The sequence below is a fragment of the Bos grunniens genome, chromosome 11 (assembly GCF_055505025.1).
Source record: "Bos grunniens cultivar Pamir isolate PY7600 chromosome 11, Bosgru_T2T1.0, whole genome shotgun sequence".
Classification (NCBI taxonomy): Eukaryota; Metazoa; Chordata; class Mammalia; order Artiodactyla; family Bovidae; genus Bos; species Bos grunniens.
This window is the reverse complement of record NC_141175.1, coordinates 94,005,920-94,127,815: the sequence shown is the minus strand read 5'-3', so window position 1 is coordinate 94,127,815 and position 121,896 is coordinate 94,005,920. Positions and strand designations below refer to the sequence as shown.

Genomic DNA, 121,896 nt, shown 5'->3' with positions numbered 1-121,896 from the left:
GGGTTGGAAAGAGTCGGGCACGACTGAGTGACTGAACATGAAAGTGAAGTCGCTCAGTCGTGTCTCTTTGCAACCCCATGGACTGTAGCCTACCAGGCTCCTCAGTCCATGGAATTTTCCAGCCAAGAGTACTGGAGTGGGTTGCCTTTTCCTTCTCCAGGGGATCTTCCCAACCCAGGGGTCGAACCCAGTTCTCCCGCATTACAGGCAGACGCTTTACCATCTGAGCCACCAGGTTGGCACTAAAGTCAATCAAGCTGTGCTCCTCACTGTGCTCTAAGACCTCCACTGTTCAACTGGAATAGCAGAGCCCTGACAATGGTATGAAGTGATGGCTGTTTCCTGAAGAACGTAAGTATGTCTTATTTAAATTCTTCACCAATAGTTTCAGATTCTAAATCCAAAATCCAGTGAGGTAACAATTCTCCCAGATTAGAACTGTCTGTTGTCCCCTAAATCCTACTGGAACTATCAAGAGAGGCTATGATATGTCTAAGGTTATTCCTGGTGATATTCCCCATGGAGAACATTTTGTTCCACTAAACATGGTCAGGCAAGGGTTTTTACCCAGTTTGACAGGAGAAAATTGAGGTCACAGGTTAATTAGCAGCCACATGTCATGAGTATCTAGCATGAGGGGTGGGGGCAGCACACAAATGGATTATCTAACCGTGTGGTGAGCAGACTGCAGACCACAGGTCAAGCACCTGAGCATGGGGCTTTAAACCCCAAGCTAAACCATTTCAGAGCCCTCTGGGATACCTGCTGGCAAGTAAGCTGAGGATGTACACAGCAAATGTGCTTGGTAACAATCCAGCTGGGGAGTGGTTAAAGTGCATTTATTTTCTTCTATATGTGTTTCTTTTTTTACAAAAAAAAAAAAAAAAGGAAAAGGAGAAAAAGCCTCCTGCCTTCCAGCACCCAATGTCCACTGGGCTTGCTTAGAGAGGGTACAGCCAGGGAGGGTGCCCTAGGAGAAGGTATAGGAGTAGAAGGCAATGGCATTGGCGCTGTAGTCCATGGGGAGGAGGTGCCCGATGTGCTTGGCCCCAAGGCTGGCCGCACCCAGGGCGGAGGAGTGTCGAAGCTTCAACAGGGTGAAGCCTGAGAAGGAGTTCTGAGCCTGGATCTCTCTGCCTTGGGTCAGCGCCAAAAGGAAACCTGGAGGAAAAAATGCAGAGGAGATAAGAGACCAGGAACAAGGTGGGGACAGAGGGAGGCAAAGAAGAGGGCCAGGCTCAGAGGCGGCCTGAGGGGACCCACGCGCCAAACCCCTCACAGATGGTACAGCAGGCAGCAGAGGCCCAGGGATGGCTGTGGGAGACTGGAGCCCATGGCCCCCCCACCACCTGGGGGTTCCATCAGGTCCTAGAGCTACTGCAGTGTTATGAAAACCACACAGCCACTTAACAAGCTGCGAGGTCGAAGGCATACTTCTGCCCTTCGAGGTAGGATTATAATGACTGGGCTGTCATGACGTGCTGGTCAGAAGCTCCGACTTCAAGTTAGATCTGTCTTTAATTTTTAAAAGGCGGGGCTTATTTAGTAAATCCTTTGGAAAAGAACTTTTTTTAAGAGTTCAAGGAAGCTGGATGGGACAGTGAAAAAAGGCTCCCTGGAAGAGTGAAGGTTGAGGGTCTTGGCCTGAGACATCAGTAGCCTGCCCAGGCCTTGGGGCCCAGGTCCCAAATCCTTCCCGAGGCAGGCAGTTTGCCCAGGCCACCCGCTTTCCAGCCCCATCCCTTGCCCTTGCCCATCCCCACAGGGCCCCCCAGCCTATGCTCACCTTCCTTCAGCAGCTCCCAGCTCTTCCACACAGAGCCCACGCACAGGATGGGAAGGCCCATCTCTCCCTGGAATAAGACCTGGCGGAAAGCAGAAATGGAAATTGGGGGTGACCAAGCCTCGCCAGTGCCAGAGGGGGCAGTTTTTTAGGACCAACCCAACCTACCCTAGACACTCTCCCTCTAGCCAAGAGCCAGAAGGTGGACTCAAGGAAAAGGAAAATAGACTCATAAAGGCAAGGGAAAGAAGGGAAAGGAATAATGGGTTAAGGACCGAGAGAGAGCAAGGAAAGAGAAGGGAGGGGAAGGGACAGAAGCAGGACTGAACGAGATGCAACAGCACAGACCCCACAACCAGCCAATCTGTTATACATACAAACACCACGGGACGAGCCTTGAAGGGCAGGCACCGAACCAAACCATTTTTTTGGTTACAGACTTCCCACAGAATTTTCCTCATACCCTATGTTACTTTAGAGTTGTATCCAGTTTACACAGAGTTTGATGAGACAACCTCATCCTAACAGGAAACAGCCAGATCTGGGTCAGCAGCTTCCCAACCTCCGATTCCCCCTCAACTCACCGGGTCAATCTCAGGCAACACTGCCACCACATGTCTGCCTAGCATCTCCCCGGCCTTCCTGAAGATGCAACGGGAAAGGGGGTCTCCCTGCTGAGCGCCTGGGTGGGGAGGAGGAAACACAGCGAGTGAGCACCGAGGGGGTTGCCGCCTTGTTAGCTTTCTCTGCAACAGGGCAGCCACTGGGGGAGAGCCGACAGCTAGCAGAGGGCTCAGTCAGGAGTCGGGGCTCGCCTGCTGACTGGTGGTAAGTCACTCCCCCCGCCCCCACCAGGGACTTCCACCCCAGAATAGTGTCCTGCACAGACGTGGCTCACTCCAGGCACTCAAGAAAGGGCGCCCCCCTGGGCAAAACACTGGTGCCTGGTCTGTACTCTAACTTCACTGAGTCATTCAGTCTGTCCCTGCGGGTCTGTCAGCTCTGGGAAGCCAGAACCTGAACAGCTGTCGGGGTACTACTGTCGGGGCCCCCCACCCACCTCCAACAGTCTGCTGTTGGTCAGCCCAGCCCCTTCCTGGCTCTGCTCTGAAAGGGCCTCAGGCCAGCAGGATCTAAGGGGGCCCTACAATGCCCTGAGGCTGCAGGAATCAGCCTCAGGGAAATGAAGGGAGTGTGGACTGTACAGTGGAGAAAAAGCAATGTGCAGACACACGAGACCTCGCTCAACCTCTCCTGATACCCAACCAAATATGCCTAACCTCTCTGTGATCCCCTAGTCCTCTGGGTATCACGGATAAAAAAGAAAGTTATAGATTTGCCCAAAGGATAACTGCTTCACCAATGTCTCAGATACAGACACACAGCTGCACAAGCCCTGACAGCTGTCAGGAAGAGAAACAGGCAACATAAAACAACTGGCCACACAACCTGAGCGTCCTTCTGCTTCCACCCTGTGCCCACCAGTACCAAGGCCCATGGTGGCAGAAAACTAAGGCCGCTTGGTCAAAGGGAAACTGACTTCCAATCCCCAGCTGAATCCTACTCCATCCTCCAAATAGGGAGGTCTCTGCAGAACAAAATCAGATAAAACCCTGCCCCATCTCCAGTACCTTCTGCAACTTTCCGGCAAAACCCAGCAAACCTGGATTTATCAAAGTCCCTATACAGGTGGGTGAGGATTCCTAGCCGATCTGGCACCTGGGAGACAGGGAGGGCACAAGACGGTCAGCAGAGGCAGAGGAAAATTCCCAGCCTGCCCACGCAGCTGGCCTTCCTGCTGTCTCTACTGTTATAAGAGCTGGAGTAACATTCGTTTAAGCTTGAGAGAGTACAAGGATCGGAGATGTGTCGTTTGAGAGAAGTTCTCTGTTTTCCCCAGCATGGCATCTACTGCTCTTTAGGGGTCGCTTGAACACGACGCAGAGCGGCCTGGTCTCACCAGAGAGTGCTCTGTAGTTTCTTCAGGTGCTGACGACTACTGCTCACCACACCTCTCCCTTAAATGGCACAGGGTAGATCAAAAAGAAACGGATTTGTTTTCCCCACACGTATTTCACCACAGGTTCGTCTTCTATCACAACAAACTTACACACCCGTGACGCCTTTGAAGGTCCCAAAGAATGAGGGACTCCCTAGACAACATTACTAAAACGGAAGGTGGGGGCGCTAAAATTTGATCATGTTAAGCATGTTACACACCCTCGGTCAATTAATCTTTGTTAACGACTTAATGACTAAAGGATAAGAGAGGGAGGAGCAGGCATATTAGTGGAGTTCAGAACCAATCTGCTGAGTCAGGTCAGACCCCTGCCTGCTCATAGGGCCCTCAGCCAGAGAGATGCCTATCAAATAAACGGATTTCCCTTCTCCTCTCCCCACCTCCACCTCTAGTGCAGCTGTTTCCTAACCCACTGCAAACGAGCACAGCCCAGCCAAGGGCAGTCAATCCCTGCCACCCTGGGTGGGAGGCTGTACCTTCCCAAGAACTCCCCCTGCCCACCTCTTTAATAGGCTCTCCTCCCTGACCACACAGGCCAGAGGTGGCTCACGGTCCGGCAGACCTGATCAGACTGAATCTGCTGCCCCTGGGTCTGTGGACACTGGCTCCCAATCTCACCCTGCACCTCTCTTCCAGCCTAAAATGGCATCTGCCTTCACCTCCCCACAGAGTCTAGCTTCCCAAGGATGAAGTCTAGCTTGGCCCCACTCCTCATGCCTGACACCCTCGGGGAAAGCAGCACCCACCTCATTCTGAATCCTGTCCCCACTGACGACTTCTCCATCCTCCAGCTCTGACCCACAGTTCACCCCAACTTCCCCGGCCCACCCAGTCCCTCTCCAGAATCCACTCCTGCTCCATCTCCCGCTGTCCTATCCACACAGCATGTTTACTGGGTACAAGTACCTGGAAATAGTTGAACATGGCCTGTTTGACATAGCCAATGTCATGAGGAGCCGCCTCGAGGTTGTCGATGGAGTCAAACACTATTTTCACTGCTTGATGTGCAATCCAGTAGGCTGCAGAGAGCAGAGAGGACTAAGAAGACAGGACAATCTCCCCAAGTTCACAGGGAAGGACGCTCAGACCTAGACAGGGTTGGGTATTACAGAGAATTCGGTGCCCCGATTCCCAGTCTGGAGTCCTCTAATTAAACTGTATCTGATCCATATAAGGGAGAGCTGGAGCGGGGGACAGAACAGGTGAAGCTGTGTCACTTCTGCTCCCATCCCCAAATAAAGACCGGGTCAGCCAGCTGCCTCTCAAACCACTGTTGTCAATGCCAGGAACTAGACCATAACGGCCTTCATGAACACGTACACCTGCTACCTATAATGAGGTGACGGTGGAAGGAGTTTCTATACCCCTTTCCCGCTAGCAGACTAGCATGCATCTCGTGACATCCATGGCCTTAACCTTCAGAGTGTCAGTTCCCTCCAAAGGACTCCAAAGGTCAACACAGGTAAGCAACAGCTGTTATGCTGAGGCATGACTCTGAGTCCAGGGTGCAAGTTACTGCTGAAGAGCAGGGCCTGCCACTAACCCAGCATTTGCATCTCGATGATCTTAGTCATTACCCTGTGCTCAGATTCAGGCGCTGTCCCCCCAAGAGCCCCCAGAGGTCTTCAGGCTGAGGGGAGAGGAAGATGGGGAGCCGCAGGGAGGGAAGGTCCAGGACCCTGGGACAGGCCCAGTCGGCGGGAGCTCACCTGAGCCCTCATCTCCCATCATGTGGCCCCAGCCGCCACAGCCGCTCTCAGAGCCGTCGGGGTTGATGAGCCTGCAGTTGGAACCTGTCCCAGAGATGAGCACGACCCCACCTGGAAAGGGCACAGGAGGCTCAGCGTGGCTGACTCTGCACAGAGCTCACAGCTTCCAACTGAGGAAAGGACGGACAGAAACCAGCCCCAAGCAAAGGGATCACCACCCAGCTCTGGGGAGAAAACCCAGCCCAGCTAGTTTCCCACCTGAAGGCGGAGGGCCTGGGTCTCAAAAGAACTCCAGTCACATAGAGACCTTCTCCAAAGAGGAATCGGAGTCTGTCTCTGTGCCCAGCCAGACTTCAAGTGACTACCTGCTTTACTGAGTCCCTGCCATGTGCCAGGTGTTGTGTGAGACCCTGTTCACACAGTGCTACTCATTCAAGACTCTAAACTACCTTAAGAATACAATTATCCCCATTTTCTAGAGAGGAAATTGAAATTCAGAGTGTTCTGTAACTTCTCCAAGATGGTACAGCTGGCAAAACAGGCCATCTCATGATCCCATAGCTTTTACATTCCCAACAGAGTTCCTCCCAGTCTTTTCAGCACTGGCTTCTGTCCCCAGCCAGCTTCATCACTGCACGGCCCATTCCTCCTCTGCAGTGGGCTCCTGCGTTTGACTCCTGTCTCACTTCCTATGAAGATACCCTTCCTGCCCTCCCTCCTCTGCCCAGTCCTTGCTCTAGGCAAGCTTCTGCTAATGAAAGGAGTCGGGGCCGTGGTGGAGGCTGCTCCCCAGACATTTGCAAGTCAAGTTCTGCCAGCTAAACCTAAGGGGCTTCCCCAAGAAAACCGGTTCTCAACCTCACCCCTCCCTCCACCTCCTCACCATCCGGCGTAGCTGTGGCGATGGAGCCGGCGGCATCGGTGGTGATTAAGTAGCTTTCACTCAGGTAGGGAAATCGGTCCCTCAGCTCCTCCATCAGCATCCTCACCGCGTCCTCCTGATCCCCACCGCTCAGGGATAGGCCCTAGGCCACGCAGGAGGTGAGCGAGCAAGCAGAGGCCCAGACCCAGCTCCTTTCTCAGCCCCCTCCCGTCCTGATGACTGCCCCTGCTTGCTACAGCTGGGCCTTCCCTTTTCATGCAGCCCAGTCCTCCTTCCACCCCACACAGCGCCTCAGCAGAAGGGACTGAACATGGACAAGAGATTCAACACCGCCAGGTTTGGAGCTGGGAAGGACAACAGCGCCCTTAGAAAAAACGGGCAGAGGAGCAAGCGGAGGAGAGAGGAGCTTGGTTTGGAATGCATGGCGTTTGGCCATGTCTGCAGGACATCTCACAAACACGTCCAGGGAGAAGCCAGAGCTACAGTGACCTGAAAGCAAGCTCTGAGCCAGGAATATTAACTAACATGTAATCAGCGCTCATGCATCAGGCTCTGTGCGAACCACTTTGGGATGTATCATGTCATTTTACTTTCCCAGCAACTGAGGTAGCTACTGTTATCTGCATTTCCCAAATGAGGAAACTGAGGCTTAGAGAAGATAAGTAATGTGCTGAGGGTCACCCAGATGTTGAGTGACAAAGCTGGGATTCAAACCAAGGCCTTAAGGCTCTCCAAAGCCCTTTGCTCTTCCAATCCTGTGGCTTGTAGGTGACAATGCAGCCACAAGAATGTACGTCTTTCCCTCTGCAGTCACCAGACTCCTCAAGTTCAAACTCACTGTCTAGGCCTTGCTGTGACCTAATTCCCAAGCGCTACCCAGACTCACCAAGCCTCGGAGAGGAACCAAAGGATCCACCCCTGCTTTCCGTTTGGCCCTGTTCACCATCTCGTTGATCCTCTCCACGCACTTGTCTGTCCCGATCAGCTGGCCCCAGTCAAGGGAAGGAGGCGTTACAAAGGCGTGCACGACCTGTGTTGCCCCAAAGGCTGCTAAGTGAGCCCCCAGCCACCACCTTAACAGGAATTACAGAGAATAAAACCACAATCAAGCCTACTGGTCCCCTCAGTGTGGCCTTTACCCAGTGGTTTGTGCTGAGTCCATCCGCTTCTGCCAGGATCTGCCCATCCTCTGAGAGTAAAAGGACCTTGGATCGTGTGCCTCCCCTACAGAACACAAGGGGGCACTCAGTCTTAATTCGGAAAAACCTGCAGATACAGCAAACCCTGTGCAGTCCTTGTCACAGGCAGAGCCCAGTGTGAGGGAGATAGCTTCAGCAAACCCAGTTACCACTCCCAAACTTTCTTCTGTGGCTGGGTGATTGCTATGCTCTTGGACTTCCGAAATGCAGTTTCCATTCAACTTCCCTTGGGAGCATCCTACTTATCCTTCAAGACCCTTTGCCCTTGAAACCTCTGATGTGTGGCCAGCCAGCCACCAGAGCTCCATTAGTTCAGCCGTGTCAGTGTTCCCCACCCCACCCACCCCGGACTCCTCTGTATTAAAAGTGTGTTAAGCTGTTTTCCTGTCTGCCTCTCACTAGACTACAAGGTCCATGGGGTCAAGCTCTGGATCATTTCTTTACCCTCACACTTGGCACAGGTAGATAAAAGGAACAGCATGTCTCTCTACTTCTCTCACAATAGCTAAAGGTTGCCTTTAGCAGGCAATGGCACCCCACTCCAGTACTCTTGCCTGGAAAATCCCACGGACGGAGGAGCCTGGTAGGCAGCAATCCATGGGGTCGCACAGAGTCGGGCAGGACTGAGCGACTTCACTTTCACTTTTCACTTTCATGCATTGGAGAAGAAAATGGCAACCCACTCCAGTGTTCTTGCCTGGAGAATCCCAGGGATGGGGAAGCCTGGTGGGCTGCTGTCTATGGGGTCGCACAGAGTCGGACACGACTGAAGTGACTTAGCAGCAGCAGCCTTTAGCAGATTCAGCTGCCAAGGTCTTTAAGTCACCCTTGTAAGAGACACTGACCAGATGGGAGGGAGAGTTAATACCTGCTTAAGCAACTAAATGGTCAAATGCTGGGACATGGTAGTTTGGAGGGAGGTCTGTGGTGGTGTGATGTATGTTTCTTCATTGATCAGTACTTTTAAGACTATCAGAAGAGGACACTGAAGACCTGCTGATCAAATTCAAAGATGACAAGAAGTTTCAAGGGGTAGTTAATGCATGAGGTGGCACACTGTCCCCAAAGAACTTCTTAACAAACTGGTAAAAAGGTTTATACGTTACACATGAATACGACCAGGGTGAATACAAACTTCTGTACTTAGTTTAAAAAACTGCGATAGATATAGGGCAGGAGAGATTGATCATAACCATGCATGTGAAAGAAAAGACTCTGGGGTCCATGTGTCTGCAGTGAGATGTGACTGCTATAGAAGTAGTCCAAGCTCAGATTAAAAAATGCTCTAGCTCAGACAACAGCCACTCTCTACTCTGATCTGACACACCCAGATTCATAGAATGTTGTCACTGGCAGGGAATTTTAGCGATCATTCTGTTCATTGCTCTTCTCACTTCACACATGTGGTAACTGAAGCCCAGATAGGGCAAAAGTCTTGCCCATGGTGATACCGAGGAGAAAAGTAACTACAAAAAGTCTGGCAGACAAGCTTCCCAGCAGGAACTATGCAAGAACAAGAGGGCTGGATCTAGTGTGAGGCTTAAGTGCCAATAAGAATGGGGAGGATTAAAAAAAAAGAAAAGAATGGAGGGGTTTCAGACATCAGGACAGGCTAGCAGCTGTCCTGCTAGCCCCAGCTTCAGGTCCTGTGTGTGTGTGTGTGTGTGTGTGTCCCCGCGTCTGACTCTTTGTGTGTGTGTGTCTCTGTGTGTCTGTGTGTGTGTCTGTGTGTCCCCGCGTCTGACTCTTTGTGTCTGTGTGTCTCTGTGTCTGTGTGTATCTGTGTTTCCCCGCGCGTGTGTGTGTGTGCGTCCCCGCGTCTGACTCTTTGTGTCTGTGTGTGTGTCCCCGCGTGTGTGTGTGTGTCCCCGCGTCTGACTCTTTGTGTGTGTCTGTGTGTGTGTCTGTGTGTCCCCGCGTCTGACTCTTTGCAACCCTACGGACTGTAGCCCACCAGGCTCCTCTGTCCATGGGGTTCTCCAAGCAAGATTACTGGAGTGGACTGCCATTTCCTCCTCCAGGGGATCTTCCCAACTTAGGAATGCAACGCGTCTCCCGCAGCGGCAAGCGGATTCTTCACCACTGCGCCACCTGTGATGTCCCTTAGATGCCAGATACCTTCTGGCAAAGCTCACTGTTCCGGATTCCACCACACTCCCGCTCCCCACCCCGAGTCCAGCAACTTCACACCTGGCACCTGTTCTGCAAAACTCTCGGGAGCAGTAATGGAAAAAAAGAGAGCTGCTCCAGCTGAACTCCGGTGGAGTGGGTCTTTCGTGCGAGAAAGGGGAGTGTTTCCGCCACAAAACACAAAGGACCGGGGTGTGGCCGTGGCAAACAGTACCTGCAAAGTACTCGACCCAAGGGCACCGCTGCGCCTGCACACACTCCTTCTCCGCAAGGCCCCGCAGCCCCAAAGCCCAGGTGACCAAACCCTCACTGAGGCGGGAGATCACCAGCCTGCCGGCCGGGCTACAACCTTCCTTTCGCCCCCTCTCCTCGTGCCAGAGTGGCCCAGGACGCCCTCCCGGCCTCGCCGCTCCAGACCGCACTCACCCCTCTACGCCCCCGTACAGCGTAACCATGCTGCTGCTACCGCCACCTCGGATCCCGCCGTTCGCTTCCCTCCCGGCTGAGATTCCCTCCCCCCAGTCCGCAGGGCACCGCTCCGCGTCACGTGAACACCGGTGCGGTCCAGCTGACTCCCGGCGCGCGTGCGTGGGGCGTGGCTCCGCGGCCCGCCCCCAGCCCCGGAGCGGAAGGTCGGGCTGGTGCACCCGGCGGGATAGTGGAGTCAGCGGCGGCTCCTGCAGGTTCCCTTCCCACCTCCTGGGCCCTGCTTCTGGAGACGGATACGGGATCCCAAGTGCAGGAGCCCGAAAGGAGTGTTCAGGCTAGATCTCCCCGCCCCAGACCCGTCACCGCCTTGCTTGCCCCTCACTGCCCGGAAGTTGGTGGCAGCTCCGCCTCGCGCATGCACAAAGCCTGGGAGCCACGTAGACTATAGTTGAAACGGATCTTGACGCAGGTCGGTGGCAGAGCCCCTTCGCGGTGTGGGATCGGGGCTCCTTGGAAGTCTTAAAGAATTATCGCACGGGTCAACCCAACACATGCCCGACGATGGCAGAGTCACACCATGCGCCCATGAGTACCCACGCAGACTTTACACTTCGCTTCTGTGAATATTCGTAACCAAGAGTAACTAGAAGCGGCCTGGAGAAGGGAGCGTTCAGCTTTTGCTGTCTTACAGAGAAAGTTGGGTTCTTTGTGGAGGCTATTTGGAGGCTGTAGTCTGCCAGGCAAACTAGCAGATTTGGTTTGTAAAATAAAACTCGTATTTTTTTGGCAAGAAAAATATAAACTTCCAAAGTTTTATCTGCCCTTTGGCCTCCTCTCCCCCACCTGTGGTGCGTTGTGTATCTGCGTTAGGCTTGGACCTAGCCTCCGTGAACCTCCCCTTCGGCAGAAAAACCTGCTTAACCAAGAAAAGAAAAATTCTGGCATCAGTAAGACGACTCCTTAAAGATAACACTTATTCTTGATGAGGGTCACATGGCACTTAGATCTGGATTCCGTAAACTGTCAATAATATGTCATTTAATGTACAGCTGTTTTTCAAAAAATTTGTATTACTGTGCTTCGACTTCTAACAGGTGAAACAATTCTTAGAGCTTTCCGAGATTCTCGAGTTATAATCGTCAAATTTGGCTCGAATAAAATTTTCCATTTCTTTCTTAGATCGACTGATTGTTTTTTGTTGTTGACAGGTTTTAGAAGCCTTATGTTACCTTCCAGCCACCACTGAGCTCTCATTCTTTATAGGGGTGGGGACAGGGAAAGGGAGATCGGAAGGGGACAATACTAGTCAGGTCTGGGAGTCAAGCCAGGGCACCTGCGCACCTCCGTGGGCATCTCCAGGCGGTTCTGGGCAGCAGCTTGGGCTAGGAGGGCAGTCAGCTGCCATTGGCATCTCTTCAGGAACATCAGTCTAGGGAGAGGGGCTTCGCATGGCAATTCTCAAGCTAGCCTGTCGCAATTCACCCTTATCTCCCGGACATGCCTGCCTATCTTATAAAAGAAGCCCAGCACTAGGCGCCTCTTCCCCTGACAGCCAACTGGATCTATTTGTGCTTTGAACATTTGGGGCATGTGTGCTTTTTAAACTAGAAAAGAGGATCCTGTCTTTTCATTTCTTACCTATTTGGGACTCTGAAATACTTCAGTTTCACCCCTAAGAGTACTTAAAAGTAGAGCCCTACATCATAGAGCGTATCTGAGAGACGGGTAGGATTTTTTTAAGCCCCCTGTATCATTTACATCCATAGTACTTCAGACCTGGAATGTGTTTATCCAAAGCACATTTTTAGATAATGGAAGTAAAATATTCTGGTGAGATTAAACTGGCAGGATTTTTGAAGAGGAAATTGTAGATAGATTTTCAAAGAACTGTTCCTTTTCATGCCAGGGCTGATCTCCTTTAGAATGGACTGGTTGGATCTGCTTGCAGTCCAAGGGACTCTCAAGAGTCTTCTCCAATGAGCCTTCGGATCTATGTATATGATAATATTAAAGTTTCCCTTTGTATTTCTTGTTAGAAAAGGAAGTACAAGAAATGTTTGAAGATAAGAATCGAGTTCACCGTTTGCTAGTGGATGACCTTGAGCAAAGTACACAGAATTGCTGATGCTTTTCTTCTGTGAAATGGAGATGTTAAACAGCCACCTACTCCGACTTACACGGGATTTATATATCAAAAGGGTTGTGGAAATCATAAAGTATTACATAGATCTTAACTAATTTTTATTGGCATTGCTAATTAGTGTCTGCTGCCCAACAAAGTAGCCACAGGTGACTATTAAGCACTTGAAATATGGCTAGTCCAAATGAGATGCACTGTGAGTGTAAAATACAGGACGGCCAAGATTTAGTACCAAGACAGAATATAAAAGTATCTCCTGTAATTTTTACACAAGTGACATGTTGATATTATTTGGAGATAGTGAATTAAAATGATGTTATTAAATTTTGCCAGTCTGTTTTATCTTTTTTTAATATAGTTACTAGAAATTTTAAAAATTACACATGTGACTCACATTTCTACTGCATGTGCATGAATGTTAAGTTGCTTCAATCAATTCAATCATGAATGTTAAGTTGCTTCTTTGCAACCTGATGAACTGTAGCCCACCAGACTCCTCTGTCCATGGGATTCTCCAGGCAAGAATACTGGAGTGGGTTACCATGCCTTCCTCTAGGGGATCTTCCTGACCCAGGGATCGAACCCACATCTCTTACATCTCCTGCTTTGGCAGAAAGATTCTTTACCACTCAGTTCAGTTCAGTCGCTCAGTCGTGTCTGACTCTCTGCGATCCCATGAATTGCTCAGCATGCCAGGCCTCCCTATCCATCACCAACTCGGGAGTTTACTCAAACTCATGTCCACTGAATCGGTGGCCATCCAGCCATCTCATCCTCTGTCGTCCCCTTCTCCTCCTACCACCAATCCCTCGCAGCATCAGAGTCTTTACCAATGAGTCAACTTTTCACATGAGGTGGCCAAAGTATTGGAGTTTCAGCTTTAGCATCAGTCCTTCCAATGAGCACCCAGGGCTGATCTCCTTTAGAATGGACTAGTTGGATCTCCTTGCAGTCCAAGGGACTCTCAAGAGTCTTCTCCAACACCACAGTTCAAAAGCATCAATTCTTCAGTGCTCAGCTTTCTTCACAGGCCAACTCTCACATCCATACATGACCACTGGAAAAACCATAGCCTTGACTAGATGGACCTTTGTTGGCAAAGTAATGTCTCTGCCTTTCAATATGCTATCTAGGTTGGTCATAACTTTGCTTCCAAGGAGTAACCATCTTAATTTCATGGCTGCAATCACCATCTACAGTGATTTTGGAGCCCCAAAAAATAAAGTCAGCCACTGTTTCCAGTTTCCCCATCTATTTCCCATGAAGTGATGGGACTGGATGCCATGATCTTCGTTTTCTGAATGTTGAGCTTTAAGCCAACTTTTTCACTCTCCTCTTTCACTTTCATCAAGAGGCTTTTTAGTTCCTCTTCACTTTCTGCCATAATGGTGGTGTCATCTGCATATCTGAGGTTATTGATATTTCTCTGGCAATCTTGATTCCAGCTTGTGCTTCTTCCAGCCCAGCGTTTCTCATGATGTACTCTGCATATAAGTTAAATAAGCAGGGTGACAATATACAGCCTTGACGTACTCCTTTTTCTATTTGGAACCGTCTGTTGTTCCATGTCCAGTTCTAACTGTTGCTTCCTGACCTGCATATAGGTTTCTCAAGAGACAGGTCAGGTGGTCTGGTATTCCCATCTCTTTCAGAATTTTCCACAGTTTATTGTGATCCACACAGTCAAAGGCTTTGGTATAGTCAAAGGCTTTAGCATAGTCTTTACCACTAGCATTGTGCTAGTCTATATCCTGTCTCCTAGCCATCTGGGCCAGAATATTTCAAAGTTTTTAAGTACCTATTTATGAAATAGGATTGATTTAAAGAAGAAAACTGTGTTGAATAAGTGACTATACATTTGTGTTGTACATTAAAGTTCTATAAAGTTATTTTATGTATCTTTATCTCATTTGATCATTCCAACAACCCCATGAAAATAGCAGATTTCTAACCACATATTACAAATGAGGAAACTGTGAAATCAAAGTAATTAGCTTAGGCTCACACAAATAAAAGATGTTGCTTAAAATGGGTGTGGGTTACTGTAATGGGAAGGAAATAAAGATGTTGCAATGCAGACAAGTGTTAACGGCTATATAGCTTTGCAAAGGTTTAGCGCCCCTTTGTACTGGCCTTGCAATGCCCCAGCAGCTGCTCCTGTGGTGCTCACAAGATTGGTAAAGTCCTCCAAGAATCTGCAAGCCAGTTTCATTCTCTGTCTTCTCTACTTAGTCCCCATGACTCCAGGGAGGCCATATTTCCTGAGGAGTGGGGGAGGGGTCGGGTAAAATAGATAGTGGAAAAATATCTTCCCTCCCAAATCCGCTTATGATTTTGGAGCAGGGGCTTCTGAGGATCCAAGATATTCAAAGGGTATGTTGGCTTGGTTCATGAAAGCACAACCACATCTGTTTTCACTCAGCACTGTATTTCCTGGGCTAACCTCAGTAAGCAGGCATATAATAGGAGGTCCATGAATGGTTTTAAGAGTACTTATAAACTATAAAGCACTGTACCACAAATATGAGAAGCAGTAAATATTACTGTGAACTAAAGACGGAAGCCAGCAGATTCTGCAGCAGAAATGTTTTGCAGAACAAACTGGGGAGAGGAAGATGTTTGGAGAAAATAGAAGTGAAATTGTGAACTGGGGAAGTTGGCACTGGACAAGTGGTCAGGGGGCCTCAGAGGGATCGAGCCCTAATGTGTCCTGCATTGGGAAGTTACCAGGGCACGTGTGACCTCAGCACTGTGCTCTAGGATAGTTAATCTGGCAGGTTCCTTATAGCAGGACAAATGGGAGGGAAGAGCCTGGAGCAGGAAGATACTCAGAAAGCTGGGGCAATGACTCAGGCAAGAGATGAACAAGGAAGTGATGAGGAGCAGGGCAGAAGTCATGGGGAGGGACTGAAGTTGGGTGGGGATCATGCTGACCTTGTCCTTCGTTGTTCTAGGATAAGAGCAGAGACAGGCTGGAGTTGGCTTCTTACAGGGAAAGAGAGAGGGGTGAGGGGCTGCCTTATTAAGTGCGGAGGTGGGACTCTGAGGCTGGTAGCTGGAAGGAAAGAGCTCTTCCACACCTATAGGTCCACCAGGAACAATCCAGAAGGGGTGAGGTGTCCAAAGAAGCAAGTGTGGATGATTGTACACAGTCTGCCCTTCAAGCCTCTCTGCCTTGATCTGAAGCGGTTCTGAAAGGGGGGCCTTAGGTCAAGCCAGCTATTCCAGAAAATCAGGTTGGTTTTCTCCCTCTTCCTAGGCACGAGGGTGTTTATATATGTGTTTATATGCATGTTTTGGCTTGTATTGATCTATATGTAGATATATATTTGTATTACTTATTTGTATATGTTCTAAGTGACTAAATTCATCTACAAGGGCATGTATTTGAGATTGTATCTTTATGCATGTTTCTGTATTAGTGTATGTACAGAATTAGCATTTCAGTTCTCTAAGGAACCTAAACAGTCCTGCATATCTAGGTAGCTCTGAGTGGCTGCATAGGTGTACAAGTGTAACTTTGCCTGTTGTGCTGGATCTGGCCCACACTAGATCACAAAGAGCTAATTGTGCATGTTTTCCTAACTGTTCAGTGATACGGCATTGATAGCTCTAAATTACCACAGTGGGAGTATTTACAGCACAGAAATCAGCAACTGGTACCAATCACATTGCTGTTATTTTTATTTCCCAGAAAGCTGGCTGTTAGACCGTTAGCAGCACACACTGGATAGATGTTTGCCATGTGTGAGAGCAACAGTGGTCTCTGGTCTGTGTACCCCAGTTTAGAAGTACATACATGAAAGCATGTCCTGCGTAATGGGTCCATTATTTTAGACTACAGACTCGCGGGTTTAAAATGCACCTGTTCTCCTACAACTAAGCATAATTTCTGTCTCAACCCTCCACTCTTAAGCAAGCCGCTTACAGGAGAACTCAGTGATTTCAGGTTTCGGTTTAGACTGACTGACCTCTCGTTCTTCCTCCTCTTGGTTTCCCATGCTTGTGTCTAAGGGCCAGGGGGCTGTGGGTAAGGGCAGCTCCAGGCATCTGCTGAGATCTGAGGTTTTCCCTTCAGGGTCTTTCCTCATTTGCATCCACTCTCCTAACAGCTCCTGAGATTCCCTCGGCCCATGAAGCATCCAGTTTCCCAGAGCACACTGCCATTTTTGAAACCTATCCTCTTGGCAGGTGTCAGGGCAGGCTCTTTCCTTTCTCCTGGGCACCTGGACTCTCCCTGCAGTCTGCTGCATACAGGAATCACAGGAAAAAAGAAGCAGCATCGCATCCCCTAACCACAAAGTCCCCGATAAGATAAATCTTACCAAGGCTGAAACTCCAGAGGTCAGGGGCCACGATTTGAACCAGTTTGAACCAGTTCTCTCTGACTCCAAAGCCTTTTCCATTCTACCAGACGGGCCAAATTCTCCGTGGATTAGAAGTACTTGGTACATGCTTTCGGTCATGAAATGAAGTGAAGTGTTAGTCGCTCAGTCGTGTCTGACTCCGCAATGCCATGGATTGTAGCCTGCCAGGCTCCTCTGTCCATGGGATTTCCCAGGCAAGAATACTGGAGTGGGTTGCCATTCCATTCCCCAGGGAATCTTCCCAACCCAGGTATCGAACAACCTGGGTCATGATGCGTGCTCAAATAATTACAGAATTCCCAGTTTCATCATTCGACTTTGCAGCAGCTGGCACCTCTCCTGACACTATGGTACAAAAGGAACCCCAGAAATAAGTGTGTGTGGAGGGAGGGCTGTGAGCTGAACTTCTAGGAAATCTGTCACATGTAAAGCCAGTGGAAAACGTTTCACCAACTCCTATTTCCCAGTTTGTCCCACTCCTTTATTAGAGTTTAGTCTTTCTGAACATTCCTAGTTTTCACTTGTTCCTAATCTCTGCTGCTGCTGCTAAGTCGCTTCAGTCGTGTCCGACTCTGTGTGACCCCATAGACGGCAGCCCACCAGGCTCCCCAGTCCCTGGGATTCTCCAGGCAAGAACACTGGAGTGGGTTGCCATTTCCTTCTGCAATGCATGAAAGTGAAAAGTCAAAGTGAAGTCGCTCAGTCATGTCTGACTCTTCACAACCCCGTGGACTGCAGCCTACCAGGCTCTTTCGTCCCTGGGATTTACCAGACAAGAGTACTGGAGTGGGGTGCCATTGCCTTCTCCGCCCTAATCTCTAGTCTGTTAACTAAATTTTCTTTTCTCCCCCTAACTTTGAATGAACTACCTTTTGCACCTATTATCCTTTGACTCTATGCTAATCACATTCTGTATCTGGTGCTTACCTTTACAGCAGTCTCATCACAGACCACCACTTTTAGTTTTCCTCTTTTTGAATTATAAAGAGAAGGCTGCAGGGCCACCAGACTGCCAGACTCAATTACTGAGTTACTGACTCCAGCCTATGACTGTTTTGGAAACAATGCGATAGGAAGAATACAAGATCCTTACACCTTTGTTCCTCATCAGACCCCAGACTGCATGCCCTCATCTTATATAAAGCCCCGAAAGGGGGCCCACAGTCCTTGAGGTATGAGCCTACTGTGGTCCCCTCCTCCACCGGCTGAGGATTAAAGGCACCTTTCTATTTCCTTCAAACTTTCTTTGTCTTTTTATTCAGCTTCCGTGGGCAGAGAAAGCCAAGATTTTGGTGGGCAACAGAAGCAGTGACAGATTTCATTGTTTTGGGCTCCAAAATCACTGTAGACAGTGACTGCAGCCTTGAAATTAAAAGATGCTTGCTCCTTGGAAGAAAAGCTATGGCCAATCTAGACAGCATATTAAAATGCAGAGACATCACTTTGCTGACGAAGGTCCCTCTAGTTAAAGCTATGGTTTTTCCAGTAGTCATGTACAGATGTGAGAGTTGGACCATAAAGAAGGCTGAGCGCCAAAGAATTGTTGCTTTCAAACTGTGGTGCTGGAGAAGACTCTTGAGGCCCCCTTGGACACCAAGGAGATCAAATCAGTCAATCCTAAATGAAATTAACCCTGAATATTCATTGGAAGGACTGATGCTGAAGCTGAAGTTCCAATACTTTGGCCACATGATGCGAAGATCCAACTTATCGGAAAAGACCATGATGCTAGGAAAGATTCAAGGCAAAAGGAGAAGAGGGCAGCAGAGGATGAGATGGTTAGGTAGCACTACTGACTCAATTGACATGAATTTAAGCCAACTCCAGGAGATAGTGAAGGACAGGGGAGTCTGGTGTGCTGCAGTCCATGGGGTTTCAAAGAGTCAGACACCACTGAGTGACCAAACCACAGCAATAACAAATCATCCCACTCATTAGCCTATGAAATCACCCAACCTATAAAAACTAGCCACCTCGTGTTTCCAGGCCTCTTTCATCTTCTGAGATGGCCCACATTCTGTCTACAGAATGTGTATCTCCCCCAAATAAACCTTCTTTCTCTTTACTATGGCTTGTTCTTGAATTCTTTTCTGTGCAAAGCTAAGAACCTAGTCCCAGGGACTCATCTGAGACCTGGGAAGTGACCATCCTCTCATGCCCCACACTCTTTCTTGCAAAGCTTAATCAGTTAAAACAGTCCCTTTCATGATGACCTGCCTGCCGATCTCAAAGGGCTTCAACTGGAGCCAATCCCTGCTATTTCAATACCTGTTAAGAAATTGGGAGACCAATGGTCTGGTTTGCTCAGAACTGAGGGACTTCATCTTATTTAAAAATAGGATGAGTTGGTCACTCTGAAAAAAAAATCACTCCTGGAGAGGAGTCCTAGGGCAACTCTGTCTGTTGCCCCAATGACCCAAGACAGATTATATGGCTCAGGTGTCTTTAGGAGGAGAAATGTTGAGTTTTCAGTTCAATAAAATTGTCTTCCAATAATTTAAGAGAGCAGGATTTACATGTCACTGCAAATAAGAGAATGAGGTATTGTTCCACAGATCAATTCAGCATTGTTTCCCAAATGATGTTTCCGTGAGAGATGTTCATTGGTACTTCCAGAACAGAGTTCCTGTGGTCCCTCAGAATACTGAGTCCTCTTTAGTCTTCCTGCCCCACCCTTATCCTGGGGAGTCCTGTTGCCCATCAATACATTAAGGCTCAGAAAAGCCCCAAAGGAAAACAACCAGTTTCATCCTGTTTAATGGCTCAATAAGCAAGGATACTTGTGCTGACTTAAAAAAAAAAAAAAAGCACAACATGAGAGTTACAAGTCTTTATTTCAGGCAAAATAAGGTCTTCAGTCCAGGAGATAGCAGCTTAGATAGAGCTGGGAAACTGCTCCAAAGAGGCAGGGGGTGGGGGGGAAAGTCAGTGTATACATGTGATTTTGGGCAAAGGTGGAATACATAACAATCAAGCATGTAATTTTCCAGAAGATTTCTGCTAGTCTCATGAAAGCCTTCACTAGCCATGAGGAACAGTGTCACCATGATGGATTTTAGAGCTTATCTAGATATGAGGAGACACAAAAGTTGGGCTCATAAAATCAGTCCTAAGAATATGTATCCAAAGATCTGCTCTGCCAGTTTTCCTGGAGAACAGAGTGCCTCATTTCAGCTCTCCACCATGAACTCCTTTCAGGGGGGTCTTAAAGGTCAGCAACAACACACGATTTAACCCTTATAGAGGTAGATGCCCAGCACCCATGGCAAGTGCCAATTTGTAGTTGACACTTGTACCAAGGAAGTCTTATCTCACAAGAGGTGAGGTGCCTAATATCTCTGCCCCTCCAACACACACATGAACACACACATACACACACACATTTTCTTTTAATTCCAGTTTGAAAACTCTGGAAGAGAATATTGATCTACAGGGTCATCTATTTTATGGTTCTGGAGGCCTTTTCCAGCTCAGTGATCTCATAGGGTAATCCAGCTGGAAGTGTATTTTCTATTATTCACTTTCTTTCTTTTTCTCTCTGATCATCCACTGGCATTTAAAAGTTGGGCTTTTCAGCTCCCCAAGCCGCCTCACCCTAGAGTCCCAGGTGTACACTGTTTCCCTCTGGGTTGGAACCCCCAGCAGCCCTGCACCATTTCCCAGAGCCCGGTCATCTCTGCTGGAGGCCCAAGGCCTGGAGAAGATGGACAGAGCCATGGCCCAGCCAGGTGGGCCTTGCCCTCCTCCACACCTTCCCTTCCTCTTACCTCCTTCTCTGGGGCAGCCCAGAATCTTTTCCCCAAATACTGGCTCAGGAAGACCTTGGCTGGCCCCAGCCTTTTCTGAGTCCTAAGGAGGAAGGGCAGTGTGGCCTTCAGCTCTCCAGACATAGAGCAAGGGCATGACCGGCGTAGGAAGTGTTGCCCAGAGCCTCTTTTGGTCCTGCCCCAATGTCTTGCCTCTCTCTGAGTGGTGGAATATATCAAAGGAGGCCATTGGAGTGGATGACCAGATGGGATTTTGTTGTTGTTGTTTTTTGCAGTCATGAACCCCTGAGCTGGGGCATTGAGGGGTGAAAGGCAGGAGGGGCATGCTAGCACCCAAATATGCCCAGAGTTCTACAATCCCCTGAGTAGGATAGATGGGGTAAGGATGTAGACAAAGGTTATAAGATCTGGCCAGAGTATCAGGAGGGTCCTTCCTGAAGGAGGCAGGATTTGGGGACGGATTACAGAGTGGGAGGTATTCTAATCCCAAACTGATGGGAGACTTTGGGTCCTGGTGAAAGTGTGAAGGGGTCCAAGATGGGCTCTGGAGGCATGAAAGGTGGGCATGAAGTAGGTATCCCTTTCAGGAGGCCAAGTCTTAAGCTTTCTCATGGCCTGGGCACTGCCCCATTCTCCACCATCAAGCCTCATTGAGAGGAACATTGTAAACCAGCTCCCACTGAGGATTCCAGCCTTGGCTGAGGAAAAGCCACTTCATCTTCCCTAGAACCCTAATGCTGGGGATGGCAAGAAGCTGGGCAACTGCTTCTACTCAATCCCTGGAAAATCCCTAGAAAATCCCTGGAAATGGGGTGCCAGGGGCATCTGTATGAACCCTGACAGATGCATGTCAGCAGAGATCGACTGTAGTATTCCAGTTTGTGGGGTTTCCTCTCCCCGCCCACTCCCATTAGAGGATGTGCACTTTAAGAGAAACCATAAGGAGAGCCTCACTGAGCACTGAAGAATTGATGCCTTTGAACTGTGGTGTTGGAGAAGACTCTTGAGAGTCCTTTGGACTGCAAGGAGATCCAACCAGTCCATTCTGAAGGAGATCAGGCCTGGGTGTTCATTGAAAGAACTGATGTTGAAGCTGAAACTCCAATACTTTGGCCACCTGATGCGAAGAATTGATTCATTTGGAAAGACCCTGATTCTGGGAAAGATTAAAGGTGGGAGGAGAGGGGATGACAGAGGATGAGATGGTTGGATGGTATCACCAACTCGATGGACATGAGTTTCAGCAAGCTCTGGGACTTGGTGATGGACAGGGAATCCTGTCATGATGCAGTCCATGGGGTCGCAAAGATTCGGACATGACTGAGCGACTGAACTGAACAGATGAGGGAGAGCAAAGATGGACCTAGAGATCTGTCCCTCTAACAATGGCTTTTCAGACACTGAACAGGTCATCCTTCATAGATATTTGGGCTTGGAGCCTTCCTTACACCCTTGTCATCACACCACATCCCCCCAGGCCAGTCCTGTGCACTGAGCCATCTCTGCACTCTCCCAGGAGTTCGAGGAGCAGGAGCCACCATCAGCAGGGCTCGCTGGCCCGGCCAGTCCCCCGTGGCCGGGCATGTGCGGTTCAGCGGCTGTCTGAGGCCTAAGCAGAGGGGACAGCAGCGCCTTTCCTGAGACAAGTGGGAAGAAGGTATCAGCCATGGCTGACCGAGCGGTGACCCAGGGCTCAACAGAGAGCCAATTAGCAGCCACCACAGTGGCAGTGGGCTTGCCGCGGCTTCCACGAGAAGCCCCATGTGCCACCGGTGTGTCAGCCTGAGTTAGCACCAGGAGGGCTGAGTGGAGTCTGGCTGGAGGCTGCCTGCACTGCGGAGTGTGGGTGATAACACTTCCCCTGGGCTCAGGGCAGCTGGGCCAAGTGAGACGCAGGCGTACGCGTGCCTCTGCCCGAGAGTTAGTGTGTCTGTGCACACACATGTGGTACCTGTGCACACATGTGTGGTGTGTGCACACACGTGTGGTACATGTATACACATGTGTGGTGTACGCACACAGTGTGGTGCATGTGTACATGTGTGTGGTGTGTGTGCACACGTGTGGTACATGTGTGCGCACACGTGTGGTGCGTGTGTACACGTGTGTGGCGTGTGCGCACGTGTGCTGTGTGCATGCATGTACAGTGTGTATACACGTGTGTGGTGCATGTTACCCATTCATCATCCAGGACTTACGTGTCAGTGTGCATGCACACACCAGCTCACGTCCCTTCAGCATGGTTAGTGCGTGCTTTGTGTGTTTGCTTCGTGAGAGTTGAGAATTCTAAGACTGAGCAGGCCAAAGTCCCTGCCCTCAAGGGACTTATGTTCTAGTGGGAGAGACCAAAATGAAACAAGTGAATAACTACTCTGTGGCCGCAGTAGAGGAAAGTACTAAGAGGAAAGGCAAACAGGAAATGGGACAGGGGTTCCCGTTTGAGGCTGTGATCAGGGAGGGCCCCTCGGAGGAGGTGATCTTGATCTACACGAGCAGGAGGCAGCTCATGACTATCCGGAGCAGAGGGCTGTAGACAGACTGCAGAAACAGGGCCAGAGTGAAGGAGATAGGGTTCCACTGTGCGTGATGTGGATGGGAGGAAAGGGGAGACCCCACAGCTGGGGGGATATCTGACAGGCCAGACCTGGGAACAGCCCTCATTGAGAACCTACTTGTCCAACTCAGCTTGCTAAATCCACCCTCACTGTCCAGCACAGCCAGGCCTCCCCAGGTAGGCCCCTCAGCTCTGCCGATGTGTCCACGGGGTGGCCAGAAGCCAGAGAAGCCACTGCCCATGGAGAGAGAAGAGGGCTCCGAACTGGCCTGGAAGCTGCATCCAAGAGGCCAGAGGCAAGGCTGCTTGTGGGTGCTCTGACACAAGGAACCACTGGCAGATGGTTTGATGGGACTGCAAAGAGGCTGGAGGGGACAATGGATGCCCTGGACATGCTCTCTCAGCCCAGATTTGGGAGGCCTGGCAGGGCTGGGGCTGGGCAAAGCTGGAGGCCTCCCCGCTCTGCGCACCGCCTCCCTGTGGGAAGGGCAGGCTCTAGACCCCAGCAAAGGTGCCAGAGCTGGCTTCAGACCTTGTCTTTCATTTCCCAAACCCAGAAGCCCTGGACAGGGAGCCTTGCAGGCCCAGGAGGGGAAGCTTAGCGGGCTCCGCCACAGGTGGCCTCTGGGAGAGGTTGGGTGGACGAAAGGCAAAGGAAGAGTTCTGGGAGCAAAACTGTCACCACACCAACCCAGCCAAAGGCTTGCTTCCGCTGGGACAGCCTGACTGGGGTGCCTCAGGGTGACGGCAGGCATGGGGCCTGTGTCTGTCTCCCCGTGAAGCTTTGTCTGCGGGTCTGTGTGAGTGCGTATACTTGTGTGTATTCGGTGACTGTGTCAGCTCGGGTCCTTCCTGGTTGATTGTGTGTCTGTGATCGAGGCCCCCGTGCCTGTATGTCTGCAGGTGGGTGCCTCTGTGGACCCCGCAGGTGCCAGCTGTGTGGGGGCCTCTCTGGGTACGTGCCTTTCTGGGTGTGAGTGCGTGAGGTTTCTTGTGGTTTATCGCCTGTTAGCCTCTGAAACGGTAACACCCTGTTCCCTAGCGTGACCCCGCGGCTCTCGGGGAGAAGCTGCCGCCTCCACTCTCGTCAAGGCGGTGGAGACAGCAGCTCTGGGGGCTGCGGGGCTGCGGGGCTGGCTGGCAGAGACCTGCACTTCAGCTCTGCCTTTGATGTTGCTGTCAGTGTCACCCGCTGCAGCGTGGCTGGCCAGACCGGCAGCCCCCAAACCAGGCCTACACTCATACTGGCCTCTCACTGACCTCTGGCTGTGGTCTCAGACTCCCGTCCTGGCTGCTGCCTACCCTGAAGGGGTGTGGAGTGTGGTGGTGGGCAAGGAGGCGGGTTGGCTGGATGGCAGCTCAGCTGTGTGGGGGGTTCAGAGACTTAAATTTGGAGGAAATTAAGAAGTAATCTAGCCCTCTGCGCAGTGTATCCATCCCAGTGGCCGCAGCTGCATCTTTGTGTGTTCCCATTGAACCTGACTCTCTCTGGACCCTCCTAAGACTGGACCCTCACTGAAACTTGGGAGTGGGGAGGGGAAAAGGTGGAGCTGGGAGGGGCAACGAGGGCCCTGGATTCAGAACCTCTCTAAGTGCCTCGCCCAGGTTTTGACCACACTGGGTGAGGGCAAGGGGTCAGGGCGGGGGAAAGGCAGGCATGGGTTTCCAGACTGGCGGGGAGGGAAGGCGTCGCCAGGAGGCAGTAAATGAGCCTGGTGAGGACCATAGACTCCAGGTGTGAACAGGAGGCCAGAGAAGATGGGAGCTAGAATGGGCTGGAGCACTCAGGAAGGCTTCCTGGAGGAGGAATATGAAATGGGTCTTGAAAGACTGGTAGAAACTGGATGGGCAGAGAGGAGGGGCAGGAAGAACACTGTGAGTTGAGAGAGGAGAGTCTGTGCAGGGCAGGGAGGGGGGAGGGGGGAGAAGTAGGGTCCAGGGCCATGACTCAGTGTCCTCTGTGGGAGTGGGAGTAGGGCCAAGAAAACTTCAGGGAGAAGCCCTTTGCTGAGTAGGAGCTGGAAGGAAGGGGAGGAAGAAGGAGGACTGGGTGGGCTCGCCTTACATGTAGGCCCCTCCTCAGCCAACACAGCCGCTGGACTACCTGAGCTGGGCGGGGCCTCAAGACTGCAGCGCCCTGTGCTCTCCTGGGCACCTCTCCCCACCGGGGCAGCGGTTCTCATCCTGGCTGCCCTGCAGAAGCCTTGTGCAAACAGTGGGGTCTCCTGCGCCATGGGAGCATTTCAGAAACTGCCGCAGCCTGGGTCCTGGCCCGGAGTCTAATTCCAGCGGTCTGAGAAGTTGTTAGGCTGTGCAAGTGAAATGGAGAAGCCCCCAACTCTTCGTTCAGAGAGAGTAACCCACCAGGGGGACGTGGACGCAGCTGCTGTTGGGAAGCTGGGGCCCTGGTAGCCTTTCCCCACCATACCCCAGGGGCAGTTAGGACTCTTGAAACTCTGTGTGCCTCCTACAACTAAACGGTGGGGGGGAAGCAGGGGTGGGAAGGGTTCTGGGGTCTGGAAACACCAAGTCACGCCCTGCTGCCCATACCTCCCGTTTTATTTGAGAAGCAGGGCACATTGCTGCTCTAAGCAAAACAGAAGGTCTGTTAGGAAGGAAAAGGGGCGATTGGCAGCAGGCCCTCAGCCTCCAGATCTCCATTTCCTTGTACTGGAAGCACCTGACTCTGCCCATGGCAGGAGGTGACGACATGCAGACCACAAAAAGTGTGCAGAAGCGGAGGAGGCTGGCATGGGAGGTGAAAGTGTTCCACGTGGGAACGACAGAAAGGAGAGGGCTTGGTGGCGGTAGCGGGGCGTGTGTGTGTGTGTGTGTGTGAGAGAGAGAGAGAGAAATATCTGGAGAGTAGGTATCCAGAAGCAGTGTATCTGGTGGCAAAGGCAGTCTCTTGTACAGTCTTTCTACCCTCACTGGGCTGGAGAACAGGCCTTGGGCCCAGAACATTTCCTCCCCAAGAGATTAAAAAGCCCATGCAGCCTATGCCGAGCTTATCGCCTCATGTGGGAACATCTTTTCTCATTTGCAGCTCAGTTTGTGCTCCTTTTTTCTGCTTTTATTTACATCCTTGGCCCTCCTGCAAACCCCAAGCTTTCATTATTTCAAACTCCAGGAAGGAGGGGCTGGGGTCCTTCTGCTTCCACACAAGAGGGGTACACAGAGGCCAACTGGCCTGCATCGGCTGCACCATCCTGAGGGCCACCTGCGGCCCGTGAGGGGCCAAGGCCCACTGCTGAAGCTGCCCTTGCTCTTTCTCCACCTGAGTAAAGGCCACTCAGGGCTCGACTGTGTCGTGATTTCCTTGGCGACTCCAGCACCAAGATTCAGGGGACAGAAGTGTTTGGACTTCTGTTCTGGTGGCTGATGCTGTGATGATCTTTGCTATCCTCCTCTTAATTGGAGTTCCCCCTGGCACTAGCTGGGCTTCCCTAGTGGCTCACACAGTAAAAGAATCTGTCTGCAATGCAAGGAGACCCAGGTTCGATCCCTGGGTGGGGAAGATGCCCCGGAGAAGAGAATGGCAACCCACTCCAGTATTCTTGCCTAGAGAATCCCATGGACAGAGGAGCCATGGTGTCGCAAAGAGTCAGACTCGACTAAGTGACTAACACTTTCACTTTTCCTGCACTGGTTACCACTGCAGGATGATCTGCGGTGAATCGTGTGGTGCCAGGAAGACTAGGGAGACCAACTCAGCCCAGTTTGCCTGTGACTGGGAGGGGAGGAGAGCTGGCTCATCAGAGAGCTGGCCCTTTTCTTCTAGTCAGGACTCTCTGTCATGGGAGACCACTTGGAGCTGCTTGAGTCACAAGAGGAAGACACTCTGCCTGCAACTCCAGGGCTTTGTGATGAGTAAGGGCCAAGCGAGCGTGAATGGCTGTCTGCTGTCTGGGCTCATGGGGCTGCCTCCTCTCCTTGGAGAGAGCTCCTAGCCCTGACTGGACCTCCATCAGCCAGCTGCTTCCCCACAACCCTGCTCAGGAGCTCGTGTGTGTGTGTGTGTGTGTGACAGAGAGAGACAGAGACATCCACAAGGGTATCAGGTGATGTTTGCCAAGTTAGAGTGCTTCCCTCTCCCTGACTTGTTCTTTCCTGTCATTCCCCAGCCTCACACCCTTACACATCTCCCTCCCTCAGCCCGGACCAGGCCCTCTCAGTTCTGGTAGCTTAGCTGAAGACAAGGCTGAGGCAATTAATAGAGCCTATTGAAGACTTGTCACTAGAAAGCTCCTTAACTCAGCCACCTGAGTTGGGGCCCCAGGCATGTGACAGGGATGGGGGAGGAGTTCCAGGAACACCAGGGCAGCTGCTTGGGTGGGGAAAGGGTTGGGGGTGGGGAAAGGGTTGGGGTGCAGCGGTGGGGTGGGGGATGGGGCAGATGCACAGCAGGGAAACAGGGTCAGGAGGCCTAGATTATATGAGCCTGTAGATTATGCGGACATGGGAGTGGCCATTGTTTTCCACTGTTTGTGGTTTCTCTCTTCCTAGAATTTTGCTCTGGCTGATCTGCTGCAGAACCAAGGCCTGAGAGATGAGGTGCCAAAGAATAAACCTCCTGACTACATGGACCATCCCAGGAAAAGTTTTCCTCTTGGGTGTGGGCACCTTAAAGAGGGGCCATCATGTGGAGACCCCGTAATGTAACACATCAAGTGGGATGGGGTAGCACACGCTCTTAAGTCGTTCCATCCCTGACTCTGTGCTTCTCTGGGGCGGGGGAACTGGCCAGGAGAGAGACAAGAGCCCACAGCAGGACAAGAGGACGAGGAGGGAAGAGGGGCCTGGGTCTCCAGCCTGTCCCTGCCTGTCCCTGCCTATCTCTGACTTCATAGTGTCCCTCACACAACAACCATTGTAGCCAAGCCAGGCAGGGGCAGCAGAGGCCCGGATGCTGATGTAGACCCTGTCTCCAATTGTGTGTAGTGTGAGGGTGTGTAGTGTGTTTGTGAACTGCCTCTCAGATTGAAATAGCCCCGGCTTTGCCCCGCTTCAGCTCCTCTGGCTGCCACTAGAGGGCGGCAGTGAACACAGCCAGGCCAGGGGAACACGAGCTGCACTCCCCAGCCTTTTCACCCCGCGTTTCCTTGCCCTTCCCAGCGCGGAGGGATGACCAGGTCCCAGCCACACAACCACTCGGACCACAGAACCCACTAAAGGCAGTCCCTTGCCCTGGGTGCGGTGAAGGGGTAATGGTATGAGAGTGTGAGGTTAGTTAGTGAAGACGCTGGAGGGGACCAGAGGTGAGCAGAGGTGGTCAAAGTCAGAACCCCGTTTTGTATTCATTACCTCCTATAAGGATAAAGGTAGAGCGACGAGAGGCAGAGCCAGGGGACCAGGCAGCCTGCGGGGAGACAGGCAGGGCCCAGCCCACGACCAGGCAGGCAGAATCACCCCGACAGCAAAGGCAGGTTACTGTAAGAGACCAGAGCAAACCACGTGGCTCCGGAGCCAGACTCCAGATTCAAACACCAGCTCCTCAAGTACTAGCCGTTGAGGCGTTAGGTGAGGCACTGAACCTCCCTCGGTTTCTCATCTGTAAAAAGCAGATGGCAACAGCATTACGTCCTATGCCAGACGTCAGTGTTAAATGGGTTAAAACATACAAATCACCTAGAACAGTGTCTGGCACAGAGTAAGAACACTATATATGCACTAGAGTGCATTTAGAAAAACTACAAAAAGAAACAAAAAGCAGCGATGGTTTTCTGAGAATAGATTCACCTGACGTCTAGTTTCCCTAGGACATCCTCATGAGATATATGGGAATGGAGTCCCATACTCCCAGGCATCGAATAGGTAACATATGAGTTAGTGAATCAGTAGAAGTTAAAGGAGTATGTGTAACATTGGTAAAAATGTATGGAGTTACCAAGGTCTGTCAATATGTAAATTGATAAACATTTCACTCTACAAATCTTTTCACTCTTGGGTTCCTTGAATTAAGCATGAGAGCCCTTCTGCTTTTTCCCATTCCTACTTCAAGAGGCTGTGTTTTTTTGAGGAACTGTGAGTCCTCAACCTTGGTTCCTAGGGCAAGTTTTGGCTTTAAGACTGTGGGGAAGTAAAAATGCCCAGCTGTGGAATAACAGTCCTGGATCAGTCATCTGAATGCCCTTAACCTTGTCCAGCCTCATGTTTCCCTTATCTACAATTCTGGGGAGGAATGGGGGGATATTTTTATTATATTTTCCTCCTTCCTTGGGAGGATAATGCTCAGGAAAATAAAAACTACGATCAATTGAGATTTTATTGTACTTCTACTCACTGATACTTCTTTGTCTCAAATACGAAGTATCCAACAGAAAAAACTTGACCAGGAAGTTCCCCTACTGGGCCCATCAGGAGGCCAGATCACGTGATCCAAGGCTAGCTGACTGACTTGTAAGGCACCATATGCTTTTCTCACAAAGAGACTGAGTAAGGACAGACAATTTGAGGCATCCTAGGAGAAGGAAATGGCAACCCACTCCAGTGTTCTTGCCTGGAGAATCCCAGGGACGGGGGAGCTTGGTGGGCTGCCATCTATGGGGTCGCACAGAGTCGGACACGACTGAAGTGACTTAGCAGCAGCAGCAGGCCCAGCATACTACAAACATTTACATTTTAAATTTAATTTATAAATAGGTGATACATTTACATATATTTACATAGTTCAGTACTTTAAGGATATACAAAACATGCGGTAAATGCCCTCTCTTACTCTTGACTCCAGCTCCTCTCTTTCTGTCTAGGAAGCAAGCAAAGTGACCATTTTCAAGTGGACTCTTCCAGAGATAGCCCATATAAAGAAATATCTATGCAGATTCTTTCTCCTTATTCTTTGGCTTTTTTCAAAAGGGGATCCTCCCATATGGGTACATAGAGAACAGTCTCAACTGTCTCTATGGCTGTGCTTTAGAATGTACCAAAACGTACTTGTCCAGTTTCCTATTAATGAACATTTAGGTTGTTCTCGGTCTTTCCCAGTGCTGTTGTGAAGAGCCTTGTAAATAAGCACGCAGTCATTTAAGGTCACATTTCTTATACACAGCCCTCAGAAATTCTTAACCAGGGGTGTGGGGACGCCTTAGAAGTCAGCATATATAAAATTCAGGGAGACAAAACTGAAGGACTCTAGAAACCTGGAAGGGAAAAAACTTCCTTTATTTACACTAAGGTCTAACAGAAATTTAACATGCCCTTCCATTATGAATGCAGCCAACACACTCAAAATAATTGGCAGTATCTGTGACTTTCTCATCTCACATGGTTGAAGGTATTTTGAAAATATTTACACTCATCCCTTCTTTGTCATTGTGGTAGTAGAGGAAAACGGTTTCTTTACGCACCACACTCTGACACTAAATGTGTGGGTTTTTTCCACACATCAACTTTGTGACTCTCTGGACACAGACTGGGTGCCCTACAATTGTGTTCATTTCTGAGACTATCTGCCTGGAGTTATTGTCAGACTCCACAGCTTTAAGACCTTGGTCCCACAGCACTTCCTTCAGTTCAGATTCAGCCACAGCCATGGGTCCCTGTGGTACCACACTTCTGTTCCACTTGGCTGCAAAACTAAGGGTCCTACATACCACCTCAGATTGGATAATTTCCTACAATGGCTCACCAAACCCAGAAACATTTACTTATGCTTACCAGTTTATCATAAAGGACATTATACAGGACAGAGATGAACAGCCATACGAAGAGGTGAGGTCTGAAGGGACTGAGTCCAGGAACTTCTGTCCTCAGGGAGTTGGGGTGCACCCCCCTCCCCTCAGGTGGACGTGTTCACCGTTCTGAACCCTATACTTTAGAGATTTTTATGGAGGCTTCCTCATGATTTTTAACTCAATCTCCAGCCCCTCTCCCCTTCCTGCCAGACAGAGGATAGGATTCAAAGTTCCAAGCTTCTAGGGAATTCCCTGGAGGTCCGAGCTCTCACTGCAGAGGACCCTGGCTTGATCCTTTTAGTTGGGGAACTAAAATCCCACCAAGTCAAGCAGCGTGGTCAAAAAAAGAAAGAAAGTTCCAAACTTCCAGTCTGGTGACCAGCCCCCATCCTGAAGCTAACCAGGAGCTCACCAAGAGTCCCTCATTAGAACAAAAGATGTTTCTATCACTCAGGAAATTCCAAGGAACCTAGGAGTTCTGTGTCAGGAACTGTGGGCAGAGACTAAAAAAAAAAAAAAAAAAAAAATATATATATATATATATGTATATGTATATGTATATATTTCTTATTATGTCACAGGCAGGTAGTTACTAGACTTTCTGTTAGAACGGGTTATGTTATTCATTCATAAAGAAGCACATGTGTGTGTATGTGCTGTGTGCTAAGTCACTTCAGTTGTGTCTGACTCTTTGTGACCCTATAAACTGTAACCCACCAGGCTCCTCTGTCCATGGGATTCTCTAGGCAAGAATACTGGAGTGGCTACCATTCCCTTCTCCAGGGATCTTCCTAACCCAGGGATCAAACCTGCATCTCCTGTGGCTCCTGCATTACAGACAGATTCTTTACCACTGAGCCATCAGGGAAGTCATATATATATGACTATATCATGCAGTTATCAAAAAATTTTTTGATATCTGTATTTCAGTGAATTTTTTTTTGCTTTGTAAGCTTATGTATTTTTTTATTCATGGCAAACTATACATAACACAAAATTTACCACGTGAACCATGTTAAGTGTACAGATCAGTGGCATTAGGTGTATTCACAATGTTATGCAAGCATCGCTACGAGTCATTTCCAGATCTTCTTCATCTTCCCAAACAGAAGTTCTGTACCATCAAACAGTAACTCCCTATCACCCACTGTCCCTTCCCTCTCCAACCAACCACCATTCTATTTTCTGTCTCTATGAATTTGATTACTTTAGACACCTCAGATAAGTGGAATCGTACAATATTTGTCCTTTTGTGGCTGGCTTATTTCACTTAGCATAAGGTCCTCAAGATTCACTCATACTGTAGTATGTGTCAGAATTCCCTGTTTCTTAAGGCTGAGTGATACTCCATTGTATACATGTACCATTTTGGTTATCCATTCATCTGTTGAATTGTTTTCTTTCCATCTTTCGACTATAGTGAATAACGTTGTTATGAACATGAGTGTGCAAATATTCCTTTGGATCTCTACCTTGAATCAGTTCAGTTCAGTTCAGTCGCTCAGTCGTGTCTGATTCTTTGTGACCTCATGGACTGCAGCATGCCAGGATTTCCTGTTAATCACCAACTCCCAGAGTTTGCTCAAACTCATGTCCATTGAGTTGGTGATGCCATCCAACCATCTCATCCTCTGTCGTCCCCTTCTCCTCCTGCCTTCAATCTTTCCTAGCATCAGGGGCTTTTCTAAGAAGTCAGTTCTTTGCATCAGGCGGTCAAAGTATTGGAGCTTCAGCTTCAGTGTCAGTCCTCCCAATGAATATTCAGGACTGGTTTCCTTTAGGATGGACTGGTTTGATCTCCTCCTAGTCCCAGGGACTCTCAAGAGTACTTTCAATACTTCTGGGTATATACCCTGGAGTGAAATTTCTTGATAACATGGTAATTGTGTTCAATTTTTTGAGGAATATGTATTTATTTTTATGCATGAAAAATGTTCTGAGATAAGAAACATACCAGAGGCCCCTTATACATTCCTTATCTTTGCATGCCTGTCTCCGCCACCAGACGGGGGACTTCTTGATGGGCTGTCCTGCTTTTTGCGGCCGCTCAGTTGGCCCTTCCAGAGGTGGAGTAAATTCAGCACCTAATGAATTAGGTGCATTCAGCACCTAATGGACGAAGTCAATAGAGAGGGAGAGTTAGGCTTCAGGATGGCTAATCAAAGATGCCCCAGTTTCTACCTGTGCCACTTGTAGAGGTACAACCTGAGGCAAGTAACTTTCCTGGGATCGGATTAATTTCCATCCTGAACCTACAGCCTAGCCTTTAGCACATTGCCTGGCACTCGAGAATTTTGTTTCTTTTACCTCCAGGAGCAAAAGAAAGCCCTGGGCAACCTGCCTGGAGCCTTCTGGTCCGAGGCTGCTGGGGAGGGGTTGGGAGGCGAGGGATCACGCTCCAGACTGACGCAAGAGTGCACAGGGAGGGGCCGGAGGTGACCTTTCGAGCTCCGGTACTAGCGCCGCGTTCCGGCCCCTCAGGACCGGCTGTCCCGCCTCCCCGGGTTGCATTGCGTATCGTCTTCTGGGTGCAGCCGGGGGAGCCCGGCGATCCGCCGGCACACGCCGCTGGGGCAGCAGCTGTTGGCCCTCCGCGCCGGTAGGCGGCGCTAGTCTTGACCCGGCCGAGGGCGGCTCTCGGGCCGGGCTGCTCTCGGCGGCGGCGCACGACCGTCCGCGGGGCGGGGACGCGGCGAAGGTGGCGGCGGCTCCTTGTCGCCCGAACCGGAGCGCGCAGGCCCGTCCCGGTGGTCGGGGTCGGGCGGGCGGGGGCGCCATGTGGTTCATGTACGTGCTGAGCTGGCTGTCGCTCTTCATCCAGGTGGCCTTCATCACGCTGGCCGTCGGTGAGAGTGCGCGACCCGGCCCCGCGCGGGCTCCCGCTCCGGCATCTGTGCCCGCCGGGGGTCGCATCACGAGGGCGCCGGGGCGACCGGCGAGACCCCCGCCCGGCCCTCCCGCCTTCGCAGCCCCCCTCCTGTCCCGCCTGGTCCTGTTTCTCCTCCTGGCCCCAGCAGCCCAGCTGACCGCGGGTCCTTCCAGGAGTCACAAAGTCCACCCCAGCGGTGCCCGGGAGAGGCTGCCTGAGATGCCCCTTGCCCGCGCACCGCCAACCAATGTCGCGCCCGTCCTCGCAGAGCCGGCCGCGCAGAACTTTTCCCGACCCCTACCGCCGGCCTTTCGCCTCTGGCCCTTCGTGCTTCCTACTCTCTGACACGCTTTCCCCTCCTTCCTACTGTTGATCCCAGCTGAGGTCTCAGCACCTCCGAGAAGCCCTCCTTATGAGGTTTGATGGTCCAGCCGCGCCCTGTTCTTCCCCTAAAGTAGCACCTGTCACACTGGGATCGTCTGACTCCATTACTGCTCAACCTCTCCCCCCGGCCCCCCCTCACAGTTGGGTCAGGGAGGGGACTTTGTCTGTCTTGTAGTGTGCCCAGCTCTCAGCCCAGCCTCTGGCATATTTATTGGATGAGTGAAAGAAATTCCCTTTTATGGGCCAGAGGTTAGGTTTGTGCTGAGGCATCAAATACAGGTTTCCATTCACTTTTATGAAATCTCTCCTTAGTTGCCTTGACAAAGTTTTACTTGTGACTTGGGAGGGTAACACCCGGGTTGTTTGGTTTGTTCCGTACCTCATGGATTCATGAAAGGTTGGGTGGGACCCAGCTGCAGATAGAGGGCTGATCAGGATGGTGGGAGTGACCCTGGCTAATGTTCTCCCTGTTTGCCTTGCTCTCCTCCCCCCTCCAGCCGCCGGACTTTATTACCTGGCCGAATTGATAGAAGAATACACAGTTGCAACCAGCAGGATCATAAAATACATGATCTGGGTAAGTGACAGCTTTCCCCAGGATCCCCCTCACTCTTGACCTCCCTCAAAAGGAGGAAGTGGGGAAAGTTTGGCCTGGGTGATGAGACCCCTGACCTTGCTGTTTCCTGAGGGTACCATCCCCCACCTCCCTGCCCTGTACCTGGTCCCCTGGGTCTGCTCTCCTGGGCCTAGGTCTTCCGGAGCTTCCTTCCCCAGTGGCATTGCTTCACTGCAGGCCTTGTTCTCGGTTCCTTAAGGTGAGAGCCAAGTGCCTGTTCTGTGTTGACAGGACCATGGCTTTGCCTTTGATTGTCTTCAGTGGTCTTAGCCCCTTGCTCTGTTCACAGCATTTAGAACTGAGAGGAACCTTAAGGACAGTTTTGAGTACTTGTTGAACCAAGTGACTTGTTCTAAGAGGGAGACACCGTCCGTGGCACAGGCCCTGCCCTGCTCAGGGCTCATGGAAGGCTTCTCTTCCTGATGATACAATCCTTGCCATCCGTGTCAAAGCCACAGGAGAGACTGCTGGTGGTTTCTGCAGCTGCAGGAGAGGCTGGGGAGGGGCTGGAGGCACATTTGAACAGGAGGAGTCCACTGCCTCTCAAATCACCTGCTGTCAGAGCCACTTTCTCTCTGGCATGACCTGGGGTAGGGAGTCAGTTGTGGAAACAAGACCATAGCTCTCAGCCCTGGGTTCAGGGACCAGCTCATAGGTGTTGATACAGGAGTTAGTCCTTCATTCAGCTAACTGCCTGCCATTTGTTATGCGCTGACAACTGTAAGTCCTTCAGAATGGTGGTTTTCAAACTGCAGGTGTGATTCATTGTTGGGTTGTGCAATCAATTTAGTAGTCATTATCAGCATTAAAAAGGGGGGGATGGAAAAGACTAGATTGAAATCTGAACTTTGATCACATCTATGTATGTGTGCTGGGGTCACAGTGTAAGCTGTGGGGTGCTGTCAGACAACCTCTGGGGTTAAAAAGTGCTGCCCTTTGGGAACCGAGAGCCTAGTTGGGGAGGTCAGAACTGTGGCTGTGAAACAAGGAAAGACTGAAGCATGTTGCCCTGAGTAGGCTAGGGGTTAGTGAGTCCAGGAAGGCTGCCTGGAAGCAGCTCCCTGCACTGTGCGCCTCCGCTGTTCAGTTCTCCACAGCTGTGCTGATTGGCCTCTACGTTTTTGAGCGCTTCCCCACCTACATGATTGGCGTTGGCCTCTTCACCAACCTTGTCTACTTTGGCCTCCTCCAGACCTTCCCCTTCATCATGCTGACCTCGCCTAACTTCATCCTGTCGTGCGGTGAGAGGGGACGGAGTGGGAGGGACAGCTGAGGTGGGATGTGCCCAGCTCCGTCTATGGCACCGAAGAGGGAGGCAAACCACTGAGGTCCTCCAGGAGGTCAGGCTGGTTGGCGGTTGGGGCTCTCACATGTGAGGAACCGAGAGCCCACACTGGCTCTAGTGACTAGAATTTGGAGGGCTGGGATGCTCAGAGAGGGATGGCTTTCCTGGGGCAGGTGGGGTTTGAAAGATTCGAGAAGGAAAAAGAAGTGGGTCGGCTGAGTAGTTACAGCCCTTAAGAAACCACTTGGCCAGGAAAAGCCCAAAGCCTTCCCCCGGCCTGCAGGCAGCGCTCATCCAGTCGTCTGGCCGTAGGCCATGATTAAGGTGAGCTTCGTGGGGCTGCGGGTCTCCTGCAGACAGTTGCCTTGGGGTAGACAAACGTGTTTGGAGGGCCCTGGCCTTCCTGCCTTTGCTCTGCCACCAGTTTCTGACCTTAGCGTCTCCATCTGTTTAGTGATATTTGGGAAAGTCATTCGGCACATAGATGCTCTAGTTATTTCTGGAAAAGGTTCTAGACAGAATCTGGTTACCAGGATTGCCTTTTCTCCCTTCAGTTGTTACTGGTCATCATAGCCTTTTGTCAAGATGTCAGATGGAATTGGGGTTTCTTAGAGCTACTTTTCTATTTCTGTGAGAGAACCTGGAAAGAAACTGTCATTCACAGGAGGGCATGGTGTTCAAGCCAGGACTGAGTGCCTTGGTTTGATTCCACTGAAAGATTTGTGGGGGTTGGTGTGAGGTGTCCTTCCTTGGACACTATGCCCCTCTTGCTTCTTCCTAGGTGGGAGGGTGCTCTCCACCCCCCACCCCCCACCTACAATGGCATGCTCCCTTGGCTTCCCGTTGTCACTCCTCAACTTGCCCTCTGGATGCCTGGGAGAGTTGTTCTGAAGGTCTGTGGGTGTAAGGCACCATCCTGTCTTTCGGCAAGCCCTTGCCCTAGAGCATGGCTAGGCCTGGCAGAGCTGTTGTCTCTGCTGTAGAAGGGGAGTGGCAAGAGGAGAAAAGAGGAAGGGCCCGTGCTGCTGCCAGCGAGGCGTATTTGAGGGGTGTTGGGTTTGAGGGGTGTCTGCCTTTCACTTCACCACAACAGGAACGCCTGTGTCTGAGCAGCGGGTCCCCAGGATCTCCCTCTGTCTGAATTTGGCTGCACATGAAGGAGGTTTGTGGGGATGCAGAACATACCAGTTCAGATCAGCCAGCCTTACCCCGGGGCAGGATAAGGAGAGACCCGCGTCCCCGGAACTTTGAGGAGCCCTGAGACTGCACTGCAAAACGTCCAGCAGATGGTGCCCTTTATTCCTGAGGAGTGAGCGCCTCTGTCTGGAGGGGACGCAGGAGCGAGTGCTCGGCGTGACTTCCTCCTCCCCCACCGCCCATGCAGAGCTCTCTTCAGGACTTAGGGCCGCTCTAGACCAAGTCATTTGGCACGGTGCTTTGGGCTGTGTAGCACTGAAGTCTCATTTTTATAACATTCAAGGAGTTTTTTATCTACTTCTGATTTAACTCATACACTCGGCAGTGGGCAGATGGGGGCTCGTTCTTTTGTTTTAACAGACGGGAACCTGAGTGCTGGAGAGTAGCGTGCTTGGCCCACGTTGCACTCTGGGTTGTGTGTAAAGTCAGGACCAAGACTTGGCTTCTGACCTCCGGGGCCTTGTGAAGGCTAAAAGTCTGTTTTATGTCATCCCTGAGACTGACTGACTCTTCATTCCCTCAACAGGGCTAGTGGTGGTGAATCATTACCTAGCATTTCAGTTTTTTGCAGAGGAATATTATCCTTTCTCAGAGGTAAGAAGTCTTCAGTATGTCTTCAGACTACTAACAGAGACAGCAGGGGTAAAGGGGATTTGTGTGATTTCTTTGTGTATTTGGCTGTGATTTGAAACAGACTATTCAGGGATAACACATTAAGAAAAAATAATATAGATGATTTTAGAAAGCTGTGAGTATGAGGAGCAATGACCCTTTGGCTGAGGAAGAAGGCCACTGCTGTCACCCAGTGAGTCCTTTGGGTCTCTCAGGACCCAGCCTGACATCCTAAGGTCAGGAAGGGGCGTGGGGTGACCTGGTCTGATGCACACCTCACAGGGCAGGGCTGGGCCACAACCTTGAACCCTGCTGCTCTAGTTTGAACCCTGGAGAAGAACAAGGTCACTTCTCCAGGAGATACGGGTCGGTCATGGTTTTGCCTTCCATCTATATCCTTCGGTTCAGAGGAGTTGCTTGTCCTGGTGACCAGGATTCAGGGATTTTGGCCTGAATCGTGGTCATCTTCAGTCTCCACCTTTCCCCACTGAATCTTCTCCTGGGGCTGTCCTGTCTCTGGGGCTGTCCTGTCTCTGCTTCCTGGGCCCTGGTCCCCTTCAGAGATCCCATGTGGGGTCGTCAGTGTGCACGTGACCAGCTTTCTAAGATACACAGTGACTGCTCCTGGACCGGCCTTGGCACCTCCGGGAGCATCATCTTCTCAGTGTCTCTGTTGCCAGGTCCTGGCCTATTTCACTTTCTGTCTGTGGATAATCCCGTTTGCGTTCTTCGTGTCGCTCTCGGCTGGGGAGAACGTCCTGCCCTCCACCATGCAGCCAGGAGGTGAGAAGAGGGTGGGAAGGGGTCATGGTGGGAGGGCACCAGCAAGGCCTGAGCTGCTGGGGGAGCCAGAGCCCACCCTGTGATAGAGACACTTGAATTCTGGGTGGGCAGCACTGTGTTCACACACACACAAGCATACACGTACACACACTCATCTCCCTGCCTGTGTCTCCACAGATGACGTGGTCTCCAATTACTTCACCAAAGGCAAGCGGGGCAAACGCTTAGGGATCCTGGTTGTCTTCTCATTCATCAAAGAGGCCATCCTACCCAGTCGGCAGAAGATATACTGACCCCCTGGGGAGGGGATGCTGGCGCAGGAGCCAGAGAGTCAGGCCCCTGGGCCTCCGCACTGGGTGGGGGCCGGGAGTTGGTCGGCACCTTCCCCCAGCCCTGGCCCTCCTTCCCTCCACTCCCCTGGAAGCCCTCATCCCCACCCTCCTCAGGAGGCTCAGCTCAGGTCAGATCTGATACTGCTGGAGGCTGAGACCTTAGAGGCTGCCAGGGAGGAGTCAGGGCCTGCTTAGGCAGGAGGCTACCACCCACCTGGGTGCACAGAAGCCGAGCCCCTGTGGCCCTCCTGCTTCCTCCTGTGATCGGTCAGGAGTTCTGGCTCAGCCCGGGCAGGTAGGGCTAGGGCCATGAAGCTGAAGAGCAGACAGTGATAACTGCCAGTGGGCAGATGGCCACGGGAGGGGCTGTGACTTAGCACTTGCAAGTTTTTGCTGTTGAACTGTGAATTCTGTCCAAGTGCTGATTCCCATTTGAATAAAGATTCTAGGTGGCACTGTTTGCCTTAATACCCTGAAAGTTCATCTTCCTTTCTTCCTGCAGACCTCCCACCCGGACTGGCTTTGCTGCACCAGGGCTCTTTTTCCATGTTTGGGTCTTGCCCTTCCGACGGGACCGTTCTTGTGGCCCATAGTGGGAAGGGGACGGAGATGAGGAGCCGAACCTGGTGGGGGGATGGGGAGTGGAAGTGGAGGCAACCTTTCTTAATCCCCTTCTCCCTTCTTCCGTCTCTTCTTTCCCCTGGGGCTCTGTGACTGCCAGGCTGGAGGCAGAGAGGGGATAGTGTGAGACTGGGTTAGATTTTTCAGGAGAACATGTATAATATCCTATTTGTAAGTCTTGTCGTAGGGAAGAGGAGTGGTTTCTGGCTGATTTCTGGCTTGGGCTTGAGGAGAAACAATAAAAATTGGCTTCCAGGCAGCCTGGACTACAGCCTGTTGTGTAAGAAACTGGTGGTGGGAGAAGCTGTCTGTTACTCTAAGAGCACACAGGGCTGGCCCTCTCTTCTGAGTGGTCGTGGCTCCTAGGAGGTGAGTGTCTTCTCAGAAGACAGGCCAGGTCCTGGGCACAGGGCAGCATTTGTCGACCTTGCACTCCAACTCTAGTGCCTTCCAAGTCCTCAGCAGTGTGTGTGGGAATGAAGTCCCGTGGGAGCCATTACCGGCACGTCCTGTACCTCAGAGCAAAGCAGGCAGGTGCAGAGACGGACAGCACGCCTATGGTACCGTTCAGCCACTGGGAGACCTCTGTGCTTGAAAACCTTGTTTCTACCTCCTGCCTCCAGTCCCACCATAGCCCTTCATTTCCTTGGCTTTAGTATTGGCTTTCTCTTAAAAATAATCAGCCTTCCCCTTTCCTGGGGAGGAGCAGCCATTTTGGCCTCCTCTCAGTGGTGCTGAGATGGCCAGGCCCTTCTGTCCTATGCAGACAAGGCAGGACAAGGTCAAGGAGGCTGGAGGCCAGTGTCCTGACTGCTGGCCAGCAGCCGGCCTTGCTGTCTCTTGCTGTCTCTTTCTCACCAGTGGCAGCTTTGCCCCTCCATTCACTCCACTGCTTGTGTTCCAGGGGTTGCCAGCAGCCTTGTGCTAAGTCCAGTGGACCCTTTTCACATCTCTTTCTGCATCTCTGCAGCGTTGGGCAGGTTTCATCACTGCCAGCTTCCCAAGCCCTTTTGTGGCTGGTTCTCCCTCTCTGCTCCCTTCCAGGCCAGTGCAGGCTCCTCCCCTCGCCCTGTGCACAGAGTTCTATCTTGGGTTCCCTGGAGGAGCCTGTCCCTGCTCACGGCTTCAAGGAATTGAGAGCTGACCTCCAGCCCCAGCATCCCTTTTGGTCCTCTGAACCACAGTTCTGCTGCCTTTGGGCACGCAGACAAATCTTGTAGCCCAGACAGCACTTGTTGCTGTCTTCTGCATACCTGCCTTTTTTGGGTACCTGCTTTGGCCCGAAGATCACTCAGGAGCCCAACCAGACACCTGGTTTCTCTTTCTGCCCAGACATCTAACAACTGTCAAGTTTACCTTCTTAACCTCTCTTCATTTGAGCCACTCCCACGGTCATCAGCTTTCACCTGGATTGTTGTGACAGCCTCCTTTGGCTTCTCTATCCCACAGCTGGAGTTGTCTTTCTAATGCATAGTTGATCCAGTCACTCTCTGGCTTACAACCTTCCATGGCTCTCCGCTGCCCTCAGGATAAAATCCAGACCCCTTAGCATGGCTTGTGAGACTCGTGGAGTCTTGGTTCCTGCTTGCCTCTCTGGCCTCTTCACGGGCCACTTTGCACTCTGAATTTCAGCCTCCTGTATCCAGAAATGCCCCGTTGCTTCTCCTTCATTTTACTCACCTGGGTACCTTCTCTGTCAGTTCTCAACTTAGACTTCACTTCCTCCAAGGAACTCAATGTCCCGTCTCCCTCCAGCCCACCACACAGATGACTCTGGTCTTACTTGCCTGCTGACTGCTCTGTCTCCCCACTAGACTGTAAGCTCCTTGAGGGCAGGGACTGTCCAGTTTTTGTATCAACAACGCCTAGCTTGGCACCTGGCACATAGAAAGTACTCAATAAATGTTTGTTTAATGAGTGATTTGCAGTGACGTGTACAGGGGCTAGCAGGGGATCCAGGGGAGCTTCCTGGAGGAAATACAGGTGCTTTCAGTCTCCACTTGAAGCCACAGGACCTCCCTCCGTCCTCCATATAGAAACTGCCTCTGCTTCTCTGAACTGCAGAGACCCCAGTGGCAGCTGGGATGAAGGAAGACCAGCGTGGCAGGAAAGCCAATGGCAGGGTGACACTCTAGCCTTCCTCCTTCCTGTTCTGGATCTGGAAATGCAGAATGAGGCTTAGAACCTGCTGCAGGAAGGACTTAATATGAACAAGAGGCAGAATTTCAAAGTGGTCCCTCCTCCTGGAATCTTCACCCCTGGTGCGCTGTTTGGGGTGGGAGGGGGAGATGGGGACACCAAGGTGTCACTTTTCCAATGCCAGGGCCCAGAACAGAGGGATCCCCACTCTGAGCCTTGGGATATGGCCCTAACTTGGATCTCCTGGGGGAGATTCCTTTGTGGAGAGAAGGGGATCTGGGGTCTGTGGGGGAGGAGGCTGCCAGCCTTGAGCTTGAGGGTGGGCAGCCTGTGGGCACTCCCCCTTCCTCCCCATCCACACAGAATCACCACACCTCAGCCTTCACTGCGCAGTCTCCAGTGGAGAGGCTACCAAAGTAAGTTTAAGGGAGGGGTGGTTTAGGGGAAGGCAGAGCGGGGAGTCCTTGATGGGCTCGCACAGCCGCCAGGAAGGCCTCGTCGAATGTCTCTCGCAGGTTCATGCTCAGCGTGTCGGTCCAGAAGCTGCTGTCACCCAAGTGCCGCTTCCGGGGCACCTCTTCCATAGGGACAGAGCAGAAGTCCTGGGGCACCTTCATTCTGTAGGGCCGCACCGAAGGGTGCAGCTCGCGGATTACCACTTCGAAAGGCAGCCGGGGCACAGGCGCCACCTGGCGGCCGGCCACCGTGCGCAGGTGCGCGCCACCGTGCCCGTCGGACCTCACCTCCACGAAGCAGCGGAAGTCACGCTCTGGCCTGGGGTCGGGATGCACGCCCAGGCGGACGCCCTGTGGGTAGCCGATCTGGGCGGTGGGGGACCTGGTGGGATTGCTGCTAAGATTCCACACCTTGGGCCGCCTGATCGTGGGCGGCTTGTAGGTGGGCACAGACATCACCAAGGGCAGATTGGGCTGCTGTATCTGTTGCAGGCGTGCCTCCGGGGAGGGGTGGAAGCTCGTGGGAGGCCACAGTACCCCGTCCTTGCAGGTCTTGGAGAGGGCAGTGGCCCGGGGTGGAGCACGGGGCTCTCGCTGAACACTGGGTATTAGGGACTGGTCTTGGAGTAGCAACTTGTGATGGAGCCACTTCTTAAAGTCAGCTTCTCTCAGAATTTGGTGCTCCTTCTGCAACATCAGAAGGCACAAGATACTTCTGGACAGCTGCTCCCCCTGTGTTTCTGTGAAAGCAGGCCCTGTGGCTGTAGCCCTGGAAACCTCAGGTCTAATTGAGCAGATACCTTGCTGCCTTTTGCGAGCCCAGAGTCTGATGAGAGAAACCCCTGCCTTGTGGGAGCCCTTGTTCTGATGAGGAAAATACTGCCTGGAGGGGCCCCTGGCTCATGCGACAGAGAGCCTTTCCCACAGGGGAGACCTCCAATCAGATGGAGACTCGGCCTCTGCCCTAGGTGAGGTCTCTAGCTTGAGTGGGGAGGCCCAATCCCTGCCCTATGGAAATGCTTGAGACTCCTGCATCCCCCATAAAGGTGTTCCCAGCCTGCCTTAAAAGTTTCTGGTTTGATGGGGGGCAAAGGCAAATGAGTGGTACAAACTTATCCTTGACCCTGGAAGGAAAGAGCAGAAAAGTCTGGAAGGCCAGCAACTGGATGGAGCACATCTGAGCAGGCTTCTTGGAAGTGGAGGCCTTGAGCAGTCAGGGTAGGGAGAGAGACAGTTGGCTGGTGCTCCAGACTGGATGGCGATGCTCTCTGTCCCTCCTTCAACTAGAGCTGAACCTTCAGCTTGTCACAGAACCACCCCTTCCTCCCTCCCTGTCTCAATTCCCAGACTGTTGCTAAGCAGTCAGGTGGTTTGGAGACTGACCCAGCTCCAGAGGTAGGCCCCCCGATTAGGCTAAGCCAATCATCATAATTCCATCAGCCTTGCCCCAGACTTCAGTCAGTCAGCACATGGCTTTCCTTGACCTCTAGGGATTGGAACAAGAATGCACAGGTGATCCAGTTGAGGCCAACAAGAGATAAGGAGAAATCTTCAAGGGGCTTCGGGGAAATTTTAGAGACACAGGAACAGATGGGCTTTGCCTCCTCTGGATACACACGTGACTGTGAGAACTGGGTGAACCAACAGAGGGTATGACAGGGAAAATGAGAGGAATGCAGCTGGAACAGAGCTGAGATACCAGACTTTGGCAGCCCCAAAGCCCTCCCCACCCCTGGATCCACTTAGGAGTCCCAGCATCTTCTTTTGGAGTTTCCTGGTTCTTGCATTCTGTGTACCTATACCTAGCATTAAAATCCTTTACTCTCCTTTTCTGCCCCAGTCAAGGTCTGACATTGATCTGGGCCCCTGCCAAGTTTCTAGCTTATCAGCCTCCAGCTCACATCTGATTCCTCATCTATTCTGAATTTGCACTTCCTGACGTATACCATACTCTCATGGGCTCCCTTGCCCCTCCACAGGGCTGTCTGTTCCTTCTACCAGGTCAGCTCTTCCCTGATTGTTCATATAGCCAACCGCCACCAACCTATATAGACTCCTCAGCATTATCCCTCTGGCACGCACCCTCCTGGAGCTCCCTCCTCAGAGGAGGGGGGAGGCTCTTTCTGGATGGGACCACTTCTAGCCACTCTTCTAACTAACCACACATGGGAGTCATGCTCACACACCTGGGTCACAGCTGATGCCCAGTGCCCCTGCCCACCCTACCCCTTACTTGATACTCAGTCAGGTAGTCCTCCTCCATGAGGGCCAGCTGGTCCTTGAGCCTCTTCAGTTTCCTCATCTCATGGGCAAAGTCCTCCTTGTCCCGTTTCCACATGGCATCTTTCAAGAACCTGGTGCCAAGGCAGGGGTGTGTCATTCCTTCAGCTTCACCCTGGGCTGGGAAGACTGGCTGCTGCTGAGGGCCTGGGTGAGGGTAGGGGGAGCCACCAGAGATGAGGTGAGCAAGATGGACCATCCCCCATCTGGCTAACTACTTCCCTGGTGGTGAGAAAGGAAAGTGATCACCACCTTTCGGCTGAAGGGCTAGGACCTCGAGGTAATGCTAAACTCCAGGGGTGAGGCCCTGTGGAGAGCCCCAGGAATAACATCCTGGAGAGGGTTCTCCTCCGCAGACTCATCCTTGGGTGAGGGCCCTGGGGAAGGGTGGCAGATGGGGGTAGTTCTCACACCCTCACCGGGCACAGACTCGGTGGTTCCATATTTTGCAGTAGTCAATGGGCTTGCAGCCTGTGGCATCTTGTGCGTGGACGTTGGCACCTTTCTGCACCAGGACTTTGACACAGCTCAGCAGGCCTTCGCGGGCTGCCAGATGCAGAGGTGTGGAGCCATTGCACGTCTGACTGGAGGGCCCGCCAGGGAGAAGAGGGGAGAAAGGAAGGATGAAGGGCATCAGATGGGCAAACCAGCTCCTAGGTCTGCTGTGCCACTAGTCCACTGGGTAACCCTGGCACGTCCTTTCTCTCTGTACCTCAGTTTCAACTGTTGAAGGAGGGTTTGGATTGAGTGAACAGCTAAAGTCTGATTATGGAGTATGTAACCATGAGGACCTACCAAAAGGAGAGCTGGGTTGGCTGGAGTGCAGAGACCATGAACCTCATCTCTTTAACCACCCTGGCCTCCTCCCCCTTCCCCACGCCTGGCCTTGGCCCACAAGGCCTGTGTGACCAGGGCCCTCTTCCTCCCCAACTTCGTCTTCTGACCTTGCTCCATTCTCTCCCAACATGGCCTTTGCACCTCTGCCTGGAATAATTTTCCCTGGCTCTTCACCTGGCCAGCTCCTCTCAGTCCTCTCCTTAGAGGTAACTGCCCATTCCCAAATAGGTCTTCTTGTCCCCTTTACTCACAGCTCCATCACTCTTCATAACTGCTTACCACACTCTGTCATTTTGTTCATTTGTTTGCTAGTTGACTGGCCATGCCTACATTAGTATGTCAGCTTTAGGAGGGCAGGGACCATGGCTGTTACATTCACCGTATTCCTCAATTCTGGCCCAGTGCTCAGCACGTTAGATGCTGGATAAATATTTTGAATGAATGCAGTCTCCTCTAAGCCATGCATTCACTTTCTCAATTATTACAGTAGTCTCATGTGATAGGCATTGTCATCTACCCAAATTTCAGTTGAAGACACTGAGGCAGTAGTTCCTAAACTCTGCTGCCAAAACAGAAACAGCTGGGGCTCTTGTGCACTTTCAAAGCCCGAGCCACATCCCAGGCCAATTAAATGACAGACTCCTTTGGATTCAAACACAGGCATTGGTATTTTTGAAGCTCCCCAGGTGATTCCAGTGTACAGACAGGTTTGGGAACCAGAGCACTGAGACTTAGCCTTGAGTGATTTGCCTGAGGTTTTTCTGTCTGCTGGCAGGTAGCAAAACTGGGACATGAAGTAGGTCTGCCCTCTTTCAAAGCCTCTCAGCCACTACCACGTGACTGCTTCATGTGGGAACAAGTTCCTGGTATCCCACAGCTCCTCTCCCTCTCCTCCTTGAATCTTCCTGCCTGGAAGTGGGGTTCTTATCTGCCCAGCCTGCCAGCCCCTCTCCCCACACAGGCTGGACTCACGTGTTGAGGGCCGCCCCTTGCTTAATCAGATAGTGAATGCAGGCGAGGGCCACGGTCTTGTTGTCACCATGGATGACAAGGTGCAGAGGTGTCTGGCCATTGTTGGTGGGCAGGTTTACGGGAAACTTGTACTCCTCCACCAAGACCTGCAGGCATGCAAGCTTGCCACTCTGGGCTGCAAAGTGGATGGCAGTGAAACCCTGCAGGGGCCAGAGGAGACAGGAAGTGGTTGAGCAGGACTGGGCCGGGGGTCCCACAACCTAACCTAGAGAGGATTTCTTGGGATTACCCTCGCCTCTTCTCTGTGCTCCCGGGAATCCCACGGTCCCCTTCCCACTCCCTTATCTCGCTTCCCCAAAATTGCCCTCCAGACGGTAGGAAGGTGAATTAGAGTCACTCCTTGCCAGGTAACCACTGTGTGCGGAGCTCTTTGTAGGGTGGAGAAGACTTCGGTTGCTGCCCCTGCACTCCAAGGCCTTACCTTGTCATCGGCCAGGATTTCGCCACGATGCCGGTTTAAACAGAACCGCAACCATTCCAGGTTGCCCAGTGAGGCCGCGAACAGTTGGTAGTAGCTTCCTCCCATCGCCCTCTGGTCCCACTCCTCGGCTAGACTCATGGAACTGGAGCCGGAGTGGGGAGGATGGTGGGCGTGAGCCTAGAAGCCGGCCCAGGGCGCGCCAGGCGGCAGGGCGATGGGGAAGTGACAGTCGTCGGGGGCCCCGGGCACCTCTTGGGAGGTCAGTCCGGCCCGGGCTGAGCCCTCCCCTCCCCGCCCCGACGCCCGCACATCACGCCCGCGCCCACCTGCGCCGCCGGACCGCCGACTCTTTGCGGGTGGTTGAGCCCTTCTTTGCCAGTTGCAGGTGTACGTCCCCGGAGAGGTACCGCCGCCTGATGGGTGCCGCCGCCGCCGCCCACCTGACGAAGTGCCAGCTGGCGCTACGGGCGGAGGCCGGCAGGCACTCCCGGACTAGGGGCGTGGTGGAGGGGCGGGAACGGCGCGCCTCCCTGGCCGGGTCACCGACCAGTTGGTTACCCCACCCCACGGCCCACGCGTCCTGGAGACTCGGCATCTCAACACCCCACACGGAAAGACGAGTAGCTTTTGTTTCTGATTATAAAACTGATAAGTGCTGATTGTAACAAAACAAAACAGAAGGGCAATGAAGATATTAAAAATCACAACCCCATTACCCACAGAAATCATGATCTATTTCGCTATGTGTATGCATATTCCTGCCTCTTTTCATTCAGCCTTATACCATGAACTAGCTTCCGTTGTCAGTCCACATACTAAACGTGAATTATGACGCAACCATAGCCCGGCATCATAATGGATGCGCTGCCATTTCACTTGTGATATCCGGGGCTTTCGGGTGGCAGTGGTAAAGAATCTGCCAGCAATGCAGGAGACTTAAGAGACGCAAGTTCGATCCCTGGGTCAGGAAGATCCCCTGGAGGAGGGCATGGAAGCCCTCTCCAGTATTCTTGCCTGAAGAATTCCATGGACAGAGGAGCCTGGCAGGCTACAGCGCAAGGTCGCAAAGAGTCGGACATGACAGAAGCGACTTAGCACGCACCCTCGGAGAAGGCAATGGCAACCCACTCCAGTACTCTTGCCTGGGAAATCCCATGGACTGAGGAGCCTGGTAGGCTACAGTCCACCGGGTCGCTAAGAGTCGGACACGACTGAGCGACTTCACTTTCACTTTTCACTTTCATGCACTGGAGAAGGAAATGGCAACCCACTCCAGTATTCTTGCCTGGAGAATCCCAGGGATGGGAACCTGGTGGTCTGCCGTCTATGGGGTCACAGAGTCGGAAACGACTGATGTGACTTAGCAGCAGCAGCAGCACGCACCCTGGGTATCCAGTTGTAGCTGTGGGGGTAAACACTGCCATCAAGGGGAGAAAGGAAGCCTGAAAGACACACCCTCAGGAGGTAGGAGAGAGAATGCCTGCATCTTGAGACCAGATTTAGAGAAAAGCAGGAATCTGAGTGCCTATCACATTGTGGGGGTGGAGATGAGTCTGTGCCAGACAGGAACTCCAGAGAGCAGGTCATGTCTTTTCAGGAGATTTCCAAGTTGTGTGCCCATTGTCTTATCTGTTCTCCCAAGTACTCTCAGGGAATGGGCCAAATTTGAATGAATCCTTTGCTTCAGTTCAAAGCAGTTCCAAAGGATCAGCAGACTGTAGCTGATCTGGTGTTCTCACCTATCCACTGCATGTCTCAGAGACTGGAAGTTACATGAAGCTTTCAGTACCAGGGAGATGGTTTAATCAGGCTAGCACCTGAGTATCCTGCTTAATTTTAATGATCCCATAAGGGATCTAAAATGTAATTCCAATGTCTCTTGAACTGCCGAGAGCTGGAGTGAGTTTATCTTAAATCCCTATGCCTGGCTTTCACTTCTGGAATGGGGCACTCTGTTGACCCATTGTCCTACTAGAATCGGTGAACATTATTTTACAAACCAATTGTCAAAGTCTCTGACATTTTCCTAAGGGCATACAGCAAATAAAGAAATTTATTCAAGAAAATCTACTCAATCTCAGCCAGAAAGTGAGAGTCTGTAGCACTTAAACAGCAACCTGCTCCTTCCCTCTTCTCTACCCATCTCAAAGCAATGCTTGAAGCTCTGATCCAGGTGGGTATGGCCAAGAGAATGGGTCTCTTTTTCCTCTCAGCTCCCAGTCGAGATATAGGATATCTCACTGAAAGAAGCATGCTTCCAGCATCTCACCAGTGCCTCCTTTCTCTGCTCCAAGTGGTAGAGGCTAAATTCCTGGTGAGTGTAGCCGAGATTGAGGCTCCCTTCCTTCACCCAGCTCTTACTGATGGGACAAAGGCTTGACTTCAGGCGTGGCAGGCTAAGAATATCAATCTCTTTGTCCCAGCCTGCATGCTCATGGGGCAGATGTTCTGTGTTGGGAGAGAATTGCAGGTAACCTAAATGTCCATGGACATAATGAAAGGCTACCATCACTGCCCAGAACCCTGCACACGAAGCCAGATGTTATTCTAGGAGATGAACCACTTTCCTTGCCCTCAGTTCTACAACAGAGACTCAGAGATTATGCCCAATCCACAAAAACTGAGAACTCTGAAGCTCTTCCCTAACTCACTGACTTCAGGGAATTCCCTGGCTGTCCAGTGGTTAGGGCTCCATGCTTCCACAGCAGGGGGCATGAGTTCCATCCCTGGTTGGAACTAAGATCTGGCAAGCATCACACTGCAGCCAAAAAAAAAAAAAAAAATCACGAACTTTATTTGAAACAGAACATGGGGACATTCAAACTTAAGAGTGCTCTGAAAGCAATGGAGATTTGGGTGATAAGCAATTTAAAACAAGCTGTAGGCCAGCTAGTTTACCAGAGAGAATGAGGGAAAAGGAAAGCCTAGAAGAGCCCTCATGGGGTCAGAAGAAACCTCAAAGACTGGCTTTAAAAACTACCTTCACAAAGGCACCCAAGTTTAATTGAATCAGACCCTAGAGTAATGTATGCCCTAGAGCAACGAACAGAGCAATAAGCTGACAATTAGTGGAGCCTAAAAGTTGGGTATGATGCCAGTAGAGGCAGCCAGTTTAACAGAGAGCTCAGGGAAAGAGACAGGCTCAGAGAGTTCTGCTATAACTACTGCCATCCTAGAGTTACTGTGCATATATCCAGGGCTGCATCCTCTGAGCAGCATATCAGAGGCTTCAAAAGAGGGGGAAAATACCAAAATAATCCACCCAAGTCACTAAAGGAATAAGCAAGCAAATAGCAACAAACAAACCTTGGGGAGTAAGTGAGTGAGTGAGTGAAAGTCGCTCAGTCGGGTCTGATTCTTTGTGACCCCCATGGACTGTGGCTTGCCAGGCTCCTCTGTCTGTGGAATTCTCCAGGCAAGAATACTGGAGTGGGTAGCCATTCCCTTCTCCAGGGGATCTTCCTGACCCAGGGATCAAACCTGGGTCTCCTGCACTGCAGGCAGATTCTTTACCATCTGAGCCACCAGGGAAGGGGCGAGAAAATCAGTATCCAGAATTGCTACAATATATTACTTTAGAAGTCCAGTTCCAACAAAAAATTATGAGACATACAAATAAACAAAAAGTAGGGGGAAAAAGCATACAACAGAAATTGTCTGTGAAAGAACACAGATATCAGATATAACAAACCAAGATTTCAAAGCAGTTATCAGTATCTTCAAAGAACTAAAGGAAGCCATACTAAAAAGTAAAAGTAAGTATGCTAACGTCTCATCAAAAAAGGAATATCAGAAAAGAGAAATTATTTAAAAAAATGAAAATCCTGAAATTGAACAATACAATAACTGAAATGAAAAATTTACTAGAAATTCTCAAGAGTAGATCTGAACTCACAGAAGAAATAATCAGCAAACCTGAAGATAAGCAGTAGAGATTATGCAATTCCAAGAACAGAGATAAAAGAGAGTGAAGAAAAATCCTCAAAAATATACATATATATATGGGACATCATTATGCACACCAACATACACATAATGGGAGTACCAGGAAGAAAAGTGAGAGGAGCAGAAAAAATACTTGAAGAAGTAATGGTTGAAAAAGATTAATCTACACATTTAAGAAGCTCAATAAATTGAAAGTAGGAAAACATAAAGAGATTCGCCCAGGCAATCATACTAAAAATTCTGAAGACATGAAGAAAATTTTGAAAGCAACAAAGAGAAAAGTGACTCACCACATACAAGGGGATCCCACAAAGATAAGCAACTCACTTCCCATCCGAAATAATAAGGCCAAAACACAGTGAGATGACATATGCAAATACTGCAAGAGAAAAACTATCAACCAAGAATCTTATATCCAGCAAAACCACCTTTAAAAATGATGACAAAACAAAGACATTGCTTACCCTGCTTGTTGCAACTAGAGAAAGGCTAGTGCAGCAACAAAGACCCAGTCCAGCCAAAGATAAATAAATAAATATTTTTTAAAAAGGAACATGTATACCTGTGGTGGATTCATTTTGATATTTGGCAAAACTAATACAATACTGTAAAGTTTAAAAATAAAATAAAATTTAAAAAAAAAGGAATTGTATAAAACAATATATAATTGTATTGTTGGGCCTATAACATATAGAACAATAACAATAATAACAACACAAAGTAGGTAGATGGGAACAAAGCTGTATGGAGTAAGAAAATAAGTAAGATTTTTAACTTGAATCCACAGAGATTCTAGAGAATATTGAATGAAGAGAACCAGAAATGGTAAATTAGAAAACAAGTATAACAAAATCTGTAAACATATACTGTTCTCAGCTTCTTTAAAGGACATAAAATTACATAATGCAATAATACAATGCATATATAATATATATACAAATTGTAATATGTATAATAATATTACAAGGAAGTGGGAGAAAAATAGAGATATACAGAATATACAGGATATAGGGGATATCCAGTATCTCCTTGAAATTAAATTAATATAAGTCTTAGATTCTGCTAAGATGAGATGTATATGATAAGTCCTAGAGAAAACACTAAGAAAATAAAAAACAAAAGTTTAAAACATCAACAGAATTTAAAATGCTATGCTACAAAAAATTCACTTATTGTAAAAAGAAACATTAAAGGAGGACTAGGGAAACAGTAACAACAAAAAAGACTTCACATACAAAAGTAAAATGGCAAATGTACATCCTAACATGTCAGAAATAATATTCAATGTGAAAGGATTTAATACTCCAATCAAAAGACAGAAATGATCAAATGGAATAAACATCAAGATCCAACTGCCTACAGGAAGTATACTTTGGATTCAAAGATACAAATAGGTGGAATGTAAAAGGAGAAAAGGAAAGAAAAAGTTGTATTTTGCAAGCAGCAACCATAAGAAAGCTGGAGTGGTTCTACTAGTATCAGACAAAATAGACTTTAACACAAAAAACTAACGCTAAAGAGGGACAATTCATAATGATAACAGGGTCAGTCCGTCAGAAAGATATACCAGGTATGCAGATGTGCAATTAACAACACAGCCCCCAAAATACGAAGCAACACTGGCAGAACTGAAAGAAGAAATGTATAGTGTAATAGTAGTAGTTGGGTGGAGAAGGCAATGGCACCCCACTCCAATACTCTTGCCTGGAAAATCCCATGGACGGAGGAGCCTGGTGGGCTGCAGTCCATGGGGTCGCTGAGGGTCGGACACGACTGAGCGACTTCACTTTCACTTTTCACCTTCATGCATTGGAGAAGGAAATGGCAACCCACTCTGGTGTTCTTGCCGGGAGAATCCCAGGGACGGGGGAGCCTGGTGGGCTGCCGTCTATGGGGTCGCACAGAGTTGGACACGACTGAAGCGACTTAGCAGCAGCAGCAGTAGTTGGGAGCTTCAACACCCCGCTTTCAATAATGGAGAGAACAAGGAGACAAGAGTGCAACCGGGAAATAAGACTTGAACAACACTGTAAATCCAGGGCTCAACAGACATCTATAGCATCTCCATCCCCAAACAGCAGAATATACATTCCTCTCATGCACATGGAACATAAGCCTCAATAAACTGAAATAAATTTAAATTATACAACTGTGTGTTCTCTGACACACAGGAATGAAATTAGCCATCAATAACAGAAAGTTAAGAAATTCACAAATATATGAAAATTAAGAAACAAACTTCCAAATAACAAATGAGTCAAAGAATAAGCCAGAAGGGAAATTACTTTGAATGAATAAAAACAAAGGCACAGCATACCAAAACTTACTGGATGCAGCTAAAGCAGTGCTAACTGGACTTTTTATAGTTGTAAATGCCTAGGTTAAAAAAGGAGAAAGATCTCAGATAAATCTAAAATTCCACCTTAACAATGGAAAAAAAAAAAAAGAGCAAACCAAAGCCAGAGCAAGTAGAGAAAAGAAAGATTAGAGTAGAAATTAATAGAATAGAGAATGGAAAACAATAGATAAAATAAAAACAACTAAAAGATGATTCTTTGAAAAGATCAATAAGACTGGCAAATCTTTACTAGACTGACCAAGAGAAAAAGAGGGAAGAATTAAATTACTAAAACAGGAATTAAAGAGGGTCATTATTACAATCCTAACAGAAATGAAAAGGATTATAAGGGAATACTATGACCAGTCATTTTCCAACAATTTATATAGCTTAGATGAAATGGGCAAATTCTTCTTTGTAAAAGATTTTTTTAATTAAAAAAATAAATTTCTTCTTGGCTGCACCATGCAGCTTGTGGGATCTTAGTTCCCTGACCAGAGACTGAACCCTGGCCCTTTGCAGTGAGAGCATGTAGTCCTAACCACTGGACTGCCAGGAAATTCCATGAAGTGGACAGTTTCTTAGGACAAAAAGTACCAAAATGGACTCAGGAAGAAATGAAAAATATAAATAGAACTATAACAAGTAAAGCGATTCAGTTAGGAATAACAAACTTTAAAAAACTTTAAAAAAACCTTAAAAAAACCTTAAAAAGAAAATTCCTAGTACTTTGGGTGAATCCACCAAACATTTAAAGATGAATTATTACCAATTACTTATAAACTCTTCCAAAAGTAAAAAATAAAAGATCAAGGAATTCCAACTCATTCTATGAAGTTGTGTGTGTGTGTGTGTGCATTTGGTCACTTAATTGTGTCTAATTCTGTCGTCCTCATGGACTATAGACAATAGGCTCCTCTGACCATGGGACTTCCTAGACAAGAATACTGAAGTGGGTTGCCATTTCCTACTCCAGGGGATCTTCCTGACCCAGGGATCAAATCTGAGTCTCTTGCATCACCTGCGTTGGTAGGAGGATTCTTTACTCCTGCACCATGAGGTTAGTATTACCCTTATAACAAAATCAGACAAAACATCACAAGGAGAAAAAAATCCTACAGACCAATAACTCTTGTGAATAGGCAAAAATTCTCTACAAAACACTACCAAACAGAATCTCAGTTCAGTTCAGTTCAGTCACTCAGTTGTGTCTGACTCTTTGTGACCCCATGAATTGCAGCACGCCAGGCTTCCCTGTCCATCACCAACTCCTGGAGTCTACCCAAACCCATGTCCATTGAGTCAGTGATGCCATCCAGCCATCTCATCCTCTGTTGTCCCCTTCTCCTCCTGCCCCCAATCCCTCCCAGCATCAGGGTCTTTTCCAATGAGTCAACTATTAACATGAGGTGGCCAAAGTATTGGAGTTTCAGCTTCAGCATCAGTCCTTCCAATGAACATCCAGGACTGATCTCCTAGTAATATGTAAAAAAGACTATACACCATAACAAAGTGGAATTTATCCTAGGAAAGCAACTTTGGTTTAACATCTGAAAATCAATTAATGTAATTTATCATATCAATCGAATAAAAGACAAAATCCATGATCATCTCAACAGACCAGAAAGAACATTTAACACTGCTTCCCCCGTGGTCCAGTGATTAAGAATCTGCCTGTCAGTGGGTAAGGGACAAAGGTTCAATCCTTGGTTTGAGAAGATCCAACATGCTTTGGGGCGACTAGGCTAACTTCTGAGCCTGCACCCTGGAGCCTGTGAACCACAAGGAAGGAGGCCAGCGTGCCTAGAGTCCGTTCTCCACAGCAGCAGGAACTACCACAGTGAGAAACCTGTGCACTGCAACTAGAGAAAGCCCACACGCAGCGACCAAGACCCAGCCTAGCCATAATAAACAGATAAGCCTTTAAAGAGTGTAACAAACTGTTAACAAAATTCCACACCTCTTCTAGATAAAGTACCCAACAAACTTGAAGCAGAAAGAAATTCCCCAACCTGATAGAGTATCTGTGTAAAATCCACAGCTAACATTATACTTAATGGTGAAAGATTGATTTCTCTTTAAGATCTGGAACAAGACAGTGATGTCTGCTCTTGCCTCTTCTAGTCAACATTGTATTGAAGTATTATAGCCAGGGAAACGAGGCAAGGAAGTGAAATAAAAGACATCCATTCAAAAGAAAGAAGTAAAACTATCTCTATTAAAATGATATGATCTTGCATATTGAAAATCTTGAGGAACTTGGTCCTGGCAAAAGGATGGACATACAGATCTATGGGATAGATCTGGAATCCAGGGGAGAAAAAACCCTCACATTGTCGGATGATTTTTTAAGAAAGTGCCAAGATAATTCAATGGAGGCGAGAAAAGTCTTTTCAAGCAGTGGTGCTGGGGCAACTGAATAGCCACATGCAAAAGAGTGTAACTTGACCCCTGGTACCCTCTTTGTACCATGACAGGAACTAACTTAAAGTGAAGGAAGATACAAATGGAAGGGTTAAACCCACAAAGCTTAAGGGCATAAGCTCTGTGCCCTTAGATTGGACAGGAGGCTCTTAGACATGACATCAAAAGAAACAAGCAATCTGGATATCATAGATTCAAATCCTCTGTGCTTCAAAAGATGCCATCAAAAAAGTGAAAGACAATCTACAGAACGAGAGAAAATATTTACAAATTACTGATTAAAGACTTGTGTCCAGAAAATATAAAAAACTCTTAGAATTCGACAAAAAACAGGAACCCTCATTTTTAAATGGGCAAAACATCTGAACACACATTGCTCCTGAGAACATATACAAACGGGCAACAGCACACGAAAAAAGAATATGCTCAGTATCATTGGCCATCAGGGAAATGCAAATCAAAATAAAAAATGAGATGTCATTTCACGCCCACTAGGATGGCTGTTGTGTCAAAAAGACACAATAACTGCACAGCTACATACAAAAGAATCAAACTGGACTCACACCATATAAAAAAATAAACTTTAGGTGGGTTAAAGACTTAAATGTAAGACCTGAAACTATTAAACTCCTGGAAGAAAACATAGGCAGTATGCTCTAGGACATCAATTTTAGCAATATTCTCCTCGGGCAAGGGACACAAAATCAAAAATAAACAAACTGGGTCTGCATGAATCTAAAGAGCTTAACACAAAAGATTGCTTTGAATGAGAGAAAATATTTGAAAATGATAAATCTGATAAGGAGTTTATATGCAAAATATACAAAAACTCATACAACTCAACATTAAAAAAAAAGACATTTTTCCCTGATTAAAAAATGCTGTGTAGAGGACCTGAATAGACATTTTTCCAAAGATGACAGATGGCCAACGGACACATGAAAAGATGTTCACATCACTAGATACCAGAGAAACGTAAATCAAATCCACAGTGAGAACTCACCTACAGCTGTCAGAATAACTAATTTCAAAAAGACTAAAAATAACAAGTATTGGTGAGGATGTGGAGAGAAGGGAACCCTCATGTGTACTGGTGGGAATGTAAATTGGTGCAGTCAGTATGAGAAACGGTTCAGAGATTCTTCTGAACATTAAAAACAGAACTACCATACAATCCAACAATTCTACTTCTGGGTATTTTTCTGAAGAAGACAAAAAACACTAACTCAAAAAGATATGTGCAACCTTATGTTCATTATTTACAGTTGCCAAGATATGAAAGTAACCTAAGTGTCCATTGATAGATGGATACAGGGCTGGTATATACATATGTAGACACAATGGAATGTTACTCAGCTATAAAAAAATAAATCTTGCCACAACATGGATGGATCTAGAAGGTATTACACTAAGTGAACTGTCAGAGAAAGACAAACAGTGCGTGATTTCCCTTATATATGAAATCTGAAAAAACAAACAAGAAAACAGAAACAGACTAACAGATACAGAAAACAAACTGGTGGTTGCCAGCGGGGAGTAGGGGAAGATGAGCAAAATAAATGAGGAGATTGAGAGGTACAAGCTTCCAGATGAAATAAACAAGTCACAGAGATGCAATGCACAGCATAGGAAATATAGTCAATACTATTGTCATAACTGTATATGATGACAGATGGTAGCTACACCTTCATGGTGATTATTTGGTAATGTATAAAAAATCGAGTCATTAGATTGTACAACTGAACCTAATATAATATTCAAAGTTAATCATACTTCAATTTAAAAAAGAGAAAAAAAATAACTGTTGAGGACTTCCCTGGTGGTCCAGTGGATAAGAACCCACCTGCCAATGCACAAGGATGTGGGTTCAGTCCCCAGTCTGGGAAGATCCCACATGCTGTGGTGCAATTAAGCCTGTGCACTGCAACTGCTGAGCCCACGCTCCGGAGCCCGCAAGCTGCAACTACACAAGCCCTCAAACCTAGAGCCTGTGCTCCGCTACAAGAGAAGTGAAGTGCAAGTCACTTAGTCATGTCCAAGTCTTTGTGACCCCAAGGACTGTAGCCTGCAGGCTCCTCTGTCCGTGGGTTCACCAGGCCAGAATACTGGAGTGGGTAACCATTCCCTTCTCCAGGGGATCTTCCCAATCCAGGGATCAAACCCAGGTCTCCCACACTGCAGGCGGATTCTTTATCATCTGGCTGCCAGGGAAGCCCACACAAGAGAAGCCACCCCAATGAGAAGCATGAGCAGTGCAATGAAGAGTAGCCCCCATTTGCTCCAACTAGAGAAAGCCCACACAAAGCAATGAAGACGCAGCGTAGCCAGAAATAATAAATAAATAAATAAAAAATTTTTTTAAATTTCTAAAAAAAAAAAACTTGAGGATGTAAAGAAATTGGAACCCTTTTACATTGCTGGGGGATGTACCATGGTGCAGCCACTTTTGGAAGTAGCTTTGCAATCTGGTACTTCCACAAAAGGAGAAGGCAGTGGCGCCCACTCCAGTGCTCTTGCCTGGAAGATCACATGGACGGAGGAGCCTGGTGGGCTGCAGTCCATGGGGTCGCGAAGAGTCAGACACGACTGAGCGACTTCACTTTCACTTTTCACTTTCACGCATTGGAGAAGGAAATGGCAACCCACTCCAGTGTTCTTGCCTGGAGAATCCCAGGGACGGGGGAGCCTGGTGGGCTGCCGTCTATGGGGTCGCACAGAGTTGGACACGACTGAAGCGACTTAGCAGCAGCAGCAGCAGTTCCACAAATGGTTACACAGAGTCACTATCTGATACCCACTTATAAAAACATATGTCCACACAAAAACTTGTACACGATTGTTCAGAGCAACATCATTTATGATAGTGAAAAAGTGGAAGCAACCATATGTCCATATACGGATAAATAGATAAAAGGTATATCCATACTGTGGAATATTACTTAGCAATAAAAAGGAATGAAGTACTGACACATACTACTACATGAACCTTGAAAATCTTATGCTAAGAGAAATCAGCCAGACACAAAAGACCACATATCGTATGATTCCATTTATATGAGTTGACCGGCATAGGCAAAGCTACAGAAATAGAAAGATTAATGATTACCTTGGACTGGGGAAGGGGTAGAAGAGGGGTTTGAGGAGTGATAACTCAGGTTATAGGGTTTCTACTTGAGGTGATGAAGGTGTTCTAAAATTGGTTGTCGTGATGATTACTCAGCTCTCTGAATACACTAAAAGTTGCTGAATTGTACAATTATAAATAGGTAAATTGTATGGTATGTGAATCATATCTCAATAAAGCTATTAGTAAGTAAAAACAACCCTGTGCCCTGTGGACACCCAAAAGCTTTCCCTAAAATGGCTATAAATTGTCCTGGGGATGGCAATTTTATTCTCAGGGCCTCCTTTGGTGTCAGCTCTTTTTTTTTGATGTGGATCATTTTTAAAGTCTTTTTTGAATTTGTTATGATATTGCTTCTGTTTTTTTTTTTTTTTTTTTTTTTTTTGGTGGAAAGGCATGCAGGATCTCAGCTTCATCCCCTGCATTGGAAGCCGAAGTCCTAAGCACTGGACTGCCAGGGAAGTCCCTGGTGTCAGCTCTTGATCCATGAATTCCGGCCTGGTTCCATAACACACTGACCCAGAAATGGGACTCAGTCTTTTGCTGAAGATCTACCTTCCCAGCCTTCCCTGCCTTTTAGGAAGCATTCATGACTTCACCGTAGATGGGACAGAGGAGGCAGGAAGGGAGGGCATTACAGAAGAGTGGGCAGTTTTCAAAGGAACATCAGTATCCTGGTTTTTAGGATGCTCTTCACCCATTTCTTAACCGGGGGCACTTTTCTTCAGGCTATCTCCCCAGCAACTCCCCTAGAGTAAACCAAATTCCTTTCTGGCATATCTTAGGCGGGCATCTTTTGTGGCCTTGAGACTGTGCTTTCTATGGCCCTTGACCTCACATTCCTAAGACACCTATTAAGATACTTTTTAAGGAAGATAAATATTTCCCTAAGAAGAATTATGCTGTTATTGGTTAAGACACTAATGTGTTTTTTCTTTTTAAGGTAGAGAGAATAGTTGAATGAACCTCACGAATCCATCACCCTCAGCTCCAACAATCATCAATGTTTTACCAATCTTATTTTTACATGAGATGAATTCTTATGGGATGGGGGCTACTTTTAATATACAAATGCTCCTATCAGAACAAGACAGAGAATACAGGCTTAACCACCTTCTGGTTCTCAATTCGGGGAATCCAGGGAAAGGACTGGAATGTAGAAGTGGCCTCCTCTCTCCTCATAGCCCGTGGCGGGCTGAGGGTGGGCACGGAGTTGGTTAAAGTGTGTGGACCGTAAGGATGGGACGGACGAAGGCGGTCCCTGGACCCTGCTCCTGGGGCGGGCGGGGCTATAGCGCAGTGTCGGCTTCGGTGTCCTGTGGCGCCCCCTCGCGGGAAAAGAATTCATCGATGATGTTCTGCGGGATGCGCTTCAGCATTTCCTTGGGGAAGGTGCGCAGCAGCTTCCAGCCCAGGTCCAAAGACTCGAACACCGAGCGTTTCTCGTAGGGACCTACGGACAGAGCAGGAGTGTCAAGGGTGTGTGTGTGTGTGTGTGTGTGTGTGTCGGAGTAAGGCGGTTGCTGCCTGAATGCCCCCAACGCGCCTCACCCTGGTTGATGAACTTCTTCTCAAACTTCTGCAGGAATTCCAGGTAGAGCAGATCCTCGGAAGTGAGCGCCTCCTCTCCCACCACTGCCTTCATGGCCTGCACATCCTTCCCGATGGCGTAGCAGGCATACTGGGTGAAGGGGGCGGGGCGGGGGTGAGGGGATCAGCAGTCACGGCAGGCTTACCGCAGGAGTCCCGTGTTCCCCCATCTGACTGTGCGTCCGGGGACCCCAAAAGGGGAGGGATTGTTTGCCAGAGGAAAAGCTCGTGATCCAACTAAGGCTCCAGCCTCCAGCTTCTGAAACTAGCTTCCCACCAGCCCTTGGGCTCACTCCTTACCAGCTGGTTGGAGACATCTCCATGGTCCTTTCTGGTCATCCCCTCCCCAATGGCGGACTTCATCAGCCGCGACAGGGAAGGGAGGACGTTGATGGGCGGGTAGATCTGGGGGGAGCCGCAACAGGGAGTGGCAGAAGGCAGGGTCCGAACTTTCCCCTCCTTCTCCCCTCTATTTGTCTTCCCTCCCTCTGTGGTTCTCCTGAGACTGGTCCTTATTCATCCCACAGAAAGATGGGCTGGTCACACCCCTCCCCCTTTATCTCCCACAAATCCTGGGGCTTGGGTATACAGGCGTCTAGATGTGTGTGCCTAGATAGAATGGAAGGGGGAGTTCATGAAAGTCTAACTATTTCAAAACTTTTGATTATTATTGAGATGAAAACGAGTTGAAACTTAATAGCTCTTAGCTGCAAGGGAAGAAGCTGCTAAAGAGGAAACAGTCCTCTTTGGGACAGGCATATTGTTCACCACCTACTTGTCTCAGTTACCTATCGTTTTTGTTCAGTAAAGCAAACTACTGGAAAGAAAAGAGAACTGGCATTTATTTTGTATCTATGATCTGCTAGATGCTTTCTACATCTATGTATACTTTTATACTGCATACTTTTTTGTTTTGGATTTTCGCTTGGGGGGCTGTATTAGGTGACATGTAACCAGGTATTGAAGCTGTGCCCCCTAGCAATGGAAGCATGCAGTCCTAACCGCTGGACCACCAGGAAATTCCCACCAATTTATTTTGTTCTCCACAACGCAACTGTGTGATACGTATTATCATTCCCATTTTACAGATGTGGAAACTGAGGATTAGAGAGATGAAATGATTTTCTAAAGATCCCACAGCCAAGGAGGCTGGACTCCACCCAGACTTGTCTTCTTTCTGGGGACCAAACTGTCTTCGTGGGGATTAGCTCCTGTTTGGGGTTAGCCTTGCCTGGCCCCTCCTCATTCACTAGAGGTAAAGTGCAGTGGGAAGCGGTATACTGGTTACTAGTCATTGTCTTTGGAGATGGTAGAGAGACTTGGAAGTGGGTAGAGAGGGGATGCTACCTGTCTGTTATGAAGCTGTCTGTCCACGTAGATCTGTCCCTCTGTGATGAAGCCCGTCAGGTCTGGGATTGGGTGGGTGATATCTGCAAGGAGAAGCACTGGTGTCAGTAAAGATGGTGTTCAGGTCTCCACACACGCAGGGCCATGTAGGTTCTATTCCCTCACAGGAGTGGGTGACAGGTGGAGGCAAGGAAGGGACAGTGCCTACCCTGCTGGAGGAGTGGAGCTACTGTGCATCCATGGAAAGAAGCATGGGTCCTGTCAGTGTCTGGGTGGGACAGGAGGGCAGGGGACTGCAGGGGGCAGTGGGCAGGGAGGTGGCTCACCGTCATTGGGCATGGTGAGGATGGGGATCTGAGTGATGGATCCGCCCCGGCCCTCCACGCGGCCCGCCCGCTCGTAGATGGTGGCCAAGTCAGTGTACATGTACCCAGGGAAGCCTCGGCGCCCAGGCACCTCCTCTCTGGCAGCTGAGACCTGAAATACCCGTGGGCCTTGGGGTAAGGGGATGATACAAAGAAGGGGCATGGGGGGTTCAGTGACCACGAGGAATGGGATGGGGGTGGGCCTGCGTGGGCCAGCTCTGGGCTCATGACTAGGGGGCGCTGAGCCTGACCCTCCTCGCCAGCCAACTCACTTCCCGCAAGGCCTCCGCATAGGAACTCATGTCCGTCAGTATGACCAGCACGTGCTTCTCACACTGGTAGGCGAGGAACTCTGCCGTGGTCAGTGCCAGGCGCGGGGTGATGATCCGCTCGATCCTGCAGGTATGGCCAATGGTTAGAGCACCTGGAGGCCAGGCCTGTGCTCCCTTTAGCCCCCGTGCTGCATGGAGAGTGAACTTGGAAGCTGGTACAGTGCACAGCAGCAGAGGACTGGGGAAGATGAGCCCTAGCCCCTGGCCCCCAGGTCCAGGCCATGGTTCCTGGGAGACTGGGCCCTCAACCACATCCTGCTGTTCAAGGTGGGAACAGGGACAGAGGCTGGGACAGGCAGGCAGGGAGCTGGGTGAGAGGACCAGGCAGGGCCCGGAGGGCAGATGGCATGTCAGAGCTCAGCAGCTGGCGCTCTGCATATCCCTCCCCAAGGGCACCTGGGCTTGGGTCAGCCAGAAGGCTCCCACTCTCTGTGTCCTCAGGGTTCCCTCCTTCCTGTTCCCCTCTCCGTTCCTGAGCACACGTGCGGGCCATATACTTGCCTGCCTTGCAGCGCCTTCCACAGTGAGTGCTCCGGGGCCCTTCCTCCCGCTCCAGTCACTCAGACCCCAGGCCCTGTGCCCATGGCACTTTTCTTTAGGATACCATCTGGGCCTCCTGAGCTCTGCTCCCTAGTTTCTGGAGTACCTTCAGCTCCCAGGACAGTTTTTGGTTATTGGTTAGGTTATTAGTATTAGGTTATTATTAGTATTAGGTTTTTGGTTTTTGGTTTTCATCACCTGACCTACAGATTTAAATTCACATTTTCTCAACTTTTAAAATGGCAGTTTTTCTAAGCAAATGGTTTAGGGAAATACCTCTTTAGTGGTGACCTTGCGGAAGCAAGTCTAAGATGAGGAGCCCTGACTTAGGGCAGTGGCTGGATGCAGGTTGTAGGGAGGGTGGATGGGCTTCAGACGGCCAGCAGGCGGTGGTCTGGCTCTCGCTATCTCCTCCTGCACTGTCCCCACCTCTTCCCCAGCCTCAGTTTTCCCATCTGCACAATGAGGGGTTGCTCTCCCAGCTCTGGCGAAGCCTGAGACCTGGGCTCCAGGTCTTGGAAGGGGGCAGGGCCTGCTGCCTACAGGTAGCGTGGGTGCTCACGTGGGGTCGTTGGCCAAGTTCAGGAAGAGGCAGACGTTGCCCATGGTGCCATTCTGCTCGAAGTCAGACTTGAAGAACCTGGCTGTCTCCATGTTCACCTGGACACACGGCAGGGAGGGCTGGAGGTGGGGCCAGGCCCCTCCCATCTCTTCCAGCAAAGCCTATTACTATAGTATAGTATAGCTATTACCAGCTATCAGTCAGTGGGGTCTCATCAGAACCCCAGAGAGAGGTTCAGACGTCAGGCTGAGCTGCTCGGTGTCACCCTGCTCCTCACCTGACCCGCTAAACCTCTTGTTCCTCTGAGCGCCCCTGGGCTCTCTGTCCTGAAGCCATCTTTTCTCCCCTAATTTCCTCCTTTCCCAGCTGCCCCAGAATCCTCTTGGGGCTGCTGTGGGGGACACACTGCCCAGCCCTCATTCACACTCTTGCCTATCCCAACAGACAGGCCAGGTTCTTGGCTAGAAGGATTACGTCTCCCCCCTTAGATGGGGTATGCCTGGGGCCAAGGGGCCAAGGGCCCGCCCGCCACCTACAGAACTTGTCATCTGCCCAACCTCTCTTACCCCCATGGCTGCAAAGACGATGGCAAAGTTGTCATCATGATAGTCCAGCACGGCCTTGGACTTCTTCACCAGCCCAGCCTGGCGGCAGATCTGGGCGGCGATCTGGGGACAGATGGAAGGACATCAGAACTGGAGCCTGAGCCGGCGCCTCTGGGCACCACTGAGAAGTGTGGGCAGGGCGATGCTCTGTCCATCCTCCCGCTGAGGCCTTAGGTGGGAGGGACCCAAGGTCACACATGGAAGGGCTCCCCTGGGTCCTATAGCCGCTCCCAGGGGAAGGGCCGCCCCAGCCCAGGGTGCCTGTCATGAAGAGCAGGGTGGAAAAACAGTTCCAAAGAACAACTACCTACCTCGAGTTTGGGGCAACTAGGTCCTTCAGAACCCCCTGTCCCCCGCCCCATGCTGGGGTGTCTCTGGGGCCGGTGGTGTGTGGGATTACCAGATCCAGGATGAGATGTGTGTAGGCAGGAGTCAGGGACACTTAGACCATCCAATCACTCCGGGCATTTTGAAGGTGAGCTGGGGTGCATCCAGGAGTCGTGGGGGTGGGTGGTCAGTGGGGACCATCTAGAAACCTTGTCACCCCAGCTGCTCTGGGAAGAACTGGGCTGTTCGCTCTTGGTGGTGGGGGTAGGGTAGGAAACTTTCCCAGAGAAGTTCCACACAGTTGTGGGGCTGGCATGAGGTGGGGTTTGCTCAGTGCAGGCAAGTAAAGAGCACCATGAGGACCAGCGGGTAGAGCTGTCTTCTCAGCTGAGCAGGACTTTCAACACTGAGGTTATGTGTGGGCTCTCTCGTGAACCAGTGGGGGCCCCACTCACTCAGGAAGGAGGCTTGCAGATCTGTCTGGGGACACCACGGGGGGCCTGTGCAGCTCTGAGGCCCGGAGCTGCCACAAGACAGCTGCCGGTGGCCCTAGCTCCGCTGGCCCCTGCCCACTCGGCACAGGAGGCACCCTTGCTGGCCCACAGCTCTGGCCCCTGCTCCTTCCCTTCCCCTTGGTCGTGCCTGCAGGCCCCACACAGTCCTCACCTCATTGTGGGGGAGCCCAGCTGCTGAGAAGATGGGGATCTTCTGACCACGGGCAATGCTGTTCATGACGTCGATGGGCGAGATGCCTGTCTCGATCATCTCCTCGGGGTAGATGCGGTCGTGGGGGTTGATGGGCTGGCCTGGGAGATGGCAGTCACAGGCCCTGCAGGAGGGTTCAGGCCCTTCCCCGTGTACCGCCCCCAGCCCTGCCCCAGGAGCACTGTGGGACAGAATTTTCTTCGATGATGGAGACGTGCTCTAACTGCGCTGCTCAGGATGCAGGCCTGGCCACCTGTAGCTACTGAGCACGTGCAGTGGGGTTGTGACATGAAATTTTATTTCATTTGAATTAGTTTGTATTTAAATAAAAACCACAGCCCATTGCTCTGTTCGATGGTACCATCTAGGCACATTAGAAGTCTTGGGCATGTGGGGAATTTGCACAATGATGATGGCATTTTATAGGAATGGGACGTGAAGTGCTGCTGGCCCCAGACAGGGAGGCCTTTGCTGCTGTGGTATCTCACCTGATCCACCTGTTGGTCTGACCAGTCCTGGGGGTGAACCCTGGGCAATGTCTGAGGCAGAACTTCCGAGTGTGAGGTGACACAGGCTGTGACTGGGGTGGGGAAAGGTGGTTGGAAGCTGGGTCCTGGGAGCTGTCCAAAGCCTCACTTACCGTTGATATCCAGGAAGTCCTCTGCCATGACCACTGGCCCCTTGTCAATGGGTTTGCCTGAGCCGTTGAAAACCCGACCTGGGGGTGGGTGAGGGGGCTTGGAGAATGCTCAGGACCAGCCCCGGGTCTCTCACTGCTGCTCACCCTCCACACCACCACCAGCTCCCACCTGTCCCTCCTGTCCCAAATGCCCCATGTCCCCCTGCCCTCAGCCCTCAGTGATCCCCAGGGGGCTGGCTACAGTGACTTTCCCCTTGGGGGCCTTCCCTCCTCTCCTGGAAACCTTTATAGGCAAGACCTTGGCCGGGACAATGACTCAAATAAGGGCTTTTTAGAGCTGGAGAGAGGAGAGAGCCAGGGATGGCAGATCTTGGGAGATAACTAGGGGATGTGCAGTTCACTCCAGCTTGACCCCAAACGTCCTCGTCCTCTAGTTTACTGAAGTTGCCTTCTTCATGTACTGAACACCTGCTGTATGTCAGGCCCTGAGCGCAGGTTGGGGGTCAAAGAGAAGGCACAACCTCTGACCTCAGAGGGCTCCCAAGGGAGGCAGACAGCTGGGGAGGCAACAACAGCATGGTCTGTTAAGCACTTGGTCAGGGACGCTGGACTGGACGGAGAGAGGGGCGCTCCACCCCCCAACCCTACCCCTCACCCAGCATGTCCTCTGACACTGGGGTCCGTAGGATGTCCCCCGTGAATTCGCAGGTGGTCTTCTGGGCATCAATCCCAGAGGTCCCTTCAAACACCTACAGGATAAGAGGTTAGTTACTTTAACAGGGGGTTTGCTGGGGAGAATGGGGCCTCCCATTCTAGGCTCCCTTTGTGTCCAGCTCTGGGCAAGGTGCTTTCAGGGAAAACAGGCCATTTTCTGCCTTTGGAGTTTATGAGAGTGTGGACACTTTGTGGGTTCATTCATTTATTCAACCAGAAACATCTTAGTGACACCACTTACCTGCACAATTGCCTTGGTCCCAGACACCTCGAGCACTTGCCCACTCCGCTGAGTCCCGTTGGGGAGGGTAAAGTTGACAATCTCAGCATACTGGGCAAACTGGTAGGAGGGGAGAGCAGCCCAGAGTGACAGTGAGGACAGACAGTGAGACAGAGAGACAGAGAGACACTCCTCCCTGTCTCCTCCCCAGCCTTCCCCGGTCTCAAGCTCCTTTCTCCCATCCTGTGCCCAGACACTCTTGGAAATGAACTTGAGAGACCGGTTAAGTGGAAAGTTTGAATTCTGTTTGCAAGGCAGTATACTTGGGTGGGTAGGATCACTGACTTTAGAGTTGGAAGATCAGGGTTAGAACTGAAACTCTGACACTTAGAAGCTGTGTGACCTTGTGGAAGTTACATGATGTCTCTGAGCCTTACTTTCCTCATCTTTAAAGTGGGTATAATACTAACCCCTATTTCATAGGGCTGCTGTGAGAAGGAATATATACTATATGGTAAGTCATTATCTGGGGCTGGGACCTTGTAACAGCTCAATAAAATGTAGTTGTTATTATGGCTGTGTAGGTCTCCTGACCATTGTTTCTGCCCCTGTGGATTAATGATGAACACACTGGCAAAGTGCTGTCCTTGGCTCCCACGTGTCCCCATCTACCAGTGGCAATCTTTCCCTGGTCACGGGGCTGGGATCAATTCATGTGTAGTCCTCACAGTCTTCAGGAATAAAAAGAATCAGGCAATCACTTCTCTTTTGGTTAAGATCAAGGGAGGTATTCATTCTTAGTGTTAGAATCAGGCCGATATCTGGAATATATAAAGAAATCTTACAACTCAACAGTAAAAAGACAAATACTGGACTTCCCTGGTGGTCCAGTGGTTAAGAATCCGCCTGCCAATGCAGGGGACACAGCTTTGATCCTTGGCCCAGGAGGATCTGCAAGCCATGGGGCAACTAAGCCCGTGAGCCACAACTCCTGACGCCCGCGCACTACAGCCCGTGTTCTGCAACAAAGAAGCCAGCGCAACGGGAAGCCAGAGTACCGCAACCAGAAACGAGCCCCTGTTCACCACAACTGGAGACAGCCCGTGTGCAGCAAGACCCAGGGTGGCCAAAAGCTAATTTGTTAATTAAAAAAGATGAACGTGCTATTTTAAACTGGCAAAGGATCTAAATAAACATTTCTCCAAAGAAGATATACACATGCCCAACTAATTAGTTATTGAGCTCCCCTGGTATCTCAGCTGGTAAAGAATCTGCCTGCAATGCAGGAGACCTGGGTTCGATCCCTGGGGTGGGAAGATCCCCTGGAGAAGGGAATGGCAACCCACTCCAGTGTTCTTGCCTGGACACTTGCCATGGACAGACAAGCCTGGCTGGCTACAGTCCCTGGGGTCACAAAGAGTTGGACATGACTGAGCCACTAAGTAAATAGCACAAACTAATTAGTCATTAAAGAAATGGAAACACACAATGAGATAGCACTTCACACTCATAACTCTAATAAAGACAGATAATAACACGTGTTAAGGTTGTGGAGGAACTGGAACGCTCAGACACTGATGGCGGGAAGGTAAAATTGTGTGGTCACTTTAGAAAATAGTCTAGCAGTTTCTGAAAAGGTTAAACATAGAGTTACAATGTGACCCAACAATTCCATTCCCAGGTGTATACCCAAGAGAAATGGGAACACATAGCCACATAAAAACTTGCATGTGAAGGTTCACAGCAGCATTATTTATAATAGGCAAAAAGTGAAACTAACCCCAAAGTCCACAAACTGATAACTGGATAAACAAAGGTGGGATATCCATGCAGTAGAATACAAGTCAGCTTTAAAAAGGCATGAAGTGCTGATACAGGCTACAACACGGATGAACCTTGAAAACATCATGCTACGTGAAAGAATCCAGACACAGCAAGCCACAGAGGACGTGGTCCCATTGATACGGAATGTCCAGACGGTCCAATCCACAAAGCAAAAAGATCAGTGATTGCTGGGGACTGGCGGAGAAACTAACAGGTGCAGGGCTTCTCGCAGGTGATGAGAATGTTCTGGAATCAAGTACTGCTGACAGTTGCACAAGTCTGTGTATAGACTAAAACTCACTGAACTATACACTTGAAAAGAGCAATGTTTATAGTGTATAAATTATAACTCAATTTAAAAAAACGATCGGTCTTTCCCTCCAGGATCACAGATGAGCAGGTGGAGGGCCGCCCAGTGGGAATCCCCAAGCTCTGCTGTCTGTGTGTGCTTCAGGAGCCGAGTTCTAGAGCAGGCTACGAGCTGAGCCACAGAAGCTGGGCTGAGGGGGAGCCCCTCCCCTCTAACCCTGGTCCTCAGCTCTGGTCAGCACCAGGAGAGCTAAGTCCTCCGCCTGCGCCTTCTTCCAGGGGAGGTACTGAAGAGAGTACAGAGCATTGCCCGGCATCCCTCAGCTTGCTGCCCATCCATCTTGCTTCCTTGATTCACTTCAGGGAATAAGTCATAATCATAATCCAATAAAAATAAATGATGAAAAGATGGCGTCGCTTCATGCAGTGTTTCTAATATTCTGGGAAATTAAAGCACTCCTTTAAATTACTCCTTGGATATTAGAGGACATCAAAAGTAAAATGACAGGAGAAACAAAAAATAATAAAAAGGACAGCACTTCATGCCACAGCTGATAGCCAGCTGTACAATGTTTTCTGACCATAAGCAAAGTAAGGTAGAAGCCAGTAACAAAAAGACAGTGAGAAAAAACTTCTTATGTTTGGAAACTTTGAAACATTCTACATATCAGGTTAGAAAACATTTAGCACTAAACAAAAATGAAAAACTGTTTTTCAACGTATATGTGACACATTTAAAGTTTTAACTGCTTATATTAGAAAAGAGAAAAGGCGGAGGTAGTTTTGAACATATGCAACATTAAAAGTCAGAAAAAAGAACACCATTAACATTCCAAACAAAGTTGAAGAAATAATAAAAGGGCAGAGATCATTGAACAAGACACAGATACATAATAGAGAAGATCATCAAAGCCAAACTGGTTCTTTGAAAGCTTAATAAAACAGACAAATCTCTGGAAATGCTAAGAAAAAAGACATGAGTAAATAATTGTTGCAATAAAAAGTCAAAATTAGCTGTACTAATACTATTAAAAATAATTTTAAACTTAGGACTAACTTCATGCAGCATTTCAGATCTTAAATTAAATGAATAAATTTCTTGAAGAATACAAATCAAATCCAATTAAAAACAAAATAGAAAACCAGGATACACCTATAATCTTCAAGATATCAGATAAATAACTTAAAATATTTCCATGAAGAAAACACTAGTCCCAGATAATTAGTGAGTTCTAACAATCAAGAAACAAATAATTTGAAACTTACTTAAGCTCTTCAAAACACTGAAAGAAAAACTCAAGTCTTAATTCATTTTATGAGTCAAGGATAATCTTGATACAAAATAAGATATTAATGGGAAAATTATAGGCAATCTCAACCATGAACATAGATGCAAAACTACTAAGCAGATATTAGCAAATGAAATCCAGCAACGTACCAAAAAAGACCATGTTACAAACAAACCAAGGAAACAAAGAAAAAATTTTTAAAAACAAAAAATGAAGATAAATGCACACTCACACAAAGAAAAATAAAAAAGACTAAGCTAGGATTAATCCAGGAACTCAAAGTTAGTCTAATATTAGAAAATCTACTAATATGTTTACCTTATTAATGAATTACAAGATTAAAAAACACATTATTTCAACAAGTTTTAGAAAAAGTTAAAACTACCCACGATTTCAAACAAAAACAAAAAGAACAGAATAAAAGGGGAATTCCTTAACCTTAAAAAGTAGCCTCAGAAAACCTGTAGAAAATAGTATAACGTACAAAACATTCTCTTTAAAAATAGAAGCAGAACAACACTGCCTGCTATCATCGTTCCATTCAGCTTTATTGGAAGAACTAACCAAAGTAATAAGATGGAGAGAAGATAGAGATTAGAAGAAAGCAAAACTGTAAAATGAAAAACTCCCAAACCCCAAATCTAATGGATAGTATCCCCGAAGAAACTATAGACTAATTTCTCTTATAAACATAGAGGCAGAAATTATAAATGAACTATTGGTCAGTCAAATCAAATAGTATACTAAATAAATAAGCAAGTATGACCAAGTAGGGTTTATTCCAGCCACGCCAGCTTAGATCACCAACCTTTGGGAATCAGTCAACACCTCACAACATGGTTCATAATAATACGGAGTTTGTGAACCTAAAGGAAAAATCGCACGGGGTTATGTAAATAGAAGCCAAAAGGCTTTCGATATAATCCAGCAGTCATTTTCTAATATAGTTCTATGTAAAACAGGAATGGAAGGGAACTCCTTGCATACTAGACTATTTACCAAAGCCAGCATCAATATCCTTATAAATGGTAAAATGCTAAACCCATTTCATTTCCAGTAAAATCAGTAATGCACAGAGAGAGATGCTTATATCACCACTGTTACATAATATTGCTTTGGAAATTTTAGTTTAATAGTAAGACAAAAAAAAAAGTTGAAAAGTATACTAAACATAAATAATGTTCTGTTTTGTTTTTTTAAAAATTTCTTTTTTTAAAAAAATATTTATTTTTTAATTGAAGGATAATTGCTTTACAGATTTTTACTGTTTTCTGCCAAATAGCAACATGAATCAGCCAAAGACTGTTTTTTGAAAGGTTCAGAAATGTTGAAGGCGGGCTGTGGAAACATTCCAGATTATAGAAGGCTAAACAGACATGATGATTAAATGTGATAGTCAGCCCTAGACTGAATCCTATTCCAGAGGGAGAAAAATGCTATAAAAGACTTAGTAGGTCATCTTATAAACTGGAATATGGATTGTAGATTAGATAAAAGTATCAGTGTCAATTTCATGTTGAAAGCTACTGTGGTTATGTAAGAGTACATCCTTATTCTTCAGAAGTACACACTAGAGTTTTGGACATAAATTACCCTCAAAAGCTCTAAAGAAAATAAAAAGAAGAACACACACACACACACACACATTCACTCAGAGCAAATGCTAGAACAAATAGGTATATGGATGTTCCTTGTACTATTTTTATTTTTGCAACTTTTTATAAATTTGAAATTGTTTTAATGAAAACTAAAATTAAAGTATGCCAATGGAAAAAGAGACAGGATTCCCTTTGTTTGCAGGTGATACTGTATACCTAAAAAACCTTCAGAGGAGCTAGTTAAAAATGAAACCAAATAAAAACAACCCCACCCAGAATTAATAAGAAAACTTGGCTATATATAAGATAAATATATAACAGTCAATCTCAAATTATTTTCCATTATATGTTATTATAAGATTTGAATATAGTTCCCTGTTATACAGTAAATCTTTGTTGCTTAGCTATTTTAATTAGCTTGTACCTGTTAATCCCATTCTCATAATTTATCTCATAATCTGAAAAATAAAATAAAACGGAGTCACTCTTGGTTTGTGTTCTCTTCATTAAGTTTTATAGTCATGACTTTTCTTCTGTGTGTGTTTGCTATACCTCAATTAAACTTAAAACAAAACAAAACTGAATCACTTTGCTGTACATCCGAAACTAACACAATATTGTAAATCAACTATTCTTCAATTTAAAAAGAGTGTGTTTCTCCCCAAAAGAATCACAGAATGTTAAAAGGGATCATTCAACAAAATGTATGCAAAAAGCGAAAAAATCAATCTCTCTCTTTTCTATTCCAGCAATAAACAGAAGAGGAAATGGAGAGAAATATTTCATTCACAATAGGGTCAAAACCCATAAGATATCTGGAAATAAATTTAACAAGAAAAGTACAAGAAAATAATAAAATCTTACTAAAGGACAGAAAACAAGCCCTGAACAAATGGAGAGCAATAGTGTTTTCCAAAACAGTATGACTTACTATCATAAAAATTCAAATCCTTTTCAAATGGATAGAAATTCAATGCTTCCCCAATGAATTGTTTCTCCTGGAACTTAAAAATGATCTTAAAATCATTTAAATGTCTGAGAATATCCAAAAGCAGTTATGGAAAAGATTAGGAGTGGAGGACTTGCCTTGTCAGATATTAAAACATGCTCTAAAGCTACTGAGGTCAAGTGGTCAGTGTTGGTGTGAGGAAAACAGAGATGGGGAAGGCTACAGTTCAGAAACAGAGCCCAGATTTTAGGAGATTATTAGAGAGCAAACGTGGCAGATGAGTTCACAGGAGAATAGAATCTGTTGTACAAATGGTTCTAAGATAGCTGGGTATCTACTCCCATCATAAACACAAAACAGACTCCAGGCATATAAAAATTTAAATATAAAACTAAAACAAAACACCAGAAGAACTTTTCTTCTTTCCCTTCTTATGGAATAATCTAGCTAAAAGCTGGATAAGAGAGACATCTTTAAACAAGATAAGAAATCCAGAAGCCACCAACAAAAAATAGAAATCTTTGATAACACAAACATTTGAAATTTCTGGATGACAAAGATACCATCAACAAAGGTGAACAATAAACAAAGCAAAATGTACAACTCAATACATTGGAAGAGTTCACAGAGAAGGAAGTGAGACGTCAACAGAGAAAGATACTCAACTCCCCCTAGTCATCAGGGAAACACAACTAGAAGCAAGACAGAACTAGTCTTAGCTATTAGGCAAAATTACAGGTGACCACATATTCAGGGATGAAAAGATGCTAGGAAGTGGGTCCTCTCATGTATCACTGCCTTGCTGGACAAGCAATTTTGCTCCAAGTTGTCAATATCTATATAAAAAGAAATATACACTTTGAACCAGCAGTTCTATTTTGGGACAGTCTATCCTGCAGCAATAAAGGCATCCTACTATTTGTAACAGCAAAACCTGGAAACAGGCTGAATGTCTGTCAAAAAGGAAGTACATCGCAGTACATTCACATTTACACAGTAAATCCAAACCACAGTCACTATCAAAAGGATAACTAAAATCTACCACATGGAGGAAATACTCCACACATTTTAAGAGACTAACAAACACCAACATTAATATCTGGCATGCTCATATTTGCCCACATATAGCAGGATCTTTACTTGGTTATCAAGAGGTTGGGAATAAAGAGGTCAGGAGCAAATGGTTAACTTTGTGTTTTTAATTTCACTCGTTGCAAAAAGCATGTTTTGTGTGTGCACGTAATTAAAATGTAAAAAAAAAAAGTTGGGGGGACTTCCCTTCATTGCAGGAGGTGGGGGTTCCATCTCTAGCCGGGGAACTAAGATGTGGGAGGTGCCCCGTGAGGACAAAAAAAAAAGGAAACATATTCAAGTACAGTGATGTGGCTGTCACCATCATTACCATCGTTATATTCCCTGCTGTCCACAATCCAGTGACCGTAAGGGCCAGGGAAGAGGGGTGGACGGCTCAGTTCCCCAAAGGGGTGTGAGCAAGACAGGGTCCTCTTTCCCAGGGCACGCCTGCTGGGGTGGAACCTGAGACCGGAGGCTTCCCAGCTCTGACAGTAGCTCTGGCTCGGGCCCCTCTTTGTCCTGTAAAGAGTATGCCAGGAAGGCGATTTTGTTCTCCCCTCAAGCACCCTCAGATCCCGCGGAGTGGGGACCCTGAGAGAGGGAGCTCGCTGCAAGAGGAGTGCTCTGGGGTCCGCTGAAGGGACTGGCTTTGGCTTCGCAACCACAAGAGGGAGCCCGAGAGCAAGGACTAGCCGGGTTGGGGCCGGGAAACCGGTGAAGTGCGAGTCCTGGCTCCTTCCCCTCTTCCTGCTCTCTGAGGGCCTTCGTGTCTCTCTCGGAAACGGCCACTGGCCTCGTTGTCTGTGGCGCAGATGGGGGGCTGCTGACCTCAGGAGGAAGATACTGGACAGAGCCCCGGCCCGAGTGGGCCCAAGAGAAGACAGGCAGCTGAGTGACAAAACCGATCTTTGTGTGTGTGTTGGGGGCGGGGGCGGGGGCGGGGGTGAGGGAGAGGGGAGAGGAGCTGGCGCGCGGAGTGTCCCTGAAGGATATGGAACGTCAGAGACAATGCACTTTAAACAACAGGAAGGTTACAGCCAGACAGAAGGAAGAACTGTCAGAAGCATGGGGCAGGCATGGAAAGTACTGTCCAGAATCCTTTAGGAAGAGAATGCGTTATTTATTTGCGGGGAGGGGTGGGCTTAGCCACTTCGAGCAGGGTGTGCAGCGAGAGAATTCCAGTGTGCAGCGATGAGCTTGGATTTCTACCCTGTTCCCCAGCCACAGGCCTGATTCTCTCAGTTCGTTACTAAGAGGATTGCAGGGAGTGTGGACAGTTCAGTGCAACCCTCCTCCTTCGCTGCAGATTCAACCCCGATCCCAGCCAGCCAGGGGGCCGACACAGGGGCCTGGAAAGTTCTTAGCAAGTCCAGCAGGATGTGTACAGGGTGTGCTGCCTCCCAGACCTCTGCCTCTGACAACACCCAGGGCAGTCTGGGGACTCCTCCTTGGAGACTGTTGTCTGAGTTGATACACACAAGCTTTTCCCCTGAAGTTTGGGAGCTGCCACAGACATCTGGAAACAAGTCTGGTAGATAAGGTGAGTCTCAAATAAGGGCCAGTTGGAAACACAGAATATAGGCGCCAAAGATCCTCCAGAGCAGCGGTTCTGTGTGGTCTGGCCCTCCAGGCAGCAGTAGCCACTGGGAGCGTCTCAGGAATGCACATTCTTGGGTCTCAACCCAGGCTGCTGGCTCAGAAACCACTGCTCTAGTGAAATCTCTCTAAAGTATTTCAGGCAGGTGGACGTGAGATATCCAGACTCCTGTTTAATGCTTGCAGAACCTGTGCACTTGTGTGTGAGGGTACGTGTGTGAGTGTATGAGTGTGCTTTTGTGAGATCAGGTCTTGGAGTGTGGCTATTCAAGAATCTAGAAGAATCCATTTTATACTTGACAAAGCAGAGATGTAGCATTTTCTGGGTCACAGACCCTAGAAAATCAGATTAAACTGTGGAAATTATGGCCCTCCCCTTCAGTGCACAGGCATATGACTACTTCCTTAAAAGGTTTGCATACAATCTCCAAGCCCTTAGTATCTGGCTAAGAACTTCGCACTTATTTTTTGCCAAGTGGATTCTTAGTTCCCTGACCAAGGATCGAACCTGGATCCCTGCTGTGAAAGCACTGTATCCTAACCGCTGGACCACCAGGGAATTCCTAAGAACTTCTGACCTACACAATTCTTCCCACCAGCTATTTTTCCTTTTGAGGCAGATGGAAGCAGAAAGCGTTATTGCCTGTGTGATTCAATTTGGGCAGAAGGTGGCGCTATAGAGACAGAATTATGGCATTTTTGCCCAAGCAACTCTAGAACAAGGGATGTGAGACAGTGGAGAGAGATGCATAAAGGTGCCTTCTCCAACTCCTGCACTTATGAGGCTATCAACTGCTGGTTCCTTTCCTTCCCTCTGCAAGCCCGGGGTTCTCTGAGTCTCTCCATCACGCAGTTACTATGCAAGAGTTACAGATGCGCCCCGGAATCTCAGGAGCATAGCCTGGGATCTATCTCCAGTTTCACAGTCCAGCACCAATTTACAGTTGACAACTGGATGTCTGTATGGACACTGACTCTCCTTACCACGCAGCGTCATGTAGAGACTGACAGGGAGTGTGATGGAGGTGGGCAAGGGAGCAGGAGATTCACTGACTATTTAATCAGGCATATCAGCATATCCTAGCTCTTCTTGAGGAGGAATAATAACAATACATTCATCTGATTTGATCCCCACAACAGCCCTATTGTCAGTTAATAGATGAGGAAACAGGTTTACAATCCTAGACAGATGGTTCTCAAACTTCGGGGAACATCAGATCACCTGGATGGCAATGAAAAAAAGCTTCTGGGCCCCACCCTGAGTTTCTGTCAGTCTGGGGTAGGGCCCTAGAATCCGTATTTCTAACAAGGTCCCAGGTGGTGCTTATGCTGCTGATCTAGAATTGACAGGTAGTTAATAGAAAGGGTGGAATGATCTGGGATTAAAATTGAAGAAGTCTGAGTCACACTGTCTGACTCCATCACACTTCTTTCCAGGACATCCCCGACACTAATGGGCCCAACTGTGATGTCCATATGAGCTCGGAATCTGTTTTCCCGAAATGAGTGGGTCTGATCTTTTTAAGAGGGCCAGATTTTGACAGGCCCATAATCAGTCACACTCTTAAATTCATTCATTCATTCACTCACCCTTCCTTTGAACAAACTGAGCAAGCATGATGGGCTGGGTGTTCAGTAAAAGTGCAGTGTGCGGCTCTGGGAGCCTGGGATTCATAAACATCATCCAAGTCCAATTGTGGGGGTTAGGGAGAAGATTTGGTCACTACATGTGACCAGTTGGTGACCAAATGCCTTGATGGATGCTGCTGGCAAGACAGCACACAAAGTCAAGAGCAGGGACAAGCTCACTGTCCAGAAGGCTAAGAGAGGCTTCCAGGAGAAGGTGAGTCAGAAGAAGCGATGAGGAAAAGGTCATTGGGAAGGCAGAGTATGTGCAAAGGCCTGGAGACATCAATGGGAGCTCCACACAGAGACAGTGTGGGTTTCTAGGTGGGGAAGGGAGAGTGATGAGACGTGGAGAGGTGTGCAGGACCCCACCAGATGGAGGGTCTGTGTGGGGAAGGCATGGGGAGCCCTGGTGAATTAGGAGGAGGGGAGGGAAGGGGTTGGGACTGCATGGCAGAGGATGAGAGGGCGCCAGGCTGGGGACCCAGAAGCCATGGCTCTGAGAAGGGAGCAGTGGGTGGGAGAATGCTGACAGAGCATGAGCGCTGACAGACGGGGGCCCAGGAAGGGAGGAATCAAGGATGGCACCCAGGTCCAGTTAGGGTGTGGGTGGTGTGGGGCGGGAGACAGGACTGGAACCAACAGTGGCGGGACGCAGAGTGACCTGGGAGCTTTGCAGGGCTCTTTGTGTCTCGAGAATCCCCAGCCTCGAACTCAGAATACTCCCAGTGTCTGCCATGGTCCTGCAGTTCCCAGGGACACCAAGTCGCCCACACCCTCCGCTACGAGGCATTCTTCACTTCCCACTCCAGCTGCTGGCTCCCAGGCTGAGGTATTCCGAAGACCTTTGAAAACCTCCAGGTCTGGAGAAAAGTTAGCTGCTATCCCTCTGCCTGCCACCTCCTCCTCTTCCCTTTAAAAAACATCCCTGAGCGACTGGTGGGAGATTCCTGCCCTGGGAGAAGTTAGATATAGCCATTCTACTGATGAAGAAAGAGGCGTGATAGCCCAGTAGGCCCTGCTGATGGCTGGTAGGAGCAGGTCTCTTAAAGGCCAGGGTGGGGTCCACAGAAAAGGTGGGAGGAGGAAACCCTGGGTGACTGAGGGTGGGAGGGTTAGGAAGAATGAGGTGGGCGCCTGGGAGACCCCTAAGGGCAGGGCAATTTAGAAGAAATCAGCGCAGGGGCAGTGAGCACTGAGATTTAATTGTCCCTGGGAAGAGGTGGAAATCTTACCTTGACCTGATCCAGCACCACCAGGGGCCCATTGACGCTGCACACGGTCCTGTAGGCTGGGGGAAGGGTGGAGGCGGGTGAGGGTCTCATACTGACAGACAGACAGACAGACTCACACACACACAGAATCATCCTCTGCCCTCCCTCCCTCTAAGCACCACCCCCACCCCTCTTGGGACCCAGGCCATCAGGATCATTAGCTGTGACAGGGCCAGCCACCATTGCTGTAAGGGTCATGCCCCTGTCCGCAGGGCCCCCGCTGTCTCGGACACCTGCAGGAGGCTGGGGGAGGGCCAGGGCCAGGGCAGAGGCCTCCTCTCCCCTCCGCAGTCAGCCAGAGGTCTTTTTTATCCCTGAGGCCGCTCTGGCCTCAGCCCCCACTCACCCACTCCCTCCTCTCTGACCCACAGCATTTCCAAAAGCTGGAGATTCTATAAGAGCTGCCCTCTCTACCCCTCACCCCACCCCTGGCAGGACCACACTCCTCTCCATCACCCACACTGACTGGGCAGTCTGTGTGTGAGTGGGGTGGGGGTCCAGGCATCAGGGAGAAAGGCCAGCAGGGCCCTGCTCCTCCATGAAGCTGGGTTCATCGGGTGCCTGTGGGGGAGGGGAGAGAGTCGAGCGTGGACTGGCAGGCAGGAAGCTTGCTTGGTTCTGTGAGGGGCTAGCTGAGGGCCCCTGAGCCCCTCCCTTGCCTGTAACCTGGAGACATGGTATCCCTTCCCCAGGCTCCTTTCAAAGTGCCAATGAGACAACCGGGAGGAAGGAGGCTGGCAGGGCGGATGGTTGGGGGTGTCTTCGAGGTCGCTAGGTCACTTCCAGGCTGGAAGGGCCTCAGGTGGGAGAGGGGTCCAGCCCTTTTCTCAACAGGCCAGAAGGATGGGGCCCAGAGGAGTGGAAGCCTACCCAGGGTCACAGACTTTTGTGGCAGAGCAGGGGCTGGGGCCCCCCCACCTCGTGCTTCCCATCAGACCACATGGCTCCCAGCTACCTGCTCTCATGGTTCCAGCAAGCTGGCTGCCCAGCTGCCCTGCCAGGTGAAGCTAAATGCCCTAGCCCATGCCCTCCCTGGTCTAAGGCTCAGTGGTCAACCCCTTATTTTTGTGAGATCTAAGTTCCTTTCCCAGGGACTTGGGCTTGGAAGACCAAGCGTGCCAGGGGATCTTTGCACAGATGTTTGCCTGGTTATCCTGAGCAATTAGGAAAACTCAAGAAAGAGAAGTTCTTCTTGGACTTGGGCCCTGAGCCAGGGCCCTCCCTCACCTTCCTGCCCTCAAACCACCACCCACCTGAACCATCCTCTTCTCCTTTTCCCATCTTCCGTCTTAGCCAGGCCCACCCCGGTGGCACCGGGAACCAGGCTCTAGAGAGGGCTGCACCCTGGGGTCCCCAGCCAGCGCTCCCTCTCTCTATGGCCTTCCCACCAAGAAGCTCTGGTATCTTCCCTCTTAAAACCATGCCCTCCGCCCCAATCCTTGTCCAGCAGCAATGATCACAGCCCAGCCTCCCACAAGCCTGGCTCCATTGCCCTCTCTTCCTGCCATCAGGAGGACGAATGGGGTGTGGCTTCGTGGAGGCACGAAGGAGGCTCCAGGTGGAGCCACACCTCACGCTCCAGTGTGGCTCTGCCCTGGGAAGGGATGACAGCCTGGACGTGTTCCCCTCCGCAGCTCCCTGAAGGCCCTGCCCTAATCCCCCCCCTCAGACCTCCTCGGACCCCCTCCAGCTACTCCTTCATACCTTTGGATGCTGAGACCTCAAGATGGTTACCTGGCTCCGACCTCTCACATCTGCCCTCCAAGCTCCGCTTCCCTCCCTCTCTCCCTTCAAGCCTGACCATTAGAGGCCTTCTCAGTACCAGGCTATGCAAATAAAGGAGGCAAATAAAACATGGAGCCTACAATTTAAAAGGGGCTAAAGTGGCTCAGATGGTAAAGAATCCCCCTGCAATATAGAAAACCTGAGTTCAATCCCTGAGTTGGGGGTCTTCCCCAAGTGGGTATGGCAACCCACTCCAGTGTTCTTGCCTGGAGAATCACATGGACAGAGGAGCCTGACGGGCTAGAGTCCATCGAGTTGCAAAGAGTCCGACATGACTCAGAACTAAGCACAACACAAAGAGGAAATAATTGCCAATAACTGCTACAGATGGAAAGAGCAGGGTGGGTGGGAATGGGCTGAAGGAGGCAGCTTGCAGGAAGAGCCATTTGAGCTGAGGCTCCAAGGTCAAACGGGGTCATCCCGGCAGCCCCCAGAGAGCTGGACGAAGGGCACGGCTGGCCCAGGTGAGGAGGTCCTGAGGCCTGGAGAAGGGCATCGTGGCTGCCGGGCACAGGCTCACTTTTCCTGTGAAAGAGGACGAGTGAAGGCAGGGGTGCCTGCCAAGGCACAGGAAGGCCCGGCCTCTGGAGGGGGAGGACAGAGGCTGTGGCATCAGCCTCCCCACCAAGAAAATCACCCAACAGCCACACATGCCCTTCCTGGCCAGGTGGCATTTTGCCCACATCCTCTGAATTACCAGGACTGTGTGGAGTGGAGAGGGCTGAGGAGTCCAGCAGAGGGAAGGTGGGGGACTGCGAGGACAGGGGATGGAGCATGGGGCAGGGAGACCCCGCATTTCCAGGGAAGTGCTGGCATCTTACCCGCCTGTGGAGAAAATACCAAGACCAGCCTGAAGAAAGATCAAGTGGGGGTGCGGCGTGCAGGGAGGTGGGGGTGCAGGAGAGGAAGAGTGCCCCCCACCAGATCCAGAAATCCCCAGGGAAACATTTCTAACTCCACCGGGGGTGACGAGTCTTTCAACTTCCTCCCTTTGTTCACAGCTGGCTCCCCCCAGTTTCACATCTTGGTGATACCCAACAACTCTACCTGCGGAGGGGAGGAGTGGTGATGGTCACAAAGAAGGGAGTGATCTGGGTGTGGGTCTGGGGGAGCCAGGCAACGTGTTTGCCTGCAGTGGAGCTGGGAGCTCCATCCGAACTTCTCAATTTCACACAGTTATGTCTCGAAGTTCCAGCTCATCATAGCCCATTCCCAGGCTTCTGGCAGGCCTGGAGCTGGGCTCTCATTGCTGACTGAATACAGCACTGGGGGCATCCCTAGTAGCTCAGCTAGTAAAGAATTTGCTTGCAATGCAGGAGACCCTGGTTCAATTCCTGGGTCGGGAAGAGCCCCTGGAGAAGGGATAGGCTACGCACTCCAGTATTCTTGGGCTTCCCAGGTAGCTCAGTTGGTAAAGAATCTGCTTGCAATGTGGGTAGACCTGGGTTCGATTCCTGGGTTGGGAAGATCCCCTGGAGAAGGGAACAGCTACCTACTCCAGCATTCTGGCCTGGAGAATTCCATGGGGGTCACAAAGAGTCAGACAGGACTGAGTGACTTTCATATGGCATAGCCTGGACTATTCATTGCAGATAATCCAGTTATATGGCCATTTCCATCCAGCCTCTGGTGACTGGCTGCCTTCAAGGCCTCGCCCTTGACTGACCAGGTCCTTTCCCTTCCTTTCCCTCTGAAACCCCACAGCTGGCACCCAGGAGAGAGTCCTGCTTTCCAATTTGTCTGTTACTCGAGGCAGATCGTGTCTCTCCCCTCAAACTAGGGGTGTCTCCTCTGTTGGACTAGACAGTGTCTTTTCTTAGAGCCTTTCTGGTTTGGACACAGCCAAGGTAGTGGCTGTGCAACAAAGGTGTCCTTGATCGGAAGCCAGGCCTTTTGTCTGCACCCACACCCAACTCCGACTGTGCCCATTGCATGCAGTGGCAAACCGAGGCCCAGGAAGTCAGCTGACTTCTCCGAGGGCCCACCACAAATCAAGACAGTGTCTGGTGATGCTCAGGCCTTAGAGCCCCTACCCCAGCCCCGGGGCATGCCCCTGACCCCGGAGATGCTGCGGGAGGCAGGGCTTGAACCAGAAGACCCCTGAGGGGCACAGGCCTCCAGAGACTTTGCAGACACTCCCTTCAGCTGCTCTGCCTACCCCCTCTCCATTGTCCTAGCTGACACTTTGGGTTGTTCTCTGGGCTGCGGGCCCCTGCCTGCCCCCACCTCCCCACCGCCTTCCCTGTCAAAGGCTCAGCGGGGCTCCGCTAATTAGGGCCGGCCCGCCACACCTGCAGCGTCCTGGGAGCGGACTCAGGCGGGCGCCCATGCGTGAGGCCAAGGGGGGGGGCAAGCCCGGGGCAGCAGGTCCTGCACCTCCTCCCTGATCCCTGCTGGAGGGATTAGGGGAGGGCGGGCAGGGGTTAGGAGGGTTTTTAGAATCAACCCAAGACCCTGAATGGTGGAACTCTCTCCGTCACCTCCCCAGCCCTTGGTCGAGGAAACCAAGGCGGCCAGTGGTTTGGCACTCAAGTCCCTAGGCGATCTGACCTGGCTCCAGCCCTCCTGCCAGCCGGTTCCTCCTAACCTTTGCCCTGGTTGTGTGCCCTGACCTGTCGCCCTACTATCTTCTGCCCCACACAGTCAGCTAAAGCCCCAGGTCACCTCCTCTTGGTGCAGAACAGCTCTAGCTCCGAGGAAGGCAAAGTGGTCCTTTCCTTCCCAGGGTGCATACTGCCGCGTCACTCCCCATCCTGATTCCACCCCACTCTCCTTTCTGACCCAGTCCCCTCCCTCAGCCACAGCAGAGAAATCACTTTTGATGCCTCAGGCCTGTTTAGTCCACCTCCTCCTTCAGGAAGTCTTCCCCTGGACTCACCATCCCCACCCATGGCCAAGTGAGCTGGGGGGCAGGGAACCAGCTGCCCCACCCCCGTCCCCTGGCTCTCTGGTCCCTCAGCTCTCCTCCTGGGCTCTTTCTGCCTCTACATGAAGTTCTCTTGCCTGGAAGTGCTTAGAGTCCCTGGTAGGGAGAGGAGGGCAGAGAGAGACACAGGAGTCCAAACCCCCAGGGAGAAATAAACCCTCCAGGCTTCCGAGGAGGAGGGGGAGTTGGAGGAAACTCCAGAAGCAAGCTGAGGAATCCAGCCTCCCTCAGGTGGGCTGCTGGCCGGCCCGGGCCCCTGGGTGGGTGCTGGGAGGACACTGGTGTGCGGCAGAGGCACAGGAGTGGCCTTTGTCATCGCAATAACATCTTTAATGCAGGCGTGGAGCGAGGGGCTCACCCCGCACTGACCTGTGACTCTGGGTCGGCTGTTGGGTGTGAACACAGTCACCTGGGTAGGGGCCCCATGGGGTGGACCAGGGGGACACTGCTTCCCGGGCTTCCAGACCCGGGTCAAACCTCCTGGGTGTTGCACGTTGTGCCAGGGCTTGTCGACTATAAATAAGCCTGCTGGGAGGGGACTGGCGGGAGGGGATCCTGGGGTAAGGTTGCACCCTGGGAGGGCACATTCCAGGAAGGAGGAAAGGGAGCCAGACCTCAGACCCAGCCCTATTCAGCACCCAGGCAGCTCTCCCACTCTCACAGGGGGAGGGGGAGGCCATCACAGGGCCTGGACAAAGGTCAACCAACTCTGCTCAGGTCTCCAGGTCTGGGCTCGGACTCAAGGGGGGCCCAGTCACTGCACATTTCTGGGCCTTGGTGACCCCAGCTTTGCCCTAGGGGAGAGTCTGGACCTTCATCTTCCCCGGTCCCCATGGCACCTCCGTGATAAATCTGACCCCACTCAGCTTCTCCTTGGCTGGGGTTTTCCACGCCCCTCAGTGCCCCCACCCAGAGCTGCTCCCCGAGCCCTGGGCCTGGTCATTCTGCTCCGCTCTCCGCTCTCCATGGTGTGGGTGTGCTGCACCCCAAACCCTCAGCTGCCTCCGTGGGGCTGGCCGGCTGCAGACGGAGGGGTGGCTGTGTTAGGCCAGAGTCCCCCCATATGCACCCTCTTGGGAGCCTCTGGCTCTGCTTAGCTGGTGCCGGCCAGGCCAGTTTACTCCAGTGAGCTGGGTGTCTGAGAATCCAGTAATTTGCCATACCAGACCAGGGAATGTGACCTTGGACAAGGAAAGATGATGGGCGGGGGTGGTACAGGCTTTGGCCCTGGGGCCTTACCAGGTTTTTGGCCCCAGACATCTGGACTTGGCCCACGCCTGCAGGACAGGCACTCGAGCAACCCCCAACGCCCCTTAGAAGCTCACAAGGGTCTATCCAGCCCCTACAGCCCCCACACCTGACACCTGGGTGCCAGGCACTCGCCCTTCTCCCAGCTGCTCACACACTGACGTGTGACGCCATCTGACCACAGTCATCCATGTTCTCCCTGTGAGCCCACATGCTGGCACACACACCCCCTTACCCAAGTGTACAAGCATGCACACAGTCTCACATATTTCCTTTCTGATGGTACACACTCTCAAGTTGTCACAATCGTATTCACACACATATATCATCACCCAAGTGGAGATGGGAGCACACACACCCCCCAGGCACAGCCCTTCCCCAGAATGCACACACCACGAGAGGTCACACAAGGGGTCACACGTTCCCCTCCCTGAGAATGCACACAACTCCTCATGCTGAGTATCCTGGGGTGCATATGAACACACCCCAAACACATCCACACAGGGGCACACACACACACACACGCATGCTCTTGGGGGCAGTTGGGAGCTCTCTGTGGACTCGGGGTCTCAGTGCAGGGTCACTGATCACAGGAAGGTTCCTGCAGCTACTCCGCTGCCGCTCCTCTGGGGTACCCTGGGCTGGGGACCTCTGTCCCCCCGTCTTGGCCACTCCGCAGCACGAAAGGCCCCTAAGGTTTCCCCAGGTCTGGGTCCTCCTCTGACCCTGAGGCTGAGGAGCAGGGCCTGAGGATGCAGCAGTCCACCCGACCACACCGGCTGGGGGTCATACTCACTGATGCGGGGGTGGGTGATGTAGTTTCGAGTGACCGACTGCACGTGTTCTCGGGCGGCGCCCAAGCTCGCGCCTCCGCCTGGGAGACCCCTGGGCCTACTGTCTACTTCCGCGGCCATGGCGTGTCGGGCTGGGAGCTGGTTCCTGAGCCTCCCACAACTCAGCCGAGCTGGAGCTGGAGAGAGCCGGCCGGCCTCCTCGGGCAACCACCCCTCCTTCCACCCTCCTCTCCTCTCCCAGGGTTGACTGTAAACACGGAAACCTGGCCCTTTGGCTCGGAGCCCTTCCAGATCTGGGAGGTGCCCTGGGCCACCTGGGAGTGGGAGGCTGGGGAGGGGCAGGGGCGGGCTTCTCCCACCTCTGTCTGTCGGTTCCACGCTCCTGACCCAGGCCTGCAGCTGGTTTGAACTCAACCCCTTCCCCTGGAACTTCAGGCGCTGCTACAGCCTAAGCCCCTCACATCTCCTCCTGGCTCACCCCCACCCCGGCCCCCACCCTCCAGAGCCCATTTCCAGCAGCCTGCCATCTCCTCAGGTCTTCTGTCTTCCCAAAATGCCCTCTCCCCGCCCCATGCCCCCTTGCCCTGACTATTTCTGGGTACCTCTTCCTCCTGCAAAATTCCATGATCATCTTTGAACATCTATAGAGGATCATTCTTGGGCCAGCTTCAGGGCCACCTCCTACAGGAAGCCTTCCCTGGATCCCCCAGCACCGTGGATTCACCACACATCTGATCTCTTTCCTATGTCATGCCGTTTTGAGGAGTTGTCTCATTGCCACCTGGGGCTGTGAGCCCCTAGGAGCTCAGCCTGTGTTGCTCATCAGACTTGTGTCCTCATAAGCCTTTCTGTCTCATAATACTGAGGGGTTCCCTGAGGACCAGCTCACCTCTCCCTCTGATCGCACTGTCTCACCTTATATTTCACCTCCAGGGCCCCAGGCAGCAGGTCTGCCCTGACTTTTTCAGCCCAAGGCAGAAACTACAAATGAAAGGTCCCTCTTCATGCCTGCTGGCTAAAGAAATTCTCCCCTGGGATGGGGGGTGGTGGGGAACGAGCACAGGTCTGCTGGGCAAGGCAGCACTGGCACTAGGGGGAGGCTGCTCCGGTGACCCTCACGTCTCCTTCCAGACTCAGGATTTCCTGGCATCTCTAAGCACCTTCCCAAACTACACTGCCCCGCCGAGGAAATGGGGAAGCAGAGCTAGGGCTCCTGTCTCCCAGCATCCCTCTCTGGGTGACTCAGGGCAGTCAGCCTGAAACCAAATACACTTCCCAGAGAGACTGGAGCTGACCGCGCTTGCCTTTTCTTCCTCAGAGGCAAAATCTCACCCTGCATCCTAGGACTGGAGAACCCACTGCAGGTTCCTGGTCCCTCTCACAATTCCTAGATTTTCAAAGAACTCTCGGTTGGGGTGGGGAGTGGGTGTGACTTTGACGGGCAGCACTGGGGTGGATCTCTGAGGTGGTCAACAGCTCTGTATCATATTTGTGGTGGTAGTTTCATGAATCTTACACGGATGATAAAGTGACATGGAACTACACGCACACACACACAATCAATGTCAATTTCCCAGTTTTGACACTAAACTGCAGTGTAATGGAAGATGGAACCACTGGGAGAAGCTGGCTGTAGGGTACGCAGACTTCTCGGGACTATCTTTGCAACTCCCTGTAAGTCTACAATTACTGCAAAATTTAAAAGGTTAAACAAAAGTGTCTTATTTAACCAAGAAAAAAATTTTGAAGTACTTCAAGTTGGGGTGTTTGTGATGGGCAGGTCCTTTAAAGCATGTGGGATCCTGCCTGGGTTTACCTGTGAGGCCCTCTCTCTGGCTTTCTGGATCCTCGTCTCATCGTTCATTGGTCACCCTCTCCAAGGACTTGACATTCCGCCTCTAGAGTACACGTTTGAAAGAGAAGCTTGCAAAGGGCAACACTTACCAACAAAAGCATGGATGGTGCTACCATGGGAGTTGAAACACCTGGGTGGGAGCTTGAATTGGGAGCAGGAGTCAGGTGGGCATCAGATTCCCCAGCTGTGAACAGGGCCCCAGCTCCTGCCTCTCCCGTCAGGGAGACCAGTAGCCTGATTACCTCCCCTGGAGGAGCAAGAGGGGATTGAGGCAGTGGCGTGCTGTGGGGACTCCATTTCCCTTCTTGTCATCGTTTTCCTTTTATTTCAGTGAGAGGCACACACACACACACACACTGCACTCACACACACGCAACGCTGTCCACTGGAGAGTCTCTGAGCTGGGGGGGGATGGGGCAGGGCGTGTGGCTGCCCCTTCTGTCTCTGGGCCCAGGAGGCAGGGGCGGTGCTGTGCTTGGGGACTCAGTGTCACGCAGGGGACAGAGACTTAAGCGCTGGCCTTCTTGCTACCGCCGCCGGGGCTGCCCACTCTCCGATCCAGCCGGCTATAGGGCTCGAAGGCCGAGGAGCCCAGTTCGTAGCCAGCAGGCAGGTCAAGGAGCGGGGCGGTGGAAAAGCAGAGCGCCGGCAGAGGGGGCGGCAGTGGGGGCGATGCCGAGGTCAGCGGGTTGAGGTGTGGGGAGGAGTTCCTGGGGTCACCCAAGGAGGTGCCCCTGTGGCCGGCAGGCAGGCCCGGTGGGCCAGGGGTCAGCGCCAGGAGGCTGGGGGCCCTGGGCACGGACAGCAGCCGGCCGTGCTCCAGCAGCCGCAGGATGTTGGAGGTGGCGAAGGCCTTGGACGCCGAGGAGGATGCCCGCTTCTCCAGGTCTCTGCTCTGGTCTTTCTTCTGCTTGGTGCGGCGGTTCTGGAACCAGACCTTCACCTTGGGGCGGAGCGAGGCGAGGGGAGTCCGCGAGGGAGGGGGACAGGCGAGCAAAGTGGGGACAGGGAGTGGGGGGAGCAGGGGTGCAGTGAGAGAGGGAAGAAGAGCAGTCAGGTTGTCGCCAGCATCTTCCCGCCATCAGCCTGGCTAGGCAGCAAGAGACCCTGGCCCCCCAAATCACGGGCACCCCTCCACGGCTAGCCACCCTGACCCCTGGATGGAGGGAGGGTGCAGGTGAGGTTCGCCTCTTGGCCCACATGCTTTTCAGTCTTAGCCACCCCCACTTCCTCCTATCTCACCTGCCCCCCACCCCTAGCCCACCTCTGAAGGGAGCTCCCTAGCCCATCTGGCCATCCCGGCAGCCCCTCCCACCCCATCACCTATAAGCACCTCTCAACATAACACTGAGTATAAGAGGACATGTCAGGATGGTGAGGGACACTTCCAATGGCCACACTCCCCAAACCGGGGACAGAGCAGTGCCAAGTACCCCACATCCTAAATGGAGCCACCAAAGAGCAGAGACCTTTCTCAAGGCTGATGAGAGGAGAACTTGCCCTCTGCCAGCACCAGGCGCCTGGCACGTAGCACTCCAACCCCCTCCTCATCTGCAGAAGGAAAGGAAGGCTGGGGGGCAGGCGAGCTCAGTGGTCAGTTCTGCGGGCCCCTCACGGTGATGGGATTTTTCTCTCCTCTCTGGGGAAGGACAGGGTGCTCCCCTAAGGAGGCAGGTTGGGAGTCCTGAGGAGGAGGGACCGACAGTTACTCCCCAGTTGGCAAGCCTGGGGAGTACCCAGATCCATGTCCCCAGGAGCAGAGAGGCTCCCTTGCTCCTGGCTGGGAGGTTCCGGAAGGCTGGCAGTTAGCTGGGCAGTGTGCCAGCAGGGGACCATGGAATGGGGGGCTGGGAAGTAGAGGCATGGAGAGACCCGCTGGTGTCCTCCAGCCTGGGAGGACAGACGGGATGCTGTAACTTGAAGGAGAGGTGGCGGGAGAGGAGCAGGGCCGGGAGGCTGGCCCGGCACAGGATTAGGGCAGAGCTGAGGCTGCTTGGGACGATGCCTACCAGGCCCCTGTGGGAGCAACCGACCCTCCAGCCAAGGCCTCTGGCCATAAGGCTCCTCAGGCCCTAAGCGGCCACCCTCCCTGCCCTCCTGGCCCCGGTGGGGGAGGGGTAGCACACTCCCCCCTCCCTTCTACAGACTTTCTAGAGGGCTCTTCCCCTGCACGTCCCTCCAGCAGTGGGTCATGCCTGCTCTGAGTGGAGGAATGGGGAGAAGAAAAGATCTGAAATACATATGAGTTGGATGTTTTCAACAGGATTGGACTGCTTTTCGATAAACGAAAGTGACCAGGGAGCTAGGGGATCTACCTGAGGTTGATTCCTGCATTCACTCACTCACTCATGCATTCAGCAGATGTGGACTGAGCATCCAATCCCTGGGTTGGAAAGAGTCCCTGGAGGAGGGCATGGCAACCCACTCCAGTGTTCTTGCCTGGAGAATTCCATGGACACAGAAGCCTGGTGGACTACAGTCCATGGGGTTGCAAAGAGTCGGACACGACTGAAGCTACTTAGCATGCACAGCACATGTGCCAGGCACTGTTCTAGGCTGCAGGATCCTTGCTATGTAGGGTGGGCAGGGTCGAGGGGGAGACAGATGATAAAAAACAAATACAAGCAAACAGGTGTGGCTGTCGGTGGCAGTAAGTGCTTTGAGCAGCATCTCAAATGATTCGTGGTGCGGAGTCACTTTTTAATGTTTCCAATCTGTTGTGGACCAATACTTTCGTAAAATACAATTAAAGTGAGTCATCAGAAAAACTGCTCTGTATGTTTCTAAACACGTACGCTCCATTTCTGCATTAACTTGGTATGCACAGACAACAGCTGTGGATTGGCACTTTGGCCACTCCAATGGAGAGAAAAGGGGCACCATAAGGAGAGGAGAGGCGGGGAGGCAGTGTGTTATCAGTGGGGTGGCAAACACGGCCCCTCTAAAGAGGTGACATTTGAAGCTGATATCAATGAAGGGCAGTCAAGGAAATAGGACGACTCTGCCAAGTCTGGCTGAAGGATGTGACTGTTGGTCACACTGGAATTTGACTGCTCCAGGAAGAGGTCCTGCCAGATTCTTGGGGACGTGGCTCTGTGTGTCACTGTAATCCTTTCCCCTGCTGGGAAGTCTTCTGGGTTCTCAGCCAGGCACCACCTCCAGGGACCCTTGAGTTTCAGTTCTCATCTTTAAGATAAGGACAAAAATACCTGGGTTGTGGCAGAGATCAAACATGAAATCCCTGGGGCCCACACTCGTGTGAGGTGTACTGCTCATCTTCCCTGTTCCTACCTCTGACCTGGAGGGGGAGGACAGACTCAGAGGCCATGGTTCCTTCCCTGGGGACCCTGAAGATGCAGCAGGAGAGAGATTGACCACTCCCCGCAAACACAGGGCAAGTAGGCACGAAGGGAGCGGCAGCAACAGGGCGTCAGCCACCACGGGGAGCTTTCACAGGGGCTCCTGTCCTATCCTGTCCTGGGTGTAACAGGGAGGGGAGGGCCTGCCTAGAACAGCACCTGGTACGCAGCAGGCAGGCAGTGATATATTTGCCCAAAAGTATCCACCTGCCAATGCAAGAGACCTAGGAGACTCGGCTTTGAGGCCTGGTTGGGAAGATCCCCTGGAGGAGGAAGTGGCAACCTGCTCCAGTATTCTTGCCAGGAAAATCCCATGGGCAGAGGAACCTGGCGGGCTACAGTCCATGGGGGCACAAACAGCTGGAAACGGCTGAGTGACTGAGCACGCACGCACATGCATGGGAGAACATGCTGAGAATTCCAGCCATATAAACCTGGCAAGTTAATTAGTCTCTCTGAGTTCAACTTTCTGAAATGGGAGTAATATTACTCATAAAGTCATCTTTTTTTTTTTTTTTAGTGTTTTGACTGCGTCGTGTGGCCTATGGGAACTCAGTTCCCTAAGCAGGGATCAAACCCACGCCCCCTACAGTGGAAGCCTGGAGTCTTAACCATTGGACCACCAGGGAAGTCCTGAAATTCAGCTAACTTTTTATTAAAATTAGATGAATTAATGAATATGCCTGCTTTACATTTTGAGCATGTAATTTAATTTCTGTGTGCCTCCATTTCCTTCTCTTTAATATAAAAATAATAAAGAGCCATTCTGTTGTACTAAAAAAAAAGTACACTTAGTTTTTGTCCCTGGTTCTTGGTCCAGAGCCTTTTGAGGTTCATAACCAGCCCTCTCTGAGCGCACCTGAGTTTATGCTAATGAGGTGACTCAGGGTGGACCCCTCGTTTTAGAATGGGGGTTGGTCACAGAAAGACAAGACCTGTAATCAGAGGGTTGGAACTTTCATTCCCTTCCCTCCAGAAAGCACAGTGAGGCTGGAGACTGGGTCGTAAAGACTCTTGAACGATGACGTTTCCTCCATGTATTCTCCCCTCTATACCTGGTTCTACGCATCTCTTCTGTACGCCTATTTCTGAGTTGTATCCTTTATGATGGGGTTTCCCTGATGGCTCAGTGGGTAAAGAATCCACCTAGCCAATGCAGGAGATGCAAGAGACGTGGGTTCTTCCCATGGAGCAGGAAATGGCAATCCACTCTAGTACTCTTGCCTGAAAAATCCCAATGGACAGAAAAGCCTGTTGGGCTCTAGTCCAAAGTGGTCACAGGGAGTCGGAGATGACCTAGCACAGCATATATGCATGCATCCTTTGTAATAAATACCTGTGTAGAAGTAAATAGAGTGTAAAGAGTTTTCCTCAGTTCTGTGAGTCATTCTAGCAATTTATCAAATCTAAGGAGAGGGTGTGGGAACCCGCGCTGTATAGCTGGTCATAACCTATAGCGTGGGTGTTACCTCCAGGAGTTAAGGTCAGACCTGAATTGAGTTGTATTGTCGGACTCCCAGCTGGTATTGGAGAACTGGCTGCTGTTGGTGTGGGAACATACCACATAGTGTCAGAAGTGGTGTCAGAAGAAAAACCTTACACCTGTTCTACGAGCTTGTGGTGAGGACTAAACGAGTTAGAACACATCGAGCACTTAGAACAATGCCTGGCACACAGGAAACTCTCAGTGTTAGTAATACTGTACATTGTCTGCCGAACTCCAGGACCAGGGGAAGAGGCAGGAGGCTGGTGAGGACAATCAGCTGGTTGAGGGTTCTCTGCGGGTCCACGGTGTGCCGAGTTGTGTGCTGGGCTCCCCAAGGAGGCCTGAGGAGCAGACATGCCCTTCAAATACATTCTTGTTTTGGGGAAATGCATACAGGTAGGTGCCCACCACACCACACCACACTACACCACACACACACACACACACACACACACACACACACACCACACTTTACAGGTCAAGCCATGTAGAACAGGTCTTGCAGTGATGTCAAGAAGCCTGAGGAAGGCTTCCTGGAAGAGAAGGGACTTGGCTTTGACCTTAAAGAACAGATAAAGGTGGCCTGTACTGGCAGGGCAGGGAAGGATGAGGACTGAGGAGGAGTTGCTGGCCTGGGCATCTGAGGTGCCCTTGCGAAGAAAGTTTCAGAGGGGGAGTTGGGGGGTAAACTACGTGAGGCAAAGGGAAAGTAGGCTAAACAGGAGGAGGACCCCATGCCTACACCTCAGACCCTGGTCTGGGGGGTCTCCCTGACTCCCTCTACGAGCTCTGTCCCGCCTGGCCACTGCAGGCCTCCTGGACAAAGCCTGGCTGTCCAGCCCAGCTGAGCTCAGCTGGAGGGAGGGCCCAGCCGCCCCAGGCCACCTGCTGGGCCATTTGGGACTCTACAGGGGCGGCTTTCAAGACAGCAGCCCTCCCAGCCGCAATCCTGACCTCACTGCCGGGTGGGGTGGGGGTGCCAAGGCCAGGGCAGCAGCGGGCAGTGTGAGGAGAGCCTCCCCCATCCTCCCCAGACCCATCTGCTTCCTTCTCCTCTCCTTCCTCTCCTCTTCCCTTCGTGCGCCCTGGTTTGGCCCTTTTGATACATTTATTGGTACTTCAAGCTCTTTACCTGTAGCTAGACTTAGAGTCTCTGAGTCTTTTTTTGACAAGCTCCAGCATGGTTGCCCAGTATACAGGCAGCATAAAGGGGCCAGATTGCTTGTCCTAATCCTAGTTCTGGAACTTATTCGTTGTATGACCTTGGGCATAATAACCTCTCCTGGGTAAAATGGGATATTCCTGGTTGCTACAATCACAGGGTTGTAGGGGTTAGCAAACTAACATAACTAACTTGGAACAGTGCCTTGGCACAGTAAGTACTGGGGAAGTCTTATTATTATTACTACCACTTTTTTGTACCACCACCACTGCACGGCACACCCTTACAGGATTTTAATTCCCAGACCAGGGATTGAACCCAGGTCACGGCAATGAAAGTGTGGAGTCCTAACCACTGACCCCCAGGGAATTTCCCACTACTACTGTCATTATTATTTAGATCTATTAGTTTGAATAATACCACTCCAATACTTTGGCCACCTGATGCAAAGAGTCGACTCACTGGAAAAGACCCTGATGCTGGGGAAGATTGAGGGCAGGAGAAGGGGGTGACAGAAGATGAGATGGTTAAAGAGCATCGCCGACTCAATGGACGTGAGTCTGAGCAAACTCTGGGAGACAGCGGAGGACGGGGAAGCCTGGCATGCTGTAGTGCATGGGGTCACAAAGAGTCAGACACAACTGAGTGACTGAACAACCACCACCACCAGTCTGAAATGCCTCCATTCACACAGAGTAGGTGCTCAGTTTACAAAAGTCTTTCCTTTGGGTTGGGCAGACCACTGCTAAGTGCTAAGCCCTACCTGGGTGAAGGGGGAGTTCAGACCTTTTCTCTCCAACAGGAGGTTCTAAGGCTCACTGGGATGAAGGGAGGATGGGAAAAGGCCCAGAATGTGGAAACAAGAGGTCCCCAACCCCCATTTGTAATGCCTCATCTCTTTCCTGAACCTGTGCTCCCAGCAAGCCAGCCCTGCCCCATGCCTTTCTGCAGGCTCCCTCCTGCACCGGCAAACACCCTCTTAAGCCACTCCCTGCATCTTGAATGTCTCTCTCTCCTATCTCTCTGGCCTTTCCCTAAATTCCATCCAAAGGGCCTGATGGATCCAGAAGTGCCCCACTACCCCACCCCCACTGGCAAATGCCAACTTTCTCTTGTCAGCACTGTGTTTATTTGCTCTGGTTTACCAGTAACTTTAAACCTTTCCCTAATAGATGTCTGAACTCCAAAGCTGGGTTTCCGGGCAGCAGCCCATGGGCCTCATACCCCAGGGCGCTCCTGGACTGCCAGGGTAGCGGTGGAGCAAGCTGGCCCTGCCCTTTTACCTGGGTCTCGGAGAGGTTCAGCTGGCGGGCCAGCTCAGTGCGCTCACGGCCCACCACGTACTGGCAGCGCTGGAACTCCATCTCCAGGCGGTAGAGCTGCTCAGCCGTGAAGGATGTGCGGGTCCGTTTGGGCCGGTCCAGGTCCAGGCCCTTGGGCAGGACAATTTCTCGGATGGTTCCTTTGGCATCTGCAGGGGTCATGAAAGGAGGCAAATTAGTTCACTAGTTAAGGATGTAACCCACCAATGAACATCTTAATTAGAGGCTGTGTGGGACTTCCCTGGTGGTGCAGTGGTTAAGAATCTGCCTGCCAATGTGGGGGACACAGATTTGATCCCTGGTTCACAAAGATTCCATATGCCTCAGAGCAACTAAGCCTGTGGGCCACAGCTACTGAAGCCTGGGCACCCTAGAGCCTGTGCCCCACAACACGAGAAGCCATCACAATGAGAGCCTGAGCATTGCTACTAGAGAGCAGCCTCTTGCACATAGCAACAAAGACCCAGTGCAGCCAAAATACAATAAATAAATAAATTAAAAAAGAGGTAGCATGATCAGATGGGAAGCTCCTCAGTTCTGGGCCGGGCCGTGTGACCTCTGACAAGTTGCTTACCCTCTCTGGGGCTAGCCTCCTCAATCACCCAATGCAGTACGTTGTATCTAATGGGTATATGTATGTGAATGGGCCTCAGTACAAACGTCAGGTTTATTATCCAGCCTGGGCAGAAGGGACTCACTCTGTCTCAGCCAGGGTTCTCTTCCTTGGCAGAATAAGAAACAAATGTAAAGAGAAAATACCAAGTCCTCAAGAGCAGAGGAAAGGATGGTTTAGAATTGGACATGATCAATCAGATAAGGCTTACTGGAGGAGATGTCCAGAGCCAGGTCTTAAGCCCTGTGGGTGTGTGTGTGGTATGGATGGGTGCTCTCTCTATCCACAGACTCTCCTGGGGTCCCTGAAGAGGCTCGCTGTTGTAGGGTGGAGCTGGGATCCCCAGGAGGAGCCTGAGGACCACTGCCACCACATCAAGCTGCTGGGGTGCCTTCCAGAGGGGGAGTTTCTGCCACTCCCTGTGTGCTGAGTCCTGAACAGCAGGGCCACCATCCTGGTCCCTGGACCAATGTCATCCATGCATGGCATCTCCAATATTTTGAAGCCTATTTAAGAGAGGTTGAAAACATGCAGCTAACATTTGCCAGATAGTTCCACTTAAAAAAACTCAGCTAAAGCAAAATTTCCTGGAGGTGGGAGGGAGGATTTTAAATATATATATCAGCCTTAAGTACAGAGGCAAAGATGATCCATGTTTGAATCACACACACTGATGGCTTCAAGTCTAGTTATTAGAAAAGTTTATGTCAAAAATTAGAGTGTGGAAATATGCACCATCAAATTCCACATGTGTGCTCACGTCCGACTCTTTGCAACCACATGGACCAAAGCCCACCAGATTCCTCTCTCCATGGGATTCTCCAGGAAAGAACACCGGAGTTGGGTGTCATTTCCTACTCCAGGAGATCTTCCCAACCCAGGGATCCAACCCGCATCTCCTGTGTTTCCTGCCTTGGCAGGCGGATTTTTTTTTTACCACTGTGCCACCTGGGATTTACCAAACCCGCCCCGCCCCCCACGCATGCTGTTGATAATAATAAAGCTAAACTCACAGTAATTTGCCATTACAAAGGAAGATCAGGCACAGGTAACAGTGTTGTAGGAACTCCACCCCTCTCCAGAGGGCATACACAGTGAGAGTTTGCAATATGGTCAGAAGCTTTAGCAGCCTTGGCCGCTCATAGTAATAGCTGACGCCTCTGCAATGCATGCTCTGGGCCAGGCACCGTTTTAAGTGCTTAAAGCTTCCCCATGTCTCAGTGAAGTTGGAATTGTGATTATCCCCATTTTAGAGATGGGGAAATGGAGGTACACCTACCTAAGATCATACTGACAGTGTTTAAAAAACTCTAGAAACACCTTCATTTTACTTGATGAATACCCTCTTTTAGTAATTCTTAGTGATTCAATTAATAGGTTATAGTGAAGAGATAGGTTATAGACGTCATGGGTAGAAAATGGAATCCTCTGACTGGCTCATCATTGCCCTGGAAGATGTAGGAAAGGAATTGCATTTGGCAGGTGCTGTCATGAGGCTCCTTGTGAGCCATAAGACTGCAGAACCTAGTTTTAGAATCCCTGTTCTAAAGGGTGAAACTGAGATCTCTCCCTCCAAGTCCTGTAGTATATTTTATGAGACTGGTTCTGCCTACCTCCTATTAGGGCCAGTTAATGTTCCCTCCTCCAGGATGTACTTTATTTGGTTGCATTGGGTCTTAGCTGTGGTGTGTGGGATCTTAGTTCCCCGACCAGGGACTGAACCCGAGTCTCCTTCATTGCAGGGTGAGTTTTTATGCACTGGATCACACAGGGCAGTCCCACTCCAGGGCGCACTTTGGCTCTTCATAGGCTCCTGGCTCGGCTCACAGGTCATACCCCCAATCTCAGAGGTTCAAACACCTTCGTGTTCTCAGTCAACCATCAAGGAGAAGGTGAGCCTGGGGATGCAGTCATGGCCCAGAGGCTGTCCTCCCCCAGCACTGGGCTGGCCTTTCTAGGGCACTGGGCAGGACGCAGCACAGGGATGGGAGCCTTGCTCTCGGCGGGTTGGTAGAATCCAGCTTTTTGGGACAACTCAAGCTTCCCCCCTCCAATCCTTTCTACATTCAAAATGGGGGGTTAATGTTTGTGGCCCCATTGTGACTGGGTCCCCTTTGCTCAGGTTCTAGTGTTTCCAATTGTGAGATCAGGCTCAGAACTTTCCTCACAACACCCAATGAACCCATCTCCAAAGGCACTGATTTTTATTACAAGTATCTTGGGGGGTGTGAAGAGGAGAAAGGGTGATGGATGTCATATATGGTGCTGGAAGCTTCACATCCTCTTCCGGGTGAGCCTCTTGGAGCCCACCTGAAGCCCTGAGCTTGCTCCTGACCACTGATGTCAAACCATACAGCCCTTCTCCTCATTTCCTCCTTGTAGGGGAGCTAAAAGGGGCATTCCTGCCTCAGAAAGCAGCCGAGGGCAGCCCTCCTCCACAGGGCCAGAACAGGCAGCAGCATGGAATAAGCACCTTAGACTTGTCCCCAGATATCCCCAAAGTGAAAGTCGCTCAGTCATGTCCGACTCTTTGCGACCCCTTGGACTGTAGCCCGCCAGGCTCCTCTGTCCATGGAATTCTCCAGGCCACATACGGGAGTGGGTAGCAGTTTCCTTCTCCAGAGGATCTTCCTAACCCAGGGATCAAACCCAGGTCTCCCGCATTGTGGACAGATTCTTTACCTTCTGAGCCACCAGGGAAGCCCAAAGGGCCGTACAAATGAGCACGTGAAGAGAGGTTCAACACCACTCGCCGTCAGGAGAAAACAAATGAAAACCAGGAGAAAAATGATTAGAGGAGCGAAAATGAAAGAGTGAGAGTGCCAAAGGCTGGTGAGGATGCCAAGAAACTAGATGCCGCGTTCATCGCTGCTGGGAATGGAACATGGTGCAGCCACTCTGGAAACTGACTTTTAGGAAAGTTTCCTAAAAGGGTAAACCTATATTGACCATGGAACCCCGTAATCTCATTCCTGGGCATTTAACTCAGAGAGATGAAATCTTAGGTTCACATCACACCTACAGGGGGATATTCACAGCAGCTTTACTTGTAAGAGCTCCCAAATGGGAACAATCCAGGTGTTCCTCAATGGGTGAATGGATAAACAAACTGTGGTACAGCAATGCCTATAGACAGACACAACAATTTGGATACATCTTCAATTAAATTACACTGAGTGAAAAAACCCAAGGCAGTGCTTCAGATTATGTACGGTATGATTCCATTTATATTACATTATCAAAATGACAAAGTTGTAGAGGTGGCTAACAGATGTGCTGCCAGGGGTTAGGGAAGGGAGACTGTGACTACAAAGGATGATGTTTCTTGGTGGCGTCAAAACAGTTCTGAATCTTGATTGCCGTGGTGGTTATATGGATCTGTAAGTGTAATAAAATGTCACAGTACTATATATAAAGAAAAACGTGTATGCAAAAAATGGGTGAAATCTGAGGAAGGTCATGAACCTGGTTAATTATATTGAATTAATGTCAATTTCTGGATGTTGATCATGTATTATAGTTAAATAAGATGTCACCATTGTGAGAAGCTAGGTTGTGTTGCAGGTATATAGGGCTTTTCTACCATTTTTGCAACTTCTTGTGATTCTCTTACTATTTCAAAATAAGACATTAATAACAACAACAACAACAACAAAACATGCCCAGAGGTTAGAATGATGTTTCGTCACAGAAACTGACAAATCTGTTTGTGAAAAGAATACAATAGCAGCTCCTCAAGTGCCTCTGCATTTCACTCATAGTTTGTAAGATGATTTAGAATGATACATAAATAAATCTTTGTCATTTCAAAAGTTATGCAGTTATTTTAGTGTTTACTAGAACAAATTTAAATCTACGATTTTACATACTGAGCATGAAGCCAAAAGTAGACATTTCATTTGAAAATATAAAATATTCTTTCCACAAACAGATTTGTCAGTTTCTGTGACAAAACATCATTCTAACCTCTTGGCATGTTTTGTTGTTGTTGTTTGCTAAAATATTAAGTAAATAAATGAAACATGCATATAATAGAAATGGTAATGGTGGGATTCAAATTACTGAATATTGGGAAAAAAATGAAATAAGGAGTATACAACTAGAGCCGTGTATACAGAGTGACAGAGTTTATGATAAAGGGAACGTTCTATATGTCTAGTCTCTCAATGCATTTAAGTAGATTGAGGACCATAAATTATCCATTTGGAATAAAATTAGGTTAAATTCGTGTCTCACACCATAAAGAACAATGTTTCAAATGGAATAGAGAGCAAATTGTAGACTATAAAATGATGAAGGCATTACAAGAAAATATAATAAGCAGTTTTTTAATCCTAAGCTTGGGAAGAGTTTTCCAAGCAAGATGCAAACTGGGACTGTAAAGGAAAAACAAAGGATGTTATTCAACTATATTAAATCTAAAACCTTTATATGATAAAAGCATCAAAACCAAGATAAAATACAAAATACACAATTGAAAATCTTTTTTAAAAGGCAAACAAATAATATCCAGAATATATAAAATACAATTAAAAATAATTATTTTTAAAAGGGCAATAGTCTAATAGAAAAAATGGTCAAGTAATTTTTGTGAGCTATTCACAGAAAAGATATCCAAATGGCCAATAAATATGTGAAAAGATGAACATAGCTTCACAGTAATCAGGATAATGCAAGTCCAAGCAACAATGGATAATTTTTTATCTCCCATAAGATCGGAGAGACATTAATAGAAGATTAATAAAGCAAAGATGCACTGTTGGTGATTCTACACTCCTGTGAACTGCTGGTAGGACCATAAATTGTCACAATCTTTCAAGGCTGCAATTGTCAAGTTTATAGAAGCACATAACTATTGCCCCAGCAATTTTATTTTAAGCATAGATTCATGTGCTCCAAGGTATACATCAGGATATTTGCTGCGGCATTGTTCAAAATGTTGAAAATCTGAAAGCATCCTGAGTGTTCCCCGTAAGGGATACAGATGAACAAATGATGATACATTCATGCCATTCATATTTTATAAAATACCATGTAGCTAAAAGAATGAGACAGTATCCATATAAATTGACATTAAGTGAAAGAAAGTAAGTAGTACTATCCCATTTCTGTAAATAAAACAACTATGTATATTCAACCACTCAACATAAATGTAAAAAATGTTAGTTGCTCAGTCGGTCCGACTCTGCAAACCGCATGGACTGTAGCCTGCCAGGCTCCTCTGTCCGTGGGATCCTCCAGGCAAGAATACTGGAGTGGGTTGCCATTCCCTTCTCCGGGGGATCTTCCTGACCCAGGGATTAAACCTGGGTCTCTTGCACTGCAGATAGATTATTTACTGTCTGAATCACCAGGAAAGCTGTAATAAATGCCTACTATGTGCCAAATAGTATTCTTGTGTTTGAGGATATGGAAATGAGCAAATTTGACAAGGTCCCTGTTCCTGTAGACCTTGTACTGGGGAGAGAGACAGATAATAAATTAAAAAATGAATATGTAGAGACTTCCCTGGTGGTCCAGTGGCTAAGAATCCTGCCTTCCTGTGCAGGGGATGTGGGTTGGATCCCTGGTCGGGGAACTAAGATCTCATGTGCCGTATAGCAACTAAGCCTGAGTACTGCAACTACAGAAGCCCACACACCCCAAGGAAGACCCAGTGCAGATAAAACCAAACCAAAACAAAACCAAAAAATCTAATACGTAACGTAATGATAAATACTGTGAAGAAAATAAAACAACGGGATGTTTCTGACCTTCTCCAAATAGCTAACATCCAATAGTCAGTGTTTCTGTGCTTGCTGTTTTAGCTAGGACCAGCAGAGGAGACCGCTCATCAAAGTCAAGCTAATGGATAAACCAAGGATGCTGCTTGCCAGTGTTTCCAGTTCTTTCCAAGCACACGGTAGGATTGCATTTATTTTCTGCCCTTTGAAATCAGATATGGCCACACGATTTGTTTTAGTCAAGAGGAAGGGATGCAGTCACTTTCAGGGAACATGTCAAAAGCCAGGTCTTGATGTCCCACCTCCCCTTCTCTCTGCTGGGATGGTCACAGAGGCAGAAGCCAAGCTGGAGCTTCATCAGCCTGGGTTTCTGAGTACCAAGACAAGCCCCTACCCACTTGTGATGGACTTATCAAGTGACTTAGAAATATATTTCTTTGTTAAACCTCTGAGATTTGAGGTTGTCCGTTCAGCAAAATCTAGTCCCTCCTACTGACAGAGCCCTCTTCCCTGAATTGTTGCTTTTCTAGGTGGAGTTGTGTGTGTTGGGGGCACCAGGAAGGAGGGACAGCTTAATTCCAGGGCCTCTAGGTGGGTAGGGTCTTGTTAGGGTGAAATGCATGAGTCTAAGCGGAATGAAGGCTGAGTTTTGCTCTCCTTCAGGTCTCCTCAAAGAGGGATGAGCCTCAGGAGTACCAGGGAGAGTGAATTCCACCCAAAGATCCTTTGCCATGGGAGAGGTGGTGACTCCTGCCTGATTACAGATAGCTAATGCTCTTGACCTCCAGCACTAAAAATGACCCTCTCCCGCTACCTCTCCCAGTAAACCCCCTCAAAGTCCTACCCAGACTTCATCCAGGTAGCACCCAGGTAGTTCCTTTACATGATAAGCTGTTAACACATTGATTTTTAAATGTAAAAATGTCCTCTCTGCCTTAATCTACAAATGAAATCTAATCACTATGAAAATTCCTTATAAAAAAACCTCATTCTCCAGTTTACTGGAAACATTGAAATGGAAGAAGAGGTGAGGAAAAACGTGCAAGAATAAGGATAGAATTCTTGCATTACTGTCACTGCAACATATATTACAAATCTACAGCAACTAAACTGGTGACGCTGGCACACGAGTTATGAAGCAAATCCACGCCTATATGAGGAACTGCGATATTATCAAGATGAAATTTCAGATTAGCTGGAGGAAAGACAAGATTACTCAAGACCTGGCTTTTGGACAGTTAGTGCATCATCTGGAATAAAGACATTTATCTCACAGTGCATGCAAAAATATATATAAGATGGATTAGAACTTTAGATTTAATAAATAAATCTCTGAAAGTGGAATAAAAACACTGACGAGTTTTAAAAAATAAATAACAGATTTGAGTACCTAGAGAAAGAAACTGCGGCAGGATGAGAGACAGTTAAAACAAAAGTAACAGATTGGGAGAATATTAATAATACATGCAAAACAGCCTAATGTCTAGTTCACACACAGCCTTTATGGTCTAACGAATAAAGTCAAGCAGTCCAGTAGGAAACTGAACAAATTATATGAAAGGGTTATTAAGAGAAGAAGAAATCCTAGTGGCTAATAAATATGGAAAAATACGCTCAGAGGGACTTAGAGAAAATGAAAGTTAGAATAGAAAAGAGATAAATTTTTTTTCAGATACTTTATCAGACTGGGAAAATTGTACTGGCAAAGGTGAACGAAAATAGGTTTTCTCAAGCTCCATTGGTGAGAATACAGGTGAATAGAGGAAAAGTTTTTCTTGAAGGACAATTTCACAATGCCTAGCTAAATTTAAAAATGTATAGTTCTTTTGTTTCAGAAAATTTACAGAGGTTTCTACGCCAGAGAAATATTGTGTATTTCATAAAGAGCCACTGTTCGTAGCAGTTTGTAGGAAGGGGTGGGAGAGAGGAAAAGCTGAGTGTTTATCAATAGCAACGCTGCTGATGAAGCCACAGTAGAGGCATGCCTTTGGCTGTTATGTAGGCATGAACAAGAATGAGGTGCATCTTCATATACTGACCTGAATGGGTGTCCATCATATACTGCTACGTGAAAACACGTTCGTGTGTACAAGCCCAGTGCTATAAAGAACAAAAGGTAAAAGCAAACTGTGTGTGTGTGCGTGTGTGCTTATACCTATACAGAATTAAACCTGGCAGGATGGACACCTCTCTCTTCTGTTTACTCTGTGGAGTGGAAGCTGGTCAGGAAGCAAAGAGTTCCCCCATCTTACTTCATGTACTCCTTTATTATTTGGTTTTGCAAAGACTGTCACAGTCTCTGCAGACTATTTTAGCAGTGTGCAAAAAATCCCACTTTCATAATATATAACTTACATATTTATGTTTTCAATTACTAAAGTAAGTCTAGGAGGTTATATCTTGGGAGTGAAGTACCTTGGGTGGGGTAAATGAGTTTTCAACTTTCACTTCATTTCAGCCTGAATTGGTTTTATAATTAAAAGAATATTTTATACTTCAGAAATAAAAAGACATGAGAACAAAAAATAAAAGACAAATTATAAACTCAAAAATTGTAACATACACTGAATTTTTGTAACATAAAATTAAAGAGTATTCTAAATATATATAACATGTAATATGTGTAATATTGTTACCTTTGGTTGGAGAAGAACTTCCTAGTTGAGACCTAAAACATACAAGCCCAAAAAATTTGAGTCAAAAAAAAAAAAAAAAAAAACCCAATTCACAGCAAGGTTAAAAAAAGAAAAAGAAGAAAAAAGAATGAAAAAGATCTGGGGATGTTTGCAACACATGTCACAGAAAAAGGGATAATTTTCTTTCTATATACTAAAATATGTGTATATTTGTATGTTTACATATGTTACATATATGTTATATATTTATGTAGTCTATAAATAGTTTACAACTATAAAAAACAATGAGTAAGTCAATAGAGAAATGGCTAAGCATATGAATGAAAAATTCACAGAAGAGGAAATAAACATGAAAAATAAGTATATAAAAATACACTTAACCTGACTAGTAATCAAAAACACCAATAAAACAAGATTTTTTTTCACTTAAAAGATTTTGCTCTAAAAGACTAAGTACATCCTGGGTTGGGAGGATATGGAGGAGAAATGGTATGTTTATACACAATCTCCAGGAATATAAATTAGTACATTTTGGTGTTTAGAAATATCAATCATAATTTTAAGTGTATATACTTGGATTTTAAAATTTCACTTCTAGGAACTTACCCTGTAATTATATGCATACCAGATATATGTGGAATGATGTTTATTATTTTAAAATTTTTATCATAAGAAATTTCAAACATACAAAATAAGAGAGAAAAGAGAAAAAGAGAGAGAGAGAAAGTATAATGAATTGTGATATGCCTATCCTCCAGCTTCAACAATTATAAACTCAGTAACAATCCTAGCTCTTCTATCTCCCTATAATCTTAAGCAAATCCCAGTCACCATATCTAGAAACATTTTTATCCAGAAAGATTTTTATAAATGTTTTTAATAAATCCTTTTATAAGTATCTTTAGAAAACAATCACAATACTACTGTCACAATTAGAAACATTAACAACCATTCCTTAATATAATAAAATGTCTCACTTATTTTCATATTTTTCGTATTGTCTCATGAGACTTTTTAATAAATCTGTTCAAATTAGGATACAAAGCATTGAAGCATTGTTTGTAATTGTGAAAAAGTAGAACCATCCTTAATATCCATCACCAAGGGACTGGTTAAATAAATATTATTGTATCTGCATAATATAGTATTATGCAACTGTTAAAAATAATAAGGCAGTTCTAGATTGAAAGGTATCTATTAAATGAAGAAAAGAAGTTTGCAAAAAAACCCTCTTGCAATCTATAACTTATTTATGTTTTTCAGTGTCTAGGGAAAGTTTGGGAGATTGCATCTTGGGAGTAGAAGTGTATTATGTGGGGGAAATGAAGAACTTGCAACTTTTACATGATATAGCAAAATGGCACGGATTGATTTTGTAATTAGAAAGAGATTTTATAGTTCAGAAAACAAAAGACATCAGAAAAAAATTAAAGGACAATTTATAACCCCCCAAATTGCAACATATATTGAAAGCAATGAACCACTGTCCACAATACAGAATTTCTACAAATCAATAAGAAAAGGAATATTTGAAAATTAAAATGGTCACATGAAATGAATTAATAGATAGCAGAAGAAATGCAACTGGCCAATAAACATGAAAAGATGCTCAACTTCACTGATAATCAAAAAAATAAAAATTAAAATGCCACTGAGGAACTTCTTAGCAAAGATGTGTAAGATATATAATCTCTAATATGGGGAGAGGACAAAGGTGGGGGTCTAAATTGCTAAACTTTTCTTCCCCTGAAAGAACAATTTAACATCTATCAAGATAAAAAGTGTGAACTGTGAAAGCAAGACTTGGGGATACAAGCACTTTCAGGCATTGCTAAGGGGAGTAGGTACCATCTTATTGAGGACCCTTGGGCATTATCTTGCAAATTACAAACACAGGTACTCTTTGACCCAATAACCTATTTTCAGGAACTTCTCTGACAGGTAAGACCCACACATGTGGAAATGACCAAGGAACAAGCATATTTAATGTAGCATTGTATATAATAACAGAAGATAAGAGAAAAGCTAAATGTCTACCATTAAGGCACAGGTAGTATAACATACATTCTGGTCTACCCAGTCTCTAGAAATGGAATACTATGCATTTGTAAAAAAACTAACAGAAGTTCTTTATACCCTAAGATACATTGGTAAGTGAAATTAGCAAGGTGCAGGAAAATATATATAGATACCACCATATGCATAACAAGCAAAAGGAAAAAAAAATAATGTACTGGCTTACAGAAGCATAGACATGATTTGTAATAACATATTGGAAGGCAGTAAATAATGGCTGCCTTTGAGCCCAGTGGGAATTGGAGGATGGGGAAGAAGGATGGGAAAGAGATTTCTCATGTGTACTTAAAACAACTTTTTGATGTTTGAATCAAATGAATCACTATTTTAAAATTAAAGGAAACACATTGAAAATTTGTAGAGTGTACCTCTTTTTTTCCACATGAGTTTTCAATCAAGCTTTTAATGAAAAGATCATAAAATAACAATATCTCATCACTGTACATTAAGACTGCAGGCTCTGAATGGAGAGATCAGTGACCAACTTTACTATGACACTGGAGGGCTGTCCACGTGCAGCTCTGACCTGAAGCAGCAATTCCACTTCTAGGAATTTATCTTTAGGAAACACTCAAGGGCTCAAGACGTGGGCATTGGGAGTTCATTTCTCAAGCTCTCAAACTTTCCCCAGTAATTGAAAAAAATTAATATGTAAGTTATATATTACAAAAGTAAGATTTTCTGCAAATTGCTGTTTTTCATTTGATAAAATTTATTCAATAAATATCTTTCCATCTAGAAGTGCTTCATTATTTTTAACAACTGCATTATGCAGCTATAATAAAATTTTATTTAACCAGTCCCTTGTTGTTGGATATTTAGATTGGTTTTACTTTTTCACAATTACAAAGCTTCGATGTACCGGAGGAGAACAACAGGAACATCCTTCTAGAGGATACGAAAATCTGCTTTCCTCCTCCAGAGGAGTACTGAGCAGAAAGGGAACAGTGTGAAATGGCTGAGCGGAAAAGATGACCTGGGGGTGGGGGGGCGGAGGTGGGGGTTGAAATTTTTTTTTTTTTAATGGTAAGTTGCAAGACAGCTTATGTAATGTGTATATAAGAGGGGAGAAATCTACTGAAGCACACCTGAAACTAGGAATGGTGGCTATTTCTGGGAGGTTTCTACCGCCCCCACTTTTTTTAAACCTTGAGACCGTATTCCTTTTTTTTTTCTTAATTTTTTTTTTCCATGTGGACCATTTTAAAAGTCTGTTGAATTTGTTACAATAATATTTCTGTAAAAGTTTTGGTTTGTTTTTTTCGCAGGCCACCAGGCATGTGAGATCTTAGCTACTCCACCAGGGATGGAACCCGTATCCCCCCTGCATTAACCACTGGACCACCAGGGAAGTCCCCATACTGCTTTTTGAATTTAAATGCTCTACCTGTTTTGTTCCCATCTATTTTGTGAGCGTGGTCTTACGTTCTTCGCTGGGTGTCTTCCACCCGTCGAGCCCTGGCTGCCAGCGCTCTGCGGTGGGCGGTGGGGCAAACAGAACATAACAAACCTAACTTTAATTACCCCGTTGTTTCAAGCTCCAACCAAGGAATTGGGGCCTGTGAATTGGGCGGGGAGAAGGGGCGCAGATTTACCTAGTTATTAATATTTCCCTGGTTGGCTCTGCAGCGGAACCTCCCCCAAGCAGCTGAGGAGAACCGGGAGGCTCACTACCGCCCTCCGGGCCCTGCTCTTGCCCGGCCTCCTCGTCCAGACGCTGCCTGCCTCCAGACTGCCTCCGCAGCCCTGGGGACCCAAAGAACGAGTAAAAAGAAGAACGAGTAATAAGAACCACATTTGAGCTTTTTCGGGTTTTATATTTCCGTGGCCCCCGAAGTTGACGATTGCACAAAATTCCAAAAATAGGGCGCCGTCAACTTTCTATTTTAACAATTATTCTGTGCTCTGGCATCATCACCATTTCATGTAAGGAACGCCTTTGTAACGTCAAAGAATGAGGTCACTGCAGCCCAGACGTTCTTCCCCGGGAGGGGCGTTGCGGCCTCCTACCTAGTGAAACACGAGGTTGGTTTTGCTTCCTCTAATTCATTCGGCAGATATTTACTGAGTGCCTACTGTATGCACACGGAATCGTCTGGAGAGATCGCTAGGGTTTGGCGGGTGCGGTGTCTACCTCCTACGTGGTGCCTGCGCGGCGTCTAGGGGACCCGGCTCCAGTACCCTCCTTCCTTGAGTTATTCGCCTACGTCGCTCCCTCGTCACTCAGGCCCTGCCGCCACTCAGGCCCTGCCGCCACCCCGGCGGGCCAGGAACCTCGCATGTCCCCGCTTTCCAAATGGTCTCTCGGTTGGCCGTCAGCGCCAGCAGCCCTACCATGTTGGTCTGGCACGTAGTTGCTCAATCGCTCAGTCGTGTCCGACTCTCTGCGGCCCCGTGGACTGTGGCCCACCAGGCTCCTCTGTCCATGGGGTTTTCCAGATAAGAATGCTGGAGTGGGGTGCCATTTCCTACTCCATTGGCACATAGTAGGTACTCGTTAATGTTTGTGGAATCAATCAACTAGCAAGCGAAGGGCAAGATGATGGGAAAACGTGGGTGAGTTGGGTCAGAGGATTGTACTGGGGTTGGGGGTGGCAGTAGCGTCTCACAGTCGCGCCCCCTCCCCGCCCCATCCTTGACCCGCCGCGCTCGCAGCCCTGGCTTTTCCAGGTTCGCCCACTCTTCGGCTTTGTAGGCCAGATTGCGTCCTGGCGCCACCTCTTCACTGCCACCTTGGCACCCCTAGCTGAGACCCTCCAACCTCCCCCCTCCTGGAAGCGGACGGAGCGGGGCAAAACAGGCGCGCAGACCACCCGGGTCCCGGGGATCCTGGGTCGGCCCACTCGCCCCGGCGTCCTCTGTCAGAGGTTTTCACACTGGGGTACGCAACTCCGCGGGCTGAACTGCCGGGAACCGCTACCCACTTTCCGAGGAGGGTCAGGCCGATCTTTAGTTTATACTAAGCAAACAGGAAATAAAGACAAAATTCATATGCTTCCTATACCGTGCCCCACTTCGCCGTCCATTTAAAATACAAATCAAAGAGCGAACTGAGAGGGAGCTTGGGTTGGTTACTTTGGCCCCAGACTTGAGTCGGGGTAATTGAGGAAATGGCGTCGAGCCAACGCGAGCCTTAGAAGCCCTGTCTCGCTACGGGGGTGCGCAGTTTGTGTGGAGACTCAACGTATTTGGTGCGGCCGAACAAAAGTCCAGGGACGCATGCTGCAGCAGTCCGCTCCCTCCTCTCCAGATCCCAGTACCCACCCACTGTCCCAGCCTCCCTGCCCGGCTGGGTCACCCGGGGACCACCGAGAAGCTCTGACCTTTCAGGCGCGCGCACGCGCGCTCGTGTGTCTGCTGCGCGCGGGATGCTGGCCACGGGTCCACAGGCGCCCGAGTTCAAGAGACCACCCCGGGCGGCAGCACTGGCTGAGAACCCGAGGAGCCCCGGAAGGCCCTTCACAGATCCCAGAAAATGAAAGTGTGCCCGCAAGACCTGCTTCTGCGTGTGTGTGTGTGTGTGTGTGTGTGTGTATGTGTGGGCCGGGGGGGGGGGGGGGGTGGGGTGGGAGCATGAATAACAAGTAAAAAGTAAAGACTCAAAATGATAGGGTCCACAGACCGGCCTTGAGAATGTGCGTCCTTCGGCCAAAAACAAAGCAAAATGAAAAACATGACAAACATAAAACGAAAACAATCCTAGGAAAATAAAAAAGAAACCTAATACTCCCCACAAGCTCCCAAAATAAAACTAAAACCAAAACCCCCAAAGCACAATCTCCTGCGTGAATCATTTAAAGCTTTCAACCACTGCCTGGGAGGAATGGTCCCAGTTTTCTCTTAACAGACTTAGGTTGAGGCTCCAGTCCCAAGGTCTGGTGCCCGGAGGGCCCAGACACAGGAACTTGCCATCCAGCGGCTCCTTCCAATAAACACTCTGGGTCACCGACTCCATTGCCAAGACACCCCATCTGGGGGTGGGGGGGTGGGGTGGCAGGTGTGCCCTCGTGGAGCTGCCATGCCTTGGGTGGGGGGTGAGGACGCTTGGTCCAGGTCGAGTCATCCTGGGTCCAGGGACTGCTGTAAATCCAACTGGAAAGCAGGTGATTCTGGTCAACGCTGAGCCCAGACCTGGCTGCAGAAGGGGTTTGTCTGTTCCCTGGGTTGCTACTAGCTCAAGCCCCCAAAAGGCTTGGCCCCTTGCCCAGCATTTTCAAACATGTCTGCAGCGTCCACGGCTCTGCCTGGTGTATGCCATTGTGCTATTTCCACCAATACATTTCTGCAGCGCGGGTCCAGTACTGCCCTCAATTCTCAGGGGGCTAGACGCCGCTAAATTCAATCACCCCTTGCACCAAACTCACACCCACAGAGGGAATTGTTCAGCCACAGCCAGAGGCCCTGGGCACATCCATCAGGATCCCAGGTGAAAACATTTCTGCTAGTGGGTATTGGTGCTGCAGGGGTGAGGGGGGTAGTCATTCACTCAGTCCGAGGATTCCCACAGCTTTCCTGTCCGCCTGTTACCAGAGGAGGGGTGCTGAGTCAGGCCCAGGGTGTCACAGGTCTCAAGGTGCAGGACTGTACTGGGGGCACCTCTGAACTCTGCCTGACTCAGGCCTAGGTGGCAGTGCAGAGTTGAGGAGGCCCAACTGGGGTTTTGAGACTGGCAGGTCAGAGGGACGCTTTGGGTGAGCTGGGACCAGCTCTAGGCATTGTTCATAACATCTGCTGGGTGGGTGAGGCTGGTGGATGGCCATTCCGGGATCTGTCCAGAAGCGTTGCTGAATTGACTCCGGGTCCATGTGAGAATCATCTAAGTGCATCTGAGTGTGCAGATATGAGCATGGATTGTGAGGTTTGGGAGTTTGGGGTGAAACGTGTCCCCACTGTTTTGATTGCAGGGATCCCGGCTCAACCGAAAAGGCAGTACCACTCAGGCTGCAGCGAACTTGGAGCTGCGGCTCTCTTTCTACCTGCTTCCTCCCCGTGGCTTGTCTTTTCCAAATGTTAATATAAAACAAAAGGGTTTCCCACCCCTTTCCCTCACTAGTCAAAGGGCTGTGCATGCAGAGGTATGGGGCAGCCAAAGTGGCTTTAGGGCCCCTGTGGACGCCTAGCTGTGTCCTCAGTGGAGTGTCTGGTGTGCCTGTTGTGCACACCCGTTATCTCGGTGCCTTGCTTGTGCCCGTGTGTGGCATGAAGCGGCCTCCATTTTGAGGCAGGGGATGTAGCAGGTCGGCCTCCCTGGCTCCCTGACCCACATTTTGCAGAGGCAGGGAAACTTCGGTGATTGGTTGTGTGAGGGTTCCTCGAAGGGGATTGGGGAAGGCCGTACTGTGTGGTCTGCAAGGTGGCATTGGGCCTCCTTTCGTCAGCCAGTCCTCATCCCCTTGGCTGCTCACCTCTGAATGCTTTACACAGCCTTTGGGGCCAGGGGTTGCGGTGGGGGAGGCCTCTGAGGAACGAGGCCCACGGCCTGAAGCAGTTTTAGTCTCCTTGGAGCTCCCACCCCTCTCATTCCACAGAATATTTATGGAGATCCCGCTGCTTGTTTGGAGTTTTATAGACAACATCTCTGACCCTGAGCACGGCACTCAAGGGAAGAGCTATGCTTTCTTCGTACAGATGAGGAAACTGGGTCACAGAGAGGCAAAGAAACTAGTTCAAGTTCAAAGGGCTGTAAGACTTGTATTCCAAATCAACTTCACGTAATTCCAGCACCAAGCCTTTCTCTTATTCCTCTGCATCTTGGGACTCCCTCAACAGGTCTGTTACTTTGGGGTGGAGCCCTCAAGGGAGCAAGGGCAGAGTGGGAAGGAGGCAGAAAAAAAGACTCAGAGAAAGAAGGGCTCTTTCTCAGAATCTTCACCCAGCCAGCAACTTAACAATGGACATGCTAACTGCCTACTCTCCCCCATTTTATGGTTTCCTCCACGGGTACTTTGGGAGGATAGATCCTCGGAGGTCAAGGGCAAAATGTACTGTCTGTTTAGAGCACACTGGAGGGACATTCAGCGAGGGACCAGGGTGCCCTGAACTTCCTTTCGCCAGTGCAGGGCCTTTCATCTGACAGAGCCTCCGCCCTGGGCCCAGTGGGGCCCGGAGTGACGCAGGTGACTCTGGCTAGGAGGGATTAGCGGTAAAATGACGTCCCTGATATCTGAGGCCTGTAATAACCTCCTTGTCGTTAAATGGAAAAGGACAGAGAGATTTATGTAGGCCCTGCATTTACCTTTTATTTCTTTTAAGAGAATAAGTACCTCCTCTGTGCTCTCTTTTCATTATGTTGTCTCAGTATAACGGTGCTGCAGTATTGCCCACATGAATTTGGAAAACTGCAGATAACAGTGCACACTAGCTGCCCTGCATCCAGCAGGGGGTCCATGGATTGCTCCTGGAGTGGGTGGGCTCTTGGAGGGTATCATTTTTGATCCTACCTTCTATGACTCAACATCTGGGAGTTATCTGTCATCGCATGCAGACACAAAATCTATTCCATCTGCCTGGAGTTAGAGCAGAAGGAATGGTAGGTGGGCACAGAACCACAACTGTTCAGGCAGAAGGAAATGAAAAACCCACAGATGGAGTGTGAGGTGGTGAGTGTCCTTAACCTGGGAATGTGGGTTTAGGAGGCTGATTTTTCTGTTTCTGGAAGTCTTGCAGATTTCCTTAAGGGAACTCCAAACTGGCTGCTAATGCCTTGTACACAAGACACCCCACAGTCTATGGAATGGATCTAATTTAATCCCAAGTGCCCAAGAGGGCCACACACCTGTTGGAATCCCTGTTGGTTGGGGACCACCTCCCCATGCTCTGTCCTTTGACCCCCAGAGCCTGACCCAGAACGGCACTGAGTGACTATACCTGGCCTGGAGCTTCCTGTGTTTCCTGAAGACCAGGGTCCCCAAGTCTGTGTCCAGGATGGCCACCAGGCAACTTCACACTGGGCTGCCTCCATGCTGTACCTTTAGCCCCCATTCCCAGAGTCACCCAGACTCAGCAGCTGTGGGGAAGCTGTGAGCGACCAGGCCAAGATGTTTCTGTCTGTGTGTGGGTAGCTCACACACAGCCCAGTCCAGATCAAACTCGGGGGTCCTAGTGCTGGTTTCCCTTCCCTAGGCGGCGGCCGAGGAAATCAGCTCCGACTGATTTCTTTCTAGGCCTTCAAGCTCGAAAGAGAAGCGATCAAAAAGAAAGGGCAAGAAAAAGGCAGCGGGATTAACCGGGGGCAGCTGTTACCCTCGAATGGCCTCTTTCCGCTGGGTCTCCCAGTCCGGGACTCTGGGACGGTGGGGGAAACAGACCTCCGGTTTCGCCGCGGCCTAGGGACAGGCTTAAGGCAAGACCTCGGAATCCCCTTTCTTCTCCTATCTCGCTGGGCGAGGCCCGGATCCGGCGAAAGGCGAGCTGGGCGTCAGGCTGGCTTTAGGGGCCGGGGAAGCCGCAGCCTCGCAGCGAGGAAGCCAGGAAGAGCCGGGCACTCGGATTCTTGCAGGAAGGGAAGGCGGGGAAGGCGAGCTCGGCGGAGGGAAATGGCCGGGAAAGAAGAGAGGAGGGCGAAGGGCGAGGGAGAATCGGTGAGACGCGAGAAGCCAGGCCGTGAGAAGGCCGCGCCGAGAGCCGGCTGGGCCCAGGCGCCGCGAGGAAGTGGGAACCGCGAGAGCGAAGCCCCGGCGGGCGAGCGCGGCGCACGCCGCCCTCTGCGTTCCGGTGCCGTCTCCCGGGAGCAGCCCATGCGCCTGCGAGGCCGGGACCGGGAAGCGGGGCTGGGAGGCGCCCGGCAGCTGAGCGGAGCCGGGCCTTCTCCTCCCGCGGTTCCGGGCGCTGGTCCCTCCTCGCCCTGACCCCGCGGAGCGCTCGTGACGCTTTTCTCCGCACCCGCCGCGAGGGTCGCGGGGCGGGGACTCGGCTCTCCTTATCCCGCACTCGCATTGCGGCCCCCGCCACGGTAACCCGCCCGGGTGAGACTGGAGAGCTGAGCATCTCAAGGCAGTGAAACGGGGATCTCTTCCGTACCGCTCGCCGCTTTGTCCCCTGCACTCAGCTCAATGTCCAGCACACAATGGACGCTCAAAATAATGTTTGCTGAATGAATGACTGGACGACGATCGTCTGAATGAATATAGGACTTGGGAGGTGGAGGCTGCAGGGAGCTCGGAGGCCCCGGTGAGGGAAGGGAGGGGAGTCCAGTGGGCTAGGGCTTCGAGCCGTCCCCTTACCTCGCACCAGGATGCGGCGGCAGTGGTCTGCCTCGCCGAGCCCCGGCTGCCCGTCGCGGTCTGCGCCGCTCTCCCTGGAGCCCGCAGGGCTGGAGTCGGAGGTCCCGGCAATCTCCCTGGGGCTGCGGCCGCCCGCATCAGCGGTCGAGTCTTCTGCTCCGCCGCCGTCCCCGCCGCGCCCGCTCTGCGACTCCCGGCGTGCGGGGCCGCGGTCGCGCTCGGTGCCCCCATCGCCCATGCCGGCCGCCACCGCCGCCTCCGGCACCGCCTGGCCAGCCTGGGCTGGCCAAGCCCGCGCCTCCCCGCCCCTCGCGCCCCCCGCGCCCCCCGCTCCCCCCTCCCGACTCCTCCCTCCCCGGCCCCGCCCCCGCCCCCGCCCCCGCCCGGCCGCCCCACCCCTCCCTGCTGATTGGGCCCGAGTCGGGGTTCTCCGACTCCCAGCGGCGCTAGGGAGCTGCGCTGAGGGTGGGGGGTCGTCGGGCCTCCTCTTCCACCCCTAGTCTAGCCGCACGCCGAGCCTGGCAGAGGGAGGCCGAGGAGGCCCTAGGGTACCGAGGAACGCCCTGCATCCCTCCTAAAGTTTATCAACTCCCTCCCGTAACCGCCAGCCTGCTCTCCTCCCCACTCCCTTCGTCCCCTGGGAAGCGCAGTCTTCGCACTCCGGCTCTTTCAGCGGAATCAATAACCAAAGTGTTCCAGGAAGGCGACCCCGGCGAGACCAGCAGAAAACAGGAGGTTGGCCTTGCTCGAGTACTTGGCGGGGTAGGGGGCTGGGGCTGGGGGCTGAGACCTGGGATTCAGTGGCCCCCACCCCCCAGATTCATACCTCCACCCACACTCAGGAACATAGCCCCTCCCGGCGCTCCTGGCGGAGCAAGACCAAGAGTGTGGTAAAAGAACCCGAGACAGCGAAGCCAGGGGACAAGGGGACGGTCTGCACTTTCCGGGGAGAAAAGACTGATTGCAGACCCATAGCCGGGTTCAGGAGCCGGGAGAGTCGAGTGAGGCTGAGAGTGAGGGTTGAGTGAGGTAGGCTGCAAAGGCCCGGGGCCTCTGCGGCTCAGAGGCCTTCAGAAGCGGGATCGCACCCCTAGACTGGGACAGAAGGTGAAAAATCTCCCTAGCCCTCCATTACCCCACTCTCGGCCCCGCGGAGGTCTCCCCTCCTCAGTCCCGAGTCCTGGCCTGTCTCGCCAGGCCGGGGAGAGGGGAAAAGAGGAGGTGAGCGCGGCTGGAAGCCGGGCTGGGCTTCAGGCGGAGCAGTGGGGTCCTTGGACCTTCCGAGTCCCAATCGCTTTGTGAGATTCCCAGGTTTCTCCTGAGTCCATCTTCTCTTTTGACAGCGCCAGGAGAGGCCAGGCCGGATTTCCCTTCCTTTGACTCAGAAAGGGGCTTGAAAGAAAGATTGAGAGACCGCAGCGAAGATATGTGTGCAAAAGTGTGTGTGCGCGGGGGAGGGCCCTGACCCCCCTCCCCTAAAACGCTAGAACAGCAGCCGGCTTCCCCTTTGTGCGCCGCGTGCAATTGTGAGCGAGGGTGCGTCGGTGTCTCCGGGGGTCCGATCAAGAGCGTCTGGGGGCAGCGCCCTTGGATGTGCCTGGTGCCAGTGGCTGTGGGGCGGCCGAGTGCGTTGCTCGCGCAGCCTGCAGGACTCCCGGAGCGGGAGGAGCGGGTGAATGAGTGAGCGTGTGAGTTAGTGCCTTAGTGGATGTCAAGTGTGCATGTGAGCGGTTGAGTGTGTGTCTGTGTCCAATCTCCAAAGTCCCCAACGGAAAGCGAAGTGGGCGGGGCGCACCAATTATTTAATTGGGTGACTAATGGCGCTTCCCGGCAGGGTTTGGGACAGGAAAAAAGGAGGTTTGTAAAGGGGGCGGGCAGGGGAAAAGGCCTGCTGGTCCTTACTAACGGAAAGGAGGGACGGAAGGAAGGAAGGAAATTCTGCTACAAGGTAATTTGGGTGGGGGAGGGGAGCTGCGGCTGGAGCCCAGGGTGTAGGGCAGGGTGGGCAGAGCGAGAGCAGCACGCACCCGCTGCCAGGCCGAGAATTTGTGGTGCCCTGACTCTCAGAGTGGGAGAAAGGAGGATTAGAGTTACAGAAGCGCTCTGGGGAGTGTAACCCAGCGGGACCCAAACCCGCTGGAAGGACGCACGCCGCGTGGTACCGGGAGCCCTGCACGTGCGTTTGGTCCCCTGGAGCCTGGTGTCTATGGGAGATGCCAAGCCCCCCTCCCCTCCCGTCCCCACGATGGGCCAGGGCGCCTCCCTCCCCAGCCCCGGATCACGCTGGTCGCTTGATCCAGTCCGTCATCTTCACTCTGCACGTCAGTCTTTCTCCTCCGTGATTCTCTCGTTTATTTTTATTATTCAAGTAAGATGTGTCCGGTGTAGAAAAATTCTAAGCAGAAAGCAAACATTCGGTGGGAATCTTCCCGGCCCCCAAATCCCTTCTGTTCCCTCGGGCCTCATGGGAAGAGGCCCGGGTTTCTGTTGTAAGAAAAATGGGACAGCCACCTGCTGAACCCTGCGGGTTTTGTCTGTCTTCACTCCTCTAAATTGCATTTCATGAATGGTGGCTTTCTGTGCCAGTAATTCGGGTCTCCGTTCCGGTGTCCTCTTCCAAAGTCCGTAGATGGGTTTTCGGGAGTGCGTTCACTCCCGGGGGAGCCGGGTCCTTCTCCCGCAGATGCCGGTGGCTTCCCGAAGGGTCCCGTGGACCGTGTCCATGGAAGTCGGGCCGCCTCCCCTTTCCTGTCTGCGGGGAGAGCCGGGCAAGGAGCATGGGAGGGGGCTACAGGCCAGCTCCAGTCGACTCTTGGGAGTTCGCGGTCTTCCCCTCCCGCTCTTTCTTCTTTCTTCTCCTTCCCTCTTGGCAGTCTGAGGTCTGGCGTCCCGGCCCTCTCTACCCTGCAGGCCTTGGAAGTGGGGTCCCGGCCTCCGTGATTGTGTGCGCGGGGATCCAGAGAGGAACGTAGAGTTTTGCGCGCTGAGGCACAGTTTGTGGTGTGTGTGTGTGTGTGTGTGTGTGTCGGGGCGGGGTGGGGGTGGGGTGGGTGTGGGGTGGGGGTGGACTGGATCTCCTCACCAGCCCCCTGTCCAGCCAACAGAGACCTTGGCCGAGCCGAGCCGGGAGCCTGGGCGGCCCTTAAACCCAGGCTCTTGAACCGGGGGCTACCTAGCGCCTCCAGCTGCCCGCCCAGAAAGCGAGTCCTGCGGGGCCACCGGGCTCCTACCCGTGCCCTGCCGGACTGCCTGCCTCGAATCCCAGCGGAAGAAGGCTGGGAGCGCCAGTGCTCCGCATGGGAGATGTGGACCACGAAGTAGGATCCTATACAGGAAGATCGGCCTTGCTGGGTGTGTGTGTATATGTGTATGTGTGTGCACAGGCACATGCCTGCAGGCAGGTTGAAACACTGGCTCTGCTGGGACCCTCCTGCAGGCTAAATGGGATGCAGAGCTCCAGAAGTTCTGAGTCCGCCTTGTGGGAATTTTCAAGGATCCCAGATTCCTCACCTGACAAAGGGGACCAGGGGGGGCATTGTCCTGCGCCTGCTGCCTTCACCCTCACCGCTAGTTTCCAGCCACCCTCTGAACATTTCGTCCTGGCCAAGACACTAGGAACCCTGAGAATTTCCTCCACCTCTCTGCCCCAACCTCCACCCTTTTCGTAAAGTGATCAGAGAACCTTAGCTTGGGAGATGTGGGATGAGCTCAGAAGATAGAGGGCAAAAAAAAAAAAAAAAAAGAAGATAGAGGGCAGGGCGATGACCTAAACTGCTTTTTCAAGAGCTCTGGTCCCGCCATGGCTGAACGCAGACAAACCCCAGGTACTGATCCAGCCCTTCCTGAGATCTAAAAGGCCCCCACAGCTCAAGGCCCAGCTCAGTTCACGCTGTCAGTCTCCCCTCGGCCTCAGCAGGTCTGGGGAATTAGTGACCTCGGGTGTTAGGGGATGTGCAGGTCTGGGCACAAACTGCTGAATCCTGGGCTGGAGACAGGAGACACTTTGCCACTGGGAGTTCCTGGAGAAGGTGGTGGTTCAGGTTCTCCACTCACAGATGAAGGAGTGTGGAGAGGATCCTCAGGAAGGGGCCACCAACCCTAGCTCCCCTCAGATACTCTTTAGGACTAGGTTTTCAGAGAGTTTCTTCAAGGAACCCCCTGTGTTGGGAAAAGAACCCCCTTGCCTGGCTCAGTATCACAAGTCTCCAGTGTCTTCCCACTCCTCACTCTGTGTCAGGGAGTGAGCCCGTTCTACTCTTTCTCCAGGAACATTTCAGTCCCTCCCCATCCATCTTCTCCTTGCCTTTTGGTGTCTCAGTGGGTGAGACTGACTTCCGGAGCCTCTGTGCTGAGAGAGCTGGGGCCCAGTCACCTGTGGGTAAATAGCGGCCCTTTCCCACCAGCAGCTAAAGAATCTACCTGCAATGCAGGAGACACAGGAGATGCAGATTTGATCCCTGGTCAGGAAGATCCCTGGAGAAGGAAAATGGCAACTCACTTCAGTATTCTTGCCTGAAAAACCCCATGGCTAGAGGAGCCAGGTGGACTACAGTCCAAGGGGTCTCAAAAAGTCAGACACCACTGAGTGACTATGTACACATGCATGCACCCACGCTCAGCGTCAAGCCTTTCTAGATCAGAAGTAGGGTTCTAGGGGAGACAAGGTGTGTATGTAGGTGGGTGGGAGTCAGCGCCTGGGTTCCCCCAGGAGCACCTATACCTATCTGCCCATGTCCCTGGTCCTCCAATGCCAGTTGGCCTGCAGCTCTGGTCTCTGGTAGGAGCATTCAACATCCTCTTCTGGTGCTCAGAGCCTGGAACCTCACAGGTTTGGTCCTGAGTCTGGTTGTTTCTCCATCTTTCATATCCCTTGCGTGCTCTGGCAGCTGTACAGGCCAGGTCTCCAGGCCTGAACCTCTGGTCCCAGCTCATCCCACTCCCTATGGCCTTGCCCTTGCTGAGGCTGGGGCCAGGCCACTCCCCCAGGACTGCTGGGGAGCCTCGGTTGAGCTTGCAGCCAATTCACGTGACTTCCCCAGCTGGCTTTCTTTCCCATCTCTACCAAGCCACTTCCCTCTCTCAGCCTGTGCATCCCTCCAGCACATTCCCCAGTGCCTATAGGCTCAAGGGGTCTGGCTTCCTCTGCCCTGTCTGGATCTCCTGTCCACCTACCTCCTGGTTTTGGGACCCTACCCAAAGGTCTGTGGGAGATCCTGGGCAGCACTTGCTCTGCCCCTAGGGAATCCAGTCACCCAGGTGATCGAATCTACTCAGCCATCACTGCTGGAACAGGGGTTCCCCTATAGCTGAAGGGCACTGGGGATCTGAGGTGAACAGGGAGGAGCATTTTGCTTGCACATTCAGCTGGGGAGCACAAGACCCAGCTTGTAGAAAAAACCCATTTGTCGCTTCCTTCCCTGAACCCACCTGTACCCCACCCTACATACCTGGGAGCCAGACCTCTACCCCTGCACATGAAGGAGGGACTCACTGTCCACCCTCAGGTAGGAAGGGATTGACATTTTAAAACGAGAGAGATGGGATATTCTTGTTTGTTTTTTTTAATAATGAGATTATTATTTTTGTAACACAATCAAGTGTATCTTTTCTGAGATCAGCAGTGCTCAAACCCAAGGAGGGCAGTTCTAATGATAAGATGCTGGGACAGAATCCCACTGCTGGGCATACACACTGAGGAAACCAGAATTGAAAGAGACATGTGTACCCCAATGTTCATCACAGCACTGTTTATAATAGGGCATGGAAGCAACCTAGATGTCCATCAGCAAATGAATGGAAAAGAAAGCTGTGGTACATATATACAATGGAGTATTACTCAGCCATTAAAAAGAATACATTTGAATCAGTTCTAATGAGGTGGATGAAACTGGAGCCTATTATATAGAGTGAAGTAAGCCTGAAAGAAAAACACCAATACAGTATACTAATGCGAGACAGCAAAAGAGACACAGATGTATAGAACAGTCTTTTGGACTCTGTGGGAGAGGGCAAGGGTGGGATGATTTGGGAGGATGGCATTGAAACATGTATAATATCATATGTGAAACGAATCGCCAGTCCAGGTTCAATGCATGATACAGGATGCTCGGGGCTGGTGCACTGGGATGACCCAGAGGGATGGTATGGGGAGGAGGTAGGAGGGGGATTCAGGATGGGGAACACGTGTACACCTGTGGCGGATTCATGTTGATGTATGGCAAAACCAATACAATATTGTAAAGTAATTAGCCTCCAATTAAATAAATTTATATTAAAAAAAGATGCTGGGACAGGCACTGGGGGCAAAGCGAGGCTCTTCATATTCCAGTGCTTAGGCCCCTTGTAGATCAGTAGCCACCTGCAGGCTCAGTCACTGCAGTGTCATTGACTTATTCCAGGCAATGCAAGATGACTGAGGCTTGTCTGCGCTAGATGCACTCTGAGTACTGTGCACGGAGCAGGACCCTCAGGGTGCTAGAGGCGCCCTTCGAGGGGTGGAGGCCACCCGGTATGGAGAAGAGGGACCCCAGTGGGCTGGGCCGGGGCTGAAGCCCAGGCGGGTGGGGGAGACACCCACTGCTGCACCACCTCTGGGGGCGCCTGTCCAGCCAACTGGCACTTTTCTCCCTGGCACCACGTTGTTGCCAGTTCCAGGCCACTTGGGTGGCTGCTGAATCCTTTTCCCCACCCCTGCCTCATCCAGTTTGGGGTCCTGGGGTATGGCCTGGACTCCTGAAAGCACTTCCTAGGCACAGCCTGGACACTCCGCGCGCCGCCCCCAACAAGACAGCACTCTCCTACTCTGCTCTGTCCTCTCCTCTGCTCGGGCAGGGATCCCAGCCAGGCTGCTGAGCTCCAGGGCCATCAAGATCTTCCACCCACCCCAGTCCTGGTATATCTCACTGATGCCCTTCCCGAGCCTATGAGTCCAGGGTTCTATCTGGGAGAGCTGCTTAAGGGGAGCTGTGGGTTTGGCCAGAATGGCCCCCTGGAGTGACCCTCATCAGATACCTACCACAAAGGGCAGTTTGGTGCCAGCAGGGAGCTCCTCCCTTGAAGAAGGCCTTGGCCCAGGGTCAAGGAAGCTTAGGGGAGAAGGCAGAGGAGTTCTAAACATCTGCCCTGTATTAAATTACCTGGAAAACTTAGGCAAACTTGTGCTTGGCCACAGATCACATGGCTTAAAATCTGGTTCCTTGAGGGCTCCCTATATTTGAAAGTCTTCGAGGTGAAGCCTTCTTGTAAACCACTGAACTGGGCCAAGAGTGGGGGAAGCAGGTGTTACCCGGCTGAGAGAAAGGCAGGAGGAAAGGTCTGGATTGGTCTTTATGTTGCAGATCTGTGCCATGCTTAGTCGCTCAGTTGCGTCTGACCCCCATGGTCGCAAAGGCTCTTCTGTCCATAGGGATTCTCCAGGCAAGAATACTGGAGTGGGTTGCCATGCCCTCCTCCAGGGGATCTTCCTGACCCCGTGATCGAACCCAGGTCTCCCGCGTTGCAGGCAGATTCTTTACCATCTGAGCCAATGGGTAAGCCCTAGTAGCAGGTCAGGGAATAGAATTGTTTTTTCTGCCAAGACCTCTGGTGAAGTTGGGGGAGGGGAGTTAGCAATGCTGGGCAGTTTTGTGGAGGGGATCAGAGAGGGTGAACAGGCCTGGACAGGACACAACTGGACCCAGCCTGAAGTGTCCAACTTGATCTGAAAACTCCCCCACCAGTTCAGACCCAGGATTCTTTCGGGTAAGGCCACCCAGGGGTGAGGGAGGGGGCTTGGTAGGACTGGATGGGTGTCTCGAGGTTCTAGGATAGGAAATTGGACTTGGGATTCGAGGGTCTTCTCTTCCCATCTGCTTTCTTCCGGACAGATTCCACCAAGAATGGTTACTTGACGTCCTGCATCTCTTCCCCAGGTAGTTCTCTGTGACTCTTCCTTGCTCTCCGCCCCCCACCTGAAGGTTTTGCAGCCTTTTCCTTCTTCATTTGCTTCTTTTCTCCTTCAGGTTCTCCAGCATTCTTCCCTCTCTGGGTCATCACTCCTTGCACTGCTCTCCTCCCCACCAGGCCAGCCTCTGGACCACAGCAGTCTCCCTCCATCCCCTCTTCATCCTCCAGCCCACCTGCTCTCCCTCTCCAGAGCCCTTATGTTCCCTCTTCTCTTCAGTCTCCCCCCCCCCCCCCCCCGCCGCTGCAGGGGGAGCACCCTCTTCTACTTGTCTGTTTTTGGAAATTAGGATCCTGACATGCTCTCGGAGTTAAAATCAATGAAAAGACACCAGAGACTTGAGAGAGTCTTTAAAAAAAAAAAACACAAAAAAAACAAACTCCTTTCCTAAAAAATCCCTTCACTCCCTCTACTGCATCCTGATTTTATATGGGTCATCCCCTAAGATGAGCACCTTTATTGGTTTTGCAGCAAGGGGCATGTGGCTAGCCTTCTGAAGGTGTGCTAGGTTCATACTTTCATGAAATAGTCACAACTCGTAGCGTGGTGACTCGGATGCTCCATTTTGAAGAGAAGGAAACGGAGACCAGGATCAAACAGTGGATTCAAACCTGGGTGCTGGATCTTGCGGCTCTGCCAAAGCAAAAATCTCTTCTCTTCACTCTTACTTCACACTGAGAACCGGGCTCCCCTCTAAACATAGATAAGTACTCTCTGGGCCAGAGTTTCAAGGTTTCCGTCCCCAGCACAGCAGCTGCGGAGGCGCTTTTGGATTTCGAGGCAAAGCACCCTCGCAGGAAGCCTTAGCCTCTGTGGAGACTGGAGGAAATCTAGACTTGGAGGATGCAGGCTTTGGAAGAGCAGAGCCTCAACTGATGTGGACAGTGGACTTACCGCCCAGAACCCTGTATGT

The 121,896-nt window shown here is 50.0% G+C and overlaps 5 protein-coding genes and 3 long non-coding RNA genes across 36 annotated transcripts; 3 read left to right on the top strand and 5 right to left on the bottom strand.

The window, feature by feature from the left end:
• Positions 1-818: 818 nt before the first annotated feature.
• On the bottom strand, positions 819-10,550 carry NAGK (N-acetylglucosamine kinase). 17 transcript variants are annotated; one of them, XR_015135962.1, is made up of 10 exons: positions 10,151-10,269; positions 7,535-7,619; positions 7,282-7,425; positions 6,396-6,537; positions 5,513-5,623; positions 4,710-4,891; positions 3,415-3,801; positions 2,368-2,465; positions 1,787-1,865; positions 819-1,161 (listed from the first exon to the last, which is right to left on the bottom strand). XR_015135962.1 is itself a non-coding variant. In XM_086323830.1 (10 exons), exons 3-10 carry the CDS (start codon positions 7,339-7,341, stop codon positions 971-973), a joined length of 882 nt encoding a protein of 293 aa, XP_086179956.1. In that variant the 5' UTR covers positions 7,342-7,380; positions 7,535-7,619; positions 10,421-10,550; the 3' UTR covers positions 819-970. The 17 variants fall into 17 exon arrangements, 9 of the variants coding, with proteins under 9 accessions (XP_086179956.1, XP_086179955.1, XP_086179952.1 ...); XR_015135961.1 differs by having other exon boundaries at positions 3,415-3,502; XR_015135958.1 differs by having other exon boundaries at positions 4,710-4,822.
• On the top strand, positions 10,331-12,621 carry LOC147363566 (uncharacterized). Its single transcript, XR_015135964.1, has 2 exons — positions 10,331-10,622; positions 12,190-12,621. It is a non-coding gene; the product is annotated as an uncharacterized LOC147363566 (long non-coding RNA).
• Positions 12,622-15,237: 2,616 nt separating this feature from the next.
• TEX261 (testis expressed 261) lies at positions 15,238-41,270 on the top strand. Of its 6 annotated transcripts, none has more exons than XM_086323824.1 (7): positions 15,238-15,529; positions 34,405-34,484; positions 35,611-35,764; positions 37,532-37,599; positions 38,298-38,400; positions 38,578-38,607; positions 39,235-41,270. In XM_086323824.1, exons 2-7 carry the CDS (start codon positions 34,476-34,478, stop codon positions 39,444-39,446), a joined length of 576 nt encoding a protein of 191 aa, XP_086179950.1. In that variant the 5' UTR covers positions 15,238-15,529; positions 34,405-34,475; the 3' UTR covers positions 39,447-41,270. The 6 variants fall into 6 exon arrangements, with proteins under 6 accessions (XP_086179950.1, XP_086179949.1, XP_086179947.1 ...); XM_086323823.1 differs by having other exon boundaries at positions 38,283-38,400; XM_086323821.1 differs by lacking the exon at positions 15,238-15,529 and adding an exon at positions 33,333-33,500.
• LOC147363565 (uncharacterized) lies at positions 32,538-35,215 on the bottom strand. Its single transcript, XR_015135955.1, has 2 exons — positions 34,626-35,215; positions 32,538-32,763 (listed from the first exon to the last, which is right to left on the bottom strand). It is a non-coding gene; the product is annotated as an uncharacterized LOC147363565 (long non-coding RNA).
• Positions 41,246-47,433, bottom strand: ANKRD53 (ankyrin repeat domain 53). Of its 2 annotated transcripts, none has more exons than XM_086323817.1 (6): positions 46,844-47,433; positions 46,518-46,659; positions 46,037-46,236; positions 44,647-44,811; positions 44,181-44,301; positions 41,246-41,511 (listed from the first exon to the last, which is right to left on the bottom strand). In XM_086323817.1, the coding sequence occupies exons 1-6, from the start codon at positions 47,110-47,112 to the stop codon at positions 41,485-41,487; spliced, it is 924 nt and encodes a 307-aa protein (XP_086179943.1). In that variant the 5' UTR covers positions 47,113-47,433; the 3' UTR covers positions 41,246-41,484. The 2 variants fall into 2 exon arrangements, with proteins under 2 accessions (XP_086179943.1, XP_086179942.1); XM_086323816.1 differs by having other exon boundaries at positions 41,246-42,634; positions 46,844-47,350.
• A 10,825-nt stretch (positions 47,434-58,258) lies between these two features.
• Positions 58,259-84,838, bottom strand: ATP6V1B1 (ATPase H+ transporting V1 subunit B1). Of its 2 annotated transcripts, none has more exons than XM_086323818.1 (14): positions 84,590-84,838; positions 77,796-77,851; positions 66,317-66,415; positions 66,017-66,110; positions 65,362-65,439; positions 64,683-64,822; positions 63,651-63,752; positions 63,085-63,182; positions 61,923-62,046; positions 61,612-61,762; positions 61,286-61,368; positions 60,239-60,343; positions 59,900-60,029; positions 58,259-59,801 (listed from the first exon to the last, which is right to left on the bottom strand). In XM_086323818.1, exons 1-14 carry the CDS (start codon positions 84,705-84,707, stop codon positions 59,638-59,640), a joined length of 1,542 nt encoding a protein of 513 aa, XP_086179944.1. In that variant the 5' UTR covers positions 84,708-84,838; the 3' UTR covers positions 58,259-59,637. The 2 variants fall into 2 exon arrangements, with proteins under 2 accessions (XP_086179944.1, XP_086179945.1); XM_086323819.1 differs by lacking the exon at positions 84,590-84,838 and adding an exon at positions 79,539-79,655.
• A 1,909-nt stretch (positions 84,839-86,747) lies between these two features.
• VAX2 (ventral anterior homeobox 2) lies at positions 86,748-113,339 on the bottom strand. Of its 5 annotated transcripts, none has more exons than XM_086323814.1 (4): positions 113,042-113,306; positions 93,733-93,920; positions 91,507-91,628; positions 86,748-87,385 (listed from the first exon to the last, which is right to left on the bottom strand). In XM_086323814.1, exons 1-4 carry the CDS (start codon positions 113,277-113,279, stop codon positions 87,382-87,384), a joined length of 552 nt encoding a protein of 183 aa, XP_086179940.1. In that variant the 5' UTR covers positions 113,280-113,306; the 3' UTR covers positions 86,748-87,381. The 5 variants fall into 5 exon arrangements, with proteins under 5 accessions (XP_086179940.1, XP_086179937.1, XP_086179941.1 ...); XM_086323813.1 differs by lacking the exon at positions 86,748-87,385 and adding an exon at positions 89,122-89,628 and having other exon boundaries at positions 113,042-113,339; XM_086323811.1 differs by lacking the exon at positions 91,507-91,628 and having other exon boundaries at positions 113,042-113,339.
• On the top strand, positions 91,489-106,620 carry LOC147363561 (uncharacterized). Of its 2 annotated transcripts, none has more exons than XR_015135952.1 (3): positions 91,489-91,683; positions 100,192-100,286; positions 106,088-106,620. It is a non-coding gene; the product is annotated as an uncharacterized LOC147363561 (long non-coding RNA). The 2 variants fall into 2 exon arrangements; XR_015135953.1 differs by lacking the exon at positions 91,489-91,683 and adding an exon at positions 96,127-96,276.
• Positions 113,340-121,896: the final 8,557 nt, after the last annotated feature.

Coding starts and splice junctions, on each gene's coding strand:
- NAGK (XM_086323826.1), bottom strand. CDS start 10,179: ATGGTTACGCTGTACGGGGGCGTAGAGGG. Junction 7,620..10,150: donor CTGTACGGGGGCGTAGAGGG/GTGAGTGCGGTC, acceptor TGTGTTCTGTAG/GGGAGGCACACGATCCAAGG. Junction 3,503..4,709: donor CCATGTTCAACTATTTCCAG/GTACTTGTACCC, acceptor CCTGTCTCCCAG/GTGCCAGATCGGCTAGGAAT.
- ATP6V1B1 (XM_086323818.1), bottom strand. CDS start 84,707: ATGGCCGCGGAAGTAGACAGTAGGCCCAGGGGTCTCCCAGGCGGAGGC. Junction 65,440..66,016: donor AGTGTCAGAGGACATGCTGG/GTGAGGGGTAGG, acceptor ACCCACCCCCAG/GTCGGGTTTTCAACGGCTCA. Junction 61,763..61,922: donor ATGCGGAGGCCTTGCGGGAA/GTGAGTTGGCTG, acceptor CGGGTATTTCAG/GTCTCAGCTGCCAGAGAGGA.
- TEX261 (XM_086323820.1), top strand. CDS start 33,431: ATGTGGTTCATGTACGTGCTGAGCTGGCTGTCGCTCTTCATCCAGGTG. Junction 33,501..34,404: donor CTTCATCACGCTGGCCGTCG/GTGAGAGTGCGC, acceptor TCCCCCCTCCAG/CCGCCGGACTTTATTACCTG. Junction 35,765..37,531: donor TAACTTCATCCTGTCGTGCG/GTGAGAGGGGAC, acceptor TTCCCTCAACAG/GGCTAGTGGTGGTGAATCAT.
- ANKRD53 (XM_086323816.1), bottom strand. CDS start 47,112: ATGCCGAGTCTCCAGGACGCGTGGGCCGTGGGGTGGGGTAACCAACTG. Junction 46,660..46,843: donor TCGGCGGTCCGGCGGCGCAG/GTGGGCGCGGGC, acceptor CTCCGGCTCCAG/TTCCATGAGTCTAGCCGAGG. Junction 46,237..46,517: donor AAATCCTGGCCGATGACAAG/GTAAGGCCTTGG, acceptor TGGCCCCTGCAG/GGTTTCACTGCCATCCACTT.
- VAX2 (XM_086323811.1), bottom strand. CDS start 113,279: ATGGGCGATGGGGGCACCGAGCGCGACCGCGGCCCCGCACGCCGGGAG. Junction 93,921..113,041: donor CCGCCGCATCCTGGTGCGAG/GTAAGGGGACGG, acceptor TGACCCCTGCAG/ATGCCAAAGGAACCATCCGA. Junction 87,386..93,732: donor TGAACCTCTCCGAGACCCAG/GTAAAAGGGCAG, acceptor CTCCGCCCCAAG/GTGAAGGTCTGGTTCCAGAA.